At 33.6% G+C, this 140065-nt stretch overlaps 20 protein-coding genes and 1 non-coding gene across 38 annotated transcripts in view; 13 read left to right on the forward strand and 8 right to left on the reverse strand.

Moving 5' to 3' along the window:
* LOC107411529 (UDP-glycosyltransferase 87A2-like) overlaps positions 1-591 on the forward strand; it is a 1301-nt gene extending 710 nt beyond the window's left edge. Inside the window, exon 2 of the mRNA XM_025070824.3 lies at positions 1-591. This exon is cut by the window's left edge and continues 349 nt beyond it. Within this exon, the coding sequence (XP_024926592.2) occupies positions 1-591 (591 nt within the window).
* A 26349-nt stretch (positions 592-26940) lies between these two features.
* LOC107411528 (UDP-glycosyltransferase 87A1) lies at positions 26941-30009 on the forward strand. The gene is made up of 2 exons (XM_048468019.2): positions 26941-27729; positions 29003-30009. The coding sequence occupies exons 1-2, from the start codon at positions 27246-27248 to the stop codon at positions 29896-29898; spliced, it is 1380 nt and encodes a 459-aa protein (XP_048323976.2). The 5' UTR covers positions 26941-27245; the 3' UTR covers positions 29899-30009.
* On the forward strand, positions 29704-36271 carry LOC107411552 (UDP-glycosyltransferase 87A2-like). Of its 3 annotated transcripts, none has more exons than XM_016019158.4 (3): positions 29704-29833; positions 32937-33421; positions 35253-36271. In XM_016019158.4, exons 2-3 carry the CDS (start codon positions 32953-32955, stop codon positions 36125-36127), a joined length of 1344 nt encoding a protein of 447 aa, XP_015874644.2. In that variant the 5' UTR covers positions 29704-29833; positions 32937-32952; the 3' UTR covers positions 36128-36271. The 3 variants fall into 3 exon arrangements, with proteins under 3 accessions (XP_015874644.2, XP_048323975.2, XP_015874643.3); XM_048468018.2 differs by having other exon boundaries at positions 29706-29833; positions 32953-33421; XM_016019157.4 differs by lacking the exons at positions 29704-29833; positions 32937-33421 and adding an exon at positions 34257-34954.
* Positions 36272-36412: 141 nt separating this feature from the next.
* On the forward strand, positions 36413-38634 carry LOC107411548 (UDP-glycosyltransferase 87A2-like). The gene is made up of 2 exons (XM_048468015.2): positions 36413-36952; positions 37616-38634. The coding sequence occupies exons 1-2, from the start codon at positions 36460-36462 to the stop codon at positions 38515-38517; spliced, it is 1395 nt and encodes a 464-aa protein (XP_048323972.2). The 5' UTR covers positions 36413-36459; the 3' UTR covers positions 38518-38634.
* A 3332-nt stretch (positions 38635-41966) lies between these two features.
* LOC132799684 (uncharacterized) lies at positions 41967-43132 on the forward strand. The gene is made up of 4 exons (XM_060812128.1): positions 41967-42547; positions 42747-42846; positions 42918-42993; positions 43077-43132. The coding sequence occupies exons 1-4, from the start codon at positions 41967-41969 to the stop codon at positions 43130-43132; spliced, it is 813 nt and encodes a 270-aa protein (XP_060668111.1).
* A 2393-nt stretch (positions 43133-45525) lies between these two features.
* Positions 45526-47584, forward strand: LOC107411549 (UDP-glycosyltransferase 87A1-like). Its single transcript, XM_016019156.4, has 2 exons — positions 45526-46117; positions 46425-47584. Exons 1-2 carry the CDS (start codon positions 45625-45627, stop codon positions 47318-47320), a joined length of 1389 nt encoding a protein of 462 aa, XP_015874642.2. The 5' UTR covers positions 45526-45624; the 3' UTR covers positions 47321-47584.
* Positions 47585-47834: 250 nt separating this feature from the next.
* Positions 47835-51446, reverse strand: LOC107411550 (ribonuclease MRP protein subunit POP4; the record flags this gene model as incomplete). The annotated part of the gene is made up of 8 exons (XM_048468694.2): positions 47835-48509; positions 49002-49099; positions 49874-49975; positions 50306-50371; positions 50518-50579; positions 50707-50966; positions 51093-51169; positions 51365-51446. Coding segments are annotated over 8 exons (783 nt in total), but the record flags the coding sequence as incomplete, so codon positions are not given.
* Positions 51447-53130: 1684 nt separating this feature from the next.
* On the forward strand, positions 53131-57156 carry LOC107411527 (UDP-glycosyltransferase 87A2). Its single transcript, XM_016019129.4, has 2 exons — positions 53131-53724; positions 56115-57156. Exons 1-2 carry the CDS (start codon positions 53274-53276, stop codon positions 57014-57016), a joined length of 1353 nt encoding a protein of 450 aa, XP_015874615.3. The 5' UTR covers positions 53131-53273; the 3' UTR covers positions 57017-57156.
* Positions 57157-58704: 1548 nt separating this feature from the next.
* On the forward strand, positions 58705-61613 carry LOC107411533 (uncharacterized). The gene is made up of 2 exons (XM_016019135.4): positions 58705-59842; positions 60848-61613. The coding sequence occupies exons 1-2, from the start codon at positions 59069-59071 to the stop codon at positions 61061-61063; spliced, it is 990 nt and encodes a 329-aa protein (XP_015874621.1). The 5' UTR covers positions 58705-59068; the 3' UTR covers positions 61064-61613.
* A 393-nt stretch (positions 61614-62006) lies between these two features.
* Positions 62007-65504, reverse strand: LOC107411541 (probable protein phosphatase 2C 1). 3 transcript variants are annotated; one of them, XM_016019144.4, is made up of 11 exons: positions 65209-65501; positions 64752-64803; positions 64517-64596; positions 64138-64219; positions 63902-63975; positions 63679-63758; positions 63481-63578; positions 62703-62826; positions 62537-62619; positions 62394-62442; positions 62007-62313 (listed from the first exon to the last, which is right to left on the reverse strand). In XM_016019144.4, exons 1-11 carry the CDS (start codon positions 65349-65351, stop codon positions 62261-62263), a joined length of 918 nt encoding a protein of 305 aa, XP_015874630.2. In that variant the 5' UTR covers positions 65352-65501; the 3' UTR covers positions 62007-62260. The 3 variants fall into 3 exon arrangements, 2 of the variants coding, with proteins under 2 accessions (XP_015874630.2, XP_060667721.1); XR_001580879.4 differs by having other exon boundaries at positions 62292-62313; positions 62537-62614; positions 65209-65504; XM_060811738.1 differs by lacking the exons at positions 64517-64596; positions 64752-64803; positions 65209-65501 and adding an exon at positions 64403-64478.
* TRNAG-GCC (transfer RNA glycine (anticodon GCC)) lies at positions 65489-65559 on the forward strand. The gene has a single exon. It is a non-coding gene; the product is annotated as a tRNA-Gly (tRNA).
* Positions 65560-65615: 56 nt separating this feature from the next.
* On the forward strand, positions 65616-66522 carry LOC107411557 (uncharacterized). The gene is made up of 2 exons (XM_048467833.2): positions 65616-65785; positions 65891-66522. The coding sequence occupies exons 1-2, from the start codon at positions 65746-65748 to the stop codon at positions 66412-66414; spliced, it is 564 nt and encodes a 187-aa protein (XP_048323790.1). The 5' UTR covers positions 65616-65745; the 3' UTR covers positions 66415-66522.
* Positions 66523-66623: 101 nt separating this feature from the next.
* On the reverse strand, positions 66624-70927 carry LOC107411556 (uncharacterized). The gene is made up of 10 exons (XM_016019164.4): positions 70460-70927; positions 69170-69255; positions 68978-69044; positions 68404-68546; positions 67909-67957; positions 67642-67779; positions 67470-67550; positions 67208-67384; positions 67043-67129; positions 66624-66940 (listed from the first exon to the last, which is right to left on the reverse strand). The coding sequence occupies exons 1-10, from the start codon at positions 70757-70759 to the stop codon at positions 66878-66880; spliced, it is 1191 nt and encodes a 396-aa protein (XP_015874650.2). The 5' UTR covers positions 70760-70927; the 3' UTR covers positions 66624-66877.
* A 2322-nt stretch (positions 70928-73249) lies between these two features.
* LOC107411535 (shewanella-like protein phosphatase 1) lies at positions 73250-77920 on the reverse strand. Of its 7 annotated transcripts, none has more exons than XR_003054901.3 (11): positions 77502-77919; positions 76813-76913; positions 76315-76428; positions 75856-76068; positions 75445-75580; positions 75151-75326; positions 74799-74887; positions 74572-74641; positions 74190-74296; positions 73604-73690; positions 73250-73524 (listed from the first exon to the last, which is right to left on the reverse strand). XR_003054901.3 is itself a non-coding variant. In XM_025071038.3 (11 exons), the coding sequence occupies exons 1-9, from the start codon at positions 77719-77721 to the stop codon at positions 74210-74212; spliced, it is 1206 nt and encodes a 401-aa protein (XP_024926806.3). In that variant the 5' UTR covers positions 77722-77920; the 3' UTR covers positions 73250-73524; positions 73604-73617; positions 74190-74209. The 7 variants fall into 7 exon arrangements, 6 of the variants coding, with proteins under 6 accessions (XP_024926806.3, XP_024926805.3, XP_015874623.3 ...); XM_025071038.3 differs by having other exon boundaries at positions 73604-73617; positions 77502-77920; XM_025071037.3 differs by having other exon boundaries at positions 73604-73628.
* A 5198-nt stretch (positions 77921-83118) lies between these two features.
* On the reverse strand, positions 83119-87205 carry LOC107411545 (succinate dehydrogenase assembly factor 2, mitochondrial-like). 4 transcript variants are annotated; one of them, XM_060812418.1, is made up of 4 exons: positions 84784-87205; positions 84493-84603; positions 84246-84372; positions 83119-83514 (listed from the first exon to the last, which is right to left on the reverse strand). In XM_060812418.1, the coding sequence occupies exons 1-4, from the start codon at positions 84798-84800 to the stop codon at positions 83401-83403; spliced, it is 369 nt and encodes a 122-aa protein (XP_060668401.1). In that variant the 5' UTR covers positions 84801-87205; the 3' UTR covers positions 83119-83400. The 4 variants fall into 4 exon arrangements, with proteins under 4 accessions (XP_060668401.1, XP_060668402.1, XP_060668403.1 ...); XM_060812419.1 differs by having other exon boundaries at positions 84508-84603; positions 84784-87204; XM_060812420.1 differs by having other exon boundaries at positions 83119-83483; positions 84784-87204.
* Positions 87206-106600: 19395 nt separating this feature from the next.
* LOC107411526 (cation/H(+) antiporter 24) lies at positions 106601-109801 on the forward strand. The gene is made up of 3 exons (XM_016019128.4): positions 106601-107001; positions 107154-108161; positions 108468-109801. Exons 1-3 carry the CDS (start codon positions 106705-106707, stop codon positions 109620-109622), a joined length of 2460 nt encoding a protein of 819 aa, XP_015874614.2. The 5' UTR covers positions 106601-106704; the 3' UTR covers positions 109623-109801.
* Positions 109802-111283: 1482 nt separating this feature from the next.
* Positions 111284-113760, forward strand: LOC107411525 (SWR1 complex subunit 6). 2 transcript variants are annotated; one of them, XM_048469241.2, is made up of 6 exons: positions 111284-111474; positions 112071-112177; positions 112299-112401; positions 112898-113007; positions 113095-113222; positions 113558-113760. In XM_048469241.2, exons 2-6 carry the CDS (start codon positions 112073-112075, stop codon positions 113619-113621), a joined length of 510 nt encoding a protein of 169 aa, XP_048325198.1. In that variant the 5' UTR covers positions 111284-111474; positions 112071-112072; the 3' UTR covers positions 113622-113760. The 2 variants fall into 2 exon arrangements, with proteins under 2 accessions (XP_048325198.1, XP_048325197.1); XM_048469240.2 differs by lacking the exon at positions 113558-113760 and having other exon boundaries at positions 111287-111474; positions 113095-113413.
* Positions 113700-116574, reverse strand: LOC107411524 (laccase-13). 2 transcript variants are annotated; one of them, XM_016019125.4, is made up of 6 exons: positions 116354-116568; positions 116082-116233; positions 115519-115760; positions 115291-115419; positions 114233-115186; positions 113700-114123 (listed from the first exon to the last, which is right to left on the reverse strand). In XM_016019125.4, the coding sequence occupies exons 1-6, from the start codon at positions 116471-116473 to the stop codon at positions 113993-113995; spliced, it is 1728 nt and encodes a 575-aa protein (XP_015874611.2). In that variant the 5' UTR covers positions 116474-116568; the 3' UTR covers positions 113700-113992. The 2 variants fall into 2 exon arrangements, with proteins under 2 accessions (XP_015874611.2, XP_048325195.2); XM_048469238.2 differs by having other exon boundaries at positions 113700-115186; positions 116354-116574.
* A 2029-nt stretch (positions 116575-118603) lies between these two features.
* On the reverse strand, positions 118604-127814 carry LOC107411622 (N-terminal acetyltransferase B complex auxiliary subunit NAA25). The gene is made up of 19 exons (XM_016019235.4): positions 127331-127814; positions 126761-126917; positions 126536-126654; positions 126378-126452; positions 125151-125244; positions 124954-125072; positions 124715-124785; positions 124021-124162; positions 123728-123903; positions 123236-123438; positions 122391-122521; positions 121902-121978; positions 121747-121821; positions 121349-121541; positions 120984-121103; positions 120756-120894; positions 120341-120381; positions 119917-120171; positions 118604-119727 (listed from the first exon to the last, which is right to left on the reverse strand). The coding sequence occupies exons 1-19, from the start codon at positions 127475-127477 to the stop codon at positions 119035-119037; spliced, it is 3027 nt and encodes a 1008-aa protein (XP_015874721.3). The 5' UTR covers positions 127478-127814; the 3' UTR covers positions 118604-119034.
* Positions 127815-129944: 2130 nt separating this feature from the next.
* Positions 129945-135496, forward strand: LOC107411553 (sorting nexin 2A). 3 transcript variants are annotated; one of them, XM_016019160.4, is made up of 6 exons: positions 129947-130156; positions 130361-131419; positions 131569-131778; positions 132071-132331; positions 134424-134510; positions 135128-135496. In XM_016019160.4, the coding sequence occupies exons 2-6, from the start codon at positions 130364-130366 to the stop codon at positions 135206-135208; spliced, it is 1695 nt and encodes a 564-aa protein (XP_015874646.2). In that variant the 5' UTR covers positions 129947-130156; positions 130361-130363; the 3' UTR covers positions 135209-135496. The 3 variants fall into 3 exon arrangements, with proteins under 3 accessions (XP_048324030.1, XP_015874646.2, XP_048324029.1); XM_048468072.2 differs by having other exon boundaries at positions 129947-131419; XM_048468073.2 differs by lacking the exons at positions 134424-134510; positions 135128-135496 and adding an exon at positions 133955-134396 and having other exon boundaries at positions 129945-131419.
* Positions 135497-135676: 180 nt separating this feature from the next.
* Positions 135677-136848, reverse strand: LOC107411625 (PRA1 family protein B1). Its single transcript, XM_016019240.4, has one exon. It carries the CDS (start codon positions 136551-136553, stop codon positions 135897-135899), a length of 657 nt encoding a protein of 218 aa, XP_015874726.1. The 5' UTR covers positions 136554-136848; the 3' UTR covers positions 135677-135896.
* Positions 136849-140065: the final 3217 nt, after the last annotated feature.

Raw genomic sequence — 140065 nt, forward strand, 5'->3', positions numbered from 1 at the left:
TCTCAACCCGAAAGATCTGTCCTCTACATCTCAATGGGTAGTTTTCTTTCGGCCTCAAATGCCCAATTGGATGAAATTGTTGGTGGTGTACATAACAGTGGAGTAAGGTACTTTTGGGTGGCACGTGGGGATACCTCTCGGTTCGAAGATGGGTTTGGTGGTGATATTGGGTTGGTTGTGCCTTGGTGTGACCAATTGAAGGTATTGTGTCATCCTTCTGTTGGTGGATTTTGGACACATTGCGGGTGGAATTCTACTTTGGAAGCTATTTTTGCTGAGGTTCCAATGCTGACTTGTCCAATATTTTTTGATCAAATCCCAAACAGAAAGCGAATTGTTGAAGATTGGAAGATTGGATATGATGTTAAGAAAGAGAATGATGGTTTGGTGACTAGAGATGAGATTTCAGAGCTTGTGCAGAGAGTCATGGATCTAGAATGCAAGGAAGGGAAAAAGATGAGGAAAAGAGCAAAAGAGCTTCAAGAAGCTTGTCATGGAGCAATTGCTAAAGGTGGGTCATCAGATGAGAACCTTGATGCTTTCATTACGGTATTTTACAAGGGCATTGCCGTTAAAAAGCTAATCCCTTGATGCTATTTTTGTCCAGGTTTTCTTTTTCATTTTGGTTTCAACCTTCTAATTTGTCAAGGAAGTCCTGCAAAATAAATTTGGTTCTTATCAAACAATGTCATGGAATATTAGGAACACGCAAATAAAATTATATAGCTGTTAGGATACTTTGTTATAGTTTACTTTTTCTACACATGCGATGAGCCATAAAAGTAACAAATAAGTGCAGGAAGAGTTTTGAAGGTAAATTGGATCCTGAAAAGGTCCCTTATTCCCCCTTTCTTTAAGTTGGTAAAATCTTGAACTACCCAAAAAAAAATGAAGTTTAGCAGGGGATAAAAAAATGATGATAAAGTAAATATCAATACTGACATTCTAGGGTATTCTATAACCACCCTGATTTTTCTAGAGACGTGTGAGCAACAAGAAAACCTAGAAATTGATGGAAAAATCCGCTCCAAAAAATAATAAACCGCCTATCTAGAACCATCCAAGCCGGTAAAGTTAACCAACCTTCACTTAGTATAAATTGGTGACAGTGCGAGACATTTGTGTGTGCGAGTGTTAGGTGTGCGCTGTCAAGTGAAAAGTGTTAGTAAGTGAGTGTGCGTTAGTGTAGTTGAAAGTGTCCAAGCGTGTGTGTATATAATTAAAAGTTCAGTGAGTAGTAGCTCACGTGTATGTGTATGTGTATGTGAGAGTGCATAAACTGATTCTCTGCATTCAATTAACAGAAATCAGTTTTTTTGTTTCGCTTTAGTCCATTGTCTCTAACATTTTGATATTAGATTTAACATTAGCCTTAGTAATTTAGTATTAGATCTAGGCGATACAAGTTCAGTTTTGGGGAAGTTTTTGTTTGTGGTCAGGCGGTAAGTCTTAATTTAAGTTGTGCTGCGGGTATTTCTTGGCAACTACAATGGGAGATTATCAAATTGGTGAAGGCATTAAAAAGTTCAATTGAGATTGAAGATGAAAATTAAGGTTAAGTTTATGAGCAGTTATTAAATTTTTTTATCAAAATTTTAATAATCAATTATGTAATAGTTTTTTAATAATATTAAATTGATATTGATTTTTATGAAAATATAAACTATTTAAAATATATCAAATTATAAATATTAAAATTTTGATAAAAAATTTGATTATTCTAAATTCATCTTAAATTTATTTATCTAAATAATGATAAATAAATATGAATCTTTAGATTAAAAAAATATAACAAAGAAATTGGACCATATTAATAACCTATACCATTCCCCTATTTCTATTTCCGCTATTATTTTTTTCAACACATTTCAAATTCATACATATTATATGTTTGACTTATTATCTTTAGGCTTAAATAAAACAAATTATGATTGTTGTTGTCATCATCAAACAACAGTAAAGTAGACCCCTACAACTCGGTACGAAAGTAAAATAAAGCAATAGTCTAATATAGCATTTCATCAAACATAGGGCTTATTTTGATGCATAGATGTATCATAGTATAGATGGATACTATTTGTTGGAACAATGTTGGAAAATTTCTAACAATTTGTCATCTCTTGTAACAGTTTAAAGAAATAAAAGAAAAAATATAGGTCAAATGAATCAAATTCTTGATTGTATTGATTATTGGAAAATAAAAATAATTTTACAAGATTGGATTGCTTTAATAATAAAGGATTTTTAAAATAAAATTTCAACAAAACAAAAATAATTTTAGAAGATTCAATTGCTTTAATAATAAAATATTTTTATAAAATTTCAACAAAAAATAACTAAGAACAATAGACTAATTGAAGTAAATTCTAAAAGAATAAACTAGATAATCTATGTTTTTGTAGTTGTTTGTGGATGTGTGTAGAGATTTTTTTAAAAGCAATGGAGCTTCAATTTATATATGTAGAGAATTTTGAGTTGGTCACACGCTTTCGATGTGGGATTTTTTAAAAAACCAACTTCAAAATTATAATTTATACATGTGCAAATTTTGTCTTTCTATCATCCCTAATTAATGTGAGACTAATACTATTTAATTAATCTTCCAAAAAGTAATATTTCAATGAAATAAAAACATTAATTTGAAAATTTAATATTATGATCCAAACATTGCTCCCTTGCCTTGTAATTTTGTAGTCACATGTAAAAATTGCAAAGCAAAGTGAGTCCAAAATGGTTTTTCACTTCTCTAATCCTTCAACCAAATCTTTATCACCATTCAACCTACTAAAAGAGTCTGCCATATATGAGTTTGCAATCTATTTTTCCAGCTTTTAGACTGACATGGCACTTTCCAGTTACATCGTCTAGCCAAAATTTGACTAAACATCATAAGCTGCCACATATATAATTGCCACGGCTTCCATACACATCAAGATTCCATATACCAACTAAAGTTTAAATTGACCACACTTTTATAGACTCAATCAAGCCTTTAGCATAATTTTCTCCCACCAAGCTCAAAAATTCAACTCAAACGGAAGATTTCCTTCTTTCCTTATTTCTTGCAATCCTTAGAATTTCCTTTTACCACCGTGAATGTCTTTTGTGATACGTATCACTAACATTTCCATAAAATAGCACATCCAGCTTTCATCAAATTAGATGGCCAAAAAATGGTCCCGCACGATCAATCTTAATTTCCCCATGGAATATTTGATGTAGCAAAAATAAAACCAATTTAAGGTAAAATCCTATGGCCACACAAGGTATTTATCAATAAGTTGCCTCCAAATATACTTTATTTAAAATATGCCAAGATATTTCCTCTTAATGCCATCCCGTAATTTCCAAATCCATAACCTCCGAAAATGTGCTCCTTATTCCAACTTTTCAATTTATTTGATCAATTAACTATTATAACCTTAAAATAAATTGGCCGAATCTTATAAAAATGTATATTAATTCTTTCAATACCAAATTAAGCTTCAGCCACAATATGATGCACTAAATAAATCACAACTCATATGTGTCTGATGCGGCCATCGAACCCTAGAGTATATAAATATATCATCACAATTACAAATCCATTGCTTACAAAAATTCTCCATGTTTTTGCAGGTCACGGATTCCATAGATGCACATGTGATTGTCTGTTTTCAATTCACTTTTCTTACAGCCGAAACACTCCAATTCCAAATGGAAATTCTTGCAAATTGAGCCATCTTTTAAGTGAGATCAACCATCCGTCTTCAAAGTGCAGTCCGACCAAGCCTTCTCTTCTTTTTTAGTTGCAGGATCTGATTTCCAAGGAAAGCTTATATGCAGGTTTTTTTTTTTCCTTTGCAAATCCCACTATGAGACATACGCCAAACAGCACCTTATTCTCCTTGCTGTCAAGCTCCCATTGCACCAAGCAAACAGCTTCCACGAACTGGTATGTCCTTCATTCTTCTCAACTTCATTTACTGCACCCATATTCGGCTCCGCCCTTGATAAATATTGTATCTTTGTGCATTACACTACTGCACTCAATTTGCCTGCATCAATGTGTAAAAAACCCGTGACCTTCTCCATGCATGGCCTCTTGTGTTTGCTGCTGGTTCTTCAATTCATTTCCTGAGAAATATATGTAAATATTGCCTTGTTTCTTTGCTGGATTCTGCACAAAGTTATGCTCCCACCTGCACATCTGCTCACAGCCTCTTGTTCACACACACACACACACACACACACACATATAGACCATGGAAAAAATCCACAAAAGCACACGGTTTCTCATGCTTTGTTTTCTTTTTCTTTTTTAATATATATACACACGTGAAGCATGAAGATTCTCACCAAGGCACACGACTCCATACATGATATATGGCAAAAATCTATCCACATGTTTTTTGTCTCCTTTTTTTTTTTTTTTTTAAAAAAAATAAATATTTGCACATGTGAAACATAATAACACTCACCAAAGGCACGTGATTTCATACATGTATATGGCAAAAATGTATCCATATGTCTTTTGTTTAGCCACATGATCTTTCATCTTGGTTCCATACATATATATACACACATATCAAAACATCCCATGCTTTCTGCCCTTTTTCTTATTGTGTATATATATATATATATATATGTGTGTGTGTACACGGTTTCGTATGTATATATATTTCAAAACGGTGCCTACATGTCTTTATTCAGCCACTAGCATTCTCATGCCTTCCCCCCCCCCCCCTGTTTTTTTTTTAAAAAATATACTTGTACATGTGAAGCATGAAAATATCACACGGCTTTTATATTATACATATGTCAAAAGGGTGGCCCCATGTCTTTATTCGGCCACACATGCACCTCTTGATCGTCTATATATATATATATATATATATCCTAATATCTAATAATTCTTTTTTTTTTTTTTTAAGATAATCGGCTCGATGAGGACACAACTTTACCAAAGCCGCAAAACAAAAAATAATGAGGCTCATGATTCATCTCCAGGACACAACTTTACCAAAGCCGCAAAACAAAAAATAATGAGGCTCATGATTCATCTCCATAGCCAAAAGTACTAATGGCTTCAATTTAACATATTAAATATATATATATATATATATATTTTCTGAGGTATTCTTCTATATATGGTAGTACACAATTAAAGACAAACTGTTATATATGGAGCAGCTTGAGCATACTATCAATCACACCAAAGATGCTATTGATGCTAGGATTTTGATCGAGAGAAATCAACTTTATAAGGAATTTAGCCTTGGCCCTCGATTCAAAGATAAAATGCCTCGTGAAGTTGAAGCTGTATTTCGAACTTGCTCGAATAAAGTTCTACCATTCTCCTCATCATCCTTGGACTGGGCTAAGTGGGAAGATTCTAAACCTTTCAAGTTGTGGCCGGTCACACCTCCAGAGTGGATTATATGGGTGGATCAATTGGACCCCTATTACGGCAGTACCTGGAAGAAATCTGGAATTTATGCTGCAATACGTCTATCTTGTTCTTGACATCCCATACCACAAGGGCCTGATTGCAACTGCACTTTGTTTTTGGTCTTCTGTTTCCAATGTTTTTTATTTCAGGTTTGGAATGATGATACCAACCTTAATGGATCTAGCTGTTCTGCTCGGCCTTAGACTTCATGGTGAACTTTTGTTCATTACTGCTCTTTCTCGAGACGGCATGCTGCATTATGAAGAAGCCAACTTCCCAAAGCATGAAGCTTCTTACAACCATTTCTTAAAGAACATCCAAGGCAAAGACAATCCACCCTTGGATCAAGAACACCTTTCTTTTCTTCTTTTGTGGTTGTGGAGGTATATCTTTTATGTGCCTTCAATGCAGGTGATGAAATGGTACATTCACATAGCTGAAGCCCTTGCTGTTGGTTCACCCTATGCATTTGGACCGCTTGTTCTTGGTCACCCATACCGCGAAATCAACAATGTCGTCAATGCTAACATGGACCTGCATCATGCCAGCCCTCTGTGGATATTGCAGGTTTGGCTCCATGCTTACTATCCTAAGAAGAGGCCGTCTCTGTCCACAAGCCAACCCAATACACTCCTAGGCCATCAAATCCTCCAAAATAGTTTGCAAGGATATTCGGCCAAAGATTGCTTTAACTTCTTCTACTCCACAGACCATTGGGCTCCAGAAACTTTTTCTGTGTTGGCTAGATATCCTTTTCTTCCTTCTTCATTGAGTACTGCACTAAATCCTTGCCAGGGAGTAAAGAAAAACCCTCCATTAATGAAGACTTTGAAGATTATCTGGTCCACCATGCTGATCAATCGAGATCTTCCTTTCAGTCGAAAATTCAAATCCAATCAGTGCAGTGTAGAAGTCTACTGCCCAAAACTTGTGGCTCGATAATTTGGTCTTTGCCAAGCTATTCCTGTACCGTGGGTGTCTTCTCATAATCTTTGTTCCATAGATCGGCCACCCCTTTCCTCAATCGACGAATTCAAAAAATGTAATACTACCTTCAAGCAAACCAGTTATTCTTTCAAGTACAGTGTCTTTTTATCCAATCCCAATACCACTTGGAATTTCAATGATTGGTGGACAAAGATCATCAGTGCTGTGTTTAGGTGTCCTGTTGAGGATGTTGCCATCCGTGTTTTTTTCAAGCACAATCCCACCACCAAGGCTATCGATGGTCGTTCGACGCAGATAGTGATTCATTTTTGCCTCCACATTCCAACCAATCTCTAGACATTAGTAAGTTTTATGCAAAAAACAGCCTTCGGAAAATGTGGTTTTGCTTGAACTAACTATTTTACTTTTGCAGGTTGTTCATCTGACATTCAATTTTTATCCCATTGTCTATTGATGAAACCACTTCCAAAAAATGAAAAAATTAGGACAACCCTATACCCCTGAATCAGGTATAACTTAGCACCATAAATGTGGTTTTAGTTTTATTTATACTAAAATTAACTTTTCTGATAAATGCAAAAAAACCACACTAAGCAAGTGAAGATAAAAAGGCTATTGTCCCATCTTCTCATGGCAATCAATCTGCAACAAATGACATGCATAGTGATATTATTGATATGGAGATATGTCACCTTTGGCATTTTCTTTCCATTATTCATACATGTCAACTTGTTAAACTTCTTTCATCATGATAGAATGGTCAAACTTTGGACAAACACTCTCCTTCTCCTTCGGCCGAATCTTCTATTTTGCCTTTGGTGTCTCCGACCTCGTTTGCTATTCCCAGGCCTCCCTCTGTCACAAGAAAAAACAAATCCAAGGTGTATATATATATATATATATATATCTTACATTTCAAGTTATCTCAAATGTTGAAATAATTTTCTTTATTTGTTATTTTATTTTGCAGGAATCTTTCATTTTTTCGATTGAATTTGACCTTGGAAAGAATACTTTCCTTGATGTTGATGACCTTCTCGGACCAATTTCGCCTATTCCAGCTGTACAAACTCCAATTGTCACTCGGAACGAAGCAGACGATTCTAAAGTTGAAAAAGTCCAAAAAGCTTTTGACTATGTTGTTAGCTTTTTCAAAGTCGGTTTTGAGGTTTTAACAAAGGATGAAGCACGAGAAAAACTAGACAAGTCATTTGGCATCATTAGCAATACTTCTTGACTGGATGCTAGCATCCGTTCTCATGCCTCTGAGATCCATGCCACTTTTCATTAGGATATGGATTCTTTTTTATCTACACAGTGGGATATTGACGAGGCCGAAAAACTTTCCACTTCTTTTTCTAATCTCCAACCTAATTTTGCTTCCTTGCATGCTGACCATTCTGCAAAAAACCAAGAAGCTGCTACTCTAACTATTGAGATCAAGGAGTTGAAGGAAAAACTATCTACTATAGAAGCTAATCTTAGGGAAAAGGTCAATCATGCCAAGAACTTGTCTACTCAATCCGCTTCTGTTAAAGAGAAAATTATCAATACCAAAGAGAATATCAAAGCAACTAGAAACAGGAGATCTCAAGCTAAAGAAACTATCTAGCATTGTAATGGATTATAGGAAGCTTTCAAAAAAACAGCTTATGATGGATTTGGAGAGCAGTAGTTTCTTTTTTTTTTTTTTCTCCTTCTTTAGATATTGTTTTATTTATTTTGTTAGACCAGTCCATTGAATTTTATGGCTCTTTAATAAATTTATTCTTAGCTGCTTGTCGACCAAACAATTGTATCTTCTCCAAATTATTAAGTCTTGTTTGAGATTGGCAATGAAATTCATCCTATGCTTAAGCTTTTAACTTGACGTATAACAATTATATTTTACGAGCGGCCAAAATTGGCCAAGCCATATACAAAAAATAAAGAACAATGGCTGTGAAAATTTCAGTCCTAAACTTTATTAATGCCAAATGATATAATGAGTACAAAACTTGATCTCCTGTTTAATGCACCTAACTAGCTTGTTTTGCCTTTATTGTTTCATGAGCTTCCCAACTAGTTGGGTAAAATTTCTTTAAGAAGCAGCCGTTGATCAGGTTGGCATGCTTTGTACCATCCATGTCCTGAAGTTGATACACTCCTTCCCTAATATTTTGGTGACAATGAATAGTCCTTCCCAGGTACGAAACCATTTGCCATACTTCGGATCTTTGGAACCAACTGGTATGATTGTTTTCCACACTAAGTCCCCTTCGCTGAAGTCTTTGAATCGTACTCTATTGTTATATGCTCTTGCCACAACTTTCTTCTGTATTTGGAGTGATCTAGTGCAACAAATCTCACTTTGTCCAATTCTTCTATCTTTTGCATCATAGCTTGACTGTATTCGGCTGGAGTAGGATTGTGTTGCTGGGCAATTCGTAGAGATCTCATAGTTACTTCCATGGGTAGAATAGCATCATGTCCATCCGTTAGTTCAAAAGGTGTGGTTCAAGAACCAAATCTCTTTGATGTCCGATAAGTCCACAAAGTTTCAGATAGCAAGTTGTGCGAATCCCTTAGATTGTCATCTACCATTTTTTCTAAGATGCCTTTCAGGACTTTATTTGTTACCTCGGCCTGAACATTGGCCTGAGTAAAATATAGGGTTGAATGAGTAAGCTTGATCTCATATTCCTTGGCGAATGTTTCAACCACTTTACCAGTGAATATTGTTCCATGATCAACAATAATAGTTTTTGGTATGCCGAACCTGTGAATTATATATTCTTTGATGAACTTGATCACATCGGCTTAGTTCACAGTTTTCATCAGTGTGCCTCAACCCATTTAATGAAGTAGTTGGTGGCGACGATGATGAACGTATGCTGCTTGCTTGATGGAAGGTACACATTTCCAATCAAATCCATAGCCCATCCTCGAAACGACCAAGGCTTAACTATCGGGTTCAATGGTACGGCCGGGATGTACTGTATTGGGCCATGATGTTGACAAGCCGTACACTCTTTGGCATAATTAATGCAGTCAGACAGGATAGTCAGCCAATAATAGCTGTGGCTTCTTATCAACCACCTCATTTTTGTTCCTACTTTGGTGTGCACCACAGATACTTTCACGCACCTTAGTCATTACTAACATTGCTTCGTGTTTGCCCAAGCATTTGAAAAGTAAGTCATCATGGCCTTTCTTATATAACTGCTTGTTAAATAAGACATACTGGAGTGCTCTTAGGTGAGTCTTTCTATCATTCTTTCCATCAGGATTCTCCAAATTCCAGTCATTTTCATCTATCTCTACACACAAGATATCGGCCGTTGTGAATCTTTCTTCAACATTGAGAGATTCCTCTTCTGTATACTTATGACATTCTCTGTCAACTCAGCCAGTGTGTACTCATGATGCTATCTAGGCCTCTTATTGGCCTCAAAATTCAAGTCCCTTAGCACATGTTTAAGGATTACATCATCAAAACTTTGTATAAGTTGATTTGCCACCATGTAATATTTAGATAAAGCCAAACTATGACAACTATATTCACTCGTCAAATGTTTCAGAGCCAACATTGAGTCACCAATTATTTCAACTGTAGACACTCCTAGTTCTTTCAAAATTTCCAAGCCGATGATTAAAGCTTCATACTCGGCCTGATTATTTGAACATTCAAAGACGAATTAAAATGAAAATTGTGTCTTTCATCCTTTGGGGGATTCAATTACAATTCCCACCCCTGCTAAAGTCTGTGTCCTTGATCCATCAAAAGTCAATTTCTAAGGTGTAAGGGAAATTGAAGCTATCTCTACTGGATTCATTTCACCTTCCACCTCCAAACACGGATGGTTGGCCAGAAAGTCTGCCAAAGCTTGTCATTTCACTACTTTTTGGAACACGTACTTAAATGTAAATTTTGACAATGCTATTGTCTACTTTCCAATCCGTATAATGGGTTTTGACAGCATATACTTGATTAGGCCAGTTTGAGAAACAATAAACATTACAGCTGATAACATGTAGTGTCGTAACTTTGTTGCTGCAAAATACAACACCAAGCATAACTTCTCTATAGGAGAATACTTCAGCTCATTTGACGTGAGTATTCTACTCAAGTAATATACAGCCTACTCTTTTTCGAATTCATTATCTTGGGCCAGCAAACAACCAACAGAACTTTCTGCTACCGAAATATAAAGTTTGAGCGGTTGATTTTTCTAGGGAGGCATAATGACAGGTAGTTTTGCCAGGTACTTTTTTATTCGATCGAATGCTTCCTGGTGATGACTTTCCTATTTAAATTGTTCTTCATTCTTCAATTTTAGTAGCTCTGAGAAAGGTTGAATCTTCCTAGATGTGTTAGAGATAAATCTTCTAAGGAAGTTGATCTTTCCAATAAGATTTTGTAGCTCCTTTTTATTCCACTGCGGTTTGGCTTCCAAAATTGCCCGAGCGTTATTTTTTTCAACCTCAATGCCTTTTTGATGGACTAGAAATCCAGAAAAGTTACCTGTGGAGACACTATATGCACATTTTAGGGGATTCATCTTCAGCTTGTGTTTTCTCATTCGCTCAATGCCTTTCTCAAATTAGCCACATGATCTTTCATGACATCCGATTTCACAACAACATCATCAATATAAACCTTTAAAATATGCCCAATCATATCATGAAAGATTGCATTCATTGCTTTTTGGTATGTAGCTCCTGCATTCTTTAGACCAAATGGCATGACAACCTATTCAAATGTGCCTATTGCACCTGGGCACCTAAAAGCTGTCTTTAGCACATCTTCTTCTGTGATGAAAATCTGGTTATATCCAGAATGTCCATCCATGAAGGAAAGAATTACATGCTTGGCTGCTCCATCCACAAGTAAATCGACCACTGGCATAGGATACTCATCTTTGGGTGTAGCCAAATTTAAATTTCAAAAATCAATACACACTCTTAGCTTTCCATTCTTCTTCACCAGTGGGACTACATTAGATAACCACTCTATGCATCAAGCTATCCTGATGAAGTCAGCCTTAACCAACCTCTTGATTTCTTCACCATAAGTGCGACCTCTGGTGACATCTTCCTTGGTGGTTATTTATGTGGCTGAAATCCTTCCTTGATTGGCAAATAATGTTCTACCAATTTTATATCCAAGCCAGGCACCTCATGGTAGTCCCATGCAAAACAATCTTTGAACTCCTTCAAAAGTTCAATAATTTTGTCTCGTAAATCAGCTTCCACTAAGCTGCTTACAAACATTGGCTGAGGATCCTCATTGGTGCTTAAGTTTACTTCTATGAATGGATCCTGAACCTCGATCGTGGATTTTTCCATCTTAACTGGTGCCAACTGAATCTCATCGAAGATGGACTTACATCAATATCGGAATCATCCTCCATAATACATTCGGCCAAATCTACAGCTGAATTAACTTCCAACTTCTTTTCTACTATATACGCCATTAACTTCTTAATGGTGGTTTGCACTGTCACTATTTTTTTCCTCTTTGTGGTGTATATTCATTAAGAAATATTTATGTTAACCTCTGATATCCGGGTTACTATCGGTTAAGCTAGCTCATCCCCAAGCTCTTTTGCTACCTTTCGCACCCCTTTGATATCCTTCCAGGCCGTAACCCCTACAGTGCAACCTTACTTATCACTATTGAAAAATTAGACGAGGCTAACTTCATCCTCATAGTAACAAGCTTCAACTGCATCGGCACTAACCAAGAAGGGCAACCATCAGCTTGAACCATTTCAACCTCCTTGCAATTCCAAAACCATAAAGCTCGATGTAAGGATGATGGCACACACAAACTTGCATGGATCCAGTCACGACCAAGTAAAGTATTGTAGCTGGATTTGGATTCCATGATAAAAATGCAGTCATGATAGAGTTTCCCCCCATAGTAATCTCTATTGGAAGAACACCTTTTGCCTTTGTAACTCCTCCCTGGAAGTTGCTAACTGTCAACTTAGTTGGGATAAGGTCATGTTCGCTTTTGGATAACTTAGCCAACATAAAAGCAGGCAAAATGTTCACCGCGGCTCCATTGTCCACTAAAACCTTATTTACAAGCATTCCATCAAAATGAGCATTAATATAGAGTGGCTTTAAATGTTGTGCCATTCTTTCTGTGAATTTCTTCAAAATCATCTCTTGAGGCCGAGAATGATCTAACTCCTTCCTTAGAGGCTCAGCATCCTCTACAATCTCTATCCTCACATCTCTGTCTTCCACAACACCCCTTCTATCACATTTACTTGGTTAGGGTAAGCTTCAAATGCTAATGCTAATACAATAACCATATTACAAGTCATTTTATCCATAGTTCCAAATTTAACTTTCAACTTCTTATTAGTTGAAGAATCAATCATATCTTCGTTCATAAGATCATCATCCAAAATTCTTTATGCATGGGATAACTTCAGCGTTTTATTTCCTAACCCATACCATAGATTGCTTCTTTATTCTAGAAAGACTGACTCCTGATGAGACAACGACCTTTTTAGCTGTGACTTTAGCCATCTTTTTCAAACCCTCTGGCCTACCTTCTGTACCACAAAGATGCGACTTCAATTCCTTCAATATATTATCACCTTTTTTATTTTTAAGCCGAGTTAATATTGTCAATGGTCTTTTTTTAGCAGCCTTCTTGTGAACCTTTACTTCTTCTACCAGTATCTGCACCGCAGCATGTTGCCTTTGCATCCGTCTTTTCTGAGTCATAGTGAGCGGCTGATAATATTTATATTCCACACGGTACCAGTAGCCTTTTTTCGTAATTGGTGGCCAAATGTCTTTGGCTTCTCAACTTTATGAGAAACTAGTCTTGTCCGATTATTCCTTGAAAATGTAACCTGAAGCTTGGCATCAAATTGCCCCCCTTGGTGTTGATGGTGCAACTTCCAATGTCCATCTTGCACCTTTGGTCCTAGGTGCTAGAACACTAACTTTGGACTATGAGGTCCGTAATTTTCGGGTGGTGACTTTAACACATTCCATTCACATATCTCTCCAGGTTGCTTCTTCCCATCATCAATTTCATGTTTACAATGAGTACAAAGTACCTTAGCAGATGGTTCGGCCCTTTTGGCCGAATACTCCTTTCTTGGTTTATTCTCCTTTTTCCAGACTCTACCAAATGAAGGATGTCCTAGCTCGACTTTAACTCTAAGTTTATTCAAGTCCACAATGTTGGCCGAAACCATATCCACTTCGGCTGATGGGAAAGGATTGCTATCAACCTCCATTACATCCTTTCCTTTTTCCAGAAACTTCAAGGTGCCCTTGTCGATTAGAGCTTGGATTGCATTTTGGAACACCACGCAGTGCACAGTTTGATGCGTCCACATACCATGCCACTTGCAGTACGATTTCTTTTTAGTTTCTTCAGCTATGGGTAAAACATGGCATCAGGTAATTTAATCACCTTGTCGGCCAACAAATGGTTAAAAATTTGATCAGCTTAGGAGATGTCAAAACTGTAAACATTCCCTAGCTTGAGCCGATTCCTTTTTGTATCCATGACTAATTGAGGAATCATCTAGTTCCTTGTTAGTCTATCTAAAGCTTTGCATACGTATAGCCTAGTGGCCATTAACTCAACAGCATCGATTTCGATGGAGATATCCTCGATTCCTTGGTCTTCAGCTTCGACTGAATAAATCTTCGTATTTGGGTCTTTTGATGCGAACCCACCCGAGCTCATACCACCGACAACTTGCTGGAGTACTGATCCGGTACGGATGAAGACTGGACCGATCACTAGAGCTCAAGCTAAGAGGTTTAAGGACAATCTTTCTGCCTTTATCCAGAAAGTAATTTATTCTCAAAAGGGCTTGTCCATACTTGAAGATAAAAGACCTGTTTTAAGTATCCAAGTGGTGGAAGCTGATACATCGAATACCCATACATCGGACATTTTATATCGAACATCCTTGCCTCGGACATTGAAACCTTGCCTCGGACTTCGGACATCGGATGTAACTTAGCTCGGACAGACATCAGTTAGCTCGGTCAGACATAACTTAGCTCAGACAGACATCAGTTAGCTCGACCAGACACAAGTTAGCTCGGATAGACATCAGTTAGCTCGGATAGGCCATAAGTTAGCTCAGACATCAGCCAGACATAAGTTAGCTCGGTTGAAGACATAATTCAGCCTAGATGTCAAAGTCAACTCGTTACCTAATTTGCGATTGACTTTATTACTTTTTGGATTTTTATTTATTTATTTTCTGGACAAATAACTTTAGGAAGGTTTTTATTTTATTGTAAATTAATTAATTTCTAATTTAATATAAAGGAATTAATTAATCAAACTTAGATTAGGAAAGGAAGTATAGTTGCGGCCAACTAGGTTTCTTTATGTGTGTGGCCGGTTTTACCTAGGGTTTTTAGGGTTTATTTTGTTTCTTTCAAAGCCTATTTAAAAGCTTATTTTTCAATAAGAACATAACTTTGATGGATTAAGAAAATACTTGTGAGATTAATTATCTCTTTGTTCTTTGAGAACACCTAAAACACCATTAGAGAATTGGTTGTTTTAGTTTGACTTATCAATAGGTTTTCCATCCCCTATTGTGGCGTCTACATTATACCAAGGTTTCTAACCACAGGTTGGTTAGGGTTTGAGGTCCATTCCATTAGAACTTGAACTTAATTAAGATCCGGGCTAATATAATACAGGTTTAGGAGCAGGTCGTCCTAGGTTCGTATCATTTAGTATCAGAGCCTGGTTTTGTTCAGGTTTGATCTATCTTTATTTGCTTTATTTGTTTTTGTGATATTCTGAAATTTTAGCATTAGGTTAAGGTTGCATCCATCCAATGCACGTTCTGCATCTTAAAAAAAAAAAAAATTCATTCCTAGTTGAACTAGGATTTCCTAGTTTTACCGTATTTTTGTTTCCTAGTTTGTTGGTTGTTTTTCATCATTGTTCTCGTTGATTTTGGTTTTTGTTGATTTTTCTTAGCTGTTTTAGTCTTAAATATTTGCATTCATATATTCCAAAAAAAAAAAAATTTGCGGCAACATCTAAAAAAAAAAAACAAATGCACATTTGTGTTTATTTGGAGGTCACGAGTTTTGGTGTTTGTCTTGGAGTTGGAATTACAATTTTGGTAATTATTCTTGCTACTACAGTTGTCTAAGTTCTGTGAGTGAAAAAAAAAAAAAAAAAAAAAAAAGAGGTAAAGCCGAATATATTAAAAATAAATAAATAAATAAATAATATTTCGGTTTGTTGGAGTTTGACTTGTTTGCGGGAAATTTGTTGGAGCTGCTGGTTTTTTTTTTTATTATTTATTTAAGTTACTGGGAAATTATTTTTGCTGCTGGATATTTGGATTTTGGATGCTTAAATTATTTGGATTAAAATCAGTTAAAGGATTTGATACAAAACTTGAATTAGACCTGGCAATTTGGATCATGACACGGCGACACGACTCGAAAAAGACACGGAATAAATGGGTTTGGGTTTATTATAAATGGGTTTGGGTCATAATCGGGTCAACCCGTTTAATACGATTATTAATCGTGTTATTTTCGGGTTGACCTGTTTAACTCGAAATTGACCCGTTACGACCCATTTATTAAACGTGTCAGTTTCAACCCGACACGGTTATATACTTATTACAACCCATTTAAATTTAATTTTAATTTAATATTTTATCACTAATATAATATTTAATAACTAAAAAATATTATAAATTAAAAATTTTATAAAAATAATTTTCTATTACTAATTTTTTAAAAACAAAAAATACATCTTTAATAAAACAAAAACATAAAAATAAAAAATAAAAATAAAAAAAATTTTCGGGTTAATAGGTTAATTTTCGGGTTAACGGGTTAATAGGTTAGTTTTCGGATTAATAGGTCAATTTCAGGTTAACGGGTTAATAGGTCAACACGACCCGTTAAAATAATCGTGTTAAACGGGTCGTGTCGTGTTGACCTGTTTATAAACAGGTCGGGTTAGTGTTTTAGGTACCTGACACGATTAATAAATGGGTCGTGTTCGGGTTAGGCATTTTTGACACGATTATTAAACGGGTTGACACGAACACGACCCACCAACACGAATTGCCAGGTATAACTTGGATTACAAAGAACAACAACCAACAACTATTCTATATTTTTGTTCAATTTGATTCTTGTTCGTATTTGAATTTCTTTTTCTGGAATTTTATTCTTGAACACATAATCTACTACCATCTAGTGCAGTTTTCAAAAATTCCAACATTTTCCCATTATTTTGTGTTTTCTTGTCTAGAAAGCCGAAAAATTAGGATTTGTTGGATTCTTTCGGTATTGCCTACTTTTTGCTTACTGTTTGTTAATAAGTTTAATTAAAACATACTAGTGATCTAATTGATGTTTTGTGGGTGTTTTAATTAGAACTTTGAGATAAATCATTAAGTGGAAAAAGACAAGAGTGTGTGAGCTTAAAAGAGGGTAAAAAGCCGAAACAAGTGTGCAAACACGAGTGTCGAGTCCTCATTTGAGTAAAACACGTAAGGGAGTGAAATTGTAAGGTCCTATTTTATTTCTATTGCATTATTATACTAACATGATAGAATCAAGAATGAGGAGAGGAGAGCCACCCTTGAGGATCAATGAGGAGGAGTCCGTAGCATTCCATGGCGATGCCCGAGCTACCGGGAGCAGAGACTAAGTGGACATGAGAGCTGTTTTGGAGTCAATACAGTGGGTTAGTGCTCAAGTTGAGCATGTGAATCAAAGAGTGGGAAGACTAGAAGCCTCACAAGGAATGGCAAATACAAGAAATAGGCAAGAATTCCATGGAGGGTGAGGCCGAGGATGAGGAGGTCGCGAGAGACCGAGAAAGGAATTTGATGAGGAGCCATTCGGTGGGGACTTTGAAGAAAGCATGGATGAAACTTTTGCTGTCCAAGATAGAGCTAGCCGTGGAAGATATAGGAGGAAAGATACAGATGATGATTTGGGAAATATCAAGGTTAACATCCCACCTTTTATGGGTAAGAGTGATCCCGAAGTTATTTGGAGTGGGAAGAAAAAATGGAGATGATTTTTGACTGTCACAACTATTCGGAAGGTAAGAAGGTGAAGTTGGCAGCAATGGAGTTTGGACATTATGCACTCCAATGGTGGACCAATGAGCAAAATACCAGAAGGAGAGTTGGTGATGATTTAATCTTGACATGGCGTCAAATGAAAGGAGCCATGAGGAAACGGTTTGTGCCATCCCATTACCATAGGTTGCTGCATCAAAGGCTTCAATCTTTATCTCAAGGAACTAGGTCCGTGGAGGATTATTATAAAGAGATGGAGATGCTCATGATGAGGTTAAACATGAGGGAGGATAGGGAGGCAACAATGGCAAGATTTCTTGGAGGGTTAAACCGTGACATTGCCAACCAACTTGAGTTACAACAATACTTGGAATTGGAGGAGATGTTGCATGTAGCAATTAAGCTTAAGAACCAATTCAAGAGGAGGGGTGTTAGCACACGGTTTGGAGGAGTTTCTAGCAATGGAAGGACAAGTTCAAGTGGCTGGAAAAACAATTCTACTTATGAAAGCAAGCTGAAGCCGAAGCTTGGTGAAGAAGCTACTAACCGGCCAAGAAGGGAACTTAAAGCCGAATCTGTCCAAGCCATTAAAGGTGAGGTAAAATCTGAACCTAAACCTCAAAAGTCAAGAGAAATTATTTGTTTCAAGTGTCAAGGAAGAGGACATATAGCCAGCCAATGCCCGAATAGAAGAATAACGGTAATTAAGGGTAATGGAGAGGTAGAATCCGAGAGTGAGGCTAGTGGAGCTGAAACCGAGCAAGAGGAGGATTGCAATGAAGATGAAGCCAAACCTGTAGATACATCTAATGCCGAGTTGAGATTAGTTTCAAGGAGAGTACTTGCTATCTACAAAGATGAAGAGCAGATACAAAGAGATAACATCTTCCACACTCACTGCGAAATACAAGGTAAAATTTGTAGCATGATTATAGATAGTGGGAGTTATACTAATGTGATAAGTAATCTTGTAGTTGATAAATTAAGCTTGAAAACAATTAAACATCCAGAATCCTGTAGGTTACAATGGTTAAATGATAGTGGTGAGATGATGGTAAATAAACAAGCCAAAGTAAAATTTAGTATAGGTAGATATGAGGATGTAGTCTTGTGTGATATTGTTCCCATGATTGCTGGACATATACTATTAGGTAGACCATGGAAATTTGATAAAGATGCTACTCATTTTGGTCGAGAAAATAGTATTGTTTTCAGGTTTAAAAGGAAGAAGGTCAAGCTGGAACCATTATCTCCTAAAGAGGTCTACAATGACCAATTACAAATGCAACAAAGGAGAGAAGCTGAAAAGCTCAAGGGAAAAGCAAGTATGTCACCAACGGCTTCACCATCCTTTCAAGAAGGTAAGATTGAGGTTGCTGACCAAGGTAAGGTTTCTAAGGTTCATATTGAGTGGAAAGATTAAGGGAAAACCGAAAGAGAGGGAAAAGGAAGTGGCAAACCCGAGAGCTTGGAGACGGAAGAGAAATCCGAAGGTTTGCACCAATCCAAGGGAAAAAAAGAAAAAGAAAAAAAAGAAAGGTTAAGTAGCAATTTTTATTTGAGTTTAGGGGATATTAATAAGGTTATTGAGTGTAAGAAACCTTTGCTGGTCATGATTTATAAAGAAAATTATTTTAATGATCAAGCTAACTTTGAAGAACTTGAATTGCCAAGTTCAATGATTTCTCTTTTGAAGGAGTTTGGAGATGTCTTCCCAAATGAAATTCCAAGTGGACTACCACCTATTCGAGGGATAGAACATCAAATTGACTTTGTTCCAGGAGCTGCCATACCGAATAGACCAGCTTATAGGAGCAATCCTGAAGAAACAAAGGAGCTGCAAAAACAGGTAAGTGATTTTCTTGATAAAGGATACATTCGTGAGAGTTTAAGTCCATGTGCTGTTCCTGTTTTGTTAGTGCAAAAAAAAGACGGTACATGGAGAATGTGTGTTGATTGTAGGGCTATAAATAATATTACCATTAAATATAGGCATCCCATTCCTAGATTAGATGATATGCTTGATGAGTTGCATGGTACTTGCATGTTTACAAAAATTGATCTTAGGAGTGGTTATCACCAAATTAGGATGAAAGAAGGTGATGAATGGAAAACCGCATTCAAAACTAAATATGGGCTGTATGAATGGTTAATTATGCCTTTTGGATTATCCAATGCACCTAGTACTTTCATGAGGCGTATGAATCATGTAATGCGTCCATTTATTGGTAAATTTGTGGTTGTTTATTTTGATGACATTCTAATATATAGCCGAAATCTAGATGACCATGTGGATCAACTTAGGCAAGTTTTGCAAGTTCTTAGAAAGGAAAGATTGTTTGCTAACATAAAAAATGTGAATTTTACAAAGATGAGCTTGTGTTTCTAGGATTTGTAGTAAATGCTGCAGGAATCAAAGTTGACCAAGCTAAGGTGAAAGCAATTCAAGAGTGGCCGGTTCCTACTTCTATCACCCAAATGAGGAGCTTTCATGGCTTGGCAAGCTTTTATAGAAGATTTGTCAAGAATTTTAGTACCATAGCAGCACCATTGAATGAAGTTGTCAAGAAGAATGTCGGCTTCAAATGGGGGGAAGTACAAGAAAAAACTTTTAATTTGTTGAAAGAAAAATTGTGTAATGCACCTTTGTTAGTTTGCCAAATTTTTCTAAGACTTTTGAAATTGAGTGTGATGCTTCGGGTGTAGGTATTGGAGCTGTCCTAATGCACGAAGGAAGACCCATAGCTTACTTTACTGAAAAATTAAATGGAGCTGCCCTAAACTACCCGACTTATGACAAGGAGATGTTTGCTTTGGTGAGGGCTTTGGAGACGTGGCAGCATTATCTCATGCCAAAGGAGTTTGTGATTCATACAGATCATGAGTCTTTGAAGCATATCAAGGGTCAAGGAAAGCTCAACCAAAGGCATGCCAAGTGGATTGAATTTATTGAACCTTTCCATATGTGATCCGCTACAAAAAAAGTAAGGAAAATGTGGTTGCCGATGCATTATCCCGAAGGTATGTACTCTTTTCTACCTTAGATGCTAGATTGCTTGGATTTGAACAATTGAAAATACTTTATGAGCATGATAGTGACTTTGGAGAAATTTTTAGAACCTGTTTGAAACATAGATTTAAAAAATATTACATATTTGAGGGATATTTGTTTAAGGAGAACAAACTTTGTGTGCCTAATTGTAATATTAGGGAATTATTGGTTCGGGAAGGACATAGGGGTGGTTTAATAGGTCATTTTGGTGTTTTAAAAACTTTATCCTTGCTGCAAGAACATTTTTATTGGCCTAACATGAGGAGAGATGTTGAGAGAATTTGTGAAAGATGTTTGAAGTGCCGAAAAACAAAATCAATATTGAAGCCGCATGGATTGTATAAGCCTTTGCCGATTCCTACCTATCCTTGGGTAGATTTATCTATGGATTTTATTCTTGAGTTGCCTAGGTCAAGGACAGGTAAGGATTCAATATTTGTTGTAATAGATAGGTTTTCTAAGATGGTACATTTTATTGCATGTAACAAAACTGATGATGCATCCAATATTGCTAATTTATTTTTCAAGGAAATTGTGAGATTGCATGGAATGCCAAAAACTATTGTTTCGGATAGGGATGCTAAGTTCTTAAGCTATTTTTGGAAAACTTTGTGGGCTAAATTAGGTACTAAGCTTTTATTTTCAACTACTTGTCATCCACAAACTGATGGACAAACCGAAGTAGTAAATAGAACCTTGTCTGCATTGTTGAGAGCATTAATTAGTAGAAATTTAAGAACTTGGGAAGAATGTTTGCCACATGTTGAATTTGCATATAGGTCTTTACATTCAGCAACTAAATTTACTCCATTTGAAATTGTTTATGGTTTTAATCCTTTGACTCCATTAGATTTAACACCTTTACCGTTAAGTGAGCATGCTAATCTAGATGGAAAACAAAAAGCTGAATTTGTAAAGCAGATTCGTGAGAAAACACGAGCAAACATTGAGAGGAGGACCGAGCAATATGCAAAGGTGGCTAATTAAGGCCAAAAATCAATGGTGTTTGAACCTGGAGATTGGGTGTGGCTGCATTTAAGGAAAGAAAGGTTTCCTGAACAAAGGAAATCCAAACTCATACCGAGGGGCGATGGGCCTTTTCAAGTTTTGGAGAGGATAAACGACAATGCCTATAAACTTGATTTACCAGGTGAGTATAGTATTAGCGCCACCTTTAATGTTGCTGATTTATCTCCTTTTGCTGCAGGTGATGACTTCGATTTGAGGACAAATCCTTTTCAAGAGGAGGGGAATGATGCGAACCCGCCCGAGCTAACACCACCGACAACTTGCTGGGGTACTGATCCGGTACGGATGAAGACTGGACCGATCACTAGGGCTCAAGCTAAGAGGTTTAAGGGCAATCTTGCTGTCTTTATCCAGAAAATAATTCATTCTCAAAAGGGCTTGTCCATACCTGAAGATAAAAGACCTGTTTTAAGTATCCAAGTGGTGGAAGCTGATACATCGGATAGCCATACATCGGATATTTTATATCGGACACCCTTGCCTTGGACATCGGAACCTTGCCTCGGACATCTGATCTCGGACTTCAGACATCGGATGTAACTTAGCTCGAAGAGACATCAGTTAGCTCGGCCAGACATAACTTAGCTCGGACAGACATCAGTTAGCTTGGATAGGCCATAAGTTAGCTCGGACATCAGGCAAACATAAGTTAGCTCGGTTGAATACATAATTCAACCTAAATGTCAAAGTCAACTCGTTACCTAATTTGCGATTGACTTTATTTCTTTTTGGGTTTTTATTTATTTATTTCTGGACAAATAACTTTAGGAAGGTTTTTATTTTATTGTAAATTAATTAATTCCTAATTTAATATAAAGGAATTAATTAATCAAACTTAGATTAGGAAATGAAGTATAGTTGCGGCCAATTAGGTTTCTTTATGTGTGTGGCCGGTTTTACCTAGGGTTTTTGGGGTTTATTTTGTTTCTTTCAAAGCCTATTTAAAGGCTTATTTTTCAATAAGAGCATAACTTTGATTGGATTAAGAAAATACTTGTGAGATTAATTATCTCTTTGTTCTTTGAGAACACCTAAAACACCATTAGAGAATTGGTTGTTTTAGCTTGACTTATCAATAGGTTTTCCATCCCCTATTGTAGCGTCTACATTATACCAAGGTTTCTAACCACAGGTTGGTTAGGGGTTGAGGTCCATTCCATTAGAACTTGAACTTAATTAAGATCCGGGCTAATATAATACGGGTTTAGGAGCAAGTCGTCCTAGGTTCGTATCATCTTTGTAGTAGGATCCTCGAGATGAGTTCTTCCTCTAATACTCTTCCTTTAAAATACCTTCATATCTGGATGCTCAAGAGATTAATTCGAACAAATTATGAAACTTTGTCTCCTCAAACTTCTTCCAAAGGTTATAACTCAATCCGCTCTAGGCTAGCTTGACAAACTCTTTTTTTGGTATTACCAGATGACATCTGATCCTTGCCCTCTTGAACCGGGCAATAAAGTTCTCAACTAATTCACATTCCATCTAACGCAAACGCGACAAATCGGCCATAAAGATCTCCGGCTTAATCCTGTAAAATTGCTCATGGAATTTATGCTCTAATTCATGCCAAGTATGGATTGATTTTGGCTGCACGTTGATATACCAAGAGAAAGCAAAACTTGTCAAAGAATTTGCAAATAAACGGAGCTTTAAAAATTCATTGGCCACAACTTCTCCAACTGGATAATGAAGCGGCCTATATGCTCCATAGTAGACTGATTCTTTTCACCTGAAAATAAGGTGAATTTAAGAAATCTAAATCCCCTTGGAAATTCGATCCGATCAATGGTCTCTGGATAAGGTCTTCTATAGGATGGTTGACCAATTCTTCTGAATGCAAGGCCGATCATCTCCTTGATGATGGTCTTAACGGCCTCCCTATCCATTCCATGGTCGTTGGTCATCCAGTTTTGGACATTATGTCCATGTCTCCATGCCGAACTGTGGTAATCGACCTGGTGGTGATGGTCTTCATTTTGTCCATACAGAAAGTTTTGGCCAAATTGTTCAGCATGCCTCCTACCATGACCTTGATTTTGAACAAGTGGGAAAACATGGAGCTGAAAGTCTGCCCTTCCTCCATTTACATTATTTGCAGCTTGAGGGGCCTGCATGCCATAAAATGCGGCTTGAAATGCCCACACTGCATGTGGTACGACCTAAGAGGATAATACAATCTGTTCCTCCCGGCCATTTATAATATTCTGGCCTTGGTTTTCGGTTGGTCCACCACCACGAATTAGGTTCCAAGCTAGTGGGGGAATATAAGGTTGTCGCTCTAGTGCGACCATCCTTCCTTCATTTCTGTTCTTTCTAGCCGGAACAGTTGGTGCGTTAGCCCTTAACATGTTGCCTTTAGGTATGGCCGAAAAGGCCTGCACCTATTCTTCTTGGCCAATAAATGGCCTTGCACCACTCGACGAGGCTTGAGTAACTTGCAATTGTTGATGCAACAAATCCATAATGCTTTCCAACATTCATTGTTGAGTCTCCTAATATGCTTCCATCTTCCTTTGACCTTCCTTCAGATCTCAGGATAGTTTACGGATCGACTCCTGGGTGGACATCTCCGTCTACTCAAAAGTCTTGCCAGATTCTTCCTTTTTGTTGTTGTTACGAGTGTCGAACTCCAGAGACCTTGATCGAGTCTAAACCATTGTCTTCGGTTAACAATTTGTGTATGTCCCACTAGGCATGCCAAAAAGATATATTGGAACAATGTCAAAAAATTTCCAACAATCTGTCGTTTTCTAAATTTGTGGACGTGCCACTTCAAACCTGTAACAGTTCAAAGAAATAAAAGAAAAAATATGCGCCAAATGAATCAAACTCCTCAGAAGATTGTATTGATTATTGGAGAACAAAAATAATCTTACAAGGTTCAATTGCGTTAATGAATAAAGAACTTTTAAAATAAAATTTCAATTGAAAACACTTAAGAACAATAAACTAATTGAAGTAAATTCTAAAAGAATAAACTAGATAATCTATGTTTTTATAGTCGTTTGTGGAGATGGGTAGAGATTCCTTTTAAAGGCAATGGAGCTTCAACTTATATATGTAGAGAACGTTGAATTGCTTTACCCGCTTCTGATGTGGGACTTTTCAAAAAACCAACTTTAAAATCATAATTTATACATATGCAAGTTTTGTCTTTCTATCATCTCCAATCAATGTGGAACTAATGCTATTTAATTGATCTCCCAAAAAATAATATTGCAATGAAATAAAAATATTAATTTGAAAAATTAATATTGTGGTCCAAACACTATCATGGCCGTCGTAAAATGGCCAACCAAGCTCTTCCATGTGGTAGTCACCAATAAAAAAAAAAAGCTCTTCCATGTGCTGGCTGTGCCAACTTAATGGCAATGGCTAGAATATAATAAGCTTATAATTTATTTAAAAATATATATCAAAATTATCGATGAAGTCTAGTGGTAAAAATAATTAATTCTTTATACAACAATATGAATTTGAATTCTCTCACAGCCTTACTCTTAATATAAAAAGAACGAAAAGAATACGTATCAAAATTTTTAATTCCACGCCACATAATAACATGTAAAATTCATTTAGTCAATCATTAATTTATTTATCATGATATATTTTAGGTAAATTTCATTTTAATCCATTCCGTTCCAATTTTATTTTATTTTTCCTTTTTCATACTATGGATCCTTTGCATTTTATTTTTGTTTGATTTATAACTTTTTTTCAGTTAAAGACTTAGATTACGTTCGGTATATAAAATAATAATTCCTTCAAAAATAGGAATAGATATTAATAAAAATAGAAAATGAGATTAGAAATGATATATTATTATTTATACGTTTGGTAAAAATTTTGACTTAAAATCAAAGTTTAGCCTTTATAAATTTATTTTTTTTGGGAAAAATATTCAAATTTGGGAAAAATTAATTACAAGTTAAATTTTATATTTATTTATATATTTTTAGTATGTAATATTCAATATAAATCGAAATATGTTAAAGATATTTTAAAGTTTATCCGAATTAAAACATAAAAATAAAAATTCTGAAATTTTAAAAAAAAAATTGTTTATTCCTTCAAATAGGGACATGTTTATTCCTATGGTATATGTATTGCCAAATTTAAAACTAACCAAATATAGAAAAAATGAAATTTGTAGAATATGTATTCTATTTCTATATTTATTCCATAAATCAAATGTAAAGTATTAGTATACCTATGTATATTTAACTTAAGTGAGACTTTTAACCTTGTTACTTATTTATAAATGAATAATTCATTTACGTTTTTTTATTCTTATATGTTGTCATACTAGCTTTCAAATAACAATTATTATTTTAGTTTGCAATTTTCTAAGGTATAAATGTTTAAAAATATATATATATGATTGATCTTTGTAAATGACCCTTTTTTTTTTCTGAAAATATGAATAAGAGAAAATGTTAAAATTATTAGTCTGAGTAAAATATACAAGTTGACTAAAAATTGACTTGCAAAGGAAGGAGGGTGAAGTGATACAAAAATAAAAACGTAAGAAGGCTGAAGTGAAATTTCTTATTATAATGTGCATTTGTGCAAAATCCAAAAAATCAAATGGGCAAAGGTGAAATTTATGCTTTTTATTTTTTATTTTTTTATTTTCCTTTTCCCCTATGAAACATGTAACTTTTCTTACAAATATTCATATTCTGCAGCTTTATTATGTATATTTTAAATGGACCTAGGTCCTTTACCTATTTTTATTACTTGCTTAATTATATTTGGCATTTTATGATTGAAATATATTCAAACATAATATCTTTATCTTAGAATTTAATTACCTGTTAAAAGTTGTTGTTAATAAAATAATTTGATATTATTCGTTCTATCTACAAGCCTAAAGAAGCAGAAGATCCAAAGTCATTTTAGCATAATGATTCGACATGCAAGTACAAAACATGCCACATAAACTATTTCTTAATTAATCAAGTCAATCCATCCTAATATTGAGTTAAGCATGTTGATCGGAACCTAAACAAGAATAAAGAAAATAAAAACTGAAAAAAAAAATTAGCAAAGAAAAATGTTATTTTAATTGCCTGTCAAAACATTTTGTTAACAAAATAATTTGATATTATTTATTCGATGTGCAAGCCTAAAGAAGCAGAAGATGCAAAGTCATTTTAGTGGAATGATTTGACACGCAAGTAGGATATATGCTACATAAACTGTGCCTTGATTATCAAGTCAATCCATTCTAATATTGAGTTAAAGCATGTTGATTGGATTATTGTCACACCTAAACACGAATAAAGAAAACAAAAACTAGAAAAAAAATAATAATAAAATAATAAGGAAAAAGATCGTTTTTAGGGATAATATGGGCTTTCGAATTATAAAATTGAATTGGCCCACTATCTTTTACATCCAAACTAGATGGCCCTAAGTCCTATATACTGTATATTTCATACACTGCATTATGGTGTGTGTATTATTTAATGATTGGTTGGTTTAACAATTACTCACCCTTGTCCCTAGTCTATACGTCTCTTCTTTATTTTATAATTATACCGCTTTGAATTCCATGATGACAAATCCCTTTTAAGTCTTGGCCCAGCACTTGACTCTTCTGCGCACTGTCACTTTCTTGGTAGCTATCTAAAACCCCAAGCCTTATTGAAACCAAATCTCAATTTTCTTCTGCTTCAATTTTTTTATTATTATAACCATTTACATTCCCACCACCGCTCAAATGGATGGCTCCGCCTCCTCCATCTGCCACGTGGTGGCCATGCCGTATCCCGGCCGAGGCCACGTCAACCCGATGATGAACCTCTGCAAGCAGCTGGTTTCCCGGTCCCACCGTATTCTCGTCACCTTTGTCGTCACCGAAGAGTGGAGCGGCTTCATCGACTCCGAGCCAAGGCCCCACAACATCCGCTTGGGCACACTTCCGAACGTCATACCTTCCGAGCACGATCGTGCCAACGACTTTCCTGGCTTCGTGGAGGCTGTCGCGACGAAATTGGAAGCTCCGTTCGAGCGGCTTTTGGATCGGCTTGAACCGCCGGTGAGCGCCATCATAGCTGATAACTATGTGGTTTGGGCAGGTGGTGTAGGGAATCGAAGGAATATTCCGGTGGCTTTGCTCTGGACTATGTCGGCTTCAGTATTTTCGGTGCTACATCATTTTGAACTGCTCGTACAAAATGGCCATTTTCCTCTGGAACTGTCCGGTGCGTACACTGTTAATAATAGTACTTGCTCCATTAATAGTTTGAGTTTTTTTTTTTTTTTTTTTTTTTTGGAAAGTCAATAATAGTAGAATTATTCGTGGAAATTTGTTGAATTAATAAATATGATGTTACTTTTTTTCGGGTGAATTAATAAATATATATTACTTAATAACATATGTAGCTGGTATGCTAGATGTCTCAGCATGTATAAAACAGGTGTCGTGCATTTTTAGATTCTAGCGACTAACGTGAAAAAATGGAAAACAAAATCTTCATAGGATATGTCTTTCTGCAACTTCAAAATAATAATAATAACCCTAAGACTCGCAGTGGAGCTCCCGTGGCAGAGATCCGCAACCTTGGCCTGTGAGTGCCAGGTTCGAGTCTATGGGGTGGGCTGGGGTTCCTGGGGGCAACAGCCACACTAGGAAAAAAATAATAATAATAATAATAACCAGTCCTGATTAAATTTACAAAAAAAAAAAATATATATATATATATATATATTGTCCTGATTAAATGTGTCAAACTTGTCCTTTCGTGGATCAGACCTTTTCTGGCTTAACAATTCAAAATGACAGATATTTAATATTCTAGCATAAAAGTAAAATTAGTATGCATTTATTTTATTTTTATTTTTTATTATTTTTTATCGATGTCAAACCAGTACGCATATTCATTAGTAAAGTTATAATATATTTTTAAGAGTTAGTATCATTTTAACTCCAAACTACTGTATGTCTTTCATTTTGTCTATAAACTACAAATATTTTCCATTTAGCCATCCAATTAACTATTATAATAATTATTATTATTATTATATAATCTCATTTTAGTCCAATTAAGCATTATATTTAGATGGATGAACGTGATGAAATTTTTTGTACATGATAAGTTTTATAGCTTTTTTCGCAAATAATTTTATATTCTTAATTTTGTTCTTAGGTACTTTATATGATTAATTTGCCAAATTTATTAAAAAAAAGTCTAATTGAATTAAAATAATTAAACAAATAACAGTTTAGAAGGCAATATGAAAATTTTCATAATTTGGAAGCAAATTAAAAAATGTGTCCTAGCTTAGGAGTAAAATGATATTACCCATGTTTTTAATTATTAAATTGAATGTTCCAAAAAGGAAAAAAGAAAATTATCATATTGAAGTTTTTTATTTTTATTTTTATTTCATTTTCAAGTATTATCAAATTGAAGTTACTAACGTTGATGTTGAAATTGCTTTTCATTTGCATCCCCGTTTCGATACGTGCCAAAGAACGAGGACAAGAGGTGATCGAGTACATACCTGGAATATCAAGGACGCGAATAGTAGATCTCCCTACAATGTTCCATGGTAACGGTCGAAAAACCTTGGGCAGAGCTTTGGAAGCTGCTAATGGAGTGTCAAAAGCGAAATACCTTCTCTTCACTTCTGCCTGCGAGCTTGAATCTCAGGTCATTGACGCATTGAAAGCCAAAATTTCTACCCCTGTCTATCCTGTTGGACCAAGCATACCTTATTTCCTGCTTGAAAATGAAAATACTTCTTTAGGTGGTCATGATCGCCCTAAACCCAAGTATCTTCAATGGCTAGATTCTCAACCTGAAAGATCTGTCCTTTACATCTCAATGGGTAGTTTTCTTTCGGTCTCAAATGCCCAATTGGATGAAATTGTTTGTGGTGTACAAAATAGTGGTGTAAGGTACTTGTGGGTGGTACGTGAGGATACCTCTGTGTTCAAAGATGGGTTTGGTGGTGATATTGGGTTGGTTGTGCCTTGGTGTGACCAATTGAGGGTATTGTGTCATCCTTCTATTGGTGGGTTTTGGACACATTGTGGGTGGAATTCCACTTTGGAAGCTGTTTTTGCTGGGGTTCCAATGCTAACTTGTCCAATATTTTACGATCAAATACCAAACAGAAAGCGAATTGTTGAAGATTGGAAGATTGGATATGATGTTAAGAAAGAGAATGAGGGTTTGGTGACCAGAGATGAGATTTCAGAGCTTGTGCAGAGAGTTATGGATCCAGAATGCAAGGAAGGGAAAGAGATGAGAAAAAGAGCAAAAGAGCTTCAAGAAGCTTGTCATGGAGCAATTGCTAAAGGTGGGTCATCGGACGAGAACCTTGATGCTTTCATTAGGGATATTTTGCAAGGGAATTGCCGTTAAAAAAGCTAATTCTTTGATGCTATTTTATCCAAGTTTTCTTTTTCATTTTGGGTTTTAACCTTCTGATTGTCAAGGAAGTCCTGCAAAATAAATTTGGTTCTTATCAAATAATTTCATGGAGAATTAGGAACACGCAAATAAAATTACATAGCTGTTAGGGTACTTTGTTATAGTTTACTTTTTCTACACATGAGATGAGCCATAAAAGAAACAAATAAGTGCAGTAAGGGTTTTGAAGAGAAGTTTTTACTTATTCCCCTGTTTTTTTAAGTTGTAAAATCTTGATGCTACCAAAAAACAAAAAAAAGGTCGTTTATTAGGTTGGGAAAAAAAAAAAAAGGATAAAGTAAAAACTATAGTTTCTGCTCAATCTAACTTATAAATATCAACACCGACATTGTAGAGTATTCTATAACCATCTTGAATTTTCCAGAGATGAGTGAGCAACAAGTAGAACCTAGAAATTGATTGAAAGATCTGCTCCAAAAAATAATAAACCGCCTATCTATAACCATCCAAGCTGGTGAACTTAACCTTCACTTAGTATAAATGGTAACAGTGCCAATTTGTGTGTGCAAGTGTTGAGTGTGAGTGCTTTCGTGTGTGCTGTGAAGGGACAAGTGTTGGTAAGTGAGTGTGTTTTGTGTAGCTGAAAGTGTCCGAGCGTGTCTGTATATGATTCAAAGTTTAGTGAGTGAGTCAGTGGCTTACGTGTGACAGTGCATAAAATGATTTTCTGTGTTCAATTAACAGAAATCAGTTTTTTTGTTTAGCTTTTGTCCATTGTCTCTGACATTTTGGTATTAGAGTTAACAATAGCCTTAATCATTTGGTATAAGAGCTGGGCGATACTGTTAGATATATATAAATATTATGAGAATTTGGATAATTGATACCTTATTTACAGGTTCATTTGTACCATTAAAAAAATTGATTTATTTACTGCTTAACGTAATAGAATTTTTGGATACATATTTTTTGTAATATTTTAATTTATCTATTAAAGTGAAGGATTAATTTTCTTTAGAGATCTATTTGATTCATATATATTTTTTATTATTATTATATTTTTTATTAAATTATTATTTTAATATATGTTAAAATTAATGGATAAATTCATGTAATTTATATATGATTTTTGTTTTTAAAAGGCTGAGATTTTATTGTTATTATAAGTGAACAAATACACATTGCATTTGTGTTAGAATTTTCAAAGATATCATTTTGGTCAGGCAAAAAAGGATTTAAAAATAGTGTGTTCCTTATAGGTACTATTATTACAGATCAAATTTTCATAGCTGCAATTGAAGGTTAATACTTTTACAAATTAATGGAATTTAACTATACATGTTTACGACCCGTGTTTCTTTAATTTCAACAGATACAAGTTCATTTTTGGGGAGGGTTTTTGCTTGTGGTACTCACGTGGTAAGTCTTGATTTGAGTTGTGCTGCCGGTATTTTCTGCAACTACAATGGGAGATTGTCATATTGGTGAAGGCATCAAGAGTCTCAACAATCAAAACTGTAGCATGGATGTAGTCGTCGTGTATGAGGTCGTATCTGAAAGTCCAAATCTTTAAGAGATCATAGATGAAAGCAAAATTGGGCAATCGTTAGATGTTGAAGCTTTGAAGAAATGGAACATCAAAATTGGTAATACAATGTTTGCTCTTAAATCTGCAGCTGAACTAGAGACGTTGGAGTAGATACAGGGTCTAGATGTTATAAAAAAGGCCAGGGACACTTTTGCTAACATTGCTTTGCCAATTTTGAAGTTTTACTCCTTCAAAACTTCAGCATCTCGCATTGCTTGACTTTGCTGCCATCTATGATCTCTTACAGAATTTTGGCTCTTTAAATACGATCTTATGCTTGACTATGTGCTGTAGTTTTGATTGTTGAGCTTTTTAATGTTTCCACCCACTTGAAAGTCTTCTATTGTGATTGCTAAAAAAATACCCGCAGCGCAACTCGAACTGAGACTCTGCTTTCCTCCTTTCTTTTTCACTTTGGTTTGAACCTCCTTCTCGAGGAAGTCCTGCAAAATAAATTTGGTTCTTATCAGCCGATTTCATGGAGAATATGTAACATGCAAACGAAATTATATAGCTCTTAGGGTACCTTGTTAGAGTTTACTTTTTCTATAAAAGTTTAAAGAAATGCAGGAAGCGTTTTGAAGGGAAGTTGGTTCCTGTAAGTTCCTTCTTTTCTTTTCTTTTTTTTTTTTTTTTTTCTCTTTCTAGTTGGTAATATCATTCAACTACTTAAAAAATGTAGTTTATTAGCAAAGACAAAAATAAAATAAACGAATAGTTTCTGCTTAGTCTAACAATTGTTTGTCATATAAATATATATAGGTAATTGAGATTGAAGATGAAAATTAAGGTTAAATAAAACAATCAAATAAACTATACAAACCAAAATATTCATTTCTCCAAATGATGATTAATAGGTGAGAATCCTTATATTAAAAAATCTATATATTGGACCATGTTAATAACCTCTACCTTTCCCTTTATTTCTATTTCCGCTATTATTTTTTTCAACACATTTCACATTAATACAGATTATATTTTGAGTTATTATTATCTTCAGGCTTAAGTAAAACAAATTATGATTGCTGTTGTCATCATCCGTTGCTTTGTGTGCATAGATCATAAACTTGATTTCTAGCTCTGAAATGTTTGGAGAAACTGGATAAGGGTTTATAAAATAGGAGATTGATTAAAAAAAAAAAAAGGTTGGTTAGCGGAGGATGAGATCGAACTAGATTTATGTAAAATCATAAGTAAAGATAAAAAAATTTTCCAATTGAAGTTAAAATATTAATTTTTTAACATAAGCTAGCTAGCAATAAAAAAACAGTTACTTTTTGTTGAGTAGAAAAATAAATATATAGACATCTAAAAGTCTAACCTGCAGCAGCAAAGTTGACCCTTATAAACCGGTACAAAAAGTAAAATAAACCAATAGTCTTATATAGCATTTCATCAAACATGATCCAAAATTTTAGCCTGGGCTTGTTTTGATGCATAGATATATCATAGAATAGATGGACACTATCATGGCCGTCGGACAACGACCAACCAAGCTCTTCCATGTGGTGGCTGTGCCTTATCCCGGAAGGGGCCATGTCAACCCCATCATGAACTTCTGCAAGTTACTGGCTTCAAAGAGAGACGATCTGATCATCACCTTTGTTGTGACTGAGGAGTGGCTGGGCTTTTTGGGCTGTGATCCAAAGCCCAATACTATACGCTTCCGAACCATACCCAACGTCGTTCCTTCCGAGCTGATTCGTGGTGCCGACTTCGCCGGTTTCTATGAAGCTGTTATGACAAAGATGGAAGCTCCGTTTGAGAAGCTTTTGAATGAGATCGCACCGCCAGCGACTACGGTCATAGCCGACACTGAACTTCCTTGGGCAGTTACCGTCGGAAACCGGAGGAATATTCCGGTGGCCTCTGTCTGGACCATGTCGGCATCGATATTTTTACATGGGTATATTCGACATTTTGTAGGTATGCTTATTTATTTTATTTTTTTATAAATATGTTTATTTAGTTGCTAATAACTAATTATATATGTATTGCCCAAAAAAAAAAAAAAAAAAAAAAACTATGCATGATACGCATATTTTTTTCCTAACCAACTAATTGCATTAGTGTGTATATATATATATATATATCTTCTCTTTTTTTTTGGAGTAAGAACCAATTTGATATATTTATCGTCCAGTAGCTAGTATCATTTTAATTCATTAAAATTTGTAAACCATATAAAATAAAATAAAAATGTTTTCATTTTCAATTTTAGGTTTTTTGTTTTTGGGTAAAATAGTTGAATTTTCGGATTAAAAAAAAGTGTGTCAAAGTTTTTTTTTTTTTTTTTCTTCCCGCTGAAAAAGTGAGTCAAAGTAATGTTTTTTGTTTTTCCCAGAAAAAGGAAATGAAAGTGAGTCAAGTAATAAGCACGATAATTTTCTTCATTAAAAAATTACAATAATTATTTGTTTTATACATGGATAAGCACAATAATAATGTGGCATGCAACATTTTCGACCTCGGGTCTAGAAAAAGTGCAAAGTGACAAGTTGGAGAGCAGACGCACAGTCAATGTTTTTTGATGGAGCAGAGTATACGTTGGAACTTGGGCAGCCTTAAAATAACAATTTTTTCCACCAACTTTGCTTTGTCCGAATTCACCAAATATACATATATATATATATATATGCATGTATCCGTATATAGATAAGAGGAAAAAGATTATCAGTTTTCTTGGTGTGTGTATATATATATATATATATTATATACATTTACGAAAAAAGAAAGTTCAATAAAATATACTTTGCTCTCTCCGAAGCTTAACGTTTCAAGAAACTAATATTTATGAATTTAATATCACAAATCTATTCAGCTTTTTCATTTGGGTATATAAAACCTCTTCAGCTTTCTATAACTTTATCAAGTAAATGTTTCACCAACCAAAAAAAAAAAAAAAAAAACACTCAGACTCGTTGCCGAGAGAAATACTCGGATAATTCACATATGAGATGGAATTGACCGCAGTTGAGCCAACCACCGTCTGCCATGTGGTGGCGATGCCTTTCCCTGGCCGCGGCCACATCAATCCTATGATGAACCTCTGCAAGTTGCTGTCTTCAACAAAACCCCAAATTCTTATCACCTTCGTCGTTACCGAAGAGTGGCTCGGCTATATCGGTTCCGAAGCCAAGCCGAATAACATCCGCTTTGCCTCCATCCCAAATGTTATCCCCTCTGAGCGGCTAAAGGCCGCCGACTTTCCGGGCTTCTACGAAGCTGTCATGACTAAGATGGAAGCCCCCTTTGACCAACTCCTGGATCGGCTTCAACCACCGATAACCACTATCCTAGCTGATATAGAGGTCCTTTGGGGAACCAAAGTAGGGAATCGGAGGAATATTCCGGTTTCATTAATTTGGACGATGTCGGCCACTTTTTTTTCTTTGTTACATTTTTTTAATCACTTCGCAGAAAATAGGGAATTCTTGGCGCCGCTTCAACTTTTTCAAGGTAAGGGTTGAAATTTGTGCTGTATTTAGTCCAAATTTCAGCTCAACCGTCCTTTGTTTATTTTTTTGTGTGTGTGTGTGTAATTTGTTGAGGAATCATCACATCACCAAACAAAAGGTCATATCTCTATAATCTGAAAATCAACTTAGGCTTTTTTATTTATTTTATTTTATTTTTTTTCCTTTTTTTCTTCTGTCCTTTCAATTACTTGGATTGTGTAAATCTAGAGCACAACCAAAATGCCTTATTTGTCTGCAATTAATGTGGGATTTGCTTAATATCTGCTCCTTCATTGTAGACCAAGGAGATGAGCAAGTGCTGAACATACCAGGAATTTCTTCCACACTCATGCCTGACCTTCAAAAAGTGGGCCGTGTAACTGATGAAAGAGTCTCGAAGCTAGCCTTGGAATGCGTTTCCCAAGTCCGAAAGGCACAATACCTTTTATTGACCTCATTCTACGAACTTGAACCCCAAGCCATAGACACTTTACAAGCACAACTTCCCTTCCCTCTCTATCCAGTTGGCCCTGCAATTCCATACCTTGAACTTGAAAACACTTCTTCTACATCACCTACCGACTATCTCCAATGGCTGAATTCGCAGCCACCAGAATCTGTGCTTTACATCTCATTGGGTAGTTTCCTTTCGGTCTCAAGTGCCCAAATGGACGAAATCGCTGTTGGTCTTCGAAGCAGCGGTGTTCGGTTCTTGTGGGTGGCTCGAGCAGAAGCTTGTCGGCTAAAGGAGAGCTGTGGCGATATGGGATTGGTGGTGCCGTGGTGTGAGCAACTGAAGGTTCTTTGCCATTCCTCTGTAGGGGGTTTCTGGTCGCATTGTGGTTGGAATTCCACTTTGGAGGCTGTTTTTGCAGGTGTTCCAATGCTCACTTTTCCTCTGTTTTTGGATCAATTTCCCAATAGCAGCCAAATTGTTCATGATTGGAAGATTGGGTGGAAGGTTGAGAGAGATGGGAATTGGATGAATAGAGAAGAAATTGCTGAGCTCGTGCAAAGTTTCATGAATCTTGAAAGCAATGAGGGAAAAGAAATAAGGAAAAGAGCAAGAGAGCTCAGCGAGGTGTGTCACAGAGCAATTGGAAAATCTGGATCATCTGAAACCAACCTCCATGCTTTTATCAGGGATATAACACTTGGCCAAGGACTGAATTAGGCACTCTAATTTCTCTATTAATTTTCCTTTTTTTTTTTTTTTTTGTTGTGTCATTATATATTTTGTGTTGACTGCAACACGTATTGCAATTTCGTATGATTTCAAAAGACATTTTTGTTCAAGAGAAACTCAATTATTTTAGCACGTGTATGACTTTACTGCTCGTTGAGTTGACTGATAGACTGACTGCGTCAGAGCATGCGACATATTGTCCGAAAAGTATAGGGGTAAATTTGTCAACCCACTCTTCTCTTTCTTTTTTTTCTTTTTTTAAGTTTTTAAAGCAGAGCGCAGCGGTTTAAACTTGTAAAAAAGCTCAAAATTTTGGAGAAATGGATTCCAGCAGGGCAGAACCAACCAAAGTCTGCCACGTCGTGGCCATGGCGTCTCCCGGTCGAGGCCACATCAATCCGATGATGAACCTCTGCAAGTTACTGGTTTCCAAAAGCAAAAACATCCTGGTCACCTTCGTTGTCACCGAGGAGTGGCTTGGCTTCATCGGCTCCGAAGCCAAGCCCGACAGCATACGCTTCAGCTCCATTCCTAATGTTGTCCCTTCGGAACGTGTCCGAGGCGCCGACATTTCGGGGTTCGCGGAAGCCGTGATGACTCAATTGGAAGCTCCGTTCGAGAGGCTTCTGGATCGGCTTGAGCCATCGCCAAGTGTTATTCTGGCTGATATTTTTCTGCGGTGGGTGGTTGGCGTGGGGAACCTGAGGAATATTAAAGTGTCGTTGTTTTGCCCGACGTCTGCATCCATGTTCTCCATTTATCAACATTTCCATCTTTTCGAACAGAACGGTGATTTCCCGGTTAACTTGTTAGGTAAGGGTCACAGATTTGTTCAAAACTTTTTTTTTTTTTTTTCCTTTTTTTGTTCAATGCAAACATATACTGATATACATATATAAATCTCCTCTGTGCATGTGAAATTGTTCAAAAAAATATGTATCTATAAAATACTTTGTATTTATATAATATATATAACTACAAAGAAAAATATTTACATTTTTTTTTGTGAAAATCATAATTTAAATTTCATATGAGCTTAATTTAAATTTCATATATATTATTTAGTAAATTGGTTTTTTATATTTATAAATGGGTGTGTGGAAATTTAAATTTGGAATCATTTGCCAACGAAAACGGGTTGTAGGCCAGTAAATTGGTTTTTCATTAATGTATATGCATTACATATATTAAATAACTTTAGTTTGTAAAAGAATAATTGAAACTATTCAATCTCATTTCATTCAATTAAATTGAGAAATTAGAAGTTTTCTACTTCAATACAGAATGATTTTCAACATGCATTTATGAACTTTTTCAACTAGCCAAATTGATCAAAACAGGGGTTGTCGTTGGCTAAAAGTTATATAGATGTAGAAGCTAGCTCTTATACCAATCAATATTACGAGATTTCAAAATGTCACATTTTTTTCACTGACGAGGAAAACATGTGCTGTTCACCATTCATGGACACGGCAGAGAAAGGGATGGAACGCGTGGACTACATTCCAGGAGTTTCTTCAACACGATTTGTTGACTTTCCTCCCCATGTAGCAGGGGCAAGTCCACGAACACTACACCGTATCCTTGAGGCTTTCACTTGGTTGGTTCAGGCACATTGTCTCATATTCACATCCATCTACGAGCTTGAACCCCACACCATTGATGTTCTGAGAGCAGAATTCTCAATTCCATTATACACTGTTGGCCCTGCAATACCTTTCTTCCAAGTAGGAGAGAAGCTATCTCCTAGTATCGATGGCAAACTCAACTACTTAGAGTGGCTAGATTGCCAGCCACCAAACTCTGTTCTGTACATCTCATTGGGAAGCTTTATGCCTGTTTGTAGTGCCCAAATGGATGAAATAGCTGCTGGTTTGAAGAAGACTGGGGTTAGGTTCATATGGGTGGCTCGTGGCGAAACAGAGAGGTTGAAAGAAGAATGTGGGGATAAGGGACTGGTAGTGCCCTGGTGTGAGCAATTGAGAGTTCTGTGCCATGATTCTGTTGGGGGGTTTTTGAGCCATTGTGGTTGGAATTCTGTACAAGAAGGGATTTTCGGTGGAGTTCCTTTTCTTACTTTCCCTTTAGCCTTTGATCAAGGACACAATAGTAAGGTAGTGGTGGAGGATTGGAAAGTTGGGTGGAGGGTGAACAAGAATAATAATAATGTTGGTGCTGGGGAGGATAATTTGGTAATAAAAAGAGAGGAAATTGCAGATTTAGTGAAGAGGTTTATGGATTTGGAAAGTGATGAAGGGAAAGAAATGAGAAGAAAAGTGAGACAGCTTCAGAAGATAAGTCATGGTGCTATTGCAGAAGGTGGATCATCTGAAACGAATATCAATGCCTTCATCAGAGACATTGCTAATATCAAGTAAAATTTCAATTATATATATATATATATATATATATATAGTTTTGCTATGAAACACATGTATTTCTATGCTATCGAGGGCAATGCCTAGTTACATTACATGTAACGTAGTTATATTACATATGACTTAGCAGATATATAGCCGACACTTGAAGATGAAAAAACATATTAAGTGGCAAGTATAATTGTGACTAATAACATTAATTTTTATCACCAAAAAGTTGTGATAAATATTTTACCGTTGAGTTGCTACTTAAGATTCACTAAGGACCCATTTGAAAATTATCAAAATTAAAAAGGAAAATAATTTTCAAAATTTAATTTTCTAGAATTTAATTTTCTGAAAATTAATTTAATTTGCCACATAATCTTTTAGTACAGGGGCAACGTCAATTTTGGCCTTATATAAGCAACTAGTGGCAGCATGTTATGCCACTAAAATTTAAAAGGCTGTGACTGTATGCTATTAAAATTAACAAGTATATGAAATAGTATCACTAAATATCTGAACGGTGGCTATAATGCAATGTCGCTCCTTATAGGATAACCATTTAGTGCCAATATAAATTGTTGGCATTATACACTTTAAATGTGAAAATAATGCAATATTACCACTGTCAGCGGATCCATGTAGTTTGCCATTTATTTACATATGGGGCTCAATATTTTTTTGACAATATTTTATTTTATTTTGTGTTTTTCATGTCAAATTTATTCGGTGTAAATGAAACCAATTCATAAAGCACAGCTAGCCAAGGTTTAAAATATCCGATATTTTTTTAAAATTTTTTTGATATTTTTATTTTTTGAAAAGGTCGATATAAAATTTATATTCGACATGGAAATAAATAAAACTTCTATAATATCCATAGAAATTTTCAAAATTTCACGAAAATTTACATGGAAATTTCCATAAAATATCTATATAAAATCCTTAATAATTTGATTAAAAAATCTATAATTTGCATGGAAGAAATTTCAAAAATATCTATGAATTTTTTTTTTAAAATTCGTAAATATTATTGAAGAAGATAATTCATAATTTTTTGAAAAATTCATAAATTTTATTTTTCATTTTCTTTTAAGAAGAAGACAATATATCATTTAATTATATCAATCAACCAAATATTCTCTATGAATTTCTTATACCATGGGGTATCTTACAATAGTATTATATAGTTTTAAAATTATACCATGGACACTTTCTTGTCTCTATATATTATACTTGCTTGTTCACTCTCTTGTCTTTGCATAATTTCACGTGTCTTTTATATTAATACATCGTTATGTAGTTTTGAAATTAAAAAATATTCTTCATAAATGTGTGTTTGACCATTGCTTGGGCACTTTCTTGTCTCTCTATACTACACTTGGTTGTCCACTCTCTTGTCTTTGCATAATTTCACATGTCTTTTATATTTTACCAGAACCAATACATATTTTTCATGAGTCATGAGTGTGCTTTTGATTATAAAATATTCCATGGAAAAAAAATTCACATCATTATTTTATTTAAATAGCAAGTTTGATGCTTTGTTCTTAACATTTTTTCTTATACATATTTTTGGTTCTCACAAAATTTCAAGTTCTTTCATACAACTTATTTGGATATCCTTTTTACAGGTTAGTTTCTTTATCGTAAAAAAAAAAGGTTTATATTTACTTTTATACTTTAAGATCTAAATTCTTTAATTCACTTGTATTATTGTTATTTGAATTATTAATTGTAAGCTAATTAATTATATATTAACATATGTATCTATCTCTATATATATATGGTGAAAATGTAACATGTATATGTGTATAGATATATATATATATATATGTAATAATCATAAATGATTAGATTTACAAACCCAAATTTAATATATACCTTAAACTTAATATATGATGTGTGATTGAAAATATAATTGTTTTTACTTATTGGATAAAAAGCATAACTTAAAAAACCCACTTTGTCATTTAATTTTTTCATGTTGTCTTCTACGTAAGCAAAACTTCATAATATAACATGTTAAAACTTATAAACAATAAATAAAAACTTGATTAGAAAATAAATCTTATACATATATATATGTCGGCTAGAATATACATTGTTAAAGTATATTAAATTTGCCTAAATATATTGGTTATTTCTTTTTTTGCTTTGGAAATATTGGTTATTTCTTTATGTAGTGTTTTGTCCCTTTTCCAATTGTAAACATCTATACTCAAGGCATTGGAGATCTATAAGGAATCATTTTCGTACCAGGTACATTCATTAAAAACGAATTATTTAATTTCAAAAATCTTAATTTTTTTGTTATACTAAATTATTTTTCATAGTTATAAGAAAATATTTTAATCAAATATCTCTATCCAATTCCGATCAAAAATTCAAATATATATATATTCATAGACAAATATTAAAATTGTTATTGTTACTATTACTGTTACTCTTATTATTATTATTATAGGATAATGGCTAGTAGAGGAAGCAAACGTGATCCTACATGGGAACATGGTTTTCCAATTGAAGGTAATAAAAGTGGAACAATATGCAAATATTGTAATCGCATGATGAAGAGTGGTGGAGTAACACGATTAAAATACCACCTTAGTGGTATTGATTCTTCACACAATGTACAACCTTGTGGTCAAGTGCCTCCTGAAGTTAAAAAATTCATAATAGATTTGTTAAAAGGAAAACAACAACGTAAGATAAAAAAAGCAAATAGAATGGCAGATATTCGTGCAGATTTACGAGGACAACTGCATGCTGAAACATATGATGTGAATGATGAGGATGATGATGACATAGCATATCCACCTGGGATAGATCCATATGAGAAAAATGATTATTGAGAGGCAATTCGTGCTTCTAAACAATCAGAGCGGGAAAGAAGTCATCTCCACAAAGTTCGATATCAAGCTGAAGGAGGCGAATCTAGCAGTCATGCTAAACCTGCAGTACAACGAACATAGAGTCTTAAAAATCCACAATCAAGATTTGTTGCACCAAGCTTATACAAGTCCTCTCAAGCAAAGCAAAAAAATATAAAAAAAAAAATTCTGGAGGAAAAATAAAAGAAGGTATGGGAAGAATAATAAGTAAATTTTTTATTTATGAAAATTTACTAGCAAATAAAGCATCATCCCATCATTTCAAGAATTTGGTAGTAGGATGCCAACAAGTAGGGTCAGGTATAGAACCTCCAACCCCTTATGAGATCAGCACAAAAATATTTGAATATGGAGTATGAGGAGATAAAAGACCATGTAAACAAAATGAAAGTGAAGTAGGAAACCTATGGTTGTACAATCATGTGTGATGGATGGACGGATCCCACCAGAATGTCTATTATTAATTTCATGATTTACTAAAAAAGAAGCACAGTTTTTCTAAAATCTATTGATGTTTCAAATTAAATAAAGGATCATAAATACATATATGAGCAATTGAAGAAAATAATTATGGAAATTGGGAAGAAAAATGTGGTACAAATTGTAACAGATAATGGCTCTGCATTTGTTAAAGCTGGGAAGAAATTGATGGGAGATTACAATTTGTACTGGACTCCATGTGTAGTACATTGCATTGATCTCGTGTTTGAAGATATTGGGAAGAATGAGAATGTGGCTATTGTGATCAAGCAGGCTAAAGCAATCACAACTTACATCTACAATCATAATTGGTTGCTAGTAAATATGCGTGAAACTTGCAAAGGTGACATCATTCGTCCGGGACTTACACGATTTGCCACAAACTATCTTGCGCTTGATAGCTTGGTTAAAAAGAAAGCAAGACTTAAGCAACTATTCACATCTATTGATTGGACTAATCATAATTATAGTGCTTCAAAAGAAGGCCAAACAGTGGAAAATATAGTACTTAATCATAGTCAATTATTTGAGCCTTTATATAAGTTTTTATGTATTGTTAACACCGAGGTTTATCGAACAATGGGAGCAGCGTATGAGTTTATGCGAATTGTTAAAGAGGAACTTGACAAAATGCATGGTGCAAAGTGGATATTAAAGATCATCAATAATAGGTGGGATAAAACCTTAAAGCATCCATTACATGCAGCAGGTATAAGCTCATAGTCAATTTATATAAAATACGCTAGACTTTTATTTTTTTGTTAATGTAAAATACTTTATATCTTTCATTATTTATCTCTAATTAAATTAAAATATATATTTTTTTCCCTTTTATATAGCTTATTATTTAAATCCTCAATATCAATATAGACCTGGGGTTGGAGAAGATTCTAATCTTATAAAGGCTGTACACGATGTCTATGCTACATTGGATCCTAAATCCGCCGCAATTAGCCAGTTTGGAAAGGAGGTATAATGATGATAATTTATTAACATAATATATTTTAAGGGTTTATAACTTTATTTTATTTTATTTTACAGCTTACATACTTCAAGGATGCAAGGAAAGGATTTGCAAGACCAACAGCAATTGCTTCTAGAAAAGAGATGTTTCCTGGTAAGTTTAAATATTATAGTATGTGAATATCAATTGATGTAATAGTACAAATATGTAATCATATAATAATTATTTTGTAACAGTTGAATGGTGGATCATGTATGGTGATAGTGCACCTATAGTAGAAAATTGGCATTGAAAGTTTTGTCACAAACAGCATCATCCTCTGCCTATGAAAGAAATTGGAGCACTTTTGCACTAATACATACAAAACAAAGAAATAGACTAGTATATAGTAGAATTGAAAAACTAGTCTATTGTTATTATAATATGAAACTCAAGTTGAGGGATATGGAAGCTGAAGAAGAAAATCATCAAGACTTGGATCCAACAATAATATTTGAAACTATAATGGAAGATGATGATGAAGAGAGCAACCAAATATACCAATGGATTAGAGATGTTCATTTAGATGATCATAAGGGGAATCCTGATCCAAAGAGTGCTCAACAAGCTGAAAAAGAAGGGATAAATGTTCAAAAAGTTATTACTGAAGAAATAAATTCTAGTAGTAGTGATTCATTTCAAAGGCTTATGAGAGAGCCAACTAGAACTACTAGTGCTTCAGCTCCATCAGGTGGTACACATTCACAATTTGAGACTTTTAGTAGTCACTCTAGCTCTAGTGGTGATGAAGATAACTTCAATAAATTATCTGAATTAGAAGGTAGAAAAGGTAGTGACTAAAGGGAATCACCAAGTCAAGAAGTTGGATTAAGCCCATTTACTGATGAACAATATTACACACATGCAACATAGGATGAAGATCATGGGAGTATAAATGCAGGTCAAGGATTCGGTGCTGTTGGGGATGGAAAAGGAAGTTTTCCCTTTCTGCATGGAGCTTGCCCACCTGTCTGTTAGTCATGGCTCACTGGGTGGTTGACCACCCCTATTCCAGTAGTTCCAGATGAAGGCACATCGAGAACCAGCCCAATCAACATCTAACAAACTTTCAATACACGAATGCCCATGGAGCTTATACAACAGTCCTTGTCCGGGAGCTTTCTTCAGATACCGTACGTATACTAGCTTCCCAGTAAAGAACTCGAAGACTATACACGTAAAGAAAAATCTATGATGGAAATGTCACAACAAGAAGAAGATTCAATTTCTATGAATTTTGGATCTATGAGGGTTGGAAGTCATTTTCATAACCCTTATTCAATGAATAATTATGGAATGTCATCAAGTACCAACTCATGGGTACCATCTCAAACTCAACCATCAGAGAGTAGTAGTTATGCACATAGTCAACTAATAATGCAAGATCCATATGGTTGGCATATTAATAATTATATGCAAAATTATCATGGAGATACATCTTTTCATAACTACTTCTCACATTTCACATCTCAAAATCAAAATGAGAAAGAAACCGATGATTTTCAACCACCCAGAAGTTCTATGTGGTATTAAGATGACATTTATGAACTACAACGTAATTGTAATAATCGTTTTATATATTTTAGTTAATAAATAATTTTATCATATATGCATTTTTTGATATATTTTTATTAATAATAATTCATCTATGGTTATTAATGTTTAATTGATCATTATAAATCAATTCACTAAGAAGAACATAACATCCATTCAATATTTTAGTAAGTTTTATAATCAATATGATAATTAATGGATTAAATAAGCTAATTCTAAAGTTTCAATAAAAATTTTCATCTTTTAAAACAAATTTCCATCGTTTTTTTATAATTTTTTATCGATATTCGATATTTTTCGATATTTTCATGGAAATTTTCGTATTTTAAACTCTTGATATTTCCGTCTGACATCGATATTTTAAACCTTGCAGGCAGCATCATCTATAATCAATTGCATTTTTTATTTTTTTTAACTATTACCCAAAAAAAAAAAAATGCGGTTTTACTAAGGCTCCTAATAGCCATGCTCTCAAAAATATATTTTTATATCTAATAAAAATAGATATGGAAAACATTCGCCAAAGTTATATCCTCAGTCTTCTATATTAATGTTACATCAGTTTGGTTACCTTACTTACAAAAGAGTATTACACCGAAACAAATTAGGCAAATGGGCCTTAAATATTTTGTCGTCAGGATTGAAAGAAAACAAAGAAACTTCAAAGAAAATTAATGGCTCCTCATTCCTTACGCTGGAAATACGTCTCGCACAAAACTTGAATTTGTAGGAGAAAACATCAAACCATGAACAGGACCTTCATGACTGCTGAGGGTATCCGACAAATGAACCGTCTTCATTCACCAAACAAAAATCTGATACACAATTAAAATCAAAGAATTCTTAAGACAAATAATTATGATGGCTAAAGAGTGTCCAAATCTGGTGGTACTTAGCTGCAAACTCCTCAAATGAATCTAATCCAATGGTGACAGTTTTTATTGTTATTTTTTATTTGATTAGAACTATTCAATGTATTTTTATTATCAAAACTGCAATCGGTGCCACGTGTATGTATTTAACTGCTTGGTGTCTGATGGTATACGTCAGAGCATGCCACAACTTGTCCGAAACGAACAGGGGTAAAATTGTCAATCCGTTATAACAGCGACGTTTTAAGCACAGATCAAGCTCTCTGCTCTGGAGCTTTACCTTCTTCCTTGACAACGCGAAGGTCAGAATTTTTTAGACATGGAATCGGCCGGAGCAGAGTCAACCAGAATCTGCCACGTAGTGGCCATGCCTTATCCCGGTCGAGGCCACATAAATCCGATGATGAACCTCTGCAAGTTACTGGTTTCCAAGAACAAAGACATCCTCGTCACCTTCGTCGTCACCGAGGAATGGCTTAGCTTCATCGGCTCTGAAGCCAAGCCCGATAACATACGCTTCAGCTCCATCCCTAATGTTGTCCCTTCGGAACGTGTCCGAGCCGCCGACATGACGGCGTTCTTCGACGCCCTGATGAGTCAGATGGAAGCTCCGTTCGAGAGGCTTTTGGATCGGCTTGAGCCATCGCCACGTGTTATTTTGGCTGATACTTTCCTACTGTGGGTGGTTGGATTGGGGAACCGGAGGAATATTAAAGTGTCGTCGTTTTGGCCAATGTCAGCATCAATGTTTTCGATTTTTCAACATTTCCATCTTTTAGCACACAACGGCCATTTCCCGGTTAACTTGTCAGGTAAGGGTCCAAATTTGTTTAAAAATTTTATCTGGTCTATTTTTATATTATATTTAACTTGGAGTTTGTAAAAGAATTGAAACTGTCCAAATTCAATTTAATTCGATTAGATTAGATTGAAGGAAGTTAACTTGTTTTGTTTAGTTTTTACCGTAGAATGATTTTGGGCATGCATTAAATTGGAAAATGAGGATTGCTGACTAGATACATAGATAGAAATAGAAGCTCTAATACCAATATTTATTTTGTAATTTTCGAAATGTGTATATACATATATATATTGGTTTACCGTTCATGGACATGCTAGAGAAAGGGATGGAACACGTGGACTACATTCCAGGAGTTTCTTCGACAAGATTGGTTGACTTTCCTCCCCTCGTAGCAGGGGCAGATCCACGGATACTACACCATACCCTTGAGGCTTTCACTCTGTTACCTAAAGCACAGTGTATCACATTCCCATCCATCTACGAGCTTGAACCCCACTCCATTGATGTTCTAAGAGCAGAATTCTCGATTCCAATTTACACTGTTGGCCCTGCAATACCTTACTTCCATGTAAGAGACAAGCTATCTCCAAGTAAAAACCATGGCCAACTCAACTACTTAGAGTGGCTAGATTGCCAGCCACCAAACTCTGTTTTGTACATCTCGTTGGGAAGCTATATTCCAGTTTGTAGTGCTCAAATGGATGAAATAGCAGCTGGTTTGAAGATGAGTGGGGTTAGTTTCTTGTGGGTGGCACGTGGCGAAACCGAGATGTTGAAAGAGAAATGTGGGGATAAGGGACTGGTAGTGCCATGGTGTGAGCAATTGAGAGTTCTGTGCCATGGTTCTGTTGGGGGATTTTGGAGCCACTGTGGTTGGAATTCTATACGAGAAGGTGTTTTTGGTGGAGTTCCTTTTCTTGCTTTGCCGTTGGCCATTGATCAAGGCATTAATGCTAAGATAGTGGTGGAGGATTGGAAGGTTGGTTGGAGGGTGAAGAAGCAGGATATTGATAATGTTGGGGAGGGTTTGGTGAAAGGAGATGAAATTGCTGATCTGGTGAAGAGGTTTATGGATTTGGGAAGTGAGGAAGGGAAAGAAATGAGGAGAAGAATAGGAGAGCTTCAGAAGATAAGTCATGATGCTATTGCAGAAGGTACTGGATCATCTGAAGCCAACATTAACGCCTTCATCAGAGACATTTGCCAATATTAAGTAAAGTCAGAGCATATTTAACTTCTTGCTGTTATCTTTGTAGCACTATATCAATTCTAGCCAGTCTATTTTGCAAAATGTTAATTTGTATTGATATAATAGTTATTGGAAAGATAAAACTAGGTTGATGAACCATGAAATAATTTCCCTACATTTTTGCCTACAATTGAGCTAGTTGTACTTTTTACATGTATATGCAGACAGCAAAACCAACTTCAGTAATTAATCCAACGGCTAAACCGTATATTCTTTTCAATCCCATAAGGTAGCATTGTCTTATTGAGTTTCCTTTTCAATGTCTTTAGATTTATATTAGTTTGTCAATCATTTATAAATATTGTAATGTTATTTTTTATCCAAAATATCAAAATTTGGTAAACAAATTTAGCAACCCTAATATTCCTTTTTTTTTTCTTTTTTTTGGGTTAATTGAGTGAATGTAAAATTCAAGCGGTGAGAAAAGCGACTGCAGTATTCTTCTTCTTAGGTTAGGACTAGACTATTCTATTAGATGTTATTTTAAAAATTCGTTTTAAATTTTTATTATTATTTCTTTTCTAATTCTTTCAAGGTTAGATAAACGTAAAGTTAGAAGTACACATTATTATTTTTTTATGGTTAAATAAAACGCTGATGGGCGTTTCTACTTCTCCCTTTGCATTATGAAATCAAGCTTCTACTTTTGTTGGACCAGCAGCGTCATCATATCCTCTATTTTCTTATTCAGTCACAGGAGTTTCGAGGGAGATACCCTCAGTTGCTTCACCAGGTCTCCCCTATTCCTAAGATTAAGATCAGAGTTTTCCGTACCATCTCGAACGTGAGCTACCTCATCCATTCCTATAAAAAGGATCGATTCCGAAGCATCTATTTGAGTTGAGTGAGTTGTCTCTCTTCGATTTGCTGCTTGGTTACTCCTTATGTTGGTCATTTTCTTCCTAGCTGGGAATTTTTGACTAATTGATGTGACAATTAAAAAACTTTTTCGGAAAATGGATCAGGTAAAAAGAGGTATCATCTCTTTTAACCAACGCTCTTTAACCTCCCTTTTGGCTCTTAAATCAAGCACCCAGGCTTCAACGACATAAGGCTCTTAACCTTGTGGTCGTGGGTTCGAACCCCACGGCGGACACCAAATTGTATGGGTTGAAGATCATTTTGTCGTCCATATGGTCTCCGAACGGTCTAGCTGCCCAAGTAAAACAAGAAGGAAAATGAGATCGGAGCTGGGGTCCGATGTGTCGTGTTAAAGCTACTTATATGCTCAAGTCAGTTCCTTAAGGGTGCATTTGATATGCAAAATAGATCCGAACCAGACCAGACAAGACAAATCTGGATGGAACTGAATAGAATAGTATAGTTATGCATTTGACATAAATCTAAACTGAATAATAGATTAGTTATTTATATTTAATATTTGGATTGAACTGAATTATTTTATAATTATTTTTTTATTTTTTTAAATAAAAAATTTAAATAATATATTTATTTTTGCAAAAAAATATTATATTTAATTAAAGTTGTAAATTCACATACTTATACATTTATAGAAATGCAAAATTCAGTTATACCATCTGCAAGTTATAGGTTGTAGCCAAATTCACGGGACAGTCAGAAAAATTGTAATGTAATGTTGGCATATGTGGTAATTTTACATAGAACATGATCTAAGCAAGTTCACCTTTGAGATATGATAAGAGTCATAAGTTTTGTTCCCCTTTAGTGTAATCTTCCAGCAATCAACTTGAAATATAAAGGCAGAAACCTTTTTAGGAACAACTGCAAATCATACCCCAGAATGAAAATTAATTATCAGCATTTTAGAATAAAAGCTAAAATTGAAAATATATGCAAAAGATTAAGCAATTCTCATTCCAGAACCAAAAACAAAGAACTCTTAGTTTCAAACTTTCAAGTGTTTTTGTTTTTTTTTTTACAGCAAGATGACGAAGGGAGACAGCATTTAAAAGACTTAAGCCAGGACCCTGTAAGCTTACTGCCTATCAGACACAAAACTAGTAGAAACCAAAGCATGCAATTTGACCCTACCGCATATGCAATATGATAAACAAAACAAAATGTATGTAAGTGCGTGGCATTGAAAAAGACAAATTAGCCCCTAATTCATACGTATAAAGTCATATGGTAAACTAACCAAAATTATGAATTCCAACTCATGTCTAAGCTTATAAATATCTTTTATATATTTCCAACTTTTGCTTCACTCTCATTACAATTTACCTAACACATAGTTTACCAAAAAAATTTACATAACGAGCCCATTTACAGTTTTACACCACCTCAGTTTCGCGAAAAACAAATGATTCCTCAAGGAAAAAACATAGGTCAAAAAAAGAAAACAGAAAATGCAAGAACAAATTGAGCCCTTAATATATCGACTTTTACATCCTGCATGGTCACAACTTACCACGCAAATGGAAATTATATGACAGGCCAAGGTTTGTTAAAGGGATTTTCCAAAAAACGCACCATGAAATCATAATGTTATAAGATGTTCAAATTTTTAAATTAATCAGGTAGCAAACAAATTACCTTTGAATTTATTGTCTTGTGTAATAATTCCGAGTGTTTCTGCTGTTTCTCGAATCATAATGCCGCTCACTCCAGTTAAACTAGTTATTTTACACTCAGAAACTGCCAATAAATAACATGAAGAATAGGGCAAGTGATAAAGAGAGATGAACACGGTCTTTGAACTACATTTGTTCATTTGCTTGTTTTATTTATTTATTATTATTCCTATTTTTTGTCTGTATGTCTGAAAAATAAGGTATATTATTGACTCTGTCTATTCCTGCAAATGTCTAGAGAGTTTAAAGAGAGATACAATGAAAACCAGAAAAAGCTAGACTTCCATTAAAGAGTTTCAATGGGAAAATTGGACATAAAAATGAATTCTCCCACAACAAAAAGCCATAAAATTTACATCTTCATTGCTAATATAACAATAGGAAATAGTATAACCTGAAATAATTGCACCACGTAGATCTGCATCAAGGAGACATTGAGCCAACTGATCTTTCCTGCAAGGTTCGATAGAAGTGTAAATACAGAATTAAAGTGTACCTATCAATATATAACAAAAACATTAACATTTTTCCAATGGAAGTTTAATGATTATGGAAAAACTGTACGGTTGCAATATCAAGCAAATTAAAAAATTTTACCCGGTTTCTTTTTAAGAAATTGAATAATGTAGTCTTTCCACATCTCATGCAGCGGCCTAAAATGATCAAATCTGGTAGTTCAAATACAATTTGACAAGTAGTAGATAAAAACAAACTAAGATATAAGAATATAGCTTGGTAAAAAGATCATAAATATAAAACACATTGACATTTGCAGCATTGTAGGATTAAACACACCTACGATGCTCTGGAGGCAAATCAAATGACCCCAGTTTCGTGTGTTGTTTCATGGACATATGCTTTTTAGAGCTCTTGGAATGAATCTTCAAAGCCCTGACAGGAGAACCAGTAGAGACGCCTTGTACGCAGTTATCCAAATGAATCCACTCGTCAATTTTCTTGCTTCTGGACCCTTGCATGTACCTTCGAGCCCAATCACCATTTCGGAGAAGCTCATGCAAAATCTTATCCACTTTGTTTTCTTTTCTATTAGAAATCTGGCATTGCAAGAAGCACGTGTCAACCTAAGTATCTAAGAGTTCATTCAAACACTTGTTAGAGTAGTTCTCAATTTTTAATGCAGCTTTGATAATTTCAATTCAGCAAAGCATATGCGTACTTACTTGGACATAGGTTGTCAGCAGATTTTCGTGGATAGGTTGAGAGAGCTTCGCGTAAGTCGGATCATCGTTTTCAACATCTGCACATAGACACATTAACAGAAACCATTGCTGTCTTCAAAGTTACGAAATTACAGACACACATATAGAAACAAAGACAAACAGAGTCTCCTTTTCATTTTTTATGAAATTACAAAAAATTTATATGGCATAAATCAGGGGTTATCTATTTACCCAAAAAAAAAAAAAAAAAAAAATTAGGGGTTATCTAGTACTTATTGATGGAGCTGCAACACCATGGACTTCAAGCAAAGCTGGAGAAATCTGAAATTCTATATAGTTTATGCACAGTCCACAAATTCATCCAAAACAAAATATCATCTTCTCTCTCTCTCTCTCTCTCTCTCTCTCTCTATCAAAATTCAAACTATTAAGCATGGGGTTTGGAAGTAAAAAGATAACCTTTCGTGATGGGGTTTTGACTGATGAATCAGCCGAACGTGAAGTGGATGGAACAGAGGAAGAATTTGTAGGATTAGGTTGTTTGGCATATTCATTATTTGATCCAATTGGTTTTTCTTGTTTTGCTATTGAACAAGTTCAGCTTTTGCAGCTGCAAATCTTCGCTCTAGGGCCTCCAAAGTGCGCTTCCTTTGATCTTGACCAACTGTATTTGTAGCCATTTGCCAGCAAATTGCTCTTAAGGTCGAAGGTTGTCGCCGCCGTCGTGAAGAGAAACGCAGGTGAGAAGCTTCAAAGTTCAGACATTTAAGAACAAACAGAGTGAAAGAGAGAGAAGGCAGCTGCTTCGGCGAGAGACATGATTGAGACGAAGAGAGCTGCTTCGAAGAGTTTGGGAAGGGGTGAGACGGGTCATTTGAGTCCTTTTCGAATGGGATAACGTGATCAGTTGGTACAAGTTGTCCCACTGTCTAATTTGGCTTCCCAAACACCGGACTAGGATTACAGCCAGTCTTGACTGGGCCAGTCCGGCCTAAACAATATCCAGAGGCTTTTTGTGGTTTAGGACAAAGAACTGTTCATACCTCGTTTTGCAGCATAATATTGATTATATACTTACTTGTCTTCCAACTGAAAGCTTGACACGTGTTTTGCCCCTGCCACATGTCTAATGGAAAAGGCATCACTTTCTGGTCACTTTTGGTACCACATTAGAGGCTCATGCAGCCATTTATTTCCATGCACGTCGTCGAGGATGTGCTTTTAGGGACATGCGTGTCCTTCGCCTCCCTCCTTTTGATCTCACTAGACCTTTTCTCCTGCGATGGCCTTTGAACCTGGGCCTTCGTCCCAACATCCAGATTTGATATCTAAGAGGATTTAGGTTTTCTGCATTCAAGCCCAAAACCCTCTACATCGTTCGCCCATAAAATGGCTCCGAAATATTTATTCTCCTACATCATATCTAAATTATATACAATATAAGATATCCCTTTTTTATTTTTTGAAAAAAAAAAAAAAAAAAAAGGAGCTTTGTATTTTTAATATACATAGACTTTATAAGGATTAATTTGTCAACTATAATATATTGTGGTGCTATTTAGTAAACAAAGTTGATGATGTTAGTATTATTATTATTTTTTTTAAAACGAAGTCAAAGTAAAATTCAAGCTGTGCGAGAGCCAATTGCATTGTTAATGTTCTTATACGTTAGATTAGTCCATTAGTTTGAATTTTACTAATTACTAGTAGTGTTGAACAAGAAATCTCCAAGATACTATTAATCTCAAATAAATTTAATACGATTTCTTTCAAATATCTTATCCAAGAGAAATTCAACTATTTGACCGTCCGTGATATGAAAATTCCCAACGACCCACTTCATTCATGTCGTAAATTTGTACTCCAATTGGTTCATTGTTATTTTTCAATTCCTTAGAAGATTTTTTGTTCGAAAAATGAATTTTTTTAATTATCAAATTCCGCAAATCAGCGCCACTTTTATTGACCTTTACTGCACTTTGACTGATAGACTACACGTCAGAGCATGTGTCAGATTGTCCAAAACAGACAGGGGTAAAATTGTCAATCTGTTACACCAACGGCAATGTTTTCTTAAAGCTGATCTCTGCGGTCTAAATTTTCCCTTTCGTTCACGTTGTTGTTGTGTTGTTGTTGTTGTTGTTGTTGTTGTTGTAAGCTCAAAAATAAAATTCTGGAGAAATGGATTCCACCGGGGCACAGCCAACTAAAGTCTGCCACGTAGTGGCCATGCCCTATCCCGGTCGAGGCCACATCAATCCGATGATGAACCTCTGCAAGGTACTGGTTTCCAAAAACAAAAACATCCTCGTTACCTTCGTCGTCACCGAAGAGTGGCTTAGCTTAATCGGCTCAGAAGCCAAGCCCGATAACATACGCTTCAGCTCCATTCCTAATGTTGTCCCTTCGGAGCGTGTCCGAGCCGCCAACATGACAGCGTTCTTCGACGCCGTGATGAGTCAAATGGAAGCTCCGTTCGAGAGGCTTTTGGATCGGCTTGAGCCACCGCCAAGTGTTATTTTGGCTGATACTTACCTGCTGTGGGCAGTTGGATTGGGGAACCGGAGGAACATCAGAGTGTCGTCGTTTTGGCCAATGTCAGCCTCCATGTTCTCGATTTTTCAACATTTGGGTATTGTTTATATATTTGTTTTAAATTTATTCACCTTTACATTTATGTTCAGTTTTAGTAAAGTTAATTTAGTTCGCCTATTATGTATAAATTATTCGAAAAAGTTTTTTTGGTTGGAAAAAAAAAAAAAAAAAAAAAGGGTTATTGAGAAGTACCTTATATTTATGTCAGAAAAATGTTTATATTTCCTTTTACTTGAAAAGCGCACAATTTAAATTTCATATGATCAGTAAATTGGATTTTAATGATATGAGAACTAAACAAAAGCATAATTTGAATTTCATATATGATTTGGTAATTGGTTTTATAGTTTATATAAGAATACATGTTAATTTTCATTAAAAAAAAAAAAAGCCATACATATTAATTAATTTGGATTGGTTTTATAGTTTATATAAGAATACATGTTAATTTTCATTAAAAAAAAAAAAAAGCCATACATATTAATTAATTTGGATTTGTAATAGAATTGAGACAATTAATTTCAATTTAAACAATTAATTGAGCCAAGTTAATATATATATATATATATATATATATCTTTTGAGTAGAAATTGAGCCAAAGTTAGCTAATATTAGGTGGTTTTTTTTTTTAAAAAAAAAATTGATGGAAAAGTATTACGTGGTGTTTGATATATATATATTTTATCTAAAGTCTATTAACCACAATTACTTTCAAGTTGAGAGATGTTTCATTTTTAATGTAAATAAGATTGATTCAGTTGGAACACCTTTTACAAAATTATGGATTTAAAATCTTGAAAGAGAGAAATTATTATGATTATTAGTAATAAACCATATTCTGAATTCAAGGGCTGATGATAAAATGAAAGTCTAATTTTTTTTTTTTCTCTTTTTTGAATATCTGAGCATAACGCATGAGATGTGGATCTAATAGATGTAAAAATAGTTTTTTTTTTTTTTTATCTTTTAATTACTTAAAATCCTTTTTTGTTATAGCATTTTCAACTGCAAATATCATTTTGTTATGCTTTTTAATAATAAATGTCAACATCAAAATAAAATTTTAACATGGTCTCTCAAATGATATATACTAAATTATAGCATCAGCAAATAAAAATAATCAAATGTTTAAAATATTTAGATGTATGATCCATTCAGTTTTGCTTTTTATTTTTTATTTTTAAACATTTCAATAATTTTTCCTCAACCCTGTATTTCAAATCATAATCTCCTAATTATAAATATAAATAGCATACCAATTAATCCATTCAATTTTGCTTTAATAATTAAAATTTAAAAATTACATTAATAAATAATGTGAGACCACTATTAAAATTTGTCAATTGCGTTTTCAATTTTAAATTTGGTAAACAGAATCCAATAGCGCTAAAACAACTGCAATGCAAAAATTGGCAATACAGTGGCAAAATGCAAAATATAATGCCATTAAAGATGCATTTAGAATTTAGTCACCGCATGTATCTGAATTTGTTCAAGTGTTTAACAGTTGGTTTTTTTTTTTTTTTTTTCTTTGGCATTTGTCTTTTCTTTTCCTTCTTTCTTTCTTTTGGTTAAATCTAAACGTTGCGTTTTAGTCAAAGTTTTTTCTTCATTACGACTTCCTTCATCCTGAAGGTCCTGACGGGACAATTTACAAGATGAAACATTAACATAATTAATATAATTAATCATAGCATAATTGATATTGTTATAGTATTTAACTGAAATCAATTAAGATTATTTAATAAATTGAGATTTATTATCATTATTATTATTAGTAGCAGTAGTAGTAGTAGTAGTAGTAGTAGTAGAATGATTGTGTCTCACATATATGCCTTTTTCTCTGTTGACGTTTCAACTCGGCGACAACAGATCAGGTTCATTCGCTGTGAATTTTTTAAACATTTAATTGGGTTTTTTTTAAGATTCAATTGCATTTACGTAACTCAATTAGATGTACAATACAAGTTGTCATCTTTTTCAGGGTTCTGTGGTTTTTCTTTTTGATTAATTGTGTCTGCAAAATTAGATTGTTGATGGAAGTTTCAGATGCAACTTGTAAATAATTAGTATAGAAGGTTAGTTTTGAAAGAAAACCATAAAAGGACGCTGATCAGACATTATTTTAGTTTCAAGATAAAAGTTGGAATTTTTTTACTTAAAAATTAAATGATCTTTGAAAAAAAAAAAAAAAAAAAAGAACTGAACAAACAACTTATGAAATTTAATCAAGTTAAAAAAATAAAAAAGCCGTTATAATTTAATGTAGAATGATTAAAGTTGGAAAAATTGAAAGGGGATTTGTTGACTTAAATATATAGATAGAAGCTAGCTTTAATACCAACTAATATGAGATTTCAAAATTTTACAATTTCTCACTTACGATTGGAAGCTTTTGTGTGTACCATATGCAATCCACATGACAGTGAAAGGGAAGGAACGCGAGGACTACATTCCAGGAGTTTCTTCAACACGATTAATAATTGACCTTCCTATCTTTATAGCAGGAATAAATCCACAAGTACTACAGCATATCCTTGATACTTTCTCTCGGTTGCCTAAAGCACAGTGTCTCACATTCCCATCCACCTACGAGCTTGAACACCAAATCATTGATGCTCTGAGAGCTGAATTCTCAATTCCAATTTACACTATTGGCCCTGTAATACCTTATTTCCAAGTAGAAGACAAGCTATCTCCAAGTACCCACCAAGCTGATCCACTCAACTACATAGAGTGGCTAGATTGCCAGCCACCAAACTCTGTTTTGTACATCTCATTTGGAAGCTTTATGCCAGTTTGTAGTGCCCAAATGGATGAAATGGCTGCTGGTTTGAAGAAGAGTGAGGTTAGGTTCTTGTGGGTGGCTCGTGGCGAAACCGAGAGGTTGAAAGAGGAATGTGGTGGGGATAAGGGACTGGTGGTGCCCTGGTGTGAGCAACTGAGGGTTCTGTGCCATGATTCTGTTGGGGGGTTTTTGAGCCATTGTGGGTGGAATTCTATCCAAGAAGGTATTTTTGGTGGAGTTCCTTTTCTTGCTTTGCCATTGAACATTGAGCAACGCAGTAATGCTAACTTAGCGGTGGAGGATTGGAAGGTTGGGTGGAGGGTGAAGAAGGATGTTGATAACGTTGGGAAAGGTTTGGTGAAAAGAGAGGAAATTGCAGATTTGGTGAAAGGGTTTATGGATTTCAAAAGTGATGAAGGGAAAGAAATGAGGGGAAGAGTAAGAGAGCTTCAGAAGATAAGTCATGACGCTATTGCACAAGGTACTGGATCATCTGAAGCCAACATCAATGCCTTCATTAGAGACGTTTGCCAATGTTAAAGCAAAATTTCAAGAATTGTGCTGTTGTCATTCTAGAACTATCTCAATTCTATAGCCGTTCAATTCTGCAAAATGTTAATTTGTATTAATACAGTAAAACCTCTTTAAAGTCATATTTTATATTTGAATAATTTCTATATGAATAGAAAAAATTTCGATTCCAATTTGGATCAATTATAAACAAAAATAAATTCCACACTATAATAAATTATAATTTTATTCGCTCATATTTTAAGAAACTTTGTTTCTACATCATAATAATTACATGTGTATATTACAAAAAATATAAATACTTTGCTTCGAAATAAAAATAATGATATGTTGCAGAAAAAGATATGGCACGTTCTATTCTAGATTTAAGATAACATAAAATATTTATATGAAATATTGAGACAATATTTTATTCTTTAGATTTGTTATAATATCTTGACTTGCAAGTATATAATAATTGGCCGATATAAATTCTTATTGAAGTTAAAATATTTAAATATCAAATTAAACTATTTGTATATTCTTTCCTAATAAAGGAAACATAATACTTAATTTGAAGATTGCATAAGTTGTGTTGGAAAATAAAATTTTTGATTACACCTCCATTGAATTGTAACATTTTCATAGTTATAAAATTAGTTTACTTCCAAATTATATTACTAAAGAAATTTTACTGTGTAATAGTTAAGAAAAATATAGAACTAGGCTGATAAACCATGAAATGATATCCCTGCCATATTAATTACAATTAAGTTTGTTTTACTTTTCGCACATACACGTATGTGTAGACAGCAAAACCAACTCTAGCAGTCAATCCCATGGCTTTAATCCCCATGGTGTAGCATGCATTATCTTTTTAAGTTCACTTTCCAATATATTTAGATTATGTTAGTTTGCCAGATCAGTTATTTGGTATGTAAAATACCAAAATTTGATAAACAAGTTTGGCAACCCAAATATTCCTTAATTTTTTTAATGTAGTCAAAGCAAAATTCAAGAGGTGAGAAAGGCAATTGCAATATGCTGCATCTTAGTTTAGGTTAGACTAGTCAACCATTGGTTGAGATTTGCTAAACAAGAAATCTCCAAGATGCCAGTGATCAGGGTCAGGGATGAGTCATAACACTAGTTTAAGATTGAGCCCAAAAATGAAAGCCCATTTTCCATGACTATCTGTTGGTGGATTCTTTCTAAGGGCTTGGGTTTCATTTGGGCGAACGGGTCAGCGACTCTATGTGGGGATTTGGTGACGTGGGAGTTAAGTTTCAGTACGTGGAAGAGAGGGGAAGGACAAATTGGGTTACTATTACCAAAAAAGAAAAATGACTTTTTTTTTTTTTTTGGTGAGCAAAAGAAAATGACAAATTGGGATACAGGTCTAAATCATAATCTGGATAAATAAAATTAAATATACTGGATATTCCTGTCTTTTCGATTTTTTTTTTTTTTTTAACTTCAAAATGGACTTGACATAATTTCTCCCCCAAAAATGCATGGTGGAAAACTTTTAAGGCAACCAAAAAAGGCCAAAAAAAAAGGGCAATTAGCAAAAATATTTTGATTACTTGACATAAAATGATAAAAGGAAGAAAAAACAAAAAATTAAACAGAAATAAAAACATATAAAGTCTTTGGTTTTTTAAGAATAAAACAAAAAAAAGTCTTCATTAATATCTTTTACCAATAAATAAATTAATAATAATAATAAAACCCTAAATCCCTAATTCGTGGAACCCTAATACTAGTCAAAACAACGAATCAAATCCAAATTTTTTTCCAATTTTTTGTCTCCTTGTAGAGATTTAAGACTTGTATATCTTCTTCTCAACTCCCTGCCATAATTGCTAGAGGAAGATGCAACTCTATTTTTTTTTTTTCTACATAGATAGCTGTTTATGGCTATAGCCAATCTCAGTTCAATCCAAAAACCATTCCAAAGCCCTAATTTTTTCAACTTCAACATAAATTCAGCCCCAAACCCACCTCAAATTCCCAAATTTTTGGAAGACTTGGTAGTTCCCAACCACCACCGTCTCTCACCACCCCCAGTCCTCAATCTCCATGGCCACGGATGCCACACCCAAATTCCAAAATCCAGACTTCAGACCGGTCCCACAGCCACCGGATTACCACCCAGAATTCACCGTCTCGGCCCACGACGGCCTCCACTTCTGGCAGTTCATGGTCGCTGGCTCAATCGCTGGCTCGGTGGAGCACATGGCTATGTTCCCAGTCGACACCGTTAAGACCCACATGCAAGCTCTGGGTTCATGCCCGATTAAATCGGTCGGTGTTCGTCAAGCCTTCACCTCCATCTTGAAGTCCGACGGCCCAAGCGCGCTCTACCGCGGCATTGGCGCAATGGGCCTAGGCGCCGGGCCTGCCCACGCCGTGTATTTCTCGGTGTACGAGATTTGCAAGAAGTTTTTCTCCGGTGGGAACCCCAACAATTCGGCCGCCCACGCCATCTCCGGGGTTTTCGCCACCGTCTCTAGCGACGCCGTGTTCACGCCGATGGACATGGTGAAGCAGAGGTTGCAATTGGGGAACGGTACGTACAAGGGGGTTCGGGATTGTGTGAGGAAGGTTTTGAGGGAAGAAGGGTTTCGAGCATTCTACGCGTCGTACAGGACGACGGTGCTGATGAATGCGCCGTTTACCGCTGTGCAATTCACAGCGTATGAGGCGGCGAAGAGAGGGTTGTCGGAGGTCTCTCCGGAGATTGCCGACGACGAGAGTTTGGTTGTTCATGCCACTGCTGGTGCTGGTGCTGGGGCTTTGGCTGCTGTAGTAACAACACCACTCGATGTGGTCAAAACCCAATTGCAGTGTCAGGTATCGTCGCTTATCTGTTCTGTATGCTTTGGCTTTGGTGGTGATTATTTTGGTTATCTCTTAAGAGTTTTAGAACCTGTATCTGTGTGACTTAAGTCTTCAAAATAAGATTTTGAAGATTAGCTTTCAGGAAATAGTTTAGATTCTTTTTAGGAAATCATTCTTGCTGCTTTTTGAGTTTGTTTTTGGGAAAAAATAAAAAATTAAAAAAAAAAAATCATAATACGGAAACTCTTGGCTTCTACCTTAGGACTCAAGGAAGCAAAGACTGATCTTTTGCAATGTGGCTTTTAGAGTCTTCCAGCTTTAACAAACACAAGAGAAGGGCCTTTGTTTTTTTTTTTTTTCTTTTATAAAACCTTTGCACCATTACATTGGAAATTTATTTATTTATTTATTTTTAACTTTATTTTTGGAATGCCATGTCCAAGAAAAAAAGAAACTGTCCAAGTACAACTTTAAATTCTTTACTGTGAATGAGACAGGAGCCACCCGCTCTTCAATAGGTAGTTGTATATATGTATATGAAAAAACTGATTTCGATTAATTCAATGAATTGTCTCTAATGTTCTGCGTGTTATGTGATTCTGTACTTTTCATAATTTAAAACTGTGATTATGGAGAATGCATTAGAATAAAATGAATGATTGCAAGTAGATGTAGGTGCATTCTTTGGTATATGCATATTCTAACAATGTATCGTGAGAGATTTTATTGAGCTGTGAAACTGGAAATGAAAAATTTTGGAAGCCCAGATACTGAAACAGCTTGTTAGTTTTTCAACAAGAAAACAGTGAAAAGTTAGAGCAAGTAGGCGAAGTCCTATAATAAAGACAATCTGAGCATGATATATGACATGCTAAATAGGAAAATCCACTGAAACACCTCTCAACAAATTAAATATGAGCACATCACCTAAATGTTGGGTGAACTAAGTGATAAGTTTTGTCGAAGTAAAATCTTTGATAATTATTTGTATTGTTCTAATATCAACTAGCTATACAGGGAGTTTGCGGTTGTGACAGATTTAAAAGTGGTTCAATCAGAGACGTAATTCAAACAATATTGAAAAAAGATGGTTACAGGGGGCTAATGAGGGGATGGATGCCAAGGATGCTTTTTCATGCACCTGCTGCGGCAATCTGCTGGTCGACATATGAAGCTGCAAAAATCTTCTTTCAAAATGTCAATGATGGCAGTAATAGTGGTACTGTAACCTGAAGAACATTTGAAGAAAAATGGCATTCTGCGGTGTTGCATTACAGATACTTCTGTATACTTGGACGTTTACAAGTTTCTCACACGAGTGACGAGGGATGAAGAGAAATTAACAATCTTCATTCAAGACCACAGTCTATTTAAGCAGGCGGTTTTTGTCAGATAAAAGGTTGAGGGCCAAATTTATTTGTGTTGTACACATTTGTTTTTTAGTTTTACCCATCTCTTCTTTTTTCCCTTCAGTGTCAGTTCTAATATCATTTATCTTTTCAGTATTACATTTATTATCCTTGATAGTAATTGTGGGATTCAATTTTTGGTCAGTTTTGTATTTGTTATTTGCCTGTAATTTGGCTGGTTCTAGTTTTCTCATTGTTGTATCTCAATAGATCGTTTAGATTGAGATGCTTGGATAATCTAGTCGCTATTTTATCCTCTATGTTGTGTACGAAGATGCCTGGAACTGTCAAATTCACTGGAAAACATTTTAAGTTACAATTTTACATATTCCAAAGACTTTTGCCACATTGAATGCCAATTTCTTTTGATTAGAGATTTGCAGTTTTCTTACCGTTACCTATTCATGCATATGTTTTATGCCAGTTTGAGAAGTTGTTATTGCCGTCGACGATTTCTTCTATGAAGAACAGAAAGAAAGATGCAAATAGATAAACTGGCTAACTTGCATGGTTGCATTGTACATAACTTGCTTCCAAGTACCACTTCGGGAGTAAGACGTGTTTTTCAGCGATTGAAAAGGGATCAGGCTGGTTTATCATCATAGCTTCTCCAAGGGTAATTTTGGTGACAAATTCTTAAAGAGTTATGTTCCGTTGTTCGTTAAGGGATCAGCAAGATATGGATACATGGATTCTTTGAATCCCGAGTACAAATTCTACCTTCTTGATTCGGTCTTTTTGCAAGCTCTAGAAAATGGGAAGACAAATATACAAATAAACAGTGTCATAATTGATTAGGTACATGAAAATTTTCAGTGCTGGTCGACATGCCAAGGACCTCAACCTATTTAGAATACAGTTATGAAGAACAACTTTTATTACTATTATTATTTTTTCACATTGTCCAAAAAATAATCTTAAGCTGTATGACAGCTTCTGGTGGTGATGCCTGCATTTAATATATATATATATATATATAATATCTTTTTCATCTGAAAACTCCTCTAAAGGACCAAGATGTTCAAGAGCTTACTACCTGACCGACAATCACAGTAATATCATCGGGCTTTCCACCTGTGCAACATAAAACTCAATATCAGTGATGGAATAAATGATAAGATAATGTTATCACAGTAGCTATTATGTAAGCATGCCTGTGAGTTTCTTCCCAAGAACTTTCTTCCATTTTGGCACGTCAAAACCCTGAAGAGAAATCAAGACCAGATTATAAACATCTTCTATTCATTGGTAAGAAACAATTATCAACTATTAAGTTATTTTTCACAAATGTTATTACCTTGGATCTGGCTTCCAATGCATATGGAGAGTCAAAATTCAAATCCATCGAATGTGTGCTTGCCAAGTTAGCTAATGCCTTTGCTAGCATTAAATAAAGTCTTGGTTAAGAATGTGTCTTAGTTACTAATACCTTAACAGAAGAATTTTATTCAAGAGAGACATACCAGCCTCATCAACATCCTTGTATCGGGCTATTATTGAAACAATTTCATTGTCAAAGACATTATCAAAAAGCCCATCCGAGCCCATTATTATGGTGTCTCCTTCCATTAACTCCACGCTGCTAACCTGTACTTTGAGAAGATTAGCTCCAAATCAAGATAACTAAGAACTGTCATATCTGCCAAGCCTTGCAAAAAAGAAGGGTTCAGACATTAGGCAATGGTGGTAGTATGACTAAAAAGTCTCTTTCCACCAGCTATATCTACCATTTAACTTCTCATAATGTATTTTCACTTCTCGTTGCATATAGATTAAAATGGTCAAGACAGTTGAAATCAAATAAATGGCCCCTAAATCAATCCATGACATCTAAGTCCGACATTTTTATATTTTTCAAAACTGCTGAGTCCTACTTCCTAGGAAGAACTTAGACAGAAATTGGTTTACGTCATCACTAATATTTTAAATATACTACTGATTTTACAATACAATTGACAATTATGGAAGCAATACACCTCACAGATACTTCCAGTAAATACAGAGAAAAGAACAAAATTTTGGGTCAGAGTGACTGAACACATGGAATGATTAAACACCCTCAAGTGTTTCTCCATAAATTTTGAAATGAGACTCATTAAATATGTAAAGCAGTTAATGAGGCCGCATGCAACCCAAGTAGGGTATTTCCGCATGCTCCAATTACCTGACACAGATTATGACATGAAAGTTTTATAGTGTAATTGCCACGTATAAAAATGTTAGGTATATGGATCACCATACCATTGCATCAAGGTATGTTTGGCCAACAATCTCTGAGCTAAGTTGGTACGGACAGTCAAAAGAATGTTCTTGTGGAGATGTAGAAAAAACTGTTCTACCTATCATTTGTGACAAAACCTTATCATTAAGTCAGAAAGAAAATTGAAAAGAGCACTGGTAAGATTAGGACTAGGTCTGACACAGAGCATTGAGCATTACCTTCACGGATAACTCGTAAACCACAATCACCGACATTGGCAATCTTCAAAATCCCATTCCTCTCCAGCATGGCAAGAATACTGCTCAGACGAGTGCAAAGCTTCAGTATATGAACAAAGTTAAAAGTGAAAACGTGCTCATTGTGTAAAATTGAGCATGGGTCCTCTTCATAACCTAGACAGCTAAGCTATGGGAAGGCAATCGTATGGAAATGCTTACTCACACTGTAGCAGAACCTATAGATGAGGTAGCAGCATGAGCTTTACCAATGAGAATCTGAGGATCGTTGTTGAGCTCCTAAGCATGTGACATTCATTGGATTTGGCAGTCAAAATCAATAAATCCACCAAACAGATAATTGTTCACAGTGCAATACTCTTTTAGATCTTTAAATAGATGCAACTGCAGCTTGCCAAACATGAAACACTGCATAGTTTATATATCATTAGAAAATACTACCTCCTGTTCTTCGAGTAAGTAATAAAAATTAGCCATCAATTCCTGAGGGAACAATGCAGGATCCACATCCTTTTCAGCCCAACTATAAAACATGAAAAAGAAGACAAAAAAACAAAACTTGAAAATTCAAGAATTCAAGAATTCCGGGCATCATTGTTAACAACTAACTTATGCATCAATAAAAGTCTTGATCCAATTTCCAATTTATTAGAACAAAATGTTACTCAGATAATGTCATTTGGTAACATTTTTGCGAATAAACTACCTCCAAGGTGCATAGTTCATTCCAATTTCTCTTCTCAGTTTGATCCCATTTGGCTAAATTCCCTTTGAAGAGTTTATAAATCATTATACATAAAACCAAAAAGTCAGTCCATACCCAGAGACACCATCAGCCACAGCAATAACTCCACCCTTGCGTTTGCTCACAAAGAAAGCATCTTCCCCGCCAGTGTCAACCTTTTTATGGAAAACCAAAAGTTTGAAAAATGTATAATAAAAGAACAAAATCAACTTGGTTTACTGAACCCCATTTTTTAGCAGAGATGAGAAAGAAACAAGGTGTGGAACAAAAAGCACGAAGAAGAAAGAGGAGTTAACTAAGTCGGTAATACCTTTTTCGGATGCGGAATAAGATGCACTCCAACAGAAATTGAAACCTCCGACCTACACCCGCCACAGAATACATAAACTATACATTGTTTTAGCTTAGACAAAGCTGTTTCCTATTTTTTCCAGAATCTACAATCAAATTGGCTATAAATATGGCATAGAAAATTTTTCTACAAAACCAAAATACTTGACTACATTATTCTTACTATAATCAAATCCCACAAGAAACCCAGTTCTCTGAACGCTAATGAATCGAATGCTGGCCTAAAAGGACCAAGTCCCTTGGTAATAACTTAACCAAGAAAAAATAAAGGAGTGTATATATATATATATATATATAGAAAAAAAAAAAAAAAAAAAGACCCTTTACATTTTCAAAACAAATAAAGAATCCCAATCACAGATTCATAAGAGTAAGTTGATGAAACGAAACTTGGTAGTAATTGACGAATAGCTCACCGAAGTGGGTTGAGTTGTGATGGAGCACAGAAAAGACACTTTTTCTTCTTCGAATTTTTATCGACACCTGATGAAGTAGGAAACAAGTAGTGGAAGTGTGGATGGGACTTGGGAATTAAAGCTCTGAATATGGGAACCGCCATATTCCCGCTTCCACTCCTTCCTTCACAGTCAGTGGCTAGTACCTTTGGGCTTGAATATGTGGACGAAAGTGGGTGATGTTAGGAAATGGCTTGAAAATCCGTTTAAATAAAAAAGACTTTAAACAGTTTTTAAACAAGCACCAGTGGTCTAGTGGTAGAATAGTACCCTGCCACGGTACAGACCCGGGTTCGATTCCCGGCTGGTGCATTTGTTTTTCCTTTCACTTTTTTTTTTTTTTTTTTTTTTTTTTTTTTGTAATATTTCGTTTTCCTTCTCAATTTATCTCTAAGCCCTTTCGTTTCCCTTCTTTTACACTGTGCTCCCAAACTTTTTGAGTGGCATATTCGTCAGGATACTCAGATTGTCTCTGTGGACCTCTCGGGATCTGCAACGATGAACGCCATGCCAATCACTCCAGCTGATATTCTTCAAGGTTAAATATTCCTTATATATATATATATATATATTCCTTTTACAACTTCAATCGCCTCTTATCTCTCCGCTCGCTCAACATTTGTACGAATGTGTGCCATTGCAGATCACGTCAACGGAAGCGATTCCGACACGAACATCGAAGACGAAGATGCGCCGGAATACTACCAGCCAATCTCCGCCATCGACGACGACGATGACGATGAAGATTCCGAACGGAACAACGAATCGGACAACGAGAATCGCCGCGAAAACGGAAACGGCGAAGCGGCTGAATTTCAGTCGGAGCGGCTGTCAAACGATCACTACTACGCGAGCCAAGCGGAGAATGGAATGTCGTCCCTAAGTCTGCACAACAACGACTCGGATCGCAACAAAAGCGGTAGCGAAGATGAAGAAGAGGAGGAAGAAGACGATGCGAGGATTGTAATAACGCCTGATTCGGCGATTATGAGAGCTTTTAGGGAGGACGAGAATCGGAGGAATGCGCCGTTGACGCCGGAGAATGCGACGAGAGTAATGGAGGCCATGCGTGGGATTTCTTTCAGCGGTTTGGCTCCAGATTGGGTAGACCGAATACCTGAGGAACGCTGGATCGATCAGCTTCGAAGATTGAGGCAGCCACCGTAAGCTTAAAGCAATTTTTCCAATGGATTTGGGATTGAATTCCTCTGTTTTCTTTGCTTGAAATTTATATATGAATATATTTTTTTGGGAGAGTTACTTCTTTTGGATGAACAGTGAGAATTACCTTTGTTTTCTATTCATAATTTGTTTGTCAAATTTCCTCAAAGACGCAATGCATTTAGCCTCTTTCTCTAAAAACTTTAACCAACAAATACAACAAAAAAAAGAAAACAACGTTATAACCAATTGGTACACTACATCAATCCCTGGATAGTCTTATTTTCGAATTTATGTTTGTTTAACTTTATTAAACCACTGAAAAATTCTTTAAAACTATGCTAACTACCCAAAAATGTCTATCGTGATTTGGTCAAAACAAGGATTCTCCGCCCATTATAATAATCTGCCGACACTTCGAGATTCTAGCCATGGAGATTGATTGGTATGCCATTGAAAAAATTATCTCTCAAGCACCAACATTCTCAATATCTGCACCTCTGTTAATTCTCTTAACAATGCCAGCTATAACCTGATCAACCATTGAAATAAGAACGAAGTTAGGTCAGTGGAGATGAAAGATTGACTATATAAATAAGTCCCAAGTTTTTTTAGTCTAAATTCTTTTTTTTACCTTTCCCGGTCCCAATTCGTAGCTCTTTTTCAGCCCCTTGGATAGAAGAGTGTTGATTGTTGTTTCCCATTGAACAGGAGAAGTCACCTGTGATATTTTGGTTAGATCTAAATCAATATACCTGTATCATAATGGGGAGGGAGGTAAACGCTGTGTGTTCCTAACCTGACGTGCAAGGATCTTCCTAATTGTGTCAGGATCTGCATGTGGCAGTGCATCCACATTGGAGATAACTGGTATTCTTGGTGTTTTAATCTGAGTTGCTGCCAATGCAGCTTCCAATCGTGATACAGCTGGTTCCATAAAACTAGTATGGAAAGCACCAGCAACAGCTAGACGCACCTGAGCAACAGGGAAGAGTAGTGGGGCTCTTGACATGTAAATGGAAGTAAGAATAAGATACAAGTTATGGTAGAAAGACCAGTACCGTCATTCGAGCTTTAAATGATTTTGCCTTGGCTTCTACTGCTTCCACTCCCTTTAAACCTCCAGATACAGCATAATTTCCCTAAGCAGTAAATATTATGGTCAAATAAGATGCATGATTGACAAGAATTCATGCAATTAGGGTTGTTAAATGATGGATCTGAAAAACTTACAGTGCATAGGTAATTTGCAATCTGAACTTTGTTATCATTGTCAACTTCATGATTGGCTGCATCACACAACTGTTGGACCTTGTCTGAATCCAATCCTATGACACTAACCATCGCACTTTTAGCAGCATCAGCAGCTTCCTTGAGGATGTGGAAAACACCCAAAAAAATAAAAAAAAATATATAAAAAAAATCCAAATATTGTTATTGTAAAATAAATTACAAACTCATGCATACCAGAAGATGGAGTTTAGACTACTATTGAGTTACCTGCATGGCTTCTCCCCGTAGTTTGACAAGCTTGAGCCCATCCTCAAAACTCCAATATGGAACAACAATCAAGAACAACAAAAACATTACCACAAGAACCATGAATGTATTCATATCAATGCAACATTAAACAAATAATTTCATTACATGCATTAAGTCAGTGCATTAACTATCCTAAACCAAGCACCAAATAAACAATGAATATTAATGAATCTTCAACATAGAAACTAGGAAGGGCAACAATTTTATGGTTTAAATCATGCAGTATCACTTCTATGGGGCATAGATTACATTAGATGGAATTATTTGCCATTGGAACAAAGCAAATTTTTTACCCTTGAATTCACTTGCTCATATTGCTTTATGTAATTTCATAAACTCACTTTTTTTTTTTCTTTTTTTTTCTTTTTTTTTTGAAATAAAAAAGTAACTGTCACTTTAATACAAAGAAGTGATATAGTTGCAACTACAGCATACTCTAGTTGGACAACTCACCTAAAAGCACCAGCAAATGCTAGAGCAGTATATTCTCCCAAGCTCAGACCACACGTCACATCGACAGAATCAATGATCTGCTGACCTCCATCTTGTGCACGAAGTAACTCTACAGCAGCAAGACTTGTTACATATATAGCTGGCTGCAAAGATACTGAATTAGAAGCTAAACAATGACAATCAATGGGAACAAATATGATAGAATAACTATTCATCTAAATTTTTAGAAGTACAGTGCTGCTTTCTACCCTAAAGAAGACAGTGCTTTCCACCCTCAAGAAGATAGTTCAAAAAGAAGAAAATACTCAACAAGGTGTCCACGATAACAGAACAGGAGAACAATAGACAGACATGAAGGAGGCTTTTTTTATCTAAAGACAGATGCTATTATTACTTTCTTTTTTTATAATAGAAAAAGGGTAGGTAAAAATCATGTTGTAGAATCAAAGGCCTCCCAAAATGATCCTGGAAGCACCTTTCTACCTGCTAAAAGGCCAATTGATTAAGTATTTAAGATGATAACCATAAACAGTCTGAATCACAGAAAAAAATTGCAACATAATCACTATGGTACCTGGCTTATAACAGTTGAATCTAGCTTCTCTTTTGGTCCATTGATGCAAACATCTAGAAGATCAAACCTGCACATAACAGAGACATGATATAACTTGTAAAAGAAAATAGTACTTTATGAGCCAAACACAGTTGACCACGTTTTATCTCAAATTTAAAAGATATGATATAATGAGTAATGTACAAAACCTACCCTAAAATGTCATTTGCTTTCTTGTACAAATCAGCAGCAACAGGAAAAGTTTGAGCCTCCTTTCCCATTCCAACTGCTTGTGCACCCTGATGTATGAAAATACCGATAAGCACCAATTGCATCATTGGAATTACAAAAAAGGGGTTCTTTTTCTTTTGTATACTTATTATCTTCAGTTCTTCCATTTTGATAATTTCTGTGATTCCATGGATTATACCTATATGCACAAATACCTCTGCGATTCCCGCTCGTTAATACATAGAGCCCAATAAGCATATCTTGAGTTGGTACAGAAATGGGATCTCCAATAACTAAGGATAATAAAACAAAAGCTCAATCCAGACTTATATTTTAGCACCATTGCAGAAGTATTTTTTGAGAGTCAGATTGGTATTGACAAGTAAACTAGAATCAATCAGTGTAATGGAAAAGGAATTTAGCATTTATTTCTCTACGTATCTCATATTAGGTCAAAAGTCCAGAAGCAAAGCTACAAGCTATTCCATGATCTAGAACGAGGATAATCATTGATGAGTAGACTAAATGTTCTGATACTCCATTCCATAGTTTTACTTTACAGGGCAGATTACTCCTCCAGTATCAAACCATTTCCAACGATAGGAAATTATTTTCACTTGCATAATAGACAAGGGTATTAATTTCTCATTATGTTCCATACAGCCAACCATTCAAATAAGTTCTACAGCAGGAAGGAAACAGCAACTTAGTAACTTCTTTCCAGATTGAAACTTTTTACCATTTTCTGTGCCATTTCTTGAAGGCAATCAAAACGATCCTTTACAGTAATAAATCATGAGAACAATGCCATCATTTCATTCTCTAATAATACCAATGTATAAATGCAAATCTCATGAAGCTACAAAAGGTAAGGTAGAGTTACTTCTCGCAGGATATCAGAATGTGCCTGACCCGTGGCGCTAGCTTGATCTCAAAATAACAATTTCTTACCCCCAATTTTGGCACAGCAATTAGAAACCATAATTGCACATCTCACTATCCAAAGCCTCAAAGTTCAATATATATTAAAATCCCGAATCTCGGTGGTAAATAAGAGATAAAACCATTCCCCATCAAATTGACAATCACAACAATTATAAATTTGGAATATTTTTTAAGCAAATAATTCACTCTTTTTTTTTCACATAGAAAAAGGAAATTTAAAATCACTCACACATTCACAATTGTTCTAAATCGATAAGCAAAACTATTTATGCGCATACACATATGCTTCAGCTAAACTAAAATTAAAATGGCGCTTCAGCAACTTACTTGACCAGGGAACAGGAAAGCAAGGCTAGGTTTGTAATCAGAAAACAAGGCATCATTAACCACAGTCTGCGATCCAACCGAAGCGCTCATGAAAACCCTAGATCGAGCAAGGTTTCCAGCACCAAAGCTTCGAATTCCATTCCTGAAACCCAAAAATGATGACGAATTGGCGGTCTTGGAGGAGTGGGGAACAGTGAGAGGAACGGAAATGGCGAGAGAGGAGCTCATGGTGGCTAGAGAAACCGAGAGGGAGAGAGTGCGCAGGATAAGAGGGCGATAATGGTGGAGTAGCTGGTGCATACAATGTGTGCAATGGAAGCTTCTTTTAATTGAGAAAATGGGCAGAGAGACTGTGAGGGTGTTTAGGTTGGCGGAGTTTACGAAGGTAAGACGTTGAAGATGGACATGAAAGCCAAGGATAACCGGCCAACTACCTGTTTTTGCCTCCTTTTCCCCCTTTTCTTGTTATTATTATTATTATTATTATTATTAATTTAAACTAAAATTAAGTAGACGTAACGAAGGGGATTTTTATTTATACAAATGGTACTTCGAACTTGGAACGAGCATCAAGAAATTAAGGATACTTTTTTATCTTTGCCTGTGCTATTAATTAATTTTATTTTACTCGCTAAAGTGAGAATGTATTGTAAGTCAAAATGGATAGAAAGTGGGTTTTGTATATATATATATATATATATATATATATTGGGATTCTAAATTTCAAAGAAATTTTCCCAACTGGTTCTTCCAGTGTGGTGTGATAATGGTCCTGCAAAACCTAATCAATCATTTTTCTAAAAAATATCAAATCACTTATAAAGAAAATGGATTTCCCGTTGAATTAATTTTTATGTCTAAATATAAAATCTCTTGGATATTTAAATGGCAATATTCTCGAGAATAAGATATCATACATCGAATCCATTCAGTTAAATGGTGGGACAAATGGAATTCAGACCGAACTCATAAAATGGTCATGGATGAATTTTCCATTTCTCCTCCCAAAGTAATCAAATCATCATCTAGTCAAAATTCCAGCAAATCAACCAGATCAAAGAAAGAAATGCTTGCTCACATCCAAAAATTAATTGAAGAAGTTGATCAACTATCAGACGACTCAGAGACATCTGATGAAGCCTCTAGTCAACCTATAGCAGAATCATCTAAATCAAAGGACCTCTTTGGATCATCCACAAGATGGGCCAACTACCAAGACAGTTAAGATCCATATGATTTAGGATCTGACTAAATCATAATCAACAGAAATCATTTCTGACAGTACAGAGTTACTTTCAGAAATCAGACAGATCACGAGACTTTACTGTTCAATCACTATTCATGAACAGTAAAAAAAGCCGAAAGCAGATCACTGTTCAATCAACTATTCACCGACAGGACACTGTTCAATCACTGTTCAATAAACTATTCACAAGACCTCCTTTGCCTATTTAAAGGAGCCTCGTTTCACTTCCAAATCAGAAGTTTTTTCCTGGAAGGTTTTTTCCTCCTGAAGCTAGAGAGAGTTTAGAGAGTTTCTAGCAGATTTCTCCTCTTTTCTCAATCTTCTTCTATCCCAAAAAACACTTCTGTAATCAATTTATTTATTTATTTATTCTGAGTGTTGAGTGCTTGTAACACTTTGGTTCTTCGTAATCAAGTAAGCATTCATATTTATTATATCATTCATTTATTTAATTATTTAAAGTAAAAAAGGGGACAGACACAGAGTGTTATATATGAAAAACAGATATGGATAAGACAGTGTATGAAGAATTATGCGGAAGGAAATGAAAATGACAAAAGATAAAGGATAGAGGCGGCAAGGCCAGCCAAGGATATGAAATGTAATAAAATAAATAATTAAAATAAATGATTAAACAAAATAATAATATTGAGGCGGTTGAACCAGCCAAGCAATATATTAATAAATACTTTAAATAATTAAATAAATGAATGATATGATAAATATGAATGCTTACTTGATTACAAAAAACCAAAGTGTTACAAGCACTCAACACTCAGAATAAATAAATAAATAAATTGATTACAGAAGTGTTTTTTGGGATAGAAGAAGATTGAGAAAAAAAGAGAAATCTGCCAGAAACTCTCTAAACTCTCTCTAGCTTCAGGAGGAAAAAACCTTCCAGGAAAAAACTTCTGATTTGGAAGTGAAATGAGGCTCCTTTAAATAGGCAAAGGAGGTCTTGTGAATAGTGATTGAACAGTAAAGTCTCGTGATCTGTCTGATTTTGACTTTCTGTCTTGTGATCTGTCTGATTTTGAATTTCTGAAAGCAATTCTGTGTTGTCAGAGATTCCTTCTGTTGATTATGCCTCCATAAAAAATATTAATTTTTTACTATGTATATATATATAGTAAAAAATATTGATTTAGATGTTGTCCGTATGCAAACTGACTCGCATCTTATAATTTTTCTATACATATATATATATCCTTGAATTTATTTTGTTATTTTTAAAAAAAAATTAATATTAACTCAGACAATTAATCAGATTTCTATACTGTCTCTCATTATTATTTTGATTACAAAAAATAAGCTTTAGATTTGTCTTTCTTTTTTATTTTATTTTCTATTTGCAGTGAAAACTTTCTGGAGTCGATTATGTACCATTTTTATGCTGCACTTGGAGTTGGGAGCAAATTTTCATTTCCACTACCTTTTTCATTACGATTTTACTGCCTTACCTACGGTTAAACGCATACAGCCCCACCCATTCTGATAATCCAAGTTTGTATCTTTTTCATGACCCAAGTGAAACTTTAGTGTTTTCGGCCCAAAAAAAAAGTATATATTGTATATATTATTCAGTCAACAATACAAATGATATGGCCGAATTATGAAAAAATATGGCAGCAATGTTTTTATTATTCCATATTACAGAGTAGAAAGAAATTTTCGATATTTCTGAAACATGCCACCAAATACGATTTCATTTCATGACTATGATGTTGCAGTTGCTTCCGTTTCCTCTGCGCTTACAAATGGAAAAACCATGCAAGTCCTGCTCTTTCTGCAGTTTAATAGTTTGAACTTGGTACTCCTTTTTGTGCAAACAATGATAGCCCTGGTCAGATTATCCAACATGAAACCGAAACAAATAAGACTTTGAAGGATCCCACCTGTAATGTATCTCCTGAAAATGCACTAAAAGGAAAACGAAACAGTCAAATTTAAGTCCATTTTCAAGTCTTTGGTTGCCCACTTTCCTGTTTGAACATGAATAAACCCATCTTTAAGGAATAAGAAAATGATTTATTCATGGACAACACAATTCATAAATTGAAATGATATAACACTAGCCAATGATCTTCAGATACAACAGAATCCAATCCATATTGTTGGCGTTACTGCTGCTACTCAGATGAAATTATCATAGTCCAATTTGAAATGGAATATGCAAGACAAAATGCTCACACTGAAACATAAGTAGAACTTTATGTAGTAATGCCTAGATTGAAGAAAGTATTGGGAGTTATTTTCCGATTTCACTAGGTAGTGCACATTGGAGTAATTTTCCAATTTCACAAGGTAATGCACATTGATCATGCCTCGATTAGAAATAATAGGCAGTGTTCCCAGTATTTCGTGACATGAGTTTAAGATTTTAAAGTATACGAAATCAACTTAATCCCTCTAATATAATAAGCCCAAATTGTATAACTGATAACAATAATCAATAAATGAGTGATTCCCTGTTAGTCATACCATGTTAATTTAGCTGCTTGTCATGTATAGTCAACAACCTGAAGTTCACTAAATGTTTTCCTTTTACTCCTTATAACTCTTGCATTATTGTCACGTATTTCCAGCACCTGGAAAACAGCCAAATTGTAAATCAATTACCTTTTTTTATGCTTATGGAAACATTGAGGAAACATAGACTGGAAGCGTTATCATAGGTTTCAAGTAAGTTCATATTCAAACTGTAATCTTCAAAACAAAATAACAAAGCAAAATCAGAGGTCCTAATCTTTGTTGAGATGCCAAGATGAATATGTAAGACTGTTTCCTATAAGTCAAAGACCTCATTCTACAAGTTGGGTCTTCATCTGTACAAAAACTCAGCTGCCTGAAATGTTCAATTTACCTCTGGTCTAGAATTAAGAACTCCACTCGACATGCCCACATCAATACGCCATATGCTGCAATCATATTTACTGCAGAAAATAACCCATAGCTTAACAATTGATTCTATGATTATAAATGTAATCTCACAATGCCAGACAAGATCCTGACTCATTTATCAAACGTAAGGTAAGTTGGAATATTTTTATCTCCTGTGAAGTAGCCTAACAGTAAAGTTTGGCCTCATACCAATTTACTCCTGTAGTTTGAGGAGTGTGCCCAACCACCATTCCCCTAGCACCAACTGCTTGCAGCGTCTCTTGCAGAATAGAATATATCTGACAATTGTTTTTCAAAAGCCAAACAGTTCAAGAATTTTATTAGAAGTATGAAAGATTATGAGATAGTGATTTTCCTATAATCAATAGAATGCTAATCCAACCAAGTATCTGAACTGGCCATTTGAAATAGCCAGACACCAAGAAAATTCACCACTTCTTGAGAGAGAGTAAGCTTTCTCATATTCATTATTTATACCCTGCATATCAAAGTTGCCAATTAAGAAAAGGAATACAATAGAATGTTATTAGTTAATACTTGCCTGGTCAACTTGATAATCCTCCAACTCGGAAGCGTCCCTCGAGTATAAGCGATTCCAGACCACACTATCATAGCCCCTGGTAGCTATAAATGGGATGGGAGGACCATCATCACTCTCATTGAGACCTCTCATCCAGAAAGATACTTCCTGATTTAACCTCTCAATGCCATATACAACTGCAGAATGACCAACCCTCCTATCAGGCATTTCAAATAACAATACACAGAACTTCAAGGAGAAGCTTAAATTGGCAATGGCATGAGTATACAAAAAGTAACACTAGAATGTTCTTACCATGGTGAGGAAGAAGGCCACCGTGACAGAAGACCCAATCATTAACCTTGAGAACAACAGCATGCCGTGCCAATTCACATGCCAAACGACCACCAGGTCTTAGAAGAATTGATCTAGCAATAACCCCCTTTTGTCTCTGTCCTAATGTTTGAAAAACTTAATCAGGAATGATATATAATAAATGGAAACAAAAATTTAAAACCACGTGTTCACATAAAATACTTCATACAAAATAATATGGGGAAAAAAAAAAATTAGTAGAGAAAACAAACTCAGTTAGCATCTAATCTGGATCATGGGTTGCTTGTACCACCCAGGCCTCAGGCCTCCAGAAGGGCCCTGGGCATAAAAAAGCTCATGGGATGCAAGACCTGCCCATAACATAATTGATGAAACTAAGAATTTGAGTACCTTCACTAAATTAAAGGGACCCCAAGGATTCTGGTATATTTTGCGATCTTCTTTCAACCTTTCGGAGATACCAATCCAATCAACAAAAGCTTCTTCCCAGGTACCTCCATGGTCATTCATGTATTCCAGGAAATCAATACACTCATCAAATGCCCCCAGCTCCACATATCTGAAATCCCCTTCCACATTCATAGTCTCATGATTTCCATTAACCTGAATCAAGAAGAATAGCATTATAATATTATATTGGAATAAAAATACTCAATTATCAAATTTAGGGAATGATATTTATATTTGAGAAATATTCCAGGAAGAAAAAAAGAAGAATGGGTTTCTGATATGCAATGCCCATCAACAAGAAATTTGTATTGGCTATAACGTGCTTCAAATGCAAAAAAATCAGACATCAAAGACATAGCATCTAGAGCGTCGTATTTTTCCAATTTTGCCAGCACAAACCTGAAAAACGGCTCCACCTTGAGATTTGGCCTGTGCATCCAACGACCTCAACAAGGACAAAATAGCTATTTCATCTTCACCGCGATCAAGTATATCACCCAGTTGAATCAATACCTAGACCACAAAGAAAATGATAATAATATTAAACACATAACAGCTATATTTGGAGTTTGAAATCAATGAGGGAAAAGGAAAAATAAATGAAAAGGACTTCACAATTTGGGTTAAAAGAATATGAAGACAAGAAGAAAATATAATGTTCTAGAAATCTTTTATGTTTTCATGAAGATGTGCAGGTATTTCTATCTCTCTTCTTTTCCTTGAAAATAGAACTTTTTTTTTTCTTTTCTTTTTTTTTCCCTCCCAAGTGATAGTCAAGAAGGTAACCATGAGCTTTGATTCACATTTTAAAAGCTTAGCTAAAAGCTGCCATGAAGTAGCATATAACTTTTTTGAATTTAAATAGCGAAAGACATCAACATTAGTGAAAGATATTACCGTTCCTCCACCAGTCCATATGTCTTGACCATCAGAACTCAAGACTCCAGCCATCTCAAGCGCACATCTTGTTTGTTCAAGGTCTCCATGTAAATCCCCAACTACATACAAGTCATACAATAGGTGTTTTACTTGTAAACAATTGATTGACAAGACTACATATACCATCAAACAAAAAATAAATAAATAAATAAATAAAAACAGTTTTGGGTTTCTCACGAAACATCTTTACATTGAATTCCAGTTAACGCATAGCTTAAGGCCGTAACATAAATATCGATACTTAGCATTACCAGTTTGGAAGAAACAATAAAAGCATGTCACCAACAAGTACTTTTAGAGTCGTTTTTTCAACCATTTAAATTGACTACAACAACAACAAAAAAATAAAAAAATCCTGATATGCAAACTAAAAACCATAGTTTTCTGCACTTTGATTAACAAATTAAGCAAAAGACTGAAATATGCCAAACCTTAAGACTACTAAAATATTAGTTACCCAAATGCTAAAAACTCATTACAAGTGGAACAGGAACAGATAAATTAAAAATTAAAGAAAAGGGAAACAAACAGACAAGTGGAAATATAAAACATGCTTAATGCTGATTTTACTAGAACAACCCAAGAAAAATATATATAATAATAAACAAGGAAGCAGAGAAAGAATATAAGGACGAATATAAACGAACCGGCAACAATTCGGCGACCAGGAGCAGAAACAAAAGTTGGGGGGTTTCCACTGACAACTATGGGCTTCAAAGCTTCACCTTTGCCATAACCAATACCAGCAGTCAGAGAAGAAGACGATGAAGAAGAAGTTTCCAGTAGTTTGCGAGGTTGGGAAGGTGGTGGCAGAGGCAGAGAATTCAGACAGAGCGAAGCCATTGATTTGGACTGTTGGACATACATGTATCATTGCCTCTTCATCTTCCTCTTTTTCTTATCTGGGTCTGGTTTAACCAAAATAAATTAAGAAGAAGAAAAACACTCGCATACACTTGTCGATGACCATGAAAAAGTGAAAAGCTGAAAGCCCCTCAGCCAAGCATTTGGTATATCCACCTCTATATTTTTGTTTTGTCCATTTCATTTTTCCTTTTTCCTTTTTTTTTTTTTTCTATAATTTACGTCTTTGTTTTTTAGGTTCCTTTTAGGGTCAAACGGCCAAAGCAAGGAACAGTTGGACAGGAGGTTTGTCAGAGAGTATACGACACCGTTTTGACTAGGAGTGCATGTCCAATCACGGGTTGCGTAAATTGTAGTAGTTCGATGAGAATACGAGTAATATGCTCAGAAGTTAGGAGTAATTTGTGACTTTATATTTGACAAAAATGAATTAGAATTTTCGTCTCTATCCAATATTAGATTACGATAAGGTTGCTTTTTGGTATTCTTCATGAATAATTCTTTTATCTTAAATATGATTCTTATTCATATATCGTTACGTTCTCAACCAACCACATACATGTATATTATTATTTTTTAATCTGTGCGTAATTCCAAATAGCATGATCTGTTTTTTTTTTTCTCTTTTATAAATTGATATGGGGTTGCCATAATTGGCACTCTAGCTAGGGCCTAGGCCGTAGGATTTTCCTTCATAAAAAATAAAATAAAAGCTAATTATAAAAGTGGTTATCATTTTAAAGTTTAATCTCACAGGAGACAGAAATAAACTTTAGTAAAATGTGAACAAAAAAGAACCACTTTCCTGCGTTGATAAAGAAATAAATCCAAATTTGTCTCGGTTTTATTTATCATCGAGGTTGTTGACCCAGAAATATTTATATATAAGAAAAACTCAAGGTTTTAAAAGTGAGTCCGGCCCAATAATGTGTTCGTGTCATGGTATAAGGATCAACAAGAAGCCCATTTATGTAAATTACGGTTCAATAGTTCTTACTTTTGTCAAAAACTTACGTAATTTATGTTTAGTTTTTGCTAAAATTTTTGTAAATTTCTGAGTATTAAAAAGAAAAACTTACCAAGTTGATAGCTTTAGTGGTTGAAAATCCCTGTCTATACCTATGAAAAATAAAAGTATGAGTTTGAATCGTATGAGATAAAAAAGGATTTTGGACAGTTTGTAAAATTTGAAAAAAAAAAAAAAATTACATAAGATAATAGGGTTTTTAACACTATTACTCCTTAAACTAAGTCCAGATTTGCATTTTGCTTCTTAAACCTTTTTCTTTTTCTTTTTTTTGCACTTTGATCCTTACATTTCAGATTTTAATATATTTTGGTCATTGAAATTACTCTTATACAAATTTTTAACAGTTTTGAAATTTTCTAAATAGTAAATTACAAAATCAAACAATCCTATAAGATTCCTACACGTCAAGTATACTGTATACCTCAAAACTAATACAATGGTAATAAAAAATAATAGGTAATTGATTTATTTCCTCCTTAAATTTCATATGTTTTGGCATTTTGATCCTTACACTTTTTTTTTTGGACACTTAAATCTTTGAAATCGAATTTTGCTTGCGTAGGCTATCCTTAAACTCATTGTATTTTGGCATTTTAAGGACAACATTTCAAAGTAAATTCTACTTCAAGGATTAAAGCACAAAAAAATAAATAAATAAAGACTAAACTAAAGTGGGGAAAAATGGTCAATTCAAGAAGAAAACATGTCAATTATCTAAAACAATTTAAAGATCTAAAATAATTTAAGAATCAAAATGCACCAGAAATCAAAATTTAGAGATCAAAGTGCCGAATAAAAAGAAAAATCAATAACTGAAATGCAACTGACAAAGCAAATATCCCTGGATAAGATGAAGGGGAATTTGGCCTAATATTCCTTTTGGAATGAGCTTAATGATATCTACTCCTTCATTTACTATCATTTTTTTTTCTACCCTTCACTATCTATTTTAACCTTAAAACAATGAAAAATGACTTGGGTAACCATCCATTCCACTCCACATTGGTTTTGAAAAAAAAAAAAAAAAAAAAAAAAACTCAAGTCCTTTTATGTTTGTTTAAACAAACAAGGAACAAAAATCCACTTTTTAGAGAAAAAAAAAAAAAAGTACATCAGGTAATTGTTTTTACAAGAATACACAAAATACAAAAAACAAAACTTGCCGTGGAAAAAACAAAAGAAGCTTTATCTCAGCACGCTTAAACAAAAATACAAAGAAAAAACAAAAAAATAAAATTTCATCTCATTTCAGCACCCTTGAACGGCTATCTCTTAGGTAATTGTTTTAATATTTTTATTTATTTGTTGTCGTGGACCGGTGTAGGTTTGTTTTTGTGTTAATTTTATGCCTTGCCGTGACCCGTGTGGGTTTGTTTTTGTGTTTATTTGTTGCCTTGCCGTGGACCTATGTGGGTTTGTTTTTGTGTTTATTTGTTGCCTTGCCGTGGACCTATGTGGGTTTGTTTTTGTGTTTATTTGTTACTTTACCATTAAATACTTACAAATTTAGTACAATGTGATACATTGAAACATTTGATTTGTGTTTAGAACCGGTTAAAAATATGGAATTTTTGAAGTTTATTTGAAATTTAGGTTTTTGTATGGAAGTGATTATAACCTAGGTTTTAAGATATATTGATATTGGGTATCATTAGAAAACGAAGAGATAAAAAAAAGGGGACCCGTTTGGCCTTAAACGATGGCCGGAGGTGGGAGAAATCACCGGGTCAAAAATCGGATCGGGACTGATTCAAGCGGATTCGGGTCAACCAGCTCAAGGTTGAAGATGGAGCAAACGACATGTCGTCTAGGAGGAACGACATCCAGACGACACGTCATTTTTTTTTTTTTTTTTGGGTTCCATCAACATTCCTGAGCATGGAAAATAAATAAAGGATGAAGGCAGGAAAATCAATGAATTTGATGAAGAATAATGTTAGTTTGTAATAATGTTAGTTTGTAATAAATAACCATAATATATGTATATATATATATATATATATATATTTGTTACAACTTAGGGATATAAGGATTTTTATCCTGATCGGAGTTTAAATCCTAAAGCTAAAGGTGTTATCTCACTAGTGCATGATATTCAAACTCTGTCTAGAAAACTGCTTTTGTGGGTTGAAAAGAAGAATTTTTATAAAAATGTACTTGTCCCTCGATAAACTAATTATTTATCTTTTTTATTTGTATATTTTTCTTTACTAATGCTAACCATCGACAAAATAAGACCCTTGGTAGTGATAAAAATTCAAACAAAGAATATTACCGATGGTGCATCGGAAATTACCAATATGCTTTCAGTAACATCAATTCACATATTTTATGACTCCAAAGAGTCTACTAATATGTGTTTCTGGCAACAACATGCAAAATATACATTCATTAATGACCCTAAACAAAGAAAACCCCAAAAGTTCAGAAACAGTTCTCAAATTGACAAAAAAATTTGATTACCGTAGGGCGTTCGGTAATTACCAATGAAATCTAAGGTAATTAATTTGTAGTTGCTAGAAAAATTACTATAGGTTTCATCGGTAATTACCGAAACCCCTATGGTTATCACATTTTACCAATTTTTTGGCCCCCACAAGTCCCCTAATGTGTATTAAATGCAGCAACATGTAAAATATACTTTCTTCAATGATCCTAAGGAGAAACAACCTCAAAATTTCTGAAAAAGCTCTCAAATTGGCACAAAAATTTGATTAACGTAGGGCCTTCGGTAATTACCGATAAAACCTATGGTAATCAATTTGTAATTGGTAGAAAAATTACTATAGGTTAAATCGATAATTACCGAAACCCCTATGATTATTACATTTTACCAATTTTTTGGCCCCCACAAGTCCCCTAATGTGTGCTAAATGCAACAACATGAAAAATATACTTTCTTCAATGCTCCTAAGGAGAAAAAACCACAAAAGTTCAGAAAAAGTTCTCAAATTGGCAAAAAAAATTTATTATCGTCGGGCCTTCAATAATTACTGATGCAATATACAGTAATCAATTTGTCCTTGCTGAAAAAATTACCGTACGTTTCATTGGTAATTACTATAGGTTTCAAAGAAAATCACCACAATTACATCCGACAACTTCGATAATATGTGTTTCCGTCAAAAACATGCTAAATCTAATTTTATTAATGATCCTCAACAAAAACATCTACAAAAAGGTGGTCAAATTATAGTGATTTCCTTTGAAAAAATGGTCAAATTGAAATTACCGATAGGGTTTCGGTAATTCCCAATGAAACCGTCGATAAGTTTTCCATCAACCACATAGACTCCTAATATGGATTACTTATGGTTTCATCGACAATTACCGATGACCCATTTGTAATAAACTTTGGTTGAAATTTTCTAACTTTTTCCAAACTTCTTGTGGACTGTTTTGTTGAAAATCATTAATAAAGTTAGTTTTTGCATGTTCTTGGTGGAAACACATATTATCGAAGTTGTCGGATTGAAAAAATGTGCAAATTAAAATTACCGACGAGGTATCGGTAATTACCGATGCACCATCAGTAATCAACTTTATTTGAAATTTTTTCATTTTTTTCCAATTTTTTTTGTGGATTCTTTTATTGAAGATCGTTAATAAAGTTATACTTAGCATGGTCTTGGTGAAAACATATATTATCGAAGTTGTCGGATTGAATTGTGGTGATCTGTTTTTAAAAAATAATTAAATTGAAATTATCGATGGGATTTCAGTAATTACTGATAAAACCGTCGGTAATTTTTCCAGCAAGCATATGAATTTCTAATATAAATTACCGATGGTTTCCTTGGTAATTACCGATGAACAAGCGGTAATCAACGTTGGTTGAAATTTTCTAACTTTTTCCAAACTTTTTGTGGATTGTATTGTTGAAGATTATTAAGAAAGTTAAATTTTGCATATTTTTGGTAGAAACACACATTATCGAAGTTGTCAAGTTTAAAAAAAATTGACAAATTGTAATTACCAACAGGATTTCGGTAATTACCGATGCCATAAAATTATTGGCATCGGTAATTACCGATGCATCATCAGTAATCAACTTTATTTGAAATTTTTTCACTTTCATTTATTTTTTTGTGGATTCTTTTGTTGAAAATCATTAATAAAGTTATATTTAACATATCTGTAACAATACAAAATACACCTACTTTATGTAAAGTTTATATATAATTATTAAGATTAGATAACACAAAAATTGTGCAAATAAAGCAAAAAATCCTAATTTACTTGAACACGGATAGACTATCGATATTACCGATTTTGTACCGTCGGTAATTGTCAATTCTTTTAATTTGCATTTCAAATTATTACAATTCAATACACCTACTTTGATACTGTGTATTTGCAACAAGAATAAATTTTCCACCATAATTCCATAAATACATTAATATCGTATTATCATGATTATCGAATACCACTCTATAACTGTAAATAACATATAAAATACTTAACACACAATACTATTTTACCAAAATAATACCACAAATGACTTTTTTAACAAAATAATACCATAATACTATTGACTTTTTTACCAAATCACACATCCAACAATTGCGCTACTAATTACATTCCTACAATTCCATTGAAAAAAAAAAAAAAAAAAAATCCCTGCTTTCCTTTCCTCTATGAAAACGCATATCTTACCTCTCCTCTTGTAAGCATAAGAAAGACATAGGAAAAATTGCATTCACATTATAGCCTGCAGTTGATTCAGCTTCCGCTTCTGGAAAATCAAAAAGGAGCTCGACTAGTTTCTACCAGATGAGAAATAAAGAACATAAACAATACAGGGAGCAAGGGAATATCGAACCATATCTGCTTTTAAGGTAAGGATATTTTTAATTATCATCAAAATTGCGTTTAAATTTTTCTTTCACAAATCATCAAAATTTACAATTATTTTTTAATTATGTATTACACCATAGAACATGTTGAGTGCAACATTCTATAATTAAGATGCTCAGTTTGAACTTCATGTTTACACTGGTTTCTCTATACATAAGAAAAAGGAAAAATTGTGTTAATCATTTTTTCCCAAATTCAATGCTTAAGTATTTCACCTTATGCAAACTGAGAGAATAATATACACCACTAATAACTCTCATTTGAAATTAAGAGAACCAGTCATACAACAATGGACATATGCAAACAAATATAACATTAGAATTTATCATTTTTTGTCAAAAAGAAAAACAAAACAAGACCAGTATTTCTTTTATATTGGATTTTTTTTTTTTTTTTTTTTTTTTGGGTCTTTGAAACATTGATTTGCACAAGCTTCCAAAGCATAATGCATACGCATTAGCCATGAAAGCTAAGACAGTTAAATTAATATGCATTTATAATTAATTCAAAATTACAAGTTTTACATGATGTGAAGATGGAATATGCATCTCAATGTCATCAAATACCTCATATAAATCTTACCTCTAATATATACACATATTTATAATATAGAAAGCAAGCAAAAGAGTAGCATAATTACCAGGTCAAGGACATGGCAAAGAGCTTTGATTCCATTTTCATCCATAGAATGGATATGCTCCTCCACCCATTTTCTTATAACCAAATCCAATTCCAGAAACCCACGTTGTCTGCTCTTGTATAGTAGTCTAACCCCATCCCCATCCAAAAAGAAATCAAAACATGATCATCATCACCAAAACCCAAAAACCCAAAACCCAATTTCCAAAAATTAAATTAAAAAACAGAGCAAATAAAAAAGAAAATACATGATGAATAGGCACCTCTTGCTCTCTTCGTCTGAGAGATCGATAGCAAGCGGGTTGAAATTGTTCAAATAGAAACGATAAAACCCAGCATTTACACAACCCAATAGTGACCTGGAACCAAAAACAATAAAAATAAAAAAATAAAAAAACCCACCTAAGAAATTTAGAACTTCACTTTTATTTTCGATTTCTATATTATACTTCTTTTTCTTTTTCTTTTTTTTTTTTTATCTATGCAAAAGAAAAAAAGAAAAAAAAAAAAAAAAGGGAAGAAACGGCATGAATACCCACCAAAGCAGACTCTCCATGGGAATAAAAGAGGAAGCTCAATTGCTGTTGCTGCAAGGGAGCTGCGGTGGATTGCGGCCATCTATTTTAGAAGTCGATCGACAATCATCAATGTCCTTCTCAAACTTGCCATTTTTATTTTTTCAGAATGTGAGAGAGAGAGGGAAGGAGAGAGAAAATGTGAAAGCCCCTTCAGTCTTTAAACCGTTGTCCATGTTCATAAACCAAGAGGTATGACATACGTCAAAATATATGAATATTGGTTAACTTTTTACTAGGTAATGTAGGCCCACTTGTATTGGTGACTTGGGGAGAGATTTAGGTTATTTCTCTTAGTACTATAAGTTTAGTATTAAGATTTAGCTACATGGTAGAACTGGCTTTGAGGTGACTTGAGCAAGCATGAGAAAAACTCTTAGTTCAAAAAATACACACATTAAGGTTAGTAAGAAATATTAAATCGATAGTTGTGGTATTTGCAACTACCAATGATACAACCAGTTAAGTTAGAAAAAATAGCTAAATCGGATATTACCAAGGGCAAGAAATCTAGTGGCAAGGGTCCCAGGAGTTCCAGATATTTCTCCATCACTGAAAAATGCTATAAAATGTGGAAGTAATGACAAAGTCACTAGACTTGTATCAAAAATGTGTAGAACTGCATTGAGATTTAGCAGACGAAGAAAATTAGCCTTTAAGGTTTTTATGCTTATGACATAAGGAGATAACAAAGGCTAACACCCAAAAATAAAGGGAAAAAAATACAAACTCCCAACACAAACATAAATGTGGATGAGCATAGCAAGGTACTTTCCCATACTGGTAGAAATATAATTATTAATTTGCGGAAATAAACAAATATTCCAGTCTTGAGAACACAAGAGCCCCTTTAAACCATAAAACCTATATTCTTCTCTATCAACCATACACATGGGCAATCTCTTTCAAGATAATTGTGTGAGATGGATATATGGGAAGAGTTAGTGAGAAGCAGAGGAATGGGAAGAGTGGTGACAAGAAGAAGAAGAAGAAAAAGAGAAGGAGAAAGGAGCAAGGAGCAAGGAGTTAGATAAGTCTCCAAACCTACCAGGTTTTGGTTTTAGCCTAAACCAAACTAATTATTAGAAGACATAATTCAAGAAACTCAGATTTAAAGTTCATAAATCAACCTACTCACATAGGATGCTAATCTTTGGCTAACCGGCTTAACAACAAGTTTTATTGCTTCACAACGAATGGGATGAAAATAAAGGCAGCATAGCAATGTAAAATAAAAGATTAAATAATACATTTACTAGACTATTTTTGTTGCACCATCTGTTTCCATGCATTACTTTTGTCCTTATTTTGGTCAGCACCATCATGCACTATAAGCAAAACATGGAATAGCGTTCTATTTAAATATCAAGAAAACACCATATTTAAATCTCTTTACAGGCTAATACATTCATTTTGAGCTTATCCATAAGGAACTAAGTTAATGCCCCACCTAGCAGTTTTAAAACTAGCATACTTAAAAGTTTTATTTTTCCTTGAGATCAAAGAACCATGAGATCCTTATCCTCCTTGATCATTATGAAAAACAAAAGCAAAATTTCCAACCTAAACAAGGATTCAACAAGAAATCTATGTCAAAATTGCTCAACTTTCTTTATTATCGTTAGGTTATAAATGAGGGGGGGAAAAAAAATGGGGAAGCTCATAAATATCCATCCTGTTTATTTTGTTTTTTTCCCTTTTATTAATGACATCACATCACACCCACACAAATAAAATGCTCAAACGATTCAAAGTCAACCCCGTAATTTATATTTGTATTCACCAATTTATCATAGTATTATAGGAATCAATCGCATCGCAGGGAAAAAAAATGGCCTAAAATCCCAAAATGCCCAGAAATCAAATCATCCAAATAAGATCACAAATAAGTGCAACCACAATCCCCAAAAATAAATGAATAAAAATCCATTCAAATGAAAATAACAATAACCAAACCCATTAACAAAAAATAATCATCTAACACAAATAACATGTCCATGGTTGATTAGGGTAGATTGAAATGGCGTATTGAGACTGAAGAGAAAGAACAAAATCATTTGGTTGATGCGAGCAGGTATCCAAAGGCGGCAACTCCAAGGCCAAGATCGGGAGGGACGTGGTGGAGCTAATTGATGAGCCTCGGATGCTTCCTTCCTCCACTCACTCCTCCTATTGAACAACTTTCTGGTCGTCCCAAGCTACTTCACCATTCTCTCTCACTTTCTCTTCCTCTTCTTGTTTGTGCTCCATTTTAGGGGAAAAATAGAATAGTTTTTCATCTCAATTTTTTTTTTTATTTAAAAGGGATAATTTGGAAATATTAAAAAATAAGAGGGTAAAATAAGAAAGATTAAAATGGAGTGGGCATATTTCCTTAACGCTCTTGAAAATGGGGGTATTGGATGAAATTCCCCTAAAATGAATAAGTGCAACTAGACAACAAGACGACAACTAGACACTAAATGGGCTAATTCTCAAGAACGGCCCAATAAAAACAAAAATAAACTCTTAAAGAAATTAAAATAGAAAACAAAGACGAACGAACAACAAAATACACTACTCGGACCATCCCACTGTTGTGGAGGAAAAAAATTCAGTACTCTGGTAGTGTTTCACAATATAAGTTGTTGTTGTATCAAAAACATAACTGGAGGTTCAAATCTTAATTTAGATGAAAATTTTGAAATTTTCCATCTCCAATCTAATGGATTTAATGTTGTCTAAAAAATACATACCACAGGTCAGCTTAACCTCTCATATCGGCTTGCATGGAGTTGCAGGTTCGAATCTTAACAAGCTTCATTTAAGCTTTGATGTGAATTCCACGTACTGCATACTATGGAAGAGGAAGTAGGGACAACCATGCGTGGTGGGTTGGGTGGTGTGGAGACTTCTATTCGGATTATCTAGCCCCATCTCATAATGATCCACAGTTTTTTCCCATCTAAACCAAAGACAATCACCAGAAAATTCATTTTTTATTCACCAAAAAAATCACAGTCAAGTTGTTATAATATTTCTAATTTTTCACTGTCTTATCTCCTTTGATTGAGCGTCGTAATCTTAGCTTTTTTACAACAACAACAAGAACTAATTATCCCCTTCCAAATTTATCTTAACAAAATAAACAATAAAAAACAATTTACCACCCATATAATGAGATTGTATTAACTTTCTTGTAGCCAAATTAATCATTTTATACATGACAATGAAATATTGGATTCGCAGAAAAGCATAAGATTAAGACGGACACTAACTCCTAGCGAGACACAAGCAATTCAATGTATTCAACCCAAATATTTGGCACATCAAAAGTGAGTCACCAATTCAAACAAATAGGTTTTAGGTTGGTATGCCAGTGACAAGATTAGTAAAGTAGCATTATCATATATATGTGAAACAAAGAAATTGCAAAACTGCTCCCTTACATCAACAAATCACATCTATTTTCTATTGCTGAAATTGTGAGTCACAAATGTTAATAATTATTGAAAAGAAGATACCAATTAATAATATTCATGGGTTTTCAAGATTACAAAAATGTATGGAATTTTGTTGAGGACCACCTTTAAAATTTCATGTTCCTATATCCTCGTATCAAATCAATTATTTATCATACCTACCTGTATGGTCTCCATAATCTCCCAAAAACTCAGTAATCCTAATTCCAATATTCCAATCTAAATTTTTCTTTTTTCCAACTTCTAATCAAAAAATTTGAAAGATTCGCCGCAAGTAATGTCAATACCGAATAGACTCTATTGTCTCTTTTCCATGGACTTTTTTCAATTACATGTTTCATTAATTAATGTACCATATAAAAAAACAGTAAACCAAAACATGAAGAATCTCATCAATTCACGTGCGAAGATCATATATATCCTAATGAAAAAAAATGAAAAAAAGAAAAAGAGAGAAATGGGTAGAGCAATGGGTTGTTTGAATACTTGAATTGAAAAGGTGAAAGAACACTGAAAAGGGAAAAGAGGGCTTGAAAGAGGCTGCCACAAAGTCAAATCGATAAAACAGTTATGATTAAATGGCAAACATATCTTACATATAATAAAAACTGATGATGGGTCATAGTTTGTTGCCAACACATGGATTGGTGTAAGGGGGTAAAAGGGTAAAAGAACTATGTTACGTTACAAAGACAGATCCGACTCTCCTTCCCTCTATACTCTACAACTTACTAAAATATGTCAATTTTTGTACCTCCAGCATAAATACCATGACCCTCTATGTTATGTCATTCTCATTTTTATTTTTCCTACCCAATTCGTCTAGGTTTCTTTGACAGCTCATTGTTCAACCGCATCTTTCTCCTCCCCTGTTTTCGTATAACTACCCTTTTTTTTTTTTTTTTAAATGTTAAAAACATTATATAATATATATATATATATTTATACATATTATCTTCCAAATGATATAATTTTTAAAAAAAAAAACAATTGAGGAGGGGATTTTAAAATTTTCAATTTTTGTGACACCTAATATATTTTTTTTAAGATGGGAAATTCAAATTCCAGCTTTTTTTTTTTCTTTGTAAAAATAAATATGCAAGTTTTTTCTTTAAAAATGTAAAATTCGTTATAATGCTATTTATTTTAAAGAGTATTTTGAAGAATAGAAAGCATTTATTTTAAAGGCTATTTATTTTTCAATTTTAAAAATAAAACATATTTTAAAGAATTTTAAAAAATAAAGAATAAGATTTTTTTTTATTTAACTTCAATAACAATCTCTATAATTATTCTTTATTTTTTGTTTTTTTGTTTTCTTGTAAGCAATTCCGATTTATGTATAAATTTCTTTTACTGTTTCTATATAGCAAAGTAGGTTTTTTTGTTTAAATGAAATATGAAATTATAATTAATAAATTAAGTTATTATTGTGCATAAAAAATTATAAAACAATAAATGAATTTGTTAAAATTTAATATAAAGAGCGATTTTAACTTTTTTATTTTTTATAATCAAATTTCATTTATTTAGTTTAACTTTTTAATTTATATAAAAAATAACTCTTTAAAATAAATAAAACAAGAATTTTAAAGAGTTTGTCTGTGATAACTATTTAATATTTATGATCAAATTTCATATATTATAAAATATAATATAATATATATATATATATATATACGTATGTATATTATAATTTCAAGCAAAAAATGTATCTATATTATAATAGTGCAGAAAAGCAAAAACAGAGAGATAGAGGGTGCGTACTCCCCAACCATCAAATAGGAGAGGGAGGGGCCAAGCGACTAATCCGGATCTGGCGGTAGGTGTATTGCTGATATACGGACAAGTGGTAAAGCAAATATGAATACATTGTCGGACTGGGCCCCACTCCATTTGACCATCTTTTTCCTCATTTGCTATCATTATTATTATTGACACCTGAATATATGTCTATGTATAATACTATATTATGATTTTTTATTTTTATTTTTTTTAAATTGATAGATCGACTTCATATATACAATACATCTTTTTGTTCCCAGGCCATTTCAAGCTTCTATTGCATTAATAATTTATTAGGATTTTTTTTAATAATATAATCTATACAATACAAATAAAAAATAAATATAAATACATATATATGTTATTACAATTAAGTAGTAATAAAAAGTTTAATAAATGAGATTTTAAGGCTGAAGAAAGAAAAGGAAGTTTGAGGGAAAATGTTGGAATGGTGTGGGAAATTGGTAGGCAAAGCCCAGGGCCCCCACGTGGAGTAAAGAGAGGGTGGCAAGGATGTGAATGTAAGGAAGCGCCTTGAGTTTGATGTGACGCACGCACACAAATTATTAGGCAGGGCCTGCCGACTGCAACCTTTTCCCGCTTCCCTTGTTACAGATTTTGCCTCACTTGGTTCTTGCCTTCCTCGCTACCAATTATATCTTCTCCTTTGCTTAATTTATAATTCCTTATGTAAATTGAATTTTATTTGTCACATACTAGTACGGCTTTGTGCTTTCATAGTTTAAATAATTCTACGCCATTTGTCAAATTATACATTGAATTTTTTGTGTAAGAAATCGACTTAATTCGTTCATTAATAAATGTTCTTTAGGCTTAGCTGTTTCATTCTCGATAAAATAGATTGCTAAGTTGACAAATTCAAGAATTTGGCAACCCAATAAACCTTTGCTTGCATTCCATTCCACGTATCAATTTTTTTTTATATAAATAATAATAATAATAATATAAATAAAAGTACAATGATTATATATACATATTTTGTTTTTGAGACACAAATATTTTCGAAACAGCTGATAGTACCGAATTACAAAGTACATTATTTTATTGAATTTTAAACCGAAGTTAGTGTTCTTCAATGGCAAAATTAGTGTTTTTTTTCTCCATAAATGGATATGCTGTTCATATTCGTACCTTCTCGGATAAAGGAGCCATCAAATGTTGCTTAGTATTACTTACTCGTTTAATTCTTTATAAATATTAAAACTATCGTCAATATTAATTTATTTTCACCAAGTTGCTATCAATGGTACAATTGTCCGCCATAAAACAGAAAACATCTACTTACATATAATTTATAAGATATATATTTAAAATTATATCATTATACTTTATCATATTATGACTAACTAATCTACGTTAGCAAAATTTTTATATCTTTAAATAATTTGAAAATTATTTTTAAAATAATGTTAGAAATTCTCTAAAGTTTATTAAGATATCTACTAAATATATATACTATTATCGTGCTTATATTGTTATTTAATTCATTTATATTTAACTATAATTATATCTTTAACGATTTATATTTAGAACTATATTTTATCATTTATCATTTTTTTATAATAATTATTCATTATCATGTTATAAATAACTAATCTATGCTAGCAAAATTTTTATTTACTCTTATCAAAATTTTCACATTTTTAAATAGTTTGAAATTTTTTTTTGAACTAAGGCAAGAAGTACTATACAATCTATTAAGATATATACCAAATATATATGTATAAGTATTGTGGCCATGTTGTTATTTAATTAATTTATATTATATTTATATTTTTAAAGGTTTATTTTTTTATATTTTTATATTAACATGTTCAACAATTTTTTTTTTAAACTATTATGTGCTTATGTCCAAATGTACATAATAATTACTATATACAATTTTAAAGAACTTTGAAACATATTTAAAAATATTTATCAAATTTATTTATAAAGTGATATAATAATATTTAATTAATTAATTTTTTTAATTCAGTTATCTATTTAATGATTTATTTGCTTGCACTTAAATTATTCAAATATACTATTTAATAATATTTTAATATTTATTATTTTGATACATATAATATTATTGTATATTTTATACAGCAACAAAAAACAATTAAAAGATGATAAAAATAAAGAAAAACTCACCAATCAAAAGCAAAATTCTACAATACAATGCCTAAAAAAGTTGGATTGAAACAACCACTCTAAAATTAGATAATTTGATTTATAAATTCGGTATCATAGTTCATAAAATAAATAATGTCATTTATAAAATAAAGAACATTTTGAAAAGTAATAATATTATTTATAAATTGAATAACATAATTTATAAAATGCCTAATATTATATCGCTATAAATATGTAACATTGATATGATAATATATTATTTATACCTAAAAAGGTTAAAAAAAGATTGTACTGGAACCTAACCCCAACGAGAATGGATAAGATAAGAAGGGTGTTCGTCTTAAAACTTACTTATAAAAATAGAAAGTAATATCTGACTAAAATAAAAATAAAAATAAAAAAATAAAAAAGCAAAAAAACAAATCCAAAAAGCAAATAAAAGCAAGTCCAATCAAAAATCTAACCGTAGCAATAGGCCAAAAAGTATCATAGATTTTACCTTTTCGGCAGAGTAGGGTCAGCGAGCCAGACTGAAAGAAAGGGCTAAAGAAGAAGAAGCAGCAGCAGGAGGAGGAGGCACTGAAAGCGGGCCAAGACAAGGAATAAAGAAGCGAATATGACGAAAATGCCCAGATTTTTGTTTTTCCCAATACAGAAGTTTCAGGTAATTGAATCGCAATTGATGCGAGTCAGAGGTCTCTGAGGGCATTAATGTCCGTTCTGACAGAGACCCCTAAAAAGTTGAAAAGTAAATGAAAGAAAGAAAGGAAAAAAAAAAAAAACACACATTAAAGAAATGGGAAAGGTCCTCGGTTTTTGAGCCCTAAAAAAGAGAGTATTTAGAGTATGGGGACCTGAGTCTCTCTCTGTGTCTGTCATCGTCTGAAATCTGCCGTACTGATGAAGAAGAGGAAGAAGAAGAAAGTGAAAAACCAGAGAGGAAGGAAGTGAGAGCGTTTTGAGTGACTAACCACTCCTCCTCCTACTAAACCCTCCCTCGGCGGGACTGTGTCTGGTGCAAGTGCCGAGGAAAATGACTAGCCCCACCCCGACCCCCATATTATTTCTTGAGTAATTTATTATTCACTATCATTAATTTCTTTTCTTTTTTTTTAAAAAAAAGTTTTGTTATATTATTAGCTTCCATTTGTTAAAAATGTAATTTTCATTTTATGTTAAATATTTAATCACATACTAAATATTAAAATTAATATATTAAAGTTATTATTTATCAAAATAAAATTTTAATATCAATTTATTAAATATTATAACATTTTAATTATTTAATATATCAATAAATTCTTTTTTATATTGATAATATATTACTAATGTATCTTTACTCATCATATTATTATCAAAATTTTGATGGTTGAGCTCTTTTTAGTGAATTATTGTGTTGGACATATACTTACAATATACATTATCAGAAATATAAATTTGTTGAAAACGAACTTATACGGTTTAGCAACAAAGAAATGTAATAAATGTTTAAAGTTATCATTTTGTTGAACAAAAGTTTTAATTTTAGATAATTAAATTGGGCTAGCATCTTCAATACTTAAAACTGCAATATGTTTTCACTTTTATATTGGGGTCATATTTTGTCGGAAACATAACTCTTTATTATGATATTTATAACTTTTATCTTTTTTAACCTGCGAGTTATTTAAGAACAAGTCTCTTAATTCAAATATGTTAATTGTTACTTGAAGACCATTTTTTAATTAGAATTAGTAGCTGAAACATAAATATATATATATACACCCCTAATCAGTAATCATTACACTTTTAACTTTAAGAAAAATTCTCTTATAACATTATAATAAAACATGTTTGTGTAAAAATAGTAAGAAAATTTTGTTAAAGTAATGTTTCACAATTGTCGGAACAGTGAGGCAAAGACTGAAAAAGAATATTTAGATATATATTTTTGGTAATAGAAAATTAAGATAGATATCTTTCCAATTCAAACACTCGACATGCAAATCTTACACCAAATTTAGCCTTTTATCGTATCACTAGAGAATTTACAACAAATTCGATGCAATTCTATTCCTGTACCATCGCTTTTTCCAAATAGCAGACATCAAAAGGTAAAAAGGTAGAGAAAATAATATCACACTGTTTGATGTTTTTTTTCCATTTAAATCTTATTAAACAAGAATTAAGAGGGTCCTAGTTGATAACAATAATAATTACAGTGATTGATGGCTTACGGTACTTATCCCAAAAAGAAAACGTCATATAGTAGTCCACGTAGATAAAAAGTTTTGGAAAGCACTTTAAAACTTAATATTCTGTCACTAACATATAATATTATTATAATTACTATTTATTTTGCTGTTTTTCACAAGCTCGATTTAGGAAAAAGAAACGAAAGGCTTTCATGTTGCCGACTGTAATCGAGATTATTAACTCATCATTATGATTACTTTTGACGAATAAACAGGGTTCTAAAAGTATTAACCTCCCCACAAGTGATGTTGGGATAGTGAAGGGCAGCTGATTGACCATTGATATAATGATGGTTTCTTGAACCCCACTTTAATTACAATTTAAGTTATCAAATATTGTTGTAACACTTGTTCATTCCCCTTTGCTCACCAATTAGACTTCAAGGAATACAAATATATGCAATTCAAGCACAAATATAAGCTACTTTAACCTTATCAATTGGAATATTTTATAACTACAAAAAATATATATATATTTGGTATGTGGACAATTTCAATTCGTGGAAACTCAAGAGTTAGAAAACAAAATGGCCTTGGGGATCTTATACATGAATTCACATGGGCAAAGGACTAGGTCCTTTGCTTTGCAAGCTTCGTCCAAGGAAAACCAGGGTTTTGTTTAAAAAGAGAGAAAAATAAAAAATAAATAAAAAAAAATAAATAAAAAACCCTCCGGCAAAGCTGCAATAGTGGAGAAAACTAAGGTCATTTTGTGCTTATAGATCTAGTAATTTAAGCCAAGCTAAATAGGTCATTACCGTATCCCAAGACCGAGGATTAGTATCGTAGTCGGCAAAGAATAAAGTAAGAAAAAATAAATTAAATTAAAGGAACGTGGATATTCAGAAAAATAAATTAATTAAAATAATAAAACAATTAATAATGTTAATAAAATAAATTATTTAAAATAATAAAAATTCCGTCCTTCCACATAGATCCCCTCACTTAGTCTCTCTCTCTCTCTCTCTCTCTCTCTCTCTCTTATTTTACTTCGTCTAGGCAATTTTTAGAAGTTCCAATGGGAAGTCACTAACTAGCTAGCTCAGCCTGTGTCCCACCCCTCTTTCATCTTATAAATACCACCCTTTCCCTTCTCAATTTTTTCATATCTCCCAAACCCAACCCCAACATCTTTACAAGTGCTTAACTACTAGGGGAGAGGAGAGAAAGGAATTTTGATAATTGATGGGTTTTACAATAAACAGTAAGTGAGAATCTGTAAAGCTCAGGAGGGATAGCGCCGTGCGAACAAGTTTGGTTTTAATTTCATGTTGTTTTGCTTTTTTGGTCGCCATTGGCGCTATCTATCCTGAGTTTTATAGGTTCTTCTTACTACATGTATATCTCTGGTACTCATGCAGTACAGTTTTCAGTTCACTCAGCTGGAGGTATTGTATTTTGCTCCTTGGTATGCAACATGATACTACATATATCTGTTAAGTAATTTACTTTTTCACTTTATATATATATATATATATATATATCGTTATGAACAAAGTTAACCTGGGTTATATAAAATATGTTCTTTCCAAACCATGTACAGGGTATTCTTCTCTTGGTCTTGTTTTTGTTTATTTTTATATGGTTTATATATTGTTGGCACTTATATATATTTATACATATAAGTATGTTCACCAATATATATATTTATAACTAGATTAAGGATGGATGGATGATCTGTGTGTACTTTGGTCATTTCTCTTTGGCAACTGATTTGGAGGGACTACGGGCAAAATCTCCCGTAATTTTGTTTGTCGTTTTCGATTACGGTGGTGTTCTTGGGGATCTAATAATCCTTGTGGTACAATCAGAGAGGAGAGGGAGAAGACAGTTTTGTGGTTCTGCAAGTAGCTAACCTCTTTTATCTTCTTTAAGGAGACTCAAAATGGGATATTTTGCTTGCTTTCGCTGCTCTGCCTTTTTCTCGTATCTTTTCTCTACGTTCAAAAATACGTTCTTTTTGGCTTTATGTTAGTTTTTTTTTTTTTTTTTTTTTTTAATAAATTTTGGGGACTGGCACTATAATTTTCTATGTTGCCATCTAGTCAAAATTATTTGAAGGGGAAAACCAGATGTTGTTTTGCAGTTTGCTTAAGCATTTTTTTTTTCTTGATTTAATTTCTATGTGATTATTATGATCTTTAATTAATTATAATTAATTATTTCTTTATACAATTTCTTGCTTCTCTCTCTTTTTTTATTTTTTATTTTGGTTGTTGAAGATTTCTTGCTCTTGCTAGATGATCAGATTTGATACTTTGTTTCTTGATCAATTTGTTGCTTCAATTTTTCGTTTCTTTTATATTCCATCTTTTTTTTTTTTGTTTTTTTTCATTTTATAACTAATTTTCTTTCGCAATTTTCTAAATTCTAGAAGACTCTTTCTTTTTCTTCTGTAGCGAAACAAAATACTCTGATTCTGGCGGCTTCTTCGATTTTCGATATATATTCAGCGTTTTGGGACATGTTTAAAGTCACTAATCTATTCTTTTATTAAAACAATATATATATTTGCAGATCTTTTTCCATGGGAAATTTTTATTATTTTTTATTTCTTTTGCGGTAAAATCCTTGGGGGAAGTTTCTTGAATCCCATGAGAGAACCTTTTTTTTATATTTTTTAATACATATTTTATTGGGTTTGGTTAGCTATTTGTTAATGTTGGAGTAGTACTTCTGAAACCCTAGCTTGTATTATTCCTATGGAGGAAGCAATGTGAGTTCGGAGGAAAGCAGCAGCAGAGTTAGGGTTTTTATTTATTTATTTATTATTTTTTTTATTATTCTTTGACTGAAACTTTTGCAGGCTTTTTCAATAATGGAGAGGTTAGTAACTGTGGATGTTGACTCCTTTCCAACTTTCTTCGGGTCACGGTCTCGTCGCTTTCTTTTCTATTTACTCTCCTTCATTTATCATCATCATTATTTCTCTATTATGAGCAAATTTCATGTAATCTAAAAACAAAATGAATAATGAAAAAAACCGATTTTTTTTTTTTAGCTTTCTTTTTGTCATTAACAACTATTTTTTTTTTTTTTTTTTTACTTATCCATGCAATATATTAAAAAACAGCTGTAAATATATAGATATTATATATATATATATATATATTATATGCTCTAATTTCATATAGACCATGATGCTAAAGTTGACTTGGAATAAATATATTTTATACAAGTGTAATTATCCATTCTCTGTTTGAAATGCAATGTGTATCATCTGGTTGGCCACTCTTTGTGCCACGCGTAGGGATAGGATGAATATTTTTCGGGCCACATTGCCAAGCACTGAGAAATTTGAGCTAACTTTAGGGTACAGGGCGTGTCTTATTGTTCGGGGACAAAGAAACCAGTTTACCTGTATTAGGACTCTCAACCATAAAACTTTATTATTTTGTCTACACCATTTAGATCTTCGTCATCAGTGGAGGATCGTATGCGTACTATGCTTGAACAGAATCCTCCACCTTTGCCTAATGCCATGCCCTCTCACTACATTCCCGTTCAAGTAAGTACTTCACACCTTAATTATAATATTTATACACATATAACATTTGGTATGAGTTAGTGGCTAAGGTTCTATTACGTTAACTCCGTTAATATAATCTAATATATATGAATTATATATGTAATTAGATGATTACGTTAGGCATCCAAATAAAACAGACGAGGTCACACTCATCATAGCAGGGTTGGATGTATATATATATATATATTTACCTTATGTGAATATATGTAAGCCTAGCTATCTTGTGCAGGATGGGTGAACAGTATGTAACTTTGTATTTTGGCTTGGTATCTCTGGACTCTATTCCAAGGTTATACACTTTTTAATTCCACATGATGATGAGGCTCTTTGTCCTGTATAAATCAGCTGCGGAGGATAAAACATTATTTGTTGTCAATGTGGTGGTGATGGCAGACCAAAGATACTTGGAACTAAAGCGATGCCATTCTGTATGTGCAAAGCAAAGCTGTACTTGTTCATACCTTTTGGGCTATATTTAAAACTATTTAATGGTGTGAATTCTGGATTTTTGCTCCTGCTTTATAGTGGTTTTGGGTATGAATAATTACTCTTTTAATTTCTTTTTTGATTAATTATATTTCTTGATGGCATAGATATGTACATATGTTGTTGCAATTTTATGATAAAAAAGTGTCCCTTTTTTGTTTATATATATATATTACCAACTGAAACATGTTGAACCCTTTTGTGTTTTTAATGAACAAATTGAGAAATTTGAAATTTGTAAAATTGATCAGTAAGAAAGATAGTCTCTCAATTAAGTAAAGATTGACTCGGTTGGGTATGCATTCCATACCCACACCAACGACGTTATGGTATGGCCGGTTCAAGACAATGCCCCCGTGCCTTTTAAATACTATGTGTTCTGTGGCATTTAAGTTTTATCAATTAGTTTGAGAAATTAATTTATTGACATTTATAAATTTCCATATAAGCTATATAGAAATTATCTATTAGGCATCATCATCGAGGCCATTTTTCTTGTACACCATCATAGATTTATACCCGTAATTGAAGCTTTATGATGGAGCATAATAGGTGTATAATTTATATTTATAGCCTACATATACTTATATAATACATATATTTTTTATTGGTCCCAAATGGTCAATAATAAACATATAATTTATAGTACCCGATCACATTAGGCTTGAAAACTTATAAATTTAAATTAATTTTGTAAAATTGTATAAGGCATTATTTGGTTTACCTTATAAACTTAAAAAAATTTAAACATTTAAAAAAGTGTTTTAGGTTTGTGCATTGAATTACAAAAGTTTAATCAAAGGAAAGTGGGTTGCTTTTCTTTAACATGCAGGCTTAATTTTTTTAAAACTTTTTTAAATGAAGTTTTGACACTTGGTAAATTAGTTACATCTATACAATAAAATAGAAAAAAAAATTGTAAATGAAAAAAAAAAAAAAAGAATTGATCTTTTTTAGGGTCATTATATATATATATATATATATATATTTTAATAAAGTGGTTGAATTTTAAATTTGGGACGGTATTTGACTTTTATATCATATTGAATAAACTAATAAGAGCTGGTTACCCTTGCATTTATGTTTTTTCCCCCTAACATTTTGTCGTTGTTATTGGCTAGGTACATTAGTTTGTCACCAATCTATACGAACTTACAGGTCCAAAAAAATCTACATTAACTTCCAATATGTTGAAGCGTGTAATTAATGTACATGGTGACCACTATGCAAAACTAGACATAAGGAATCAATTTTAGAAATTCAAAACCTTTTTTTTTTTCTTTTTTTTTTTGGGGGTAAATTAGAGATTCGAATCTTCTATCTCATCAGTGATATTTCGGCTCATCTAAAAAAGAGTACCAGAGATGAAAAATAACTAAGCAAACCATGAATAAATTAGGTGCAATTTTTTGGTAAATTAGATATTCAAATCTTCTATGTCTTTGGTGATAGTTCAGCTCATCTAAAAAAGAGTACCAGAGATTAAAAATTTAAAAAAAAAAAAAAAAAAAAAAAAACAGAAGAAGAGGCAAACCAAGAATAAATTAGGCGGAATTTTATCACCAATCAAATGGAAAAAAAAAAAAAGAAAAAAAAGAAAAAGAAAAAAAGAACATCCTCGTCTCGCTTAAAAAGTTTCATTTCTCAGAACATCCGCAATGTTTCATTTCTCAGAAAACAAAATTTATTAGATTGTGGAGGAAAAGGTTACTATTTTGTTTTCCATAAAACAAAATGAAAAATATATTACCTTTGTGCGTCCATGAATTGTTACAGTTTTCTTTTCTTTTCGTTTTTCTGTTTTTTTCAGTGAAATTTGCTATAGGTTTGGGCATGGATATAAGGTTTAGAATATCCGATATTTTTTTGAAAAGTTTTTAATATTTTTATTTTTTGAAGAGGTCGAAATAAAATTTAAATTTGAAATGGAAATGGATAGAATTTCCATAATATCCATTGAAATTTTTGAAATTTTGTCAAAATTTTCATAAATATTTTCGTAAAATATTCACATCAAATTTTTAACGATTTGGTTAAAAAAATCTATAATTTTCATAGAAATTTCTACCGAAATTTTGAAAATATCCACGGAATTTTTAAATTCTTTTAAAAAAATCATAAATATTATTGATATTTAGTAAATTTTTTTTATCAAATTAACTTCATTGATAATTTTTTTTACCCTTTAATTGTTTTTTAAACATTTAGTGATATAAGTAAATAGAATGAATTGAATTGAATAACATTAATAAATTATACCTATTGAATATTGATAAAGTAAAAATACAAAGATTATAGATTTTTTTTTTAAGCTAACAAATTTTATTGTCGGAAATATTTATTTTACAAATGTGAATAAATAGATGATGAAATATATACATGTGAAATAATAATGTTTGTTTGAAAAATAAAAAAAATTTCCTAATAATTCACAAGTTTTTTTTTTTTTTTTTTTGACATTTTTGAAGAAGTTAGAAAAGGTAGTGGCGAAAGGGAATCACCAAGTCGAGAAGTTGGATTAAGTTTATTTACTGGTGAACAATATTACATACATGCAACACAAGATGAAGATTATGAAAGTAGAGATGCAGGTCAAGGGTTCGGTACTGTTGGAAAAGACTATATATATAAACAGAAATCTATAATGGAGATGTCACAACAATAAAAAGATTTGATTTCTATGAATTTTGGATTTATGAGGGTTGGAAGTCATTTTCATAACCCTTATTAAATAGATATTTATGGAATATCATCAAGTAGCAATTCATGGGTATCATCTCAAACTCAACCATCAGAGAGTAATAGTTATGCGCATAGTCAACCAATAATGCAATATTTATATGGTTAGCATATTAATAATTATATGCAAAATTATTAGGAAGATGCATAACTACTTCTCACATTTCACATCTAAAAATTAAAATGAAAAAGAAACCGACAATTTTTAACCATCCAAAAATTTTATATGATATTAATTTGACATTTATAAACTACAATATAATTAATAATTATTTTCTATATTTTAGTTAATATGTAATTTTATCATATATGTATTTTTTGACATATTTTTATTAATAATAATTCATCTATGGTCATTAATGCTTATTATAAATCAATTCACTAAGAAAAATATAACATTCATTCAATATTTTAGCAAGTTTTATAATCAATTTGAGAATTGATGGATTAAATAAGCTAATTTTAAAGTTTCAATAAAATTTTTCATTTTTTAAAACAAATTCTATTATTTTTTTATAATTTTTTATCGATATTCGATATTTTTTTAATATTTTTATGAAAATTTTCGTATTTTAAATTTTCGATATTTTCATCGATATTAATTTTCTGAACTTTAGAAACATATTCCTGCAAAATACCATACTCATTAATCAATGTCCAAATCTATATGCTCTTACTACTGAACATAAATTATTATTAAAGTAAAAATAATTAGAATCTTAGTAACAAAATTAGTGAGAACCGTAGATGTACAGTATATTTAATCATAGATGAGAGGCACAAGTTTTCCACGTAGAGAGACTTCATTTTCCAGTCCCAACTATCCTAAGCCTAGGAAATATTTTGAAATGAAAATTTGGGCTGAGCGTGTGAGTTGAACGCAGCCATCGTTGGTACTTGGGTCACTTTGGAGGGTTTATATTGAAAGACATCCAAACCCACCCAACCCAACTAGGTATAAGCACGTAGTAACAATGGTTATTTATACTTTCAATTTTTAAATTTTACGGTTTTAAATTTTAAATTTTTTAATTTATTATAGAATTATTTAATATTTAATTTGGACAAACAAATTAATAATAGTTTATATTTTCTTCTCGCAAACTCTACTTATTTTAATTCCATTATAGAAATAAATTCATGTATAATTATTAATTTATTTGGCTAAATTTAAGATTAGATTATTATTTAATAAATTGAAAAATGAGTGTTGAAGTGCTACTTTTGAAAGTTGAGTATCTAAATTATAAAAATTTCGAAAATTTCAAAATACAATTAACTCTAGTATAAAAACTACATTTAATTTTAATAATGAATATAAAAGGAAAATAAATAAATAATAAATAACTTTATTTTTTATTTTCTATTTTTGGAAGGGAACAAATTTTCAACTTGTTAGACACATGATTGTCCTGTTCCTTTCCGGAGGGGCTGATGAATGTTGGCCTCCCTTCCACATATATCTTAGAAGACAAGAAACCTTATTTCACGCCTTGACTCCTTGATTAATAATTTTTTTTTAATAATTAAACTAAGTGTAACAATAATACGTTCTATTGATGAAAACACATCTTATAAGTATTTATTGTCTCCCTTTCACCACAAAGAGGAAAAAGAAAAAAAAGAGAAAAAAAAAAGTACTTATTGTATGTCATACAACATTTTAGTAGCAAAATAATCATATTTCCTTTTAAGTAAAGGTCTAAGGGTTAATATATAAACAAAAGTTGTCATTTGAATCTTTTCCCAATTTCATCAAAAACAAAAATAAAATAAATCTCTTCCTCGCCCCCAATATCTCAAAAATAAAAATTAAATAAAAAAAAGTTTGAATTTCTTTGATTCCTCAAACGACTTTGGACGACAACAATTTAAATTTGAACTGTCCGTTGCAATATTGGAAAAATGAGATATATATATATATATATATATATATTTAGATTCTCTCTTTTAATTATCGAGGAATTCTGATTTAGTTAACTTTACTTAATTTAATATATTTATTTAACAACTGTTTATGGATGGGTTGCATTATATATCAATTATTAATTAAAAACCTTAAATGAAATGTGACAACTATTAATAATTTACCATCCAAAAATTTTTAAATATAAATTTTTTTATATATATTTATGTGTTGGCGAGGAAGAGGGTTAAAACGTTGGATTAATTAGATTGGAATCCTAATTTAGTTAAGTTTAATATATTTATTTGACAATTGTTTATGGATGGATTGCATTATATATCAATTATTACTTAAAAACTTTAAATAAAATGTGACAACTATTAATAACTTACCGTCCAAAAATTTTTTAATATAATTTTTTTTATTTTTTTATATATATATATTTATGTGTTGGCGTGGAATGGTTAAAGCGTTAGTTTTATTAGATTGTTACAACCCACAGCTCTTTTTTTAATCCCATGATGGTAAAACTTTTATGAGAGGATAAAATTATAAACCGGATCATTGAAATTGTAGTGGGAAGTAATCATAGTTTTTCTCAGTCCCCATATTTATTTATTTCTCCAAAAAATAAGTGGTCCAATTTCTAGAAATTAATACTGATAGACGTTAAACTCGTCGTGTCAGGTGGTGGACTTTATACATAAATTTTGTACCCTGGACACTGGCACTGTTTTGTAGCCAATAATGTAGCTGCAACAAATTCAAATCTTCTACACAGGCAATATACGAACATAACAGCCGTCTTCTTATAAGGTATTTAATTAATTGATTTTCATATGCTTGGAGAATCGGAGATATGCTCATATGTTGGCCCCATTAATTGTTATCCGGATAAAATATGAGTTGTTATTTTCATTTTCACAACATGCATACGCATTATATATATATATATATATATATATATATATATGTAAATATATATAGAATAAGATTACGATATGGACCAACAATAAATCTAATATTTTTTTAAAAAAGCATCGGTTTTTCTGTTATACATACATAATAAAGTTGATAATTTTTTTTTTTAAAACGTCGATTTTGGTGCTGATCTGTATGCGAACTATCTACACAGTAATCTCATTTTATATATATGTATATATATTGAAATGGAGATTTTATATTAGTCCTATTTTCCTGTCTACCATGATAAAATCTCATTTCCATCTTAAAAAATATATAATTTTTTTACTTAGTTTATTTCTTTTTTTGGCTGATATTTTAAATGAATTGAAATTATATAAATGGTGGACTGGTCAGGAAAAAAGGGTCAAAAAATCCTTATTTGTCTCTTCCACACAGCAAGGGTATATATAAGAATATATATATATATACACATGTATATATATATACAGTCCGTTTATGGTGCGGACGGTCCTCATACGGATGACAGTATTGGTGACAGTTTTTTATAATATTGGTGACGATTTTCTAAAAAACCGCCGTTAATACTATGAAAAACCATCACTAATACTGCTGTCCTCAACATAGAATTTCCATATATATATATATATATATATACACATGTATATATATATATATATATTCGGTTTCTGTTGATTGCACATTGTTTGTTTTGATAATATCTAACAGTTTATAATTATTTGATTATAAAATACTGAATACGTCAAAATAATTCGACCGAAAAAGAAGAATATGTCAAAATAGTTTTTTGTTGCAAACTATTAAATATGTGCTTATTTAATTTATTAAATAAATAATTTAGAAATATTTGACAATAAAGTGTCGAGAATCATATTAAAGTATAATTATAAGGCAGCATGAACATGCTAATGAAAATTATTATTTAAAAAAAAGAAAAAAGAGTACAAAATGTGCAAATGGAGAGAGACGCTTCCAAAAACTGGTCAGCATGGCATGATTTCCTCTAGCAACATGTCTTATCTATTTCCCTACTTGATTAATGATGCTGTGAACTTCACATTAAAAAAAAAAAGAAAAAAAAGAAAAAGAAAAAGAAAAAGATACGTACAAGCACGGGGATGGAAGATAGTTTAAGAAGATAAAAATATATGTATACATATATATATATATATATATAGTAATAATTTGTTGAGAACATATTTTAAACATAAACTTTATGTATATATATATATATATTACAAATTAATATGGTGAAAGAAAATAAGTTATATATATATATGAATGATCTCTTAAGCAACGTTAAACTTTTTTTCTTTTCTCTTTTTGGCTAGAAAGCAACAATAAATTTATGTTAGGCATCAATGATAGAGAACTTTGTTTTTAACATATTTTTCACATTTATGTAATACCATTTGGTTAAACAATATATTTGAAAATTCTAGAATTATTAATTTTTTTTTAACCAAAATCTTATATATCATATTATTAATGTGCTATTATTTTATAATCATATTTACTTTTTATGATTTTAAGTTATATTAATTTTTCAACCAATAACCAACTTTCAGATTATTTGGTATCAAAAGTCTAATAAACAAATTTGTTAATTATAACATTGCTCTTTTTTACTATAAAATATAGTTAATTTCATCAATTATTCTAAATTTTGACATAAATACAAATTGATCCTTCTAATTTTTAAAATATCCTTACTCACCTTTTAAATTTTAAAAAGTTATTATTATTTTTTATTTACATCTTTTGAAATATTATCATTTTCACTCTTATAAGGGAGTTAATCATAATTTTCAAAATATAAAGGATTAAATTGTAATTGATGCAAATCTCATAAGATCAATATGAAAATATACCCCATAAAATAATTTAAAAAAAGGGTACAAATAGGTTAAAAATAATTTGTCATAACATTGTAATACATTTTAATTCAACTTAAGTTTAGCAATAGGGATAGCCTAGTGGTAATGTTTATATTTTCCATATATGAGGTCTTAACTTTCTAATTATATGTGAAAAATATTTACATTTTTTATTAGCTTAAATTTTTTATATATAATAGAAAAATAGAAAAAAATGATAACCCAGCTATCCCATTAACATTTTTCAAAAAATTGATAATTTAACTCTAATTCACCTAATCATAGATTTAAAATATCGAAGTAGAAAAAATTATCGTATAAAAAAAAAAAAAAAAAAAAAACTCTAATCTGCCCAATGATAAAAAAGCTTGAGCTTTCGAGATTGTTTAAATATATATAACTACTTGAGAAATGAGTGAGAAAAAAGTATCTTATCCATTTTTTCCCAACGACAGGAAAATTAAATATTTGCACATAACTTTTTCTAAAAAAGAAAAAAAAAATTTAATGTATTTATATATTTTTTTAATCGAAATTAGTGTATAAATTACATGAGCCTGAAAAGAAGCAAAAGAGGTCAACTTCCATAAATAGAACAACAAAATTTGATTTCATATGCAATCCCCTTTTAACGCATGTCCACACTAATTCCTTTCAGCGCTTCACCACTGTCTCTCTTCTCTCTATCTCTCTCTCCCCCTTGTCTGTCTCTCTCATTTCTCTTGCTAGTTACAGAAATTTTTTTTTTTTTCATGGTTAGGGTTCGGAAAACCACCTTTCTTCTTGCATGGTTAGAATATTCCCAATCTACCGTCCTCATGCCCCCAGTGGGTGGCAACCCTACGGGTTTCAGACCTCTGTCAGAGCTCAGACCGGTGACTCCGATGTCTATAATGGAGCTCCACTTATCTGCCGACCCACCCCCCATACCGATAGCCCATTCGGTATTTTTTACGGTGAAAACCCTCTCAATGATTTCTTCCCGTTGTTCTTGTTAGAGATGAGTTTTGTCATCGTCGTTACTCGCCTTCTTCGCCTTCTTCTCAGGCCTCTCAGGCAGCCTAGAATCGTTTGCGAGATTCTTGTAAGCTTTTCTAATTTTCATGTAACTTCATATATATATATATATATATACATATATATACACACACACACATATATATGATGGGAAGTTGGCGTCTAATTACATGTAATTTATATAGGACTCTGAATTTATTTTAACTTTTGAAATGCAAGGGTGGTATAATTATCGGACCGAGCATTCTTGGTCGCAGCAAGAAATTCAGAGAGTTCGTTTTCCCAGAGAATGCAGATTTCCTTGTGAAAAATATTGGAATAATGGGTTTCATGTATTTTCTTTTCATTTCCGGAGTGAAAATGGATATTGCTTTGGTAACAAGGTCGGGTAAAAAACAGTTATCTATTGCAATCATGGGAGTGCTTCTTCCTTTTATAACCGCGAACATTGTGGCATTGATCATGAGGAAATCAATGGACAAAGAACTCGCGAAAATTTCCTCCCTAGGAGCAGTCACATCGTCCATTGCCATAACAGCATTTCCTGTTCTTTATCCTATACTAAAAGAGTTAAACCTTTTGAGCTCCGAAGTTGGAAGAATGGCTTTGTCCACGGCTCTAATAAGCGATGCCATAGGTATAAATGCGGTTGCTGCATTTGAGGCAGCTAAACAAGGAGAGGCAAACAGCATCAATGCCTTGTGGTATATGATTTCTGTGATTCTTTTGGTGGGTTTCATGGTCACATACATTAGGAAATTCATGGCCTGGATTATAGCAAAAACCCCAGAAGGCCAATCTGTGGACCAAGCTTATGTGGTTTTCATATTTATGAGTGTACTGATTATAGGGTTCATCACCGATACATTAGGCATAGCCATTCTTAATGGACCTTTATGGCTGGGATTGGTGATACCGGATGGACCACCTCTCGGTGCCGCACTTGTGGAGAGGAGTGAGGCTTTTGTGATGGATATTTTAATGCCAGCTTCGTTTGCATTCGTTGGATTGTATACAGATTTTTCTTCTATGAGCTCGGTTAAATGGTCTACTTTGCAGCCATTGTTTGCCATGGTTGCGACAGGTTATGTGGTCAAATTTGTTGCAACATTGTTAGGTTGTCTGTTCTTTCAATTTCCTTTGAGAGATGGTGTTACGCTTAGCCTCATTATGAGCTTGAGAGGCCAGGTGGAGCTCATATTGTTCATCCACTGGATGGACAAAAAGGTACTTGTTTCTTTTCAATGGATAGAGATTTTCTGTCTCCATTTTCATATCCCTTTTTCTGTCCAATCAATGATAAAAGTCCACCTCATTTTAAAATGCAGTTGTTATTATTATTCTTTTCACTTAGCTTATTTTATTTTATTTTTATTAATCTTTCTAAATTTTTCGGTACAGTATTAACAGTGAACAAGAAAAAAGAAACAGAAAATCCACATCCTTTTCCTATATTGTTTTACCATATTATGTACTTACCATTAGAATCCGCAACTTTGAATCAGTTTCAGGTTTTTTCGTTTTTATATACAGATTATAGAGCAACCATCGTTCACATTAATGGTGCTATTGACGGTGACGACGACTGCAATAGTCACTCCCTTGATCAGCATCGTTTACGATCCAACAAGACCATACATGGTCAACAAGAGGAGAACCATCCAACACACAGCACAAAGCACCGAACTTCGTATACTAGTATGCATTCATGATCAAGAAAGTGTATCGGCCGCAATCGATCTTCTTGAAGCAACCAATCCAAACTTAAGCAGTCCATTCTCCATCTACGCTCTCAGGCTAGTCGAGCTTGTAGGGCGAGCCGCCCCGCTGTTCATAGACCACGAAAAGCAACCAGAGCCTTCAAGGTATGCAGATTCAGACACAATCCACAATGCCCTGAAGCGGTATGAGGAAATTCGACGTGGGTTTGTGAAGATCCATGCTTTCACGGCAGTAGCTCCAAAGCGAACAATGTACCAAGATATCTGCGAATTGGCTCTTCTCAACAAAGCCACATTCATCATCTTGCCTTTCAACAAGGAACGCATCGAAAAGATTGGAGGAACAGAGCTAGTTCGTGTCGGAGTTCGATCGGTGAACTCCAACGTGTTGGCCCATGCACCATGCTCTGTTGGGGTTCTGGTGGACAAAGGCCATCTTAGAAATCCTCTCATGGCTTACTCTTACAGGCACTCGATTGAGAGATTTGCAGTTCTGTTTTTGGGAGGAGCAGATTCCAGAGAAGCACTCGCTTATGCAGATAGAATGGCTGGGAATATGGACGTTTCTGTGACCGTGATTCGTTTTCTTTCGCACAATGGTGAAGGAGATAAGGAACTAGAGAAGAAACTGGACGATGGAGTTGTGACTTCGTTTTGGGTGAAGAATGAGGTGAATGAGAGGGTTGTTTATAGGGAGATAACAGTGAGGAATGGAGCAGAGACGGTGGCGGCAATTCAGGCGATAAATGATGAATCCTATGACCTTTGGATTGTGGGGAGGAAAGAAGGGATAAACCCATTTCTTCTTGAGGGGTTGGAGGATTGGAGTGAGAATCATGAACTGGGAGTGATTGGTGACTATGTAGCTTCGGATGATTTTGGAGGGAATGCTTCTGTTTTAGTAGTACAGCAGCAAATCTTAAGAGAACAAAAAGCAAACACCTTATGTGCGTCCTTCTTCAAGTAGATTAAATTTTTTTTGCTATGATATATATATATTTATATATATATATATATAGATATATATATTTTTTTTCAAAGTTTATATAATTTTAGCATTGGAAATTTGGAATATGTAATATGTAGGTCAAGGCTAAAACATTATTTTTGTTTTTTGGAGCCCTAATATGTACAAAGTTATACTTTGCTAAATTTATACAAGTCATTTACATTTATATTTTATTTTTCTTATTGGATGTTTTGTTATAATTTAAATTGTTTATGACCAGTAGTAATCATTGTTACTGGTTAGATTGACGGTTGGTATGATGATAATTGATTAACTTTATAACTAAAAACCTATATATTAAAAGTGTTTCAAATGGCATTTCTATTCAACCCAAAAAAAAAAAAAAAAAAAAGAAAGAAAGAAAAGAAAAAAAAAAGAAAAAAGAAAAAAGTACATTATGTTAAAAAAATTAAAAATATAGCATTCTATGATTTTTTATTTTTATTTTTATCATATAGTATTCTATGCATTAAATTGCAATATGATTTTGTTTTTTTAAAAAAATTGGTTGTCATATGGAATGTTGAATCCGGTAATGATTACAAATAAAAAATATTTTTTTAATAATCATATGAGTAATATTATGAAAGGTATTTTTATTTTCTTATGGATATGACACAAAAAATGGATTATACAAGATTAATAATTTACATGATCTCCAATAGTGTAGTTAATTTGTCCAAAAAAAAAAATCGCAGTTAATTGCATAAATACATTTTTTTTGGTAAAAATAATTTTATAACTACGTTTTTGTTTTGGCAGTGAATTGCATAAATACATAAAAGAAGAGACTCGTATACTTTACATAGATTTTAAATGGATATATTTCAGTATAGCATTTTTAATTTGCTATTTTTTCAATATTACATTTTCATTAGAAAAAATATTATTACGATCCTTTTATATTTTATTGTTTTTCACTTATTTATTCACTTTTTTTTTTTTTACATGGTCTTTTACGCTTCTATAGTTTTTCATCTATATTTTTCCCCAGGTACTTAATATATATATATATATATATATATCTATATATATATATTATATATAGTACTTAATATATATATATCTATATCTATATTATATATATAACAAAAAACACACACACAGAGAAAACACATATACATATTTTTTTATACATTACTAAATCTTAAAAATTTGATGCTGCAATCCTTTTCCCCAATTTATTAAAAAAAAAAAAAAACAAAAGTAATAAGTTCTATATAATAATCATAGTTGTTTCAAATATAATTTTAAAGGTTAAGTAAATCAATATTTAATGCATTTGAACTATTTTTAAAAGGAAAAAAAGTTAATTATGAGTTTAATTAAATTATTTTTTCATTAATTTTCATAATTTTTATTTTTTAAAAATGAATATAAAATATTAATTAAATAAAAAATAAATGAGTTAAATTTTAACTTTATTATTAAAAATTCTAAAAAAAATAGTACTGCATCGAAATGTAAGAAGATATAATAATATTTTTATAATAAAAATATAGTAATAAAAAAATTGAAAGTAAAATATGCTATAATAATATTTATCCGATTTAAATTAATCCAGACTCTTCACAAGTAATAATAAATATTCCTGGCTTGCTCAAAAAACGATACCGTTTCGCTATAAATTTTGACGTCTGAATTTTGCTTACTAAAAAAGTCGATGTTTCCGGGATCGGCTTTGCCATAAGCATCGCCTCTGCTTGTGTGTGTGAGCGTTGGGAAAGGCCCTCTGATATTTTCGCCGGCGACCTCTAAAAACTACATAGCATTTCGTCGAGCAGTGGAGCTCGTCTCTTTGAATTTAAAGGTGGGTTTTTTTATTTTATTTTTTCTTTCCTAGGGTTCTCTACTGCTACAGAAAGTGGATTTTAGGCTTCTTTTTTTTTTTTTTTTTAATTTTTTTTTTTTCATATAACGAATAACAATTGGCATGGCAAATTTCATGGATGACTGAAAACATTTTAACCTTTTTTTTAATTTTTTTTTTTTTTGGTAGTTTCTTTTTTTCCCGGTTTATTGGGTATATTTAATTTGGGGAGTAGCCAGTAGCCCCGTCTTCAAGTCTCTGTTTTTGATTCGATTATTGAGGCAAGAAATCTAACCCACATGGTCAAAATAGTCTACAACTATACTAATCATCTTTCTGTACTCAATTGAAGTCGAAAATTGTTTTTTCTTTTTTTTTTTTTAATAATAATTATATATATATATATATATATTCTTGGGAGGGCGTGGAAATTTATTAGTCTGCTTGAAGGCCAATGTGAAATGTAATCCAACATGTGTGGTTCCTTAATTTGACATTCTACGGATATGCAGAGGGACTTTTTTGTTATTTATTTCCAAAAAGGTTTTCATTTTTTTTTTATTTTTTTTTTTAATGATTCAAGCATGTATTTGCAGCAATGGAGGAAGACACATCCAGCCCTATTCGTCGAGTGTCAAGCAGAACCCGCAAGGTTGCTTCAAAGATGGCTGCTGCACTTGCAAGTAGTGATAACCGAGCTCAGGTTATTTATAAATTATTTCCTTACATTGCTCTGGCCCTGCCACTTGTAGTTTCTTTAATGTATATGATCTGATTTTACATTGGATGAAGTTTGAGTTTGGGTATCAATCTCTTTGTTTTAGGCTGCTCTTGCTCGCCTTGAAGCTTTGGAAAATGATAATGCTGGTATGGAAATGCAAGAAACTAATGAAGACGATGAGGCTTCTCTTGATGATGATGATCAAGGTCTAATTCTCATTGTTCCTTTGTCTTTCTCTCTATTTTCATTTTTTTTTTAATTTTTTTTTTTTTTTTTTTTTGAAATTTCCCGTCTACATGCTGGTATGAGACTCAATGATTGTTTTAACATCTATGCTTTTGATGCACAACTTAAGTATCAAGTACAGGATGATTTGAAGGCATAAATTTAAACTTTCAATCCTTGAATAATATGTGAATTGGTACTCTTCACGGTAAAGGATCCTGTGGAACTCTACTCACCTCAGAACTTGTTGATCGAAACTTATAATTATAAGCGAAAACTATTTAGTGCCTCAATGAAAAGAGAATTCTGTTTTGTCATTTAGAATTATATTAAGGGGTCCGACTTACACAAATGTACTCTGAATGACATGCATTTTTATTGGGGTGATGGTTGATGGTTACAGGGAACATTTGGCATTTTCTCTGCAATGGCTGTATCTATTACACCTTGCTTAATGTCTTTTTTCTTTCTATGCAGTGTACATGCAAAAGAAGATGTCCAAGAGCATGAAGCGTAAAACACGCCAGGCAAAAGCTCTTGAGAATGCCAGAAAGGCCCCAAGAACTTTCATTGAGCTCCTGCATGAGGTAGAATTGTAAACATGAAACTCTGCCTTCATTCATTGTTGGTTTTGGGTTTCCCTTTATGATTTTTTACATCACTCCATAAAACAGGCAAATCTGGAATCTTTGCCACCTCATGTTCCTTCATATTTAAAGGCTGCAGTAGGACCTCCAAGCTCTACCTCTCGCCGCCATTTCTGCACCGTTTGTGGTTCTGCTGCCAACTATACATGTATAAGGTGTGGGATTCGCTTCTGTTCATGCCGTTGCCAGAATATACATAATGATACCCGTTGTTTGAAGTTTGTGGCCTGAATGAATTTGAGTCAACCAAAATTTTGTAAATTTTATTAGACTGGATTGACGCGTTGTAAGTGTTCTAGAGCAATTTAATGTTAGAAGCGTTCTTGATACAATCAGTTAATAATTCTATTTTTATTGTGCCTGCTTTTGAGGTATTTATTCAATAACATTGGATAACGAGTCAATATTGTGGTATGGTAGGAGCTAAATTTGCCATAGGGGTTACCTATAATGCATTTGCTGATTTCTTGCATCTTTCCTCTTTGGCCAGTGCATACGTCTTACGTGGTGGTAAGGTTGGAGTTTTTGAACTTCTCAAGTTATCTGCTTACTAATCAAAAGGCTTAAATAAAAGGAGGTAAATTTCTTATCGCGAATATAATCGTTTTCATTAAATCATAAAACAAACATAATAACATAACAAATCATATACTTAATGAAGCATTGATAGTAACCTAACAAATCATATGCTTAATGAAGCATTGGTCCAGTTCTGGACTTAGAACTGCAAATGAAATCGAGTTGGAACTGAAGACATCTTTATGCAAACAAAATACATATCAATACAAGGACATTAGGAAGTAGCTAATCCAGCAACTGCTGTGGATGGCCTTTTAACACCTGATATTTAAAATCTTAAGGTTGGGGGTAGATCTGCAAATCCAGCAACTGTTTTGTTTTGATCTAAAGGCTGGTATTAAAAATCTTAACATGGGGGTAGATCTGCTGGTGGAGGTATGACGGACTGTGATGGTCCAACTCCATTCTCAACTAGAAAAGCCATCGTCAAACCCAAAACAAGATGAGCATCTAGATGACAGTGCAACAGCCAAACCCCTGTTTTGGACAAAATAATAGGAAAAAATCAAAATCAATAAATCTAAACTTGGTACTGACAAAGATTGTGGCCAGGGCAAGTAATTATATGAAAAATTATGAACTCTACCTGGATTATCGGCTTTAAATCGGATGGCTACCCATCCACCAGGAGGTGTTCCAATGGTATTTCTCTGTGGTGGGTCCACAAGGTTGAACTTGGCTGTATCTGTTGCTGGGTTGAAATTACCAAAACCTGAACCAACAACGTAGAAATGGTAGCCATGAAGATGCATTGGATGATCTTCTGTCGTGACAATGCTAGTGTCCTGAAACACAAGTTGTACGTTGGAACCATACTTCAACTTGAAGAGCTTAGTTCCACGACGTGGTTGCCACAATCCCCTGTTCACGTTCCCTGTATAATCAAACTTCACAGGAGGAGCAGGTGGGAAATCAGTGGTGAAGACACCAGGAACACCTTGGTAGTAAGCTTGCATCAGAGAATTTGTTCTTGGGAACACGAAAGAAATGTTGTTGATGCTGGCAGTGAAGCGAGTTCCATTTGGCCCTTGACACCGGGGACTGTTAGGAACTGAGCAATTGTTCAGTCCCAAACCTACTGTGAAGAACAGGTTCTTGTCTATGTTTGTAGGGACTTCCACTTGAGAAGGACTTTTTACCTGGGCAGTGAATGCAGTTGCAGTAGCTGTATCATTGAATGCTGGTAATTGTGGCAAGATTGGTTGCAATGGTTGTCCTTTCTTGCCACATGCAGCGGATTTATACTCGAGGATTGCAGTGGTGGTGGTGTTGTCGAAGGCAGCATTCATGGCAGTCTGATAGGCGCTTGCTGCCAGGTAGTAACGAGCCGGTGGCTGATCTGCAGTAACAAGGACGTCTGTAGTTTGGCCAGGTGCGATCATGATGACCCTCGTTGTGAAAGGCTTGGTGTAGGAAGCATCAGCAGAAACAACAGTCATTTGGTGGTTGGCGATGCTGAAGAAAAGTTCTTGATTCAATGCAGAGTTTACAATCCTCAGGAGAATTTTCTCACCCGAATCCACAGGAATTCTCACAGTATCTGCATGTAAAATTGTCAAAACAACCTCTTAATATGATTTTTTTCATGGAAAAATAAAATTGAAGTTCAAACAGAACAATTAAGGTAAGCATTGTTTGGCAAACCTTGGCTGGAGCATCTATAAAGATCACCAGGCTGACCGTTAACAGTATATGCAACAGACACATTTGGTGCTCCTCCAGTGAATTGAGCCTGCCTGAGAATAGCATTGGGGTCTCTGTCAAACCATTCTCCTGTAAATCCACAACATAACTTGTGTTAAGGAGTCCATTCTTTTGTTAAATGGGAAGAGATTTGAAGGAAGTTGAAAAGACAATTCTATGAAAACTTACCAAGAAGAACTGGGAATTCTTGCTTTGGCATGGCAAATGGGTATGAACCAAATTTGGGTAAAATAATGAGAACTCCATAAACAGTGCCTCTAAGCCATCTGCTGTGAGCGTGCCACCACAATGTTCCTTCTTGGTCAATGATTGTGAAGCGGTATGTGTAGGTTGCTCCAGGTTTGATTGGACACTGAGTAACGTACTCAGGACCGTCTGCCCATGGATTCCGTAGCTGTCGAACTCCATGCCTTATGGATAAGTGAAAATAATCAGTTGCAAAATTGCAAGTGCTTTGAAGTTAAGGTTCACCATCCTCAGGTATAGCAAGTCTTACTTCAGATACTATTTACTGAATTTACAGGTAGAGTTTTAGCTTAAATTTCTTGCACGATTGGATGGGAAATTTCTTTTCAGGACAATCTTATTAACTTTGTATTTTTTATACTTTAATTTAAATGAGACGGTTCATTGAATTGAGTTTCTACTTCGGCTTATTTCTAGTAAGATGCATGAATTAGCAAATACGCATGCACCAGTTTTATGTTAGTTAAATAAAAAACGATGCCTACCAGTGTATTGTAATGTTTTCCTGTGCACTATTGACTACTTTGATGACAAGAGAATCTCCATTTCTGACTATCAAAGCTGGTCCTGGGAATTGACCATTGACAGTCATTATGTTGTGGTTTTTGCACAGCCTCTTCACTGGCGTTCTTTGAACCTAAAATTTCATTGCAAGCAAAAATAAAAAAGAGTAAGAACATAACATAAAAGCCTTAAAACCAGTTTCCAATAAATGTGAATGAATATAATAAAGAGATTGTGAATATGAAAGACATACGACAAACTGATGGTAGTGAGTTTCAGCATCTGCAAAAGAAGCTTGGAAAGCAAGGAAGGCAAAGAGACCAAGGAATAGCCAAGAGAAGCAAGTTTTGACACTTGATTTGGAAACCTCCATTGCTTCGTTTGCCTTGGATTAATGAAAGTCTTGATAGTGGTGTGTGAATTAGAACCAAGGGAGACCAGGTACTTATACTAGGATAAAGTGGGAGAGGGAGAGACTCAATTCAATATTTTAAGTTCAAAAGAGTTAATGCATTTGGAAATTAGGTTTTGAGTCAAAAGAAATATACTAAAGATTTAAGGACACTAAAGATCTAAGGACATTTTAGTCCAACCATAAAGGGGATTTGTTGCACCCACTAGCCCCAATCACTTGTTAAACAAATATTGGAGATTTTATCTGTGTGTTTATTCAACGCAAAGTATGAAAACACCCTCATTTAGTTATTCAAGTGTAATAAATTTTCTTCCATTGAAAGTTTCCTTTCTAACCAAAATTCAGCAGAATATTTTTTTAAAAAGAAAAAAAAAAAAAAGGTATAAAAAAAAAGAAAGAGGTTGATGGATGATAAACCAGAAAACAATTTAAAATCTTATGAACTCAATGCACAAATTGTTTTTTCCATCTAGTTTTCCTTGTGTTTACACCCAAAAAATAATAGGGTTTCCTTCAAACTTATTAAAAAAAATCCGGGAATCGTTTGGTAGCTCAACCATCCAATCTCTACATCTAATATGAACTTAATATTCACTTTCTATATATGTTGATGTGATGTTTCGACTTGTTCTTTTTTTTTGGTATTTTCTTATTTATTATTAAAAATCTAGAACAGTTAGAGAGTGAGGTTGAATTTTGGTGTGGTTGGTAGAGGAAAAAATAATATAATGTTTTTGATTTAGGCTGACCAATTATTCCGTTATACAACGAGAGAGACACTTAAAGCTCTGGTCATTGACAACGTTATTTTCTCACAATAATAAACAATTCACTCACTTGCTCCATCGTCTTAATGGGATTTTTTTTTTTTTTTTTCTGAGATATATACAGAGAATAGGGTTCTAGTCAATGAAACATCCTTTACTTAATTCTATTTTTATATACTATAAATCCTTAGTCAAGCAATAAAAAAATTATCTATACTATACAAGGTTTTTTAGTGAATGACTAAGCCATGCAAGATTGTAGATTAATCTCAACTGCCATTTTTGTCATTGCATTTTTTGACGAAGTATGAGATACTTATGAAGTTCAACGAAATTCGATTGAATTATCTATAAAATTCATCGCCTGTATTGAAATTTTGCATTCGTACAATTATACAATTCACAGAAGCAATATAAATATATATATATATATATATATATTGAAATTACTATGGTATTACATTGAAGTTTTATAAAGAAATTTATATATACACACATATATATATATACATATTGAAATTACTATTGTATTGGCATTGAAGTTTTATAAAGAAATTAGTTAGTTATCCAAAAAATAAAATAATAATTGGATAAGTGAAGTGGGACCAAGCCTATGGAACTGCCTCACCATGCTAAAAGTTTATTTATAAGCTGATTTGTCAACATATTTAGTATTTGCTAAAACATCAATCAAGGCACTAATTAACATGACGAATAGTTCAACAATTCTTTCGTAGTCATAAAAATAATTGAAATGAAGCAGGTTTTGACAGCTCTGTCTTCAATTTTCTTATAAAAACTACTAACCATATGACGAACGCTACTCATAACCAATTAACATCTAAAAATGAATTAGGTAGCCTGCCAATTGACCCACAACATTGCTAAAATAATCATTTTGCTTTCATTACTTTTCAACAAATAATATATAAACTTCAAACTTCTATTACGTGTTATAGCAAAAAGGCTCTTCTCAGACGTATTTCCAAAGTTTTATCGTGTTTGACAGAGTGGAACTCTGAAGTTGTCAGCCTATAATTAGGAGGCATCTAGGCAGCTCAATTTCAACTTCAGTGAGGTCCATGATCTAAGTTTGGACCTTTAAATGTCGATGTTAATATAAAAAAAAGATGGAAATAGAACAAATTCTAGTCTTCATTCCTCCAGATTGACAAGACTTGTCGATCTGCAGCTATGGTCATTCAAGTAAAATGAAAGAGACCCTTGTAACTAATTGTCAGACACTGTCAACACATTTTTCTATCCAAAACCGATTTCCTCATCACCTATAACACACCAAACAAAACGAATGATTTAGACATGTTTTGAAAATGTTGGATCAGAGTGTATTTTAAAATAATCTACATTTGAAGTGTTGCATGGTACAACTCCAAAATTTATGATTAAGAATACAAAAACAGCTTCAAGCTTGACAATATTCAAAAAAACAAACATCGAAAATTTTCAAGCGAAAAAATTGCGCTTATTTGATGTACACTGTCCCAAAAAAAAAAAAAAATTAAAAAAAAAATACAGGAAAGGAAAACAAAAACCACCAAAACCGGCTACTGCATGCACCAACAGCTAGCAAGGACTTGGAGATCAAAGAACAAACAAGAGAAGAACACGTATTCAATACCCTCGAAGTCTTTCCAGGTTGGATCAGTAGAACCTTGGACAGGATAAGTGGACCCAAAGTGCCAACCGACCAGACCCGAGAACCGAAACTACATCCACAGAAGCAACCACTCTTCAGAATTGAAATACCTGCTGTTTTAATGACTGCAGCATCTTGAATTTTGACTCGCAAATCCGAAGAAATTCAGCAAATACTGAACGCTTCCCGGTTACTATTTTCCTTGCAACATCAACAGGGTTCCAAGACTTCAATGCCTGGGATATCCGATCACCAAAGTCAATATCATTTATGGATGAGACCAAAGCTTCTAAAATCTGGAATACCTGCCCAGGACCCTCTTGTCCTTTCTTTTGCACAGAAGAGAGCAAAAATTCCAAATTCTCATCCTCTGACCTGTTTATCTGTTCTCTAACCCAATTTATAACTTTTTCAACCATGTCACATAAGGACTGGACTGAATGACGTAAATATGACAGACTGGATAGATCTGAAGGTCCAGTTTTCTTCTTCTTCTTACCAGATGGAAGAGATGATCGAACACAGGATTGAATCACAAGACCATGCCAAGCCAACGGCTCAGTGACCAACTGCACCAAAACTGGAAGATCAACCATAGGATAGCAAATTGAAGACTCCAAGGAGCTAATCTTCTCCATGATATATTTCTCCAGCAGGGAATCCACAATGTGCCAAGTTTGAGAATGAGATCCATCCTCATGTGCCCGTAAAAGTTCGTGGGAACTCAAGTTCCATGAATTCAAAAACACAGCAAAGTTTAACCAGTCGATCAAGTCCACACCAATAACCTATAACAGATTTAAATGTAAGTCCCTAAAATGTTTTATCATACTTGATAGCAAAGAAACCAAAGCAAACTTAGCAAGCTAGTAACTTATATAGTATTGCCCTTTTTCATTTCAGCCAAAAAGGGAGCATATCTGCCAATTGATTACATGAAATATAAGCAGGGTCAGATTAGTAACAAACAAACATACCTCTGAAGACTCTGTACCACCAGAAACCCCCAAAACAATGTCAATTGCATCACTTAAAGAGAAACCCAACAATTTCGCATAACGTTCAAGTAAAATCTTCAGCTCTGAGGTGATTTTAGGGTCACATATTGAACCATTGACTTCAAGATTCTCCTTGAGTGAAGTTGAAGCACTCTGTATAGACAGATAAATCATCCGAGGAAGAAGGGATTTTCTCTCTATAACCCTTCGCACGTTTTCTTCTCTAGCTTTAACCTAGTTTTAGAGCCAGCACAGAGAAGAACTTCAAAATTGAAGAATGTAACAAAAAAGAAATCTTAAATAAATGTATTAGGAATTTTTAATACCGTGACTACGTTAAAACAAACCCTTCCAACCACCAAACAATTTATACAAATTACAGTCAAAGGAGAGTATTGTATACCGAGTTTTCTCTAGGACAATAGGAAACTCCTTCAAAAGGTCCTGAAACCGGTGGAAATTTAGAATTTAGTTCAACATCAATATAACAAAAAACAGTAATACACAATATTTAAATCTTAACAACAAAAACTACTGCAAAACAGAATAGTAAACTTTTACAAATTCGATAAAAAATTCTATTGTATGATCGGCTTTAACATCCTATATAAATGAACACAGTTTAAAAATGAAGAATTCCATCACACCAATAGATATTTCCTGTTATACATTGTGTATGATCTAGTCCAGGAAACATGCTTCTTGCAATTTTCGTAGGAAACTTGAAAAACAATTACCATTCTTTTCTGGGCTTTTGCCCCCTGTTTGACAATGTTAATAACATTTACCACTGGAGATAAGGTGCATGCAACACTGACCTAAAAGATAATTTCTGTCTGAAGTTGGTGTCCACCATGGTCGTAACTGCAAATCTTCATTAAAGGTCAAAGACTTCGATCCAATCTCATTAGAGAGTTCAACGAAATGAATCCCACATTTCAAGCTTTCAAGAGTAGCCTAAATAATGTTTAATACAAGCGTGACGTTATTATTACTCAAAATACAAAAGCAAGGATTTATTGCTGAAGTTGCATTTAAAATATTACATCTTCATCTTTAATATTATCAGCATGCTGCTTTAGCTTTAGAATGGGTGCTTCAACCCTTGCCACCAAATACTGGTTAGAGTGTTGCAGTCGTTCTTTAAACTGGACAAACTCAATTACCTGTAATATAAAAACGTATAAATCTCATGGCTTTCTGTAATCACAATTATTGTAGTCTTGACAGAGAATTTAATCTAGTTTTAAGCATAACATATTATATCATACATATACCTATAAATAGTAATTAATCTGATTGTTTGGAACCAATGAAGCAATTAATTTACAATTAACTTAAAAATGGAAAAATAAAAAATAAAAAATCATGAAGTTAAATACATGCAAGAACTAGCAAGTATCTTACATACCTTAGAGTAATTCCTGTGGCGATATGCCAGAAAAGTAAGATCTGCAGATTCTCTAAAGAGATCATCCATAAACTTGAGATAATCCTGTAGCAAATTATTTAAATCTACCCAAAGTGGAGAAACCAACATCTGGGGTAAAATGTGGTGTGAAACAGTTTCCATCAAGATATTTTTCACATCCAGCGATTTAAACCTTCAAAAAAAAAATAATAAATAAATAAATAATAAAAAAAATAAAAATAAAAACTTAAAATAGTGATAAGACACTGCATAATACCAAATGCTACATAGCCATTAAACCAGACCAGCACTAATCAATATGTAAGCGGTTTCATATGCTGAAAAATGGTGATATTTTCATCTCTTAACATTCTAAATTCAAATGAAAATTAACCAACCATTCATGTGCTACAGAAAGGGCACCCAAGTGAGAATACAAATGCAGCAATAAGATCTTGTACTGCCACACAAATCTGCAAAACACAACCAGATAGTCAATTTTACAAACATAACCAATGGAAACAGATGGTAACTAAGTAAAACAAGTTCTCACCTTCGAATAGTCAAGCCAAACTCCAACACCATAATTGCCTCTAAAAGATACCCGAGATTCCTAGTACGCCAGTATAGCTAATAATAAGAAATGAAAAATCAAGCATTATAAATATGTTACTAGCACTGGTTTCATGGATTCTTCATAAAAATGATATGTTCATTGAATGTATTAATTCAAGTATGTTTCAATCCAGGACAATATAAGTTAATTCTCTGACGCTTGACCTCTTACCCCTTGTTAATTAATCTTCTTCTTTTCTTTTTTTTTTTCCTCTTCCCAGATATAAATTCAATCTTCCCCACCCAACCCAACCCCAACCTGCCTCTTCCCCTTCCCCTCCTTCATCCCTGCGACCACCCTAACCAATCACCTAAGTAGGGTACAGTTCCTAAAATTGAAAGAGGACATATAAATAATTTAATAAAACACCTGTAAGAATTCCGTGATGTCTTAGGCAAGAAACTATTTGTAAATGTAAAATGATACCTGAATCAACACATTGCACACCATCGATAGCAGCTCTTCACCATGCATGCTTTCTTGTGGATCCAAGTCCCTTGAAAGTGGAAGGTATTTACAGTACATCTCTGCCATTTGTACAGCAGAGCCTTTGAGTTCTGTGGAAAAATAACTATTGTTAAATAGTGATTCAACTATTAAAGGAGCTTGAAAATATAACATGAAGAGATAATGAGCCAAGAGTCAACCTTGTTTAGTGAAACATTATTAATATGAGTCAAGGAATATGTAAGGTCTCTTAAATGTGCCCTAGGAAGTCTAAAAGTCTTTTAGAATATTGATTAAGGCTGAGCCTATAATCAGATTCGCACCCTCAAAATGTAAGCATCAGTATTGAGTTAAAAAAAAAAAAAAAAATCAGTATTTTCTCCAGAAAATTTGGGTCCCTACCAATCCAAGGCTTTTCCTTGATTTCAAGGGTGTTTGGAATAAAAATTAGCCACCATATTGTTCTCTGTTTACATAAAATTGGTAACTCAATAGAGGAAGTTTCATACCATGCACATCTTACATGATGTATTGAAATGAAGATAAATTTAAGAATTGTTAAGAGAAATGAGATTCTTATACAAAGAATTACAATATAGAGATAATGTACTATGATAGTGTAACATAAGCTGAAGAACATCTTAAAGTTTGAAATTGACAATTGTAATTCTGAAGGCTTGATTATTAATCTTTGCCAAACTAATTAGCAGGCTATCATTACCATAGTGGCACGTCTAAGCAGGATTTTCCATAGGAAAAAAAAATAAAATTAAAATAAATAAATTGACAAAACAACAGAAAGAATTAGAATTCAAGAGACACACCGCCCACCGAAGTCTCCAACATGTTTCCAATCAATTCTTGAATTTTTAAGAGTGTTATTGACCGCCCAAGGACTTTTGTTGGTGCTGTTGATAGGCAGGCAGAGTTTTTCTTTAACTTCTCCAGAAATTCTGTCTTCTTTTCAGGGGTTAGGACATCAAGAAACATTTCAACATCAGATGCAAAGGAGGCCAAGTGGCCAAACCTGAATCAAAAGATGAAAAGCACCAAATACCAGAACCATTACTGCAAAACTATCTTACAAGTGCATCTTAGAGAAACAAAATGAAGGGGAAAATACAATAAATTGGAATTTCATATAATCATCAGCCAGCCAAGAATTCAGAACCATGCAACCAATGCAGATGGTCCATCAACATCACATAACAGCCATAAAACCAAAGGATTCAGAGATTTAAGGGTAAAATAATAAAGACTAAAATGAAATCCAATTTTAATTCATAGAAAAATTATAGGAAGTACTAATAGTATACCTGATGTAGTATTGCATCAGAGCCTCCATTAATTTGTAATCATCGCCCTTTCCATGTAAGTGCTTCCTCCTTTCAATTTCAATATTTGCATAAAATGGGCCCCTTGTGAAATTATTATTGGAATCCTCCTGTAACTTCTGTACCAAAGCTGAAGCTTCCGATATTCGAGAATCAAACTGCATATTCAATTTGCTATCAAACTATGTGCAAATTTATAATTAATCTCCTTGAAAAATAATTAAACAACCAACAAACCATAGTAGTAGCAACTAAAATCCAATATAAGTACGCACCACTTCATCAGCCAAGTCTGAAATCTTGCAGTTAATGGATTTAGGTGGATTAGTTGGATTATCCATAGCCATATTGCACCAGTTGCTGTCATCCTCCAGCAAACAGCCTAGATAATGTAGGAAACCCTCCCAATCATCCGGGCTGCCAGATGAAAAAAAGGGATTAAGACTTGAAAATTTACGCAAAATGAAAGTTCATAAAAGACAACATTCAAGGAACTGAATAAGACTATAACACACTGTCCGCTGGCCCTACTCTAAGTTAAAAGCTGCCCATATGTGTTATGCCCTAAGGCTTCAATTGACAATTCTAGCCACAGTCCTTATAAGGAACTTCTATAAAGACATATTGATTAGGGAAATGAGTAACTTCAAGTTCCAGGTAGATGGTCACTATTTCAGTCCCGTGCCAACACAAAGATCAACATCTTCTACTTACAGTGACAGCAATCATACATCCCCATCATAATTAACCAAATGTAAAGCACATTTAACAATATGCTTCCATCAGCAACAGTATGGTAACATGAAAAATACCATATTCCTATATTGACTGAAACCGTTATCCTAAAACTTAAATAATTGGTGTAAAACTTGTTATCATGAAACCATAGTGAATAACTACCATCAATTGCTAAGAATAATATCTTCTATTTGCTTTTTCTTGAGAGAATTTCTCCACATTCATACATACCACAGTTCTAAGATTTTCTGAAATGTATTGGCAGCAGCGGCATAATCACCTGACCGAGCAAGAAGCCTCCCCTGTCAACTTAAAGTCAAAGGGTACAAGTTGATAAGAAGCAAACAAGACTATTTGAGTTTCACAACATTGAATCTCCAAGCAAGCAAAAATTGATTTAAGCATCCACACTTAGCTTAAAATATGTGATAATTGATGTCAAAACTAAATTACTAAAGCCTACAAAGTACCTGTATGCGTAGTTTATCAACTTCAATCATTAATAGTGATCCTAATTTTCCAGAGAGAATTTCCAGTGCATCCCCATACTTTGCTTGTTGCTCCAGTAAGGAAATATAGACCATAAGTGCTGCAGTAGGATCCAGTCATTTATACAAAATAAACATGTACCAATAAAACAAAACTTTTCCTGATGTTATGTCAATACCTTCAGGCTCATGCAAGCTATGGGCAGCAACATGCTTCTTAATTAATCCTTCTGCTAAGAGTAATAACTTCTCTCCCCCATTTCCACAAAGCACCTATCAGAAGTTCAAGCCTTGAAAGAATAAGAAAATTGATAACATGGGTTTACTTTAAAAGCAACAATCAATTTCACAATACATCATGAAAAGTTTAGCAGAAGCTAATAGTTAGGAAGTTAAATAAATAAATTTCTTGCTTGAAATAGGTATATTAGTAATATTCATGCCTTTAAAAATTATGGAGATTGATTCAAATTAGTCTAAGTGTTAGAAGTTTGTATTAACTTTGGCTTCGATTTCATTTTCAAAATAATTGTACACAACATGCTAAGATCTCCAAACGCTCCAATTAATTATGTGCAGCAAACCAAAATTAGGACTTAACTGTGAACAAGGAACGTCTTCAAGACCTTTCAAATTGCACAAATAACTATCTCTAAATTTTCAACTTCCAAACAGCCTAGGCATTCTTAGTGCTAATGTTAATAATTAACCTTATGGCCATCAATTAAAACCTTTATTTAACCTCTTCACACATGGGACTGCAGTATTATCGAACCTGAAACCAGATCAGATTGTTCAGCTGCTGCAACCACCAACAGGTTTGATCTCGACTTTGGAGACCGCAGGTTTTTGCGAGCAATGAAACTGCAGGTAAAATATTCTCTTAAAATTTAATTTATTTGAAAATATTCTATGTTTAAGACTTTTGTAGTTAATTGCACTAGATATAGATTTACAATCTACTGACAGTACTTGAACTTCATTAGACTTTCTAAAGGTGTATATCAGTCTCTACTCTCTATAAATAATAAAACCATTTAATTTTGGATTACATCAAACATTTTGACGCTAGATTTCGGAAGCAACAAGGATTTTCTACCATTTAAGATCAAAAGCGAAGTTAGGGTATCACACATCAGTCAAATAAATTTGCAAAACTACCACAGCATTTAGAGTTGGATATTACAATCTGCATATTTAAAAATCAAAATAAGCATGCTAGTTTCATAAATACTATTCTGTTATTTGTCAATTCATTTTTCATGTTTGGTTTTGTCTAGGGGCATCATGTGATGTTAAAAATGTCATTGCCAGTAACCAGTCTGTGAAAGAAAAGGCTAACAGATGATGATGCATAAAATGGGGGCCGGGAGGGAAATGAAGGAAGCAAAGAAAGCCAGAAAAACCTGTAAATGGATGCTGCAAACTGCCCAGAGCAAAAATCTCTCTTCACCGACGAGCTTATACATTTTGATAGCTGTCTGTAAGAAATAAAGACAAATAAATTTGGGCTAATTTTTCAGCTAACATGCATAAGCAGATAATCAGAACACAAAACACCAACCTGTTGCTGCTTCACAAATGAATACTCCCGGACATAACAATTAAAAAGCCCCATCATTAGTTCCAGATTACTCGGAAATTTCCCGCATGCATATTCATAGCAGCTAGTGGCCAAGTCCACTGATTAAGAAGACAATTGTCAGATATTAAAACATGAACACGTCTGTTATAGTACAGGTGTGTTAACATTAACAAATATTCAAGCAGCAAAAAAACTTATACTGACGGTGATCAAGTCGTTGGAAAACAATTTGAAGTGTGCTTAGAGTGAGATCATCCATTAAGAAAGAGTCATTGGTGTATAGTAGCTCTTTGGCACTTAAGCAAACAGATAATGCTTCTTCGGCTTTTCCCATCCTTTCCAAGATGAGAGCTTTAAGCGCCTGCAGAAGTTGCAACGAAAGATTTAACACAAAACCCATCTCGAAATGATCCACACAATGTCATTTTGACAGAAGCATAAACACAATAAAGCAGGCACATCCACTGACTAGCTGAACAAGATAAAGCGGTTTGTAACTTGGACACTTAGCAGATACATTGCATGGATATTCTTGACTCACTCTAAAAGATTTCAAATATCAGAAACAATGTACAACAAAGGCGAATTCCTCTCACTACAAATTTACTGGTTACGAGGAATAAACGAAAAAAATGTACCTAAATATTCAAACCACTATCTGCCAAAAGCATTATCTTAACAACAAACCTCAATCATTTGGCCATGGATAAGCAATTTACTATTTAAACATTACAATTTCCAGATGAAGCAAATTATTGTGGTGGTTATAGTTACCAGAGCATAAGGTGAGTTTGGAAACTTGGCGAGAAGTGTAGAAGCATGCTTGAGAGCAGCTTTGAACTGCCGAGAATCGATGGCATCCCAAATGGGTCGGACACGCCGCTCCGGTATCCCGCCAGCCAACCCGAACTTCGACGCCATGAGGGGCTCGGTTTAGGGTTTAAAAAAACACCGTACCTTGAAAATTTGGCGTACTGTTGGTTATGCTGCAACACTTTGTTCTCTTTGGGGAAACACAAAACTGAGAGAGAGTGAGATGAAACTTTTGGGCTGTGAAAAAACCATAAACCTAACCTGATAGTTTGGATGCGAGGTTAATGGAAGCACTGGATGGGAAAGATCTTACTCCTCACCCGTATTTACCTATTCCGTAATTTCGCGCTTCATAAGTAGAGATGGCAATTTGCCCTGCAATCCCTAATTCCTGCAGGTGCCTCGCCTAATAAAGAAATTAGAAGAGAAAATGAATTGGATTGATTTCGGTCTTAGACCGAAAAATATAATCTAATATATATATATATATATATATATTGATTTTTCTAATTTAAAATTCAAACCGAATTATTAACGTATTAAATTCTAATAAAATTAAATTATTTATGATCGATTTAGTTTAGATTGATTCATCGGTTTGAAATTTATTAATTTATAAATATATAATACAAATAAAAATTTTTTATAAATATAAAATATAAATAATAAATTATAATTATCCAAATATAAAATACAATTAGAATAATATAACATATTTTACAATAGAAAATAAAAAATAAAATGTAACAAATGATACACATCATGCATTTATTAAGTAGCAAACATTAATGTCATCATCTCATTCTTATAAAATCAAATTAAAATTGTTATAACAAATAATGTAAAATAATACAATCATAAAAATTTATTCACTCAATAATCAATGCATAATTCTTTTTTTTTTAACCTTTAAATTTTGATAAATCATAAGCCAATCAACGTTGACAAGTTCACTAATTTTAGTTGATTTTGTAAGCCCTACAAATATCAAAATAATAAAATTAGCAATAAATTATATTTAAATATATATATATATATAATATATAAATAACAATTGGATACAATATATGTAGATATATATATATATATATGATGGGGATGTAAGAAAAATATATATATTATGGTAATGGTGATGCACTGGTGGTGGACGACAATGAAGATAAATGTTTAGTTTAGTGTTACAACTTATATTTGGATTTGAAATTTGAGATATGTGGATGTAAAAGAAAAAATATATATATATTAAAAATCAATATATAAAAATGGAAAAAAATTAAAAATTAATATATAAAAATGAAAAATATATATTAAAATTAATATATAAAAAATAAAAAAAAAATAAAAATATATAATTTTTTAGTTATATAATATATTATTTGGATTTGATTGGATTTATATTTCCAATTCATAACCAATACAATCCATACAATTTATAATATTTTGAACCCAATTCAATTCAATTAATATAAAAATCTAATTCAAATTGTTAAAAATAGATTGGATTGAACGGGTTAGATTGAATTTTGTCTGTCCCTAAAAAAATCTCTAATTAAATAGGAAATTGGGATGAAAATGGGACAAAAATCTTGTATCCAAGTCAAATTGAAGAAGTGGGAAGCAGTTGAGCACTTTGGGTAATAAAAATACTAATTCAAATCATACGAAATGCCAGAAAAAAAATTTTTTTTTGAATAAATTATAAATTAAATAATTAGTGGAGATGGGAGTTATATTCTCGCTCCATTTATATATATTATATAAAAGAATATATTTTATATTTGTTTTTTCTTGAATATAATTATACTTATAATTATGAATAAATTTAATAAATATCTAAAATATTTTTAAAATTATTTATATTTTTTTTTATTATTATAATTTTTCATAATGGGGAGACGAAATCCCCTCCCACCCTGTTTCTTCGGAGAAGTTTCATCTTGCCTTGATTAAGAAAATTATGTATGGAAGACCGCCTCAATCCCGATTCGCTTTTCGTTGCCATCCCGAGTCATAGATGATTTTTTCCTCCATCTTCTAAATTCTAATTAATTCCCTCTAATTTTATAATAATATACAATACACACACACACACACACACACACACACACACAAATAAATAAATAAATAAATATTTCTGATTTCGTTAATCAAATTTAGGTCGAGTTAATTCCAAATGCAATTCATGAGTAAAATAATCCCATAAACTAGAAGTCGATTTTTACCATCTTCTGTTTGTTTTGGTAAATCTAAACAGTAAAATCTACAGAGTATCCAAAGTACAAAAAAAAAAAATCGTACCGGTCTTGGACCATTTATGGTAAAGTACACGAACGCCTTTGGCTTTTCATATTTTCATAGAAAATAAAATCGATGTTGAATCTGATTTCAACGTACAAGAAATTGGATACACGGTAAATAGAATGGATCTTCACGTATCCAATCCGTCAATCAAAAAGTATACGATTACTGATTCATCTGAAAAAACTCCACAAAATCCACAAGTGTAAAAAAGTGGAAAAATAATAATAATAATAATAATAAATAAATAAATAAAGTAAAGTAAAATAGCTTGCAGGTCCAAGCAGGAAAAGGTTGATCCAAAACCCAACTAACAAAACCAATCGATTAGTTCCACGGTTTTATCGTTTTATCTGAGCCACCAATACCACGTGCCTTTCTTGCTGGATCGGCTTCACCCCGGCTAGCTCTGTGGTCTGGTGCGCCAGTTATGAAATCAGTAACCACCACCTACGGCGCACGATAGCTTTGCCCCCCCCCGGCTCATGAGTCAGTGATCCTCACTCTTCTTCTTCTGCTACTCTCTGCTTCCATTCTCCTACACTCTGCAAAAACCCTAATGTCCTTTCGGAATAGATAGGCCCTACTTGTAGCTCCGTTTATATATACTTTTCCATAATAAAAAGCTTCAATCTTTAATTCTAGCTTGATCCTTTTTTTTCTTTTTTTCTGTAATTATTTATTTGGGTGTAGAAGATGATGGGCTCTGAGAACCAGGGCTTCGAAGAAGCCCACCTTTATGCATCGAAGGAAGAAATGGAAAATCTTGTTCTTGACGAACCTCTAAACGACAATAAATCCCACTCTAATTATCGAAGCGCACTGTCGTCGCTGGCCGACACCCACCACCCACTGTCGCCGCCGGTCGCCGCTACCCCGGCTGATTCCGACCCTTTGCTCGCTCCTCCGTCTTACAGCGATTTCGGAAACCCTAGCATCCACGACAACTCCTACCTCGATCCTCCGTCCTATGCCGATGTGACTTTCAGCCCGTTCGACGGCGACACTGGTAACGACATCAACGGCATCGAAAGCCCTAGCAAAAGCTCTGACAATTCGGGTTCTCTTTCGAGATCGCCGTCTTCGAGCTCCGAATACATAAAGATCACGGTTTCAAATCCTCAGAAAGAGCAGGAAACGTCGAATTCGCTCGTGCCTGGGGGGAATACATACGTCACCTACCTGATCACGACGAGAACGAACATTCCTGAGTTCGGCGCATCCGAATTCAGCGTCCGGAGACGGTTCAGGGACATCGTGACGTTATCGGACCGGTTGGCTGAGTCGTACAGAGGGTATTTCGTACCGCCCAGGCCGGACAAGAATGTAGTGGAGAGCCAAGTTATGCAGAAGCAAGAGTTCGTGGAGCAGAGGAGGGTTGCATTGGAGAAGTACTTGAGGAGACTAGCGGATCACCCTGTAATCAGGAAGAGCGATGAATTGAAGGTTTTCTTGCAGGTTCAGGGGAAGCTTCCGCTGCCGACGTCCACGGACGTGGCGTCGAGGATGCTCGACGGGGCAGCAAAGCTTCCCAAGCAGCTGTTCGGAGAGAGCGCGGTTGCACCTCACGAGATTGTGCAGCCTGCAAAAGGTGGGAGAGATTTGTTGAGGCTCTTCAAGGAGTTGAGGCAGTCTATGGCCAATGATTGGGGGGGTTCGAAACCACCTGTGGTTGAGGAGGATAAAGAGTTCTTAGAAAGGAAAGAGAAGATGCATGAACTCGAGCAGCAACTCAGCAATGCTTCTCAGCAGGTAATTGATACATAATTTAAGCTCATTGTCATAAGCTCATTATGATTACTGTAGTATTGATATCTTTGGTAAAATTTTGTAAGTGATGAAAGTTTGGAATCTCGAATCAATCCTTATCAGAGTGGTTATCTAATTTTATGGCTAATTAGGCTGAATCACTGGTAAAAGCTCAACAAGATATGGGTGAAACAATGGGTGAATTAGGATTAGCCTTTATTAAGCTGACCAAATTTGAGAATGAAGAGGCCATGTTCAACTCTCAAAGAGTTCGGGCCGCTGACATGAAAGGTTTGGCAACGGCTGCTGTCAAAGCGAGCAGATTCTACCGGGAATTAAATGCTCAGACTGTCAAACATTTGGTACGTCTTGAAACTTTTGTGTTTGATAGTTCTTTGAATGGAAAGGATTGGGCTAATTTTCTATTGCTGTTTGCATTATTATAGCAAATTATCTTGAACTCCCAAAAAGCATTTTTAAAATTCTGATGAATGCAAAGCATTTCAATTGTGTAATAAGCTTCTTAAACTCGGTGATTGCGCCAGTTCAACCTATTTATCAGCTTTATAGATGGTGAATGCTAGCAATTTCAATGTCAGTTTTTTGCTTTGAAGGAACTTTTCCATTGTTTAATCCTTTGTCTTTGTATTGCAGGATACATTCCATGAATATCTTGGACTTATGTTATCTGTCAACGGTGCATTTTCAGACCGCTCAAGTGCTTTACTGACTGTGCAGACTCTTATATCAGAACTGGACTCATTGCACTCAAGGGCTGAAAAACTTGAATCTGCATCATCTAAGATATTTGGCGGTGACAAGTCAAGGATTCACAAACTAGAGGAGTTAAAAGAAACTATAAGGGTTACTGAGGATGCTAAAAATGTTGCAATCAGGGAATATGAACGTATCAAGGTATCCTTTAATTCCTTAAATTCCTTTCATTTTACTTTAAAGGATAATCTTTCTGTATCTGTAGAATTAATAGATCAGCAACCTTTATCTTATGCATGTTCTCTAGCGGACCAATTGTGTATATATATATATATATATATATTCTCTGTGTGTGTGTATGTAGACTGATTTGAAGGATAGGCATCACTTACGGATGTCCATGTCATAGAAAGACCACACACACGTGTATATACATATGCTCTTTCTTGTATTATATGATGGATATCTCAACTTTGTTAAATGAGGAATTGTAACACACACACGCGTGTATATACATATGTTCTTTCTTGTATTATATGATGGATATCTCAACTTTTTTAAATGAGGAATTGTTGTAACAATAATTAATTAATCAAAGTTTTGTAATTGCTTGAGTTACATGTTATAATCTTACCCAGCAGTTTTAATTTGATAATTTTAATTTGGTATCCTCCCCCTACCCCACACCAAACCCCCCCCCCCCCCCCCCCCCCCGCGGGGGCCCCTCCCTGTTAAGGTAGCATCTCTTGTTAAATCTTTATTCACTTTCTCTAGTTAAATAAAGGGTAATCTTTCTGTATAAGCAGTATTAATAGATCAGCAACATATGTTCTCTCTAGAGGAGTGAATGCATTTATGCGTTATTTGTTCCTTGATTTCTGTAATGAATATCTCAACTTTATTAACAGAGGAATAGTAGAAACAATTATTATTATGTGTCCTAATTACTTGAGTTAGTATTATAGTCTTATCCTTCAGTTTTAATTTGGTCATTTTTGCTTTAAATTTGGTCCTCTTCAAATTTATTTCCCACTGCTTCTCATACTCTCCTCGGTTAACATAGCACCTCCTTAACTCCTTGTCCCCTTTCTCCATGTTGGTTTGAGCCACTTGCTTTCTTGATGTTGATCAGTCATCTTGTCCACTTTCCTCCATCTATCGTCATCTAGTGTTATTTTTAACTTTGCAAATGCAATCACCTGTCGCTGAACCCTCCTAACATCATGATTTCAATTTTGTTCGTTACACTGTTTATTTATATATTTATTATTATTTTTTAGGCATTCTTTCCTAAGAAAATATAATTGATTGCATGCTGTGATGTTTTTCTTGATATGGGTACCAATCCACTTCGTTAGTCCTATTTCTTTTGAATGTATTGTTATTTTAAGCTTGCCCATAGTAGATGATTGATCCAATAGACATGGTCATTTTGTGGAGCTCTTTGTATCTTTTGCTCTTTTTCTTATTAGCCAGAAAGTTTGATTTTGGTTCATCTATCTGTTGATCTGAAGTTCCATAGTTCATTGAACTTGTATGATCTCTAATTCTCTGTGTTGACCTTTGATGTGACAGCCTAGAAATTAGGGACTGCAGTTTGATGGATAGAATAGGCAGTTGCTTCTATAATTTGTCATGTTTCTGACTGAATTTAGTTATATCAGATCCAAATTAGCAGTGCTTTGCTGTTATTAGATTTGAAGTTTACCTTGTACAATTTGTACAAAATGGCTAGTTAGTGTAAAGTTAAATTGCATCCTAAATGCCACAAGGTCATGTATATCAGCCTCGGTAAAATGGTATTACCTGTGTCATGTACTATAGGGCCTGATGCTTGATGATGATGGCATTTGACATTCTTTGGTTATTGATATGGGGCATTGGAATGGACGGCTAGAGGCTAGGGGAATGCAGTTTTCTGTATGCTTGAGTTGGTAATTGCTATCGTACTCACATTATGGCTTGTTTATTGCTGGATCTATCACTTGTTTCTTGTTCAATCTCATTGCTGATGGGTGCACAAGTCTCGTTTACCTTTGTTGACTTTGATAATATTGTTGAATCTGTGTACTGCTGATTCTTTTGCAATCGTAGCTTCATGTAAAATATGGTTTCAGAATTGGTTCCAGTAGAGGTGAAATGAGGTTCTGTTACTTCAGTGAATCTGGTTTGAATGTCTTCATTTATTTTGCATTGTTATCTTTTCTAACTATTGCAAATTCATGTGATTGCGTAGTTTCTATTTTTGCTGTTTCTCCCTGTTTGATTGTCTTAGTATTCATCTTGAATGCAGGAAAACAACAGGAGCGAACTTGAAAGGCTTGATGCAGAGAGGAAGTCCGACTTCTTGAATATGTTGAAAGGCTTTGTGCTTAATCAGGTACTTGTCCATTTTTCTCGTCTGTATTGATAAATTTGAGCTAGCTTCTAGAAATTAAAATGATCTCTTGACTGTAACTTGTGCATTCCTTGTCAAGCATCTGCATGTGTACTAATTTTTGTTCTAATGATTTGATAGGCCATTGTAGAGATAGTCTTGTTTAGTATAATTTTTGTCATTATTAAGTATTGATTTCTAGTTTTTTGTTGACCCGGTGGTTTGGAGTTATGTTTACTCATTTTTCGTTTCTGAGTGAATTGGAATGATTATTGAAAATTATATTGCATATTGAGATTTTCCAGCCATTCTACAGAATATAATGAGAGAATAATGAGCTTACCGTGTCTGCTCTCCCTCTTGTACTCTTCAGTGTAAAATTTCTTTCATTATATTTTCCAACTAGGGTGGGAGGGAACCCTTCGTTGTGACTCGAGAACAACCGCTACATTATTTCATCTACCTTGACAGTGTGTACATTAGTTTAGCTCAGAACATGTGCCTATGTTTAAGTTATGCCTGTTGTACCTGTTGTTTCTAATTATAAAACTGTTTTTTTCTGCGTCATTTTGTAGTTTGGTTGCTATACTTGATGTATATGGCTTTGTTGAATTTCACAGGTGGGGTATGCTGAAAAAATTGCAAATGTGTGGACAAAGGTCGCAGAGGAGACAAGTGGTTATGTGAGAGAGAGCAGTTGAACGGCAAGGATGTAAATTCGAAATTTTCTGTCTTTTTTTTCTTTCTCTTTTTCCTTCACATTCTATTGATACCCTCTCTCAGGAAATAGTTTTATGTTCGAAACAAAATAAAACTTAGAAAGGAGCGCTTTGTAGCTGGTTGAGTTTTAATTTCCTCCAAGTTGTATCTCTGTTAGAAAAATCGTTACACGACTTAAGAGTTGATATTTTGTAAATTGCATGTACTTTTCAACTGTTTTATGTTTGCTTCTCACCATCAAATCAACGGAAACTCAATTATGAAATTAATTGGAAGATGTTTTTTTTTTTTTTTCTTTTTTCAGTAATGTATTTAAGATTTAAGCCTAAGTTATCTCCATATTTATGAGAAATGACTCATTCTATGTTCAAACAAAAACCTATCAATTCAAGCAAACCAACCTCTGTTTGTATTAAGTATGTTAAAAAGGGTATGATTAGCGAACGTACTGAATACAAAATTTGTATGCCCATTTCTCATCCATTTGTCATTTGTAAGAAAATTCCGTTGAGAAATTCACAAACAGCTCGTATGTATCCGCTACTAACACTTTGGTGTTTTTGGAATATAACACTACAAACATTATCCTACCAACAATTATCCTCCACAAAACACCGTGAAAGTGAAAGAAAAAACAAAAATTGCTTAAACGTAAAATCAGATCGAATTTCAAATGCGGTGCATCATGGTCTGACCCACCACCGAAGCTGGTCCAGAAGAACCGGACCCACCAAGCACGGAGAGGAACCCGGTTGATTCCTGTTCGTCGAGGAAGAGGTCCTCAGGATCCCTAAATGCGCCATGAGCGCATACGATCGCTACTCCCACCAAAACCGCCGTTATAAGCAACGACGCCACGCTCGTCACCAAGATCACGATCAGCGTGATCAAACCCAAGCCCACTAGAATTTGGGGATCGGAGTATGTACGGCCGAAGATCACGAGAGGCTGATCTGACGGTCGGAGAGCGTAGAGAAAGAGCCAAGCCGCGAGCAAAGCGATGAGGGTGAGGAGAGAGAAGGGGTGGGATAGGAGGAAGAGAGCGAGTACCAGTGCGAGTAGGGTTAGATAGTTGACCCTGAAGTAGGCCGCATTCTTTCGCACGCGCGAGGCGGCATCGGAAAGAGAGTCCGGTCTGGAGAAAGCGGTCCGATCGATGAGCTCGGTCCAGGGCCGGCGGTTGGAGAAGGCGCTGCGGGCGTACCCGGAGAGGCGCGTGAAGATGGCACGGACGGGTATGGATGGGAAGGAGGACTGTTGGGTTTGGGTGGTGGTGGTGGTGGTAGGCTGGGGATTTGAGATTGGGAGTGTTGGTTGGGAGGACATGGATGGAAATTTTGAGGGAGAAGAAGTTGAGGGGTTGTGAATGGAGGGGTTTGACAACGATACCAGTAATTTTGGAGTTTTGGGTGAAAAAAAGAATTTGTGTTCGGTTTTATTTGGCGGATATATATTGAAAAAAATTAAATAAATAAATACAGAGCAAAAAGGAGTTTCGATGATTTTCTATATGGGAGATGGGGCAGAAAATAGCATTGCCATTTGGAATTTTTTTTATTTTTTTGTTTTTTCCGTAATAGCATTGCCGTTTGGAATTGGGATAGGCGGTGATTAGTCTATTAATTTTGGACGAATATATATAAATATATATATGAAAATTTTATGAAGAGTACGGTCCATATGAGAATTGCAGTATCAGTAATGGGTTTTTCATAATATTAACGATAGTTTCTTAAAAAATCATCACTAATACTATAAAAAATCGTCACCAATATTATGGTCCACATAAAAACTATCCGCACCATAAAAAAACTGTATATCTATATATTTATATTATATTTTAAGGAAAAAATAAAAATAAAAATTTTCCTTTGATTGCATAATTGCATTGCGAAGAAACATAAAATTATAGAAAACAGAAAATGAATTCCTTCTCTTGGATCGTCAGTTAACACGGCATGGTGCATATGGGCAACAAAAGGAACGGTGAGGAACATGCACTGGATTGACAGTAGGATTATGTATGAAGGTTGCATTTTGGACAGTAGGATTATATCTACATTTCTATTTATAAATTCTGGTTCCTTTCTTAAAATAAACATTAATTTTTAAGCAAATTATATATGAAGGTTGCATTTTGTATACCAATGGTGACAATAGGATAACCTCTTACAAATTAGTAACATCCTATAAAAGAAACGGGGATAATTAGGAATTTATGGTGAAAACCAACTTATCGAATATGTTGGAATCATACAGCAGAAATATATAATAAATATATTTTCACCATCTATTATTAATTTGCAATAGAATTTAAAAGATCACATATGATACTTTCTGTTTTCTCTCAATAGTTTTTTTTTCTTTTCCTTAATGTGTTTTATTTTCTTTGAGATTCTAACTCTTTGAAAAAATATTATGTAAAATTTTATATGATTGGAAGCTAAAAGATTGTATATTATGTAAAATTTTATATGATTGGAGGATAGAAGGCTGTATATTTATATTGCTAACCTAGCCTTCTAGGGTTTAATAATACATTGAATCCAATTAAAGGGTTCATTTTTATATTTTAATAACCAATCAAATAGGTTTTATCACTTAATGAGTTAGTTTGTGAATTCTACATCCCATTATTAATAAAAAATTTTGATTAATGACTTAGCTTACTGCAGAAGCTTAAATCCAATAATTTTGCACTTACTATTCCACTAAAAGCCCATATTTAAACTCCAAGATTGCTAAGTTCATGTTAAATAAAATTTTTTCAAATATCATTAATTAATTGATAATAATTTTTATCAATCAATTAATTTATTCTCGATTTATCAGTTCCTTTAACGGATCCAATGCACTGGTCAATAACTTTCAATATCCGAGTACCAAAACATATGAAAATGATATTTCATATATATTTTATTTTATATATTTCATAAATACTTGGCATTCAAATAATCATAATTCCTAAATCATCAAGATATTGACCGTTCATAATAAACATTATTTATTGATAACTCAAAAAATTATGATCATTTAATTACCTATTTATAATATAGTTAGAATTAAAAAAAAAAAAACATATCCAATATTACTTGAGATTTAATTCATTTTTATAGATATTTATCCTTAATTAAATGTCTCTTAATCCTTTCAGAATGAACAAAATACATTTAAATATTTTATAATAATCAAGATGGATTATTTTATAAAATATTACTGTCTAAATAAAGTGCCTAACTTTGTGCTTATCAACTATAAGACAATTTATTAATTATAAGAATCTATGATCATGTTTTTTATGAACTTATCTGTATAATCATATATTACATGATTAATATGAACCTTACACATAAAATATAATATGCACAAACATTTATAAAAAAAATTCATATTATTAAATTAAAAAATAAAATTACAACATGTCTTGCTCATATAGTAGAAATATAACTAACTTTCACTCACTCTAAAGTAAATTTGGGACCTCTTTTAGACTCATATTATCTTCATACTTCTTATATACTTGCTGAGGTAAAGTGTTAGTAAAAGGATTTGTCAAATTTTCCTTAGAAGCTATCTTAGGACCATTGTGTTTCCTCTCTGAACGAAATTACGGATCAAGTGGTACTTATTTTCTATGTGTTTCTGTCTCTTATGGTACCTAGACTTTTTGAACTGTGCTATGACCCTGTTGTTGTTATAGTAAAGGGTAATGAACCAATGTAGATATGGTATCACCTCAAGGTCTATAAGGAATTTCTTAAGGCACACAACTTCCTTTACAGCTTCAGATGCAGTCACATATTCAGCTTCAGTGGTACCGCTAGCAACAAATCCCTTTGATATTTCTCCAACTAATGACTCCTCCATTTAAAGTAAACACATAGCCTAACATTGATTTACTGTATTCAATGACCCCTTGAAAATTTGAGTCTATATAACTAAGGGTTTTTTAACTCATACCAAAATATACCAACATATAATTCTGCGTTCTCCTTAGATACCTAAATGTATGTTTTATTGCAACCTAATGTCCCCCTGCAGGATCTGATTTGAAACGACACTCCCACTGCATAGTACATAGTGTGACATACATGAGACTACCAATTACTAAAGTATAAGGTTTTTTATTCATGAATTTTTTCTCCTTAAGGGTTTTTGGTAATTGCTCCTGAGAAAGATATATTCCATCTGTGAAATATAAGAATGCCCTCTTGGAAGTCTTCAAGCTGAATCTGGCCACCATTTTGTCAATGTAGAAAACTTGAGGCAAGCCAACATTTTATTCTTCCAGTCTTGCAAAAGTTTGATCTTATGAATATAGATTCATCCAAATCCTTTATTTCAAACTATTCTTTTAAGTAACTCTTTACGTCTAATAACACATTCATGTTATTTCCAATTAGAAGGATATCATCTATATAAAGGACTAGAAAAACTATTATTGAATCTTAAATCATTTTGTATAGACATGGTTCATTGGGACTTTTTTCACAACCAAACATTTGTATGGCCTAATCAAACTTAATATTGCATGACTTTGATGTTTGTTTAAGTTTATATATTGACCTATATAACTTGCATACCATGTGTTATTAGCCTTTGGCTATAAACCCTTCTAGTTGCTACCTCTAGATATTCTATTCTAGCTTACCATTTAGGAAAGTAATCTTGACATCCGTTTGCCAAATCTTATAATTGAGAGTTGCTGATATAGTTAAGAAAATCTGGATAGATTTAAACATGGCTACTAGGTATAACTTTTTGTCACTAATCTAGCTTTAAAGGTTTTTACCTTTCCATTTGGTCATCTCTTTCTTTTATAGATCCACTTGTACTTA

This window comes from Ziziphus jujuba, chromosome 10, assembly GCF_031755915.1.
Source record: "Ziziphus jujuba cultivar Dongzao chromosome 10, ASM3175591v1".
Lineage (NCBI taxonomy): Eukaryota > Viridiplantae > Streptophyta > Magnoliopsida > Rosales > Rhamnaceae > Ziziphus > Ziziphus jujuba.

Coding starts and splice junctions, on each gene's coding strand:
- LOC107411528 (XM_048468019.2), top strand. CDS start 27,246: ATGGATGGCTCCGCCTCCTCCATCTGCCACGTGGTGGCCATGCCGTAT. Junction 27,730..29,002: donor TTTTCCTCTGGAACTGTCCG/GTGCGTACACTG, acceptor TACGTGCCAAAG/AACGAGGACAAGAGGTGATC.
- LOC107411552 (XM_016019157.4), top strand. CDS start 34,453: ATGGAATTGACCGCAGTTGAGCCAACCACCGTCTGCCATGTGGTGGCG. Junction 34,955..35,252: donor GCCGCTTCAACTTTTTCAAG/GTAAGGGTTGAA, acceptor CCTTCATTGTAG/ACCAAGGAGATGAGCAAGTG.
- LOC107411548 (XM_048468015.2), top strand. CDS start 36,460: ATGGATTCCAGCAGGGCAGAACCAACCAAAGTCTGCCACGTCGTGGCC. Junction 36,953..37,615: donor TTTCCCGGTTAACTTGTTAG/GTAAGGGTCACA, acceptor TGGACACGGCAG/AGAAAGGGATGGAACGCGTG.
- LOC132799684 (XM_060812128.1), top strand. CDS start 41,967: ATGGAAATTGGGAAGAAAAATGTGGTACAAATTGTAACAGATAATGGC. Junction 42,548..42,746: donor TTAAAGATCATCAATAATAG/GTGGGATAAAAC, acceptor ATATCAATATAG/ACCTGGGGTTGGAGAAGATT. Junction 42,994..43,076: donor TAGAAAAGAGATGTTTCCTG/GTAAGTTTAAAT, acceptor ATTTTGTAACAG/TTGAATGGTGGATCATGTAT.
- LOC107411549 (XM_016019156.4), top strand. CDS start 45,625: ATGGAATCGGCCGGAGCAGAGTCAACCAGAATCTGCCACGTAGTGGCC. Junction 46,118..46,424: donor TTTCCCGGTTAACTTGTCAG/GTAAGGGTCCAA, acceptor TGGACATGCTAG/AGAAAGGGATGGAACACGTG.
- LOC107411527 (XM_016019129.4), top strand. CDS start 53,274: ATGGATTCCACCGGGGCACAGCCAACTAAAGTCTGCCACGTAGTGGCC. Junction 53,725..56,114: donor CTCGATTTTTCAACATTTGG/GTATTGTTTATA, acceptor TCCACATGACAG/TGAAAGGGAAGGAACGCGAG.
- LOC107411533 (XM_016019135.4), top strand. CDS start 59,069: ATGGCCACGGATGCCACACCCAAATTCCAAAATCCAGACTTCAGACCG. Junction 59,843..60,847: donor AAACCCAATTGCAGTGTCAG/GTATCGTCGCTT, acceptor CTAGCTATACAG/GGAGTTTGCGGTTGTGACAG.
- LOC107411541 (XM_016019144.4), bottom strand. CDS start 65,351: ATGGCGGTTCCCATATTCAGAGCTTTAATTCCCAAGTCCCATCCACAC. Junction 64,804..65,208: donor TCACAACTCAACCCACTTCG/GTGAGCTATTCG, acceptor TGGCGGGTGTAG/GTCGGAGGTTTCAATTTCTG. Junction 63,579..63,678: donor TTTACGAGTTATCCGTGAAG/GTAATGCTCAAT, acceptor CACAAATGATAG/GTAGAACAGTTTTTTCTACA.
- LOC107411557 (XM_048467833.2), top strand. CDS start 65,746: ATGAACGCCATGCCAATCACTCCAGCTGATATTCTTCAAG. Junction 65,786..65,890: donor TCCAGCTGATATTCTTCAAG/GTTAAATATTCC, acceptor GTGCCATTGCAG/ATCACGTCAACGGAAGCGAT.
- LOC107411556 (XM_016019164.4), bottom strand. CDS start 70,759: ATGCACCAGCTACTCCACCATTATCGCCCTCTTATCCTGCGCACTCTC. Junction 67,958..68,403: donor GCATTTGCTGGTGCTTTTAG/GTGAGTTGTCCA, acceptor TCCATATTGGAG/TTTTGAGGATGGGCTCAAGC. Junction 67,551..67,641: donor TTGCAAATTACCTATGCACT/GTAAGTTTTTCA, acceptor TTTACTGCTTAG/GGAAATTATGCTGTATCTGG.
- LOC107411535 (XM_025071038.3), bottom strand. CDS start 77,721: ATGTATGTCCAACAGTCCAAATCAATGGCTTCGCTCTGTCTGAATTCT. Junction 76,914..77,501: donor TGGTCGCCGAATTGTTGCCG/GTTCGTTTATAT, acceptor ACTTGTATGTAG/TTGGGGATTTACATGGAGAC. Junction 75,327..75,444: donor TGGCCTTCTTCCTCACCATG/GTAAGAACATTC, acceptor GTCATTCTGCAG/TTGTATATGGCATTGAGAGG.
- LOC107411545 (XM_060812418.1), bottom strand. Junction 84,373..84,492: donor AAGAGGTGCCTATTCATCAT/GTATTTTCTTTT, acceptor GGATGGGGTTAG/ACTACTATACAAGAGCAGAC. Junction 83,515..84,245: donor TTTGCCATGTCCTTGACCTG/GTAATTATGCTA, acceptor CTCATCTGGTAG/AAACTAGTCGAGCTCCTTTT.
- LOC107411526 (XM_016019128.4), top strand. CDS start 106,705: ATGGTTAGAATATTCCCAATCTACCGTCCTCATGCCCCCAGTGGGTGG. Junction 107,002..107,153: donor GAATCGTTTGCGAGATTCTT/GTAAGCTTTTCT, acceptor TTGAAATGCAAG/GGTGGTATAATTATCGGACC. Junction 108,162..108,467: donor TCCACTGGATGGACAAAAAG/GTACTTGTTTCT, acceptor TTTTATATACAG/ATTATAGAGCAACCATCGTT.
- LOC107411525 (XM_048469240.2), top strand. CDS start 112,073: ATGGAGGAAGACACATCCAGCCCTATTCGTCGAGTGTCAAGCAGAACC. Junction 112,178..112,298: donor GTAGTGATAACCGAGCTCAG/GTTATTTATAAA, acceptor TCTTTGTTTTAG/GCTGCTCTTGCTCGCCTTGA. Junction 113,008..113,094: donor TCATTGAGCTCCTGCATGAG/GTAGAATTGTAA, acceptor TCCATAAAACAG/GCAAATCTGGAATCTTTGCC.
- LOC107411524 (XM_048469238.2), bottom strand. CDS start 116,473: ATGGAGGTTTCCAAATCAAGTGTCAAAACTTGCTTCTCTTGGCTATTC. Junction 115,420..115,518: donor AGAATTCCCAGTTCTTCTTG/GTAAGTTTTCAT, acceptor GTGGATTTACAG/GAGAATGGTTTGACAGAGAC. Junction 115,187..115,290: donor TTATAGATGCTCCAGCCAAG/GTTTGCCAAACA, acceptor TTTTACATGCAG/ATACTGTGAGAATTCCTGTG.
- LOC107411622 (XM_016019235.4), bottom strand. CDS start 127,477: ATGGCGTCGAAGTTCGGGTTGGCTGGCGGGATACCGGAGCGGCGTGTC. Junction 126,655..126,760: donor TTTCCAACGACTTGATCACC/GTCAGTATAAGT, acceptor CTTCTTAATCAG/TGGACTTGGCCACTAGCTGC. Junction 121,822..121,901: donor TTTGGCTTGACTATTCGAAG/GTGAGAACTTGT, acceptor TGTGTTTTGCAG/ATTTGTGTGGCAGTACAAGA.
- LOC107411553 (XM_048468072.2), top strand. CDS start 130,364: ATGATGGGCTCTGAGAACCAGGGCTTCGAAGAAGCCCACCTTTATGCA. Junction 131,420..131,568: donor TCAGCAATGCTTCTCAGCAG/GTAATTGATACA, acceptor ATGGCTAATTAG/GCTGAATCACTGGTAAAAGC. Junction 134,511..135,127: donor AAGGCTTTGTGCTTAATCAG/GTACTTGTCCAT, acceptor TGAATTTCACAG/GTGGGGTATGCTGAAAAAAT.
- LOC107411625 (XM_016019240.4), bottom strand. CDS start 136,553: ATGTCCTCCCAACCAACACTCCCAATCTCAAATCCCCAGCCTACCACC.